General features: G+C 34.8%; 1 protein-coding gene across 2 annotated transcripts; it reads right to left on the bottom strand.

Moving 5' to 3' along the window:
• Window positions 1-37,545: 37,545 nt before the first annotated feature.
• On the bottom strand, window positions 37,546-101,257 carry LOC149567220 (DNA-3-methyladenine glycosylase (MAG)). Of its 2 annotated transcripts, none has more exons than XM_089820397.1 (6): window positions 100,825-101,257; window positions 40,652-40,723; window positions 40,093-40,216; window positions 39,467-39,537; window positions 38,230-38,287; window positions 37,546-38,095 (listed from the first exon to the last, which is right to left on the bottom strand). In XM_089820397.1, exons 1-6 carry the CDS (start codon window positions 101,203-101,205, stop codon window positions 37,911-37,913), a joined length of 891 nt encoding a protein of 296 aa, XP_089676523.1. In that variant the 5' UTR covers window positions 101,206-101,257; the 3' UTR covers window positions 37,546-37,910. The 2 variants fall into 2 exon arrangements, with proteins under 2 accessions (XP_089676523.1, XP_089676522.1); XM_089820396.1 differs by having other exon boundaries at window positions 39,467-39,549; window positions 100,825-101,248.
• Between the last annotated feature and the right edge of the window lie 42,922 nt (window positions 101,258-144,179).

Raw genomic sequence — 144,179 nt, 5'->3', positions numbered from 1 at the left:
TAATTATTTGTGATAGTGAACCTCGTTATTAGCAAAAAAATAATAATACTCAAGCCTTTGAACTTTTGTAGACCTAAAAGTAAGATAGTATAAGCATTCACAAGCAATCCATGCTAGAACCAAAAATGTAAGTCACCAACTTCTTATACTTTCTCTCATAAGGACTTTGTATATTATTCTTGCATATACAAACTTCTATAAATTTTCACCTTCTATAAATGAAACATACTAACTTCTCATCACCACTAGTACCCAGAGAAATAGCTTCAAATACTCTTTTCTGCATGTTTTAGCTTTCCATAACCATGCCCAATAGTTTGAGAACACTTAATACACATGATTTTTTTTTCATTAGGTAAAATACTAAGCTCATATATTTCTTCATTGCAATAACAAAACCGATCATATACTAACAATCTCCCCACTTGACATATGGAACTAACATAATTCTTCATTAGGTTGACATTAGTGCACATATCAAGTTGAAATTAATAAGAACATTGAATACATAATTCTAAAAATCTCCCATCTATATTTATCTTACCCTTTGACATTAAGAACATATGACACAAGCCCTAAATGATCCTCTTATATATATCTTCCCCTTACACAAATACCTCTACCTTTTATTTCTCTCCTCATATTGTCATTCTTCATATCTATAACACAAAGCATCTCTTCTCATGGTCAAGCACTACACATCACTACAACAATTTTCCCCAACCAATAAGCATAACCATTAATTACTCCCCAGAGAGTAGATACTACATCATTTAACTATAAAAACTATTCATTCAATTTCAATTCTTTTGACAATTAGGTAGTAAATATGATTAAGGCATTATTCCATAGAGTTGGATCCAAAAGATCTTTAAAAATGTCCATTTTTTACATGCAAACTCCACAAGAACATGTACAACAAAACTTATTTCTTTTGCTACCATGAACACCTAATACCATTCTCTAGTTGTAGTCCCCTAAAGCCAACTTTATCAACTCTACAAAAATTGTTCAATTGGCAACACAAAACATCAACCCCTTTTGCATCTAGTTGTATTATCTTAGACTAGAAATTTGCATTCTTTTTAGCTTTAATGATTTTTCAAAGTCCAAAATACCTTGCTAGTGATTATTGTGAGCATACCACTCAACCTTCTTTAGAAATACATCATCTTGAGAATTCTTCTAATGTCTCATTCTAATGTAGCCTAAAAATATAAGTATTTTATAAGATCATTCATTTAGTTATTTAATATTATTTCTCTAAATTCAATCTTAAGGGTAAATATAATTTAATTAATTTTTAATATATTAAAGTGACTTTAATGGTGAGTTTTAAGTAAAAATTAAATAAAGGAACCTTATAACTACTTCACTAAGTTAAAATTAAACTAAATAAGGGAGAAATAAAAAAGATAGAAAAAAGAAAATCACGAGGCAAAGCATAAGGAAAACCAATAGTCTTTGTAGGGGCCTATAAAAGGAAAATGAGAGGTTCATTCAAGATATGCTTGTTATTTTTAATTATTTCTTCAGAGGTCTTGACAAGATTGTCTTTTAGTAATGAAGCTTGAGGATAAAAACCCTTAGGATTCTTTGTGAATTGGACAAAAACCCTATTTGACTTTGGAGGTGAATTTTTTGGAATTCAAAGACGTATTTCAATGTTCAATAGGATTAATGCAATTTTAGGAACATCCTTTTTTTCTAGATTAAGATTAATATGTATAAAATAATAAGAATCTAATGATGATAAGAAAATCCAAATTTAGGCATTTAATATAAAGGCTAAGGTTTGCATTTCAAAGGTTTCATATTGTTATCAAAAAATGACATAATTGAAAATAAATACTTGGCATAATAATTGTAGCACATTAAAATTGCACTCTTACACAATTTCACCCTTGTACCTAGGCCCTATTTTATCTTTTGTGACTTACCACATTTTATCTTGTTTTCCCGTCTCATTTCTTCATATGGTTCCCAATTCCCTCTCTGAATAGGACCTTAAGTTTTGATTAGGTTGTGCATTAAGTGAACTAAGGTGCCCAGAGGATCTAGTTGTAGTTCCCTAAAACCAACTTTACCAACTCTACAAAAATTGTGTTGATTGGCGACACAAAATATTGATCCTTTTTGCATCTAATTGTATTGTCTTAGACAAGAAATTTACATTCTTTTTAGCTTTAATTATTTTTCAAGGTAAAAAATAACTTGCTGGTGATTATTGTGAGCGTACCACTCAACCTTCTTTTAGAAATACATGATCTTGATGAAGCCTAAAAATATAAGTATTTAATAAGATCATTAATTTAGTCATTTAATATTGTTTCTCTAAATTCAATCATAAGGGTAAATATTATTCAATTAATTTTTAATATATTAAAGTGCCTTTAATGGTGAGTAAAGTGAAAAATAAATAAAGGAACCTTATAATTATTTTACTCAGTTAAAATTAAACTAAATAAGGGAGAAATAAGAAAGATAGAGAAAAGAAAATCAAGAGGCAAAGCATAAGGAAAACTAAAGACTCTTTGTAGTGGGCTATAAAAGAAAAATAAGAGGTTCATTCAAGATATGCTTGCTATTTTTAATTATTTCTTTGGAGGTCTTGACAGGATTTTTCTTTTAGTTATAAAGGTTGAGGATAAAAACCCTTACGATTCTTTGTGAATTGGACAGAAACTCTATTTAAATTCGGAGGTGAAATTGTTTGGAATTCAAAGACACATTTCAATGTTCAATAGGATTAATGTAATTTTAAGAACATCCTTTTTTTCTAGATTGAGATTAATATGTACAAAACAATAAGAATTTTACATAGGTATTTAATATGAAGGATAAGATTTGTATTTCAAAGGTTTTCTATTATTATCAAATAATGAAGTAATTGAAAATCATTACTTGGCATTATAATTGCAGCAAGTTAAAATTGTACCCTTACACAATTTCATCCTTGTACCTAGGCCCTATTCTATCTTTTGTGGCCTCCCACATATTCTCTTGTTTTCCCATCTCATTTCTGCATATGGTTCATGATTCCCTTTCTAAATAGTACCTTAAATTTTGATTAGGTTGTGCATTGAGTGGACTAAAGCACCCAAAGGATCCAATTGTAATCCCCTAAAACCAACTTTATCAACCCTACAAAAATTGTGTCATTTGGCAACACAAAACATCAATCCCTTTTTGTCTAATTGTATTGTCTTAGACTAGAAATTTGCATTCTTTTTATCTTTACTAATTTTTTTAAGTCCAAAATACCTTGTTGGTGATTATTGTGAGCATATCACTCAACCTTCTTTAAAATTACATCATCTTGAGAATTCTTGTAATGTATCATTCTAATGTAGCATAAAAATATAAGTATATAATAATATCATTAATTTAGTTTTTTAATATTGTTTCTCTAAATTCAATCATAAGGGTAAATATTATTTAATTAATTTTTAATATATTAAAGTGACTTTAATGGTGAGTTAAGTAAAAATTAAATAAAGGAACCTTATAATTATTTTACTAAATTAAAATTAAACTAAATAAGGGAGAAATGAAAAAGATAGAGAAAAGAAAATCAAGAAGGAAAGCATAAGGAAAACCAAGAGTCTTTGTAGTGGGCTATAAAAGAAAAATGAGAGGTTCATTCAAGATATGCTTGTTATTTTTAATTATTTCTTTGGAGGTCTTGACAGGATATATCTTTAGTTATGAAGCTTAAGGATAAAAACCCTTAGGATTCTTCGTGAATTGGACAAAAACCCTATTTGACTTTGGAGATGGGATTAATGTAATTTTTAGGAACATCTTTTTTTTCTAGATTGAGATTAATATGTACAACACAATAAGAATGTTATGTTAATAAGAAAATCCAAATTTAGGTATTTTATATGGAGGCTAAGATTTGTATTTCAAAGGTTTTCTATTGTTATTAAAAAATGAAGTAATTAAAAATTAATAGCTTGCATATAATTGTAGCACATTAAAATTGCACCCTTACACAATTTCATCCTTGTACCTAGGACCTATTTTATCTTTAATGGCCTCACACATCTTCTCTTGTTTTTCCACCTCATTTCTATATATGGTTCTTGATTCCATCTCTGAATAGGACCTTAAGTTTTGATTAAGTTGTGCATTGAGTAGACTAAGATGCCCAAAGGATCTCATTCTAGAGAACATGCCAATAAGATCACCTCATTCCTCGATGATCATGTTGCAAATTTAAATCTTGTAATGATTGCATTATTTCTGTAGGGATTATAATCATGCATCATCTTATCAAGTTAAGAGGTATATAAGCAAGATACCCTAGCTCCATTATATCTCAAATGAAATTGGATCTTATAAATTTGCATCTAAATATTCAAGGAGAAATTTTTCCATATCCAAAACATTCTACTTTTCTATTGTGGCACACTTTAACTAGCCTCATTCAAGTGTATCTTTTATGTTTTCCTTTTAGGTGTTTGTCAATTCATATTTTTTCACCAACACTTTTTATTACACTCATGAGAATTATATCGTCAAGGCATACGACATCCACATTTTCATACTTGAACTATATTTCATTTCAATTTCAAGTTTAATTCTTACTATGGTTCAACTTAGGAAATCCACTTTCTAAATAATATTTTAATAGGTATAGGTAATTGACACATGAGAAAAAGTTGCAAATAGATAAAGTGTAGAGTCGTAGTCTTCAAGTCATTTTTTCAAAAAATATTGGGAACCATTCAAGATAGATGTCTTTTTCCTAGGAATAGGTACACAAGGGAACCCTAGTCCTACAATTTCAACCTTGAATTTATATCATAGATCATGTGTTTTGATTGGTATATTTTGAGTTTTCAAAGTTGGTAGATATTGTCGGAATGGATATCCCATTTTTAAGGTTTGGCTTGTTTGGTGATCATTGAGATTTTAAATGTTATATGTTAAGAAAGAACTATTAAATAGGGATTCTGATTATCGTCCTTCACACACCATGGTTTAAGAAGATCATTCATTGAGTACTTTATTTTAAATATTGAGGATAGAGATGTTGACACTCGTATCAATATCAAACTTCTTCCACTAACATTTTGTGACTCATGGGTTTATGGTTTAGAACAAATTAGCATAGTCTCAAAAACTTTGCTCATACTAAGTATCTCATGAACATTGGGAGTGAGTGAACCTCATGTTCAAAGAAACCACATACATATTTTCATACTATGGAGTATAGATGGTGAGTGTAAAAAAATATTCAAAGAATCTAGGTAATCCACTAGATCCTTCCTGGACGCAGATTATCAGACCTTCAAAGGTATTCCAGTAGCTTCTATCTAAAAGTTCTCAATAAGTTATCCATTCACAATTATCTCTTGTGGTTTCACAAGAAGGATGAAGGGATTTTCAAACCCCCACAAACACTCAAGTATAAGGTGGTCTTGTAAACAAGATTAAGACTATTAGACCCCACATAAATACTAGTGTATTCTACTATATTTCAATGAAGTATCCTACAAATACAAGGATGATGGTGGTCATACCTAACAAGATTACAACCCAAAATCCTCACACATTCACTAGAGTAAAATAGAATAAAATAATTATTCCACACGAAGTTTTAGTCTTGAATGGTGATTCTTGATTATAGTGGATCAGAATGGCCAGGTTCACTTATTTTCACTTGGGTCATTCCATTGAGATTTTTTCCTCAACGTGAGGCCCACTAATAGAGGCTCACAAGACTAGAAAAGCTTTTAGGGTTCTTGAATTTTTATTAGACCAAGAAGGCCAAGAGAATACTCTCATATCCTATTCTCTTCTCAAACATGCAAAAAGATCTATAGGACAAGTAAATTTCCCCTTATCTCTCACAAATTCACTACTTGTGGGTTTCTGATTGGACCAAGAATGCCAAGATCATAATCCCCTCATAGTTATCCAAGTATGATCAACAAGTTTTAAAGTTCCTGGAAATGAAAATTGAGAGAGAAGATCAAACATCATCTTGTAATATCCAGACAACCTACAAACAATACATCAGTAGTCTTAGTTTTGTAGTCTTTGATAAGCATCCTAGAAATATGTATTAAGATGCTCAAAATCAAAACATTATAGAGAAATTGAACATGATTAGTACCAGTAATAATCAAAATGTCAAATAAAAAACCCTATAATATTCCCTTTATTTGTGAAATTATAGAAAAAAAAACTTATGTCAAAACTTGTACAAAAAAATAGAATTACCAAATGATAGAATATATACTTGTGCCACACATAATCAGATCATGTGTGACAAATAGTATGTTCTATTTTTCTAAAATTATAGAAGAAGATTGGAGTTAGAACATATACAACAAACACAATTACTAGATGATAGAATATATACTTGTACGACACAGAATCAACTCCTGTATGACAAATCAAAAAGTTCAATTGCTCATGTGATATAGGATCAATAACAAAATTATAATTCTCAACCAATTGATACTCTTTTGATTTGAGATCCTAAACCAGATGACAAATTGAATAGAAGTACAAAAATGCAATAAAAAACCTAAAAATGATGAATTTGAGGCTAAAAATTAGATTTTTTAAGCCCCACAGCGAGCGCTAGAAATATGTGTATGAATATTGGTTCTTGTAGTTGTGTTAGCAAACATATTTTTTCTTCTAAAGTGAATATACAAATTAACTCCAAATGCCCCAAAATAAAGGACAATGAGTACCAACAGTTGGATAGATCATCAATGAATTGATAATCGTCCTCTAAATTTAGAGGTACACCTCCCTCTTAGATGATATTCAATGAATCCAATAACTTGATATGTTTTTAACCTGAAGACACTAAGGCATACTAACATCCACCCATAAATATGAGATAAATATGGTTATTAGATTTACAAATTGAAAAAGGAGATAAAGACCAACGAACGGCCCCTAAGACCACTATTAATACTTTCTCATTACAAAGGAAATGAAAGGAATTGCATACCTTATTATGTAAAGTATGAGTATGTAAACCAGTCATTTTACAGATAAGTATGGACTTGACATGACAATACAAAATTGCATTCAAAACATTAAAGAAGTGACCACATGATCAATTTCAATCCAAGAAATCCATATTCATCCCTCAAGATTTGATATACAAAAATTCCTTCTTATTTTAAACACATAACATGATGACCATGAGATCATCTTGACCCTATAACTATAATCAAGGTGCATTAAGAAATAAAAATAAATCCCCTTCTCTTCCTCTATTACAATCAATGCAAATATATTCTACTCCCCCCCTTAGGCACATGACTCTTGCTAAAGAAGAAATACCCCTCCTTATGTAAACCTTAGACAATAAATAATATTTCCAACCCCTTTTATGTTGATGTAACTAATTCTTGAAAAGATTATTAATTAACCTTTTTTATTCGTCATCTCCCTTCCAATAACTTCTTTTTATAGTTTCTCTTTATCCTTTATTTCTTTCTAAGAAATATTTGTAGAAAATCTAAATTGAACGCATAGAATTATGTGTTGAAAGGTTGAAATTTTTATATCTTTGGCATATATTATCATTTGGGTCTCAATTTCTAAAGAGTCTACATTATTAATTTCTCATAACAATATTTCTCTCAAAAAAATTGATAGAACTATAATCATACATGTTAGAGTAATAAAGTATTTCTTATTAATTAAATCATATTGATTTAACACTTATTATATCTAGTTTATTAAGCTAAACTTTGGGCATATAATAATTAATTCTTTTATTAATTATTATCATGCAACCTAGGTTAGTTACCTGTTAGGGTTTTGATCTCCTCTTATAAGGATTGATCTCTTTGTAATTTATTGATTCACTTTTGATAATACCAATTTCTCTTTTTGCTCATCATGAATGTCTCATCTGTGGATTTGGGAATTCTAGCCTCCATAGCTTATGCTTCTCTCTTTCTAGGACAAGTGATTCTTGGGAGTTGTGGGGTTGATCTTTCATAAACTTCAACATGGTATCAGAGCTCTAGATCTTCATGCCCCTATTCTATTTATGAGAGGTTTGGCTTGGATTTTAGATCTATGTTTTTTATTTTAGAGGATTTCATTTTTTAGAATTTTTTTGTATTGGATCTGGGGTCACCTTTTTTGGTACACTTTAGGCCCAAACAAACCTCACCATGAGCTTAGAGCACCCAGAAACCCCTATTTTCATATAAAATTTGTCTAATTTGGACACAACTGGAATCTAAGGAAAAATAAATTGCTTCCAAATTAGGCATGTTTCCCTAGGAAGTGATTTAACGATTTTTTATCATGAAAATTGAGATTTTTTGACATGAAATTTGAGATTTTTGGCATTGAAATTAATATTTTTGGCATAAAATTTGAGATTTTTTGGCACAAAAAATGGGATTTTTTAGCACGCAAATTGAGATATTGGCATGCAAATTGAGATTTTTTGGCATGAATCTCAAGACAGTTTTGTATAGAACTAACACACTTCTTGAGGTAATTTTGGTATGGAACCAACACACTAGCCGAGGTGATTTTTGGTATGGAACCTATATACTTCGCACGATAGTTTCTGGTATGAATTGTCACACTTCCCAAGCTAATTTTTGGTACTATCAAGCATGCTTCCCAAGGCATTTTGGTATGGATCTTGAGGTGGTGTTTTTTTCTATTTGTCCTTTTGGCTCTTTTTTGACCTATCTGTGGTTTTTTAGCTGTAACTTTCTCATCCAGAATCTGCTTTACATGAACAAGATATTGTCAGAAAGTTGATTTTGAGCCTATCGTGATGGTGCAGTTTATTTAGACTTTTGATTGTATTTTGTTTCCAATTTATGCATTCAAGGTTGGAATTTATATTTTGCACTGTGGGAGACATATCCTGAGACATTCTATTTTCTAGATTCTGCTCCAAGCACATCCCATTCAATTTTTTTTTTATTTTTGAATTATGGTGGGTCTCTTGGTTGTTTTAAGTCTAGGAATTGATTTTGTTACTTCAGATAATTTTTCATGGGTTGTACTATCTCTTGTAGCAGTCTTATGTTTCTTTTGATCTTTGTTTACATCCTTTTGTAGTATTTTTGCAAACACTCTGAGATAAAGTGCCACTCTATTGTATTTTGGGATCTTGCACATCTTTGTCTTTTTTTATACTAACACTATATTGTAAAGTGCCTCAGGGGGCTTCATGTTGGCCATATTTTTCATCTTCCTTTGTCAAGTGAGTGTTCCTTCCATGACATTATCCTCATGATGTGTCAATGACATGTGCCATTGTAGGTGATTGTACTTATTTTGCACTCTCGATGTTCCTAGTTCTTCTTTTTGCAGGAGATATTGCAATCAATTTTAGTGTTCATGTCTTACCTCTCAACATTATAGGGAGGTTATGTTGGTTCTATTTCTTTCTTGGTTAGATGGAGTGAGCTATGTATTCAATATTTGATCCTATGTACTGGGTGACTACAGTAGTTCAATACCTATGCATTTCGGTGAGATGGATCATTTACCATATAGACGTTCTTTCATTCCTATTTTTGGAGGCCATTAAGATACCTTCCATCTTCGATTGATCAACAATTCAAACTTAGTCTTCTCTACCTAGTCATGTTCTATACAATGGAGTTTCTTCATATCAATAGTTTGGCAATGTTTCTAGCTTTATGCTTCAATGGTGTTCTTCATGATCATTCTTTTGTTCCTATCTTCTGAAACATCTTTCCATCTCCTTTTGGAGTATGGTTTTTCTCATGTGGTTTTCTCTATTTCTCCTCTTTTAGATATTTGGTTGTCTTGGGTACCTCATGAGGCCTTGTTGTCGGGACCCAAATTTCCTTTTAGTAATTGTTTCTAGGTTTTTAGCTACTCCCTAAGAGTGTTAGAGTAATAAAGTATTTTCTTATTAATTAAATCATATTGATTTAATTATTGAGTCACTTATTATCTCTAGTTTACTTAAGCTAAACTTTGGACATATAATAATTAATTCTTTTATAAATTATTATCATGTAACCTAGGTTAGTTACTTGTTAGGGTTTTGATATCCTTTTATAAGGATTGATCTCTTTGTAATTTATTGATTCATTTTTTATAATAACAATTTCTCTTTTTGCTTATCAAGGATGTCTCATATGTGGATCTGGGAATTTCAACCTCCATAACTTTTGCTTCTCTCTTTTAGTGATAGGTGATTGCATGCAGGTGATTCTTGGGAGCTATGGAGTTGATCTTTCATCAACTTCAATAATACATTAATAATTTTTACATACAATATAATTTCACCAATTGTTCTAGTGAGAATTTAGAAAACTAGCCTCCCAAAATCATATCCAAAATTCAAAAAAAAAAGGGTTAACTTTGGAGACATAGACCCCGCATTAAGACTATTGTTCTAAGAAAATTGTGCATTCATCTTTCTTAACTCATTTTGAATGAGAGAAATTAAAATAGTCAACCAAATGAGCTTGGATGACTAATTAATTAAATTTAGAAATATTTAAGACCAAAATACCAAATGAGTTAATCTTTGATTTAAATAATACACTTTCAAACTATTGGATTTACACATTTTTCCTATCATTTTGAAATTTAAATTTTGAACTATAACTTTGAACTCAAACCTTGAGCATTTAAATCTTGAACCTAAACCCTTGGGTTTGAATTTCAAGTTCAGTTCCTCGCTCTAATGCTTCTTCTCCATAAAGCTACACAAAAGCATCATTAACCTAAAATCAATATAATATTTTGAAATAAATTGAAGAAATTTCTCTATTAGGCTCAATTTTTAAACTTTTTCAACATGCATGTCAAAGGTAAGCCAACAACTGACTCTGACTAGGGACATGAGCTATAAGGGGCATAGAGAATCCAGAAAGCTTCTGGAAAAAGAACAATGCCTAGCCATTGGGGAATTGATTCACGATAGAATGAAGAGCTAGGAGTTGCTCACAGAGAAGATGGAGGAGAGTTGGGAAAATAGCAAACCAAAATAATTAGACTAAGAGCACCACCAAAACATGTAGCCAAAGTTGAAATCAAGCAAACTAATCTATGCACAAAAAAACTTGCAAGGATGGAAGCCATTTAAATATATATACATTCGCATCAAACTCCTACCACAAAAACTAAAGAGTAAAAGTACTTATACAAAGCTATTTACAAGCTAAGAGAAATATGATCCATTTCTAAAAAATGAGTTGTATCTAAATGCTATAACTTGATATAACCTCAATTTGATAGACTCTTCACTATTGCAAATTAAACTAACTATATGCAAGAACCTTGTGAACATAGCATCGTGTCCAAAGAGTCACAGTTCATCGCACCCCTATGATTTCTCTTGAGCCCTTTGTATGAAATCACCTAGACAATCTTCGGCCTCTAGATGAAGATAATGTTGCATGTCTCCAAAGAAGATACTATAGCATTCACAAGGTAGTTCCCAAAATTTGTGTTGACCTTCGATATACAAAAATTTCAAGGTTTAAAAAAACTACTTTTAGGTCATCTTCAAGTTTTGCAATTTGGACTAAGTTACAACTGATTTGATTATCCCTGAATTATTTTGCAAGATCATTAGTCTCATCAAAACCAAGGTGATCAAGCCACCATAAATACTCTTCTTCATTGGGAAACATACGTCATAAAACTCAACTTCTTGGACCCAACCTACAAGATTTTTTATGTTTCTATCAAACAAATCATCATTTGAAAAGTGATTTTCAGAGTTCTTGTTGGAAAAGAGGGATGATCTCATCAAGAATAGGATCTATCTTTTCTAAAACAACATCATCATTCTTGATAGAAAATCAAATCTGAAAATTCTTTATCCACATGCATAACTTGAAGAGAATTAACACCTGAATGTCTTTTACTGAAATCTTCTTAGTTTGTAGACAATGAAAATTGTTTTATAACCTACTCCTTACATAAAGAAGTATCATGTAAATTGTTTGACACTTATTGGGGTAGTAACATTTTATTAGTTTGATTCTCATCTTGCACCATATTTAATTTGAAATTCTCTTTTCCAATCAAATTTTTAGAAAGTGAAAAATCTTTAATGGAGCATGATTTAATCTCATTTTTAACACAATCTCCTTTTAATACACATCTTCTAAATTGCATTACTTCGCCCTCAAATTAAAGTGATTCTTTTATGGGTTGATTACAATTTTTTAAACATAAAGAATCATCTTTGTCCATTCTTTCAACAAAACTAAAAGTTTCATACTCTAGTATAATGTTGATCTGAAATTTTTCATTTTTGAGATGATCTTTGGTATCTTCAAAATTGAAACTTTTTAAATCTAACTAACACAAAAATTACTACATTATTCTCATAAACACTTTTGAGATCACCACTTTTAAAAGAACTTTTAGCATTAAAAACACCCACATAATAAAGATAAACTTCATCATTTTTTGTTGAAAATAAATCTAAAAATTCTTAATTCAAAATGGAGATATGAGATGGATTGCTCCTCAAATTGTCATGTGCAAGGGAGTTACATTGTTTAATAGTTGATAAGAACTCTTGTATAATAACTTTCTCACAAATAAAACCATTATCCAAACTAATTAATAACTATTGGGGTTGCACTGCTTTTCTAGCTAATAGTTCATCACACTTCACTTTTAATTTTACTTTCTTAATCAAAATTTCATATTTGAAATAATCATCATTAGAACATGTTTCCACTTGATTACTAACATGAGATGCATCTACTAAATGAAAAGGTTCTACAAGGGGATAAACATCAACTTTTAAGCATAAAGAATAACCCTTGTTTACTTTCTTAACAAGACCAAAAGCCTCATATTTTGAATGTATATAAGGCTGGGAGTATTCATTATTAAATTTTCTAGAGAAATATTAACTTTCAGCACTTTTTAAAATGAGAAAAAAGAATGAGACTAGAAAAAAAATTCTCCACTTACATCATTCTTTCTTGTCAATGCTTGATCTTCATAAGGATGAACCATTTCTTTTTGAGTGGATAATAAGGGTCTCTCTATGGTCTCTTCTTCATAAGAAGAAATGCTCTTCGAGTTGTCTGACATTTCTTGGTGGTGTAGTATTTCAATTGAATCATCAACATGCTCTCTATTTGCTCTAGAATCTTCTTTTCCAATTAGATTTTCAGAGTTAAAGGACTCTTTCTCATGGCATAATTCCACTTTACACTCATCACAAATTTTATTAGTGGAACATAAAATATTATCATCTTAAAAGTGGAAGGATCCTAGGATATAATTGCTACATTCCTTAGGATAATAAGAACTTTTAGCTTCGAGAATGCAATTAAGAACCTCATAATTTGGAAATATAAGAAACTAAAATTTTGTATCCTCTATATTTGTTGCAGTGAGATGATTTTCTACTCTGTCAAAATTGGAACCTTGAGATTATGGAAGGAAAACAATACCAGATAAATATTTTTCATTCAAAGGCTTCTTGTACCTTGATCGTTAGGATTCACCCATGCTTTCTCTTCGTGAGGTTGAGAGGTTTCTTTTTTAACTTCTCACTCATTCATAATGAGGTAATTGTGTGAGAGAGATGAAATTGGAATGAACGAGGTTTCATCATGATCAATGCCTACTTTTTCTTCCAATTGTTTCACTTTTTTTTAATATTCTTGTAGATTTCTTAGCTTGTAAAATTTGTAACACAAACTTCTCCATAGCAAGGTAGTTACATGATCATCTTCAAGGCTTGGGTTCCTTCTTACAATATGAGAGATGGTTTCTTTATAATGCTCCCAAAAATCATGCAACACTTTTTCTTTCATCTAGAGGATTTTAAGGATGGTAGGACTAGGTCCCATCCTCTTAGCGATATTATGGTCATTTCACAAAGTCATCAATCTCATACATACAAAGATAATGTCAAAATTGAGAAACCAAATGTTAGGCATTGATCTTCCTTCCAAGATCCCCAGTAGAGTCACCAAAAATATGTTAGTAGACAAATGTATCCTTCAAAAGTAAGTATACAATTTGACTCCAAATGCCCCAAAATGAAGGACAAAGAGTACCAAGAGTTGGATAGATCCTCATTCCATTGATAATCCTCCTCTAAATTGAGAGGTACAACTCCCTCCTAGATGATATTCAGTGAACCAAATAACTTGATACGTCTTTAACTTGAAGACACTAATGTACACTAACATACATCCATCAATATGAGATAAATGTGGTTATTAGATTTAAAAACTAAACAAGGAGAGAAAGACCAACAAATAGCCCCAAGACCACTTATTAAGCTTTTCACATTACAAAGGCAATGAACAGAATTAAATAACTTATTCTCCAAATTATGATTATGTAAACCAACTGATTTATAGACAAATATGCACTTGACATGATATTACAGAAATGTATTCAAAACATGAAAGAAGTGCCCACATGATAAGTTTCAATCTATGAAATCCATATTCAGACCTCAAGGTCTGATATATGAAAATTATTTCTTATATAAAACACATAATAGAATGACGAAAAGATCGTCTTGTCCCTATAATTACAATAAAGGTGTCAAAAATAAAAATAAATCCCCTTCTCTCCCTCTATTACAATCAACACAAATATATTCTACTCCCCCCCCCCTTAGGCACAAGACTCTTGGAAAAGAAGAAGCACCCCTCCTTATGAAAGCATTGGACAATAAATAACATTTTCATCCCCTTTTCATCAATGTAACTAATTCTTGAAAAGATTATAAATTAACATTTTCTTTTTATATGTCATCTCCCTTCCGATAACTTCTTCTTTTTACAGTTTCTCTTTATCCTTTATTTCTTTCTAAGAAATCTTTGTAGCATATCTTAATTAAACACATACATTATGTATTGACAGGTTGATATTTTCATATCTCCAACATATATTACCATCTAGATCTCAATTTCTAATAACAATATTTTTCTCAAAAATTTAAACAGACTCCCTACTACTTAGACATTAGACATTAGTAACATTTTATATGATATAATTTCTCCATTTTCTCCAGTCAGGAATTGGAAAATTTGCCTCCCAAAAAACTTACAAAAATTCAAAAAAAATCCAACTGTTGACTTGAAGTTATGGGCCCCGCACTGAGATCATTTTTTCAATGAAATTTTGCATTCCTCTTTCTTAACTAATTTTGAATGAGAGAAATTATAATAATATACCACATGAGCTTGAATGACTAATAAATTATATCTATATATATTTAAGACCAAAATAATAGATGGGTCAACCTCATATTTAAATGATCTCCAACCTTTTTCGAACATACTTTCAGACTATTGGATTTGCAGATTATGACTATCATTTTGAAATTTGAATTTTGAACAATAACTTTCAACTCAAATCTTGTGCATTCAAACTTTGAGCTTTGAAATAGAATCATGAGGTTCAAAGTTCAAGGTCAAATACCCTCTCTAATGTTTCTTCTCTACAAAGTTTCACAAAATCATCCTTAACCCAAAATCAATATAATATTTTGAAAGAAACTGAGGAAATTTCTCCATTGGACTTGATTTTCAAATTTATGCAACTTGGGTGCCAAAGGTAAGCCAGCAAGATGCAGCATGACACCTCAATAAGTTATTAGATTCATGGTTAGCAAAATCATATAATCAAATAAAATGTGTAAAACCATGAGAAACTGACCTTATCACCTTCTATTCAATATGAGTATGATGCTCTCAAATTTTTAAAGTTTTTCAGTGATTATAAATGCTATTGAAACAAAAGATTAAGTATGAATGCAATTTAATCTTTATTTTGTATTTTGACACAATATAAGAATGATAAATCTAGATGAATAATAACAATGCAAGATTAATCTAAATGGACTCAATAAAGAAAAAATCTCAAAAATCATGCACAATCTCTCTAGAGCAAATTCAGTGTGATAACTTTACTCTTCAATTGCACATAAAGAATGAGGATTTGGAGCCTTAGATTTATAAATCTTAAGGATGAGTTAGAGTTGAGTTCGATCCATACACCTCCAATTGATCAGATGCCTTGGGAGGTGGAGGCACAATTCACTTTCCTCATTTAGAGTGATAAGGGAGTTAACTAATCCATCTGATTTAGATAGCTCAGTCAATAGTTTCTCTCTTTTGACAAGCTAGAGTTGAGTTTGAACCATGCACCTCCACTTGATCAGAAACCTTGGGAGGTAGAAGCACAATTCACTTTCCTAATTTAGAGTGATAAGGGAGTTAACTAATCCATCCGATATAGATAGCTTAGTCAATAGCTTCTCTTTTTTTCAGAAATATTGCATGATTCATTTAACTTGCCTTATTTATTTATGCATAGTTAACTATCTCATTTATCTTTTTTATTTTTTTATTTAGATTTAAACTCAAATTTTCACTCAAATTATGTTTTAATCTTATTTTTGTCAAAAAGATAATTGAATATTTATCTCATTCAATTAGGTTTTCTCAAATTGTTAATATTTAATTCAAAAATTGATTTTTTAGATATTTAATTTATCTTAATGAATTTAATTCATTTTTCATGTGTAATTTGAAAACAAGTTCAATTTAATTAATTTGTGAGGATATTTAATTAAATTAATTGATTTAGGATGATTTAATTGCCAAGGAATGTCGGTATTTGGGAATTCATTGATTTTCGATGATTATTACAATTTAATGATTTTATGCAATTTGATACTCAGCTCAGATGAATGATAGAAATTGATTTCCTTTTGGTTTGGACTTTGATGACTTTTCATTAATAATTAGGATTAGGGGTACTTGGTTTACAAGACCATTTTTAGGTGAATACAATAATGATGTGGCACCATAATTTTGATGGATACTTGTCAGTATTTTTGTCAATCAAAATGTAGCTTGATAGTTGTATTTTGATGGTTGTGTGGGTCAAAATGTCGATGACTTTCTAGGATTTTGGAACTCTAATGGGTATTCTTCTCAGTGGACATTTCAATGAGAAGCTAACAACGATCTTTTTGGTCAATTTTTTGATGATAGGTGGTGAGAATTGCAACAAAATATTGTTAGAATTTTGCCAATAGTGCCTCTATTAGTCCTTCAATTTGTCGATAAAATGTAGAAATAAACTTACACAAGTATTCATTCTCTTCCAAAGTGTCTTCTAGAAATGGCCAACAAACATACTATCTTTGTCTGAAACAATACCCTTTGCTAATCCATGTAATCTCACAATTTCCTTGAAGAATATGTTATCTATATGAACTACACTTGATGTCTTCCTACAAGGCATAAACTGAGCCATCTTGTAAAATCTATCTACAATAAAAAAATCAAAATCATTACCCTTTTAAGTCTTAGGTAATCCAAGAACAAAATCCATGCTAATGTCTTCCCAAGGTCTACAAGGAATAGGTAATGGTTTGTATAATCTTGCATTCTAGTTAACTCCTTTAGAAACTTGACATACTTTGTATAGTGTGGCCATAATAGTGGTTCCCACTTTTTGTCACGAAGAAAAGTGATGAAAAGTGGAAAGCATTATTTATAGGGGCTTCAAACAAAGATGAGGCTTCACATAAAGCCCTTGCAACTCCTAACAAAGTTTTGAACATCCTTATGAATTTGAGGGGGAAAGTACTTCTTAGTAATCAAACTCACAATCTTAGTGTCCAACAAGTCCCCCACTATGATTCTCCTTGATTATATTATCCCACATTGAACTTCTAGACATGCACAAGTTAATACCTTTAAATAACATATCCTCCTAAATTAAATAATCAGCCTACTTACCTTGATAACTCATCATTGGTGCTTTAATTTTCAAGATTTCCAAGGTTTTTCAAAATCATGATCAGTTCCATAGCAGGTTTTCAAATCATCAAAGTCAAGCACTTCAACTCTTGTCTCGGTCAATAGATTATTTCTCCTACTTAATGCATCAGTAACTTGATTAGACTCTCCACTCTTATGCTTCAACAAAAAAGTGAAACTCTACAGATAATCAACACACTTCATGTGTCTCTGATTTAACCTATTCTCACTACCCAAATACTGCAAAGCTTTATGATAAATACATAACACAAATTCCTACATCAAGCAATGTCTCAATTTTAAAACTTAAATAATAGCATAAAAGTCTTGAATGTAGAATGAATATATTTTCTTAGCATCATTCAACTTCTCACTATTGAAAGCAATAGGTCTACCTTCTTGACTCAATACTGGTCCAATTGTATTCCCAATTATATCACAATCAACTTGAAATACCTTAGTAAAATCAAAATAAAACCAATACAGGTAATTCAACTACCTTTTTCTTCGATGTCTCAAAACACTTGGAAGCTCCATGTGTTCGCTTCAACTACTTATTATCTGCTCTTCTTGTTTATATCATCACATTACAAGCTGAACTGAAATTTCTGATAAATTTTTGGTAGAAACTAGCCAATCCATGGAAAGATCTAACTTCACGAACACTTTCAAGTGTAGGCCACTCCAAGATTAACTTAATTGTCTTAGGATCCATCTTCAAACTATAACACCCCGCTAGGGAACCTAGGAGAAATTAACCTATAATGTCATTAAGTTTGTTAAACATTTTTTTTTAGATTTAAAACAATCAAGAGATAACAAAGTGGAAGCAATAACTCACATGCATACATAAGCAATACAATAGTAGTTACATCTCTCAAGGGTTCCATAACATTCAATCACACACATAAGTTTAACTAAGATAAAATATGATAAATAAACAAAGTCTGTGTCATAGAATAACCACATGTACAAAATCACATGAAAGAATATACAAGCACATAAGATGCCACATGGCATAACCAGAATGCATTCTCATCCTATGCACAAATCCTAGGGTATGAAATGCTAAAAGAATATACATCATCATAAAATACATCCCATACAATATGAAATAACCAAAGTACAAAATACCATAATATGATCATAGAGCATAATCACAAGATAAGAAGAATAGAACAATTGCAAAAGGTACATCTAGCATCAGCACCCAGTTATCGGACCACCTAACCTCATGGAACCTAAATGGACCACTCCCACCATGCTGAGGAGATAATCTCAAGTCGCATATGAATAACAATCCAAAAGTCACAACAAGAATCTAGGTCAAGGAATCATGATAGAAATCTATTTCAAAGGTACCACATACACAAGTAACATCTAATCCTAGAGGCAAAAAAGACACGTAGGAAACCTAACATGCATGTGGGCAAGTGTCATTACATGAGTCAAATCTAAAGTTACCCTGATAGTTACCTTGGATTCTGCCCTTCTAGTGACTCTTTGTGGCATCAATATCCTTTCTTGCCAAGGCATACTAACAAGGCAAGGTCACAACCAAGCATCCTCTCTACTCCCATCCTAGCCTGCACTAGCACTCGAGGCATGGTTAAGGTAACACACTGACTCTTGTTAATTTATTTTTTAACTTTATTAATGAAATGTTATCACTTATTAATAGAATTTTACAATTGGTTACCCAAGCACCCTCTTTAGGGTTCCATCCTCCATTGCAAGCCACTTCTCATCATACAAATAGATAACCTACCCTAAGCTCATTTTAATATATCTCATAAAATCACAATAATCACATTAATCCTATACAACCAACTAGAAAGCACCAATAGATAATTGATCAACCTCTAAGGTTATATCACCAAAATCACAACACATGAGCTTACATAATTGAATGGGTTCGCACCATAGAACAGGTGAATACATCGTAATGGTTGGGAGTGGAACGATCATTGACAGTACAACATCACATAACAACATCATAAAACAATTACTTCCTGAGCATTTGGTAAACATTTATGTTTGGCCGAACTACTAGGTTTCCCAAAACCCATCACAAGATAAAATACAAGATCTCAACAGACATTTAAAACAAGTGTAGTTAATCAGCCATTTTAGTTTTTTATATAATTTCATAAGAATCATTTTTAGAATAAAGTTCAAGTTTATGTTTGTAAAAAATTCTAGTAGACAAGGTTTTAAGTTTAGTTCGATCACAAAGTCCTTCCCAATTTCTGTATTTTAAAAGAACCCAATCATAATAAAACTATATTTTTTCATTTGTAATAATAATCATTATTATTCTTTAACATAATAATAATAATTTATATATATATATATATATATATATATATATATATATATATATATATATATATATATATATATATATAAATTATTATTATTATTATATATATATATATATATATATATATAATTTAACAACTTAAAAAACATATATAAAAAACTCTACGTCATAATTGCATTAACTACAAAATTACATTAATAAAACAAATTTAATTTAATTAACTAAACTAAATTTATCATTGTTAAATACAAATTTAAATTTAAATTTGATTACATTTAATAACCATTATTTAATATTATAATATATATATTATAATTTTAATAATAATAATAATAATAATAAAATTAAAACTATTAGAGTTGTCAGATTTCCAAAATCCATTAGCATTATTATTCAATTTTTTGGATTTGATTGTGTAAACGATTTTTTACCATCATGATCCATCATCAGGAAGTTCATGCAAATGAAGAAAGGAGAAGAGAATTTTTCTCCTCTCTTCATTAGCATGAACATCATGATGATAGATCACGTAGTGTGATCCGAAACATTAATGATAAAAAATTATTTACACAGTCAAATATAGAAAATTGAGTAATAATAAAAACTATATTTAAAAACACCATAAATCAAGGGAGGTCACTGCCACTCGTACATTTGGGGGTCATTTTCGACCTAAATTTTTGATGGCAAGCCACTTTGGCTTGTCAAATTCATATATTTTTTAATATGATGTGGATAATGTCGAAAGTTTGACAATAGTTAAGTTTATCATCGAAAGTTCAATGATAGTTAAGTTTATCATTGAAAGTTCAATGACAGTTAAGTTTATCGTTAAAATTTTGACATTTTTGAGGGTATAAACAAAAGAAAGAAAAGTGAAACTTCATTTATTCACGCGATAAAGTGCGGGTGAGAGGCTTCAGAGGCATGACGAAGATCTTTTCAGCATCATTCAAGGTAAGGGTTCATGGATTAACTTTCATTCTCGTCCTCTTCTATTTGGAACTTGCTTTCAAGGTAATAGTTCATGGATTAACTTTCATTTCCACCAAATACATTACCATAATCGTTGTTTTGGCACTTGCTTTCAGTTCGACAAGAGGAAAGCCCGGTGGAAAATTCCTCTGCTCTATTGTCTTTTTTACAACAATTGCACCAATCTACATTACAAACATTAGGCTTCTTTGGTTTTGACCCAAAGTTCTATGTCAATTTGCCTCTCTGCTATAATTTGTTCATCGCTACATAGGCTTTCTTAGCCTTGCCTCAACCCATACCAAGAAAAACCCTCTCTAATTTTCTCAGCAAGTATTTTAGACAGGCAAGAGATGATGTGGGTGTTCATTCTTCACAAGATTTTGTCACAGAGCTAGATAGATTTTTAACAACCATTAAAAACCTTTGGAATGTACTGAGTAGGAAAGTTAATAAAAGTGTGGGCGAAGAGCCTGATGTCCATACCCTTCTGCCATTACCGGAGGCTCTCATTATCCCCGACTCATGCTTTAGAGAAATTTATTACTAGGACAGTTACTGGATAATAAGGTATTTTTGAGATTTCTATGCTTCTATCTTCTATAATGTATACGATTTAATATTAAATCCATAAATTGATAATCATTCATAACCACAATTTGAAACGGTTGCTTCACAACCCCCACGATTCACTATTTTCTTTCATTTAGTTAGTTGGTAGACTGTCACACCCATGAATATCTTTTATTTAGTAACTTGATAAAATTGCAAGTCAATTAATCCTGACTTTCACAACTAACTATTAAGTTGATAAACATTTTCAACAATAATTGTTTAATGGTTAGTCATAACAAGCACGCACTATTAAATTAATATTAAGTAACCCTTTCCATCCTCAAAATTTTAAACAATAAAATTGAATATATTGCTAAAGTCCAAACCATTGGAAGTGCAGTAACAAGCTTAGAACATTGTTAAGGCCGTGAAGCTCTTTAGCTATTTAGCTAGGGCTTGCTAACATGCCAAACTTCATCTTACTAACCGAATATGGTCTACTAGACCAGTAGGTGGCTAGAAAATTGACAATTAGGAATGGCACATGATTTTATGGAATTAAGAAATTTTGGAGTTATCTTAGAAGACAAAAGTTGCTCTAAACAAGTTCAATGTATGTTGTGTCAGAATACCCACCAACTAAAATATGAATGGAAGATCTTCTAGCTAAGTTGTCAGTCCTTATATGGGTTTGGTTACATTTGTATGGATATGGTATTGTGGTTCGCTAACGGTTTTGTCCCATGTTCCATAGGACTTGGTCATGGTTGTACAAATATTTATAAAGATTCTAGTCATGTAAACAAAATTAATCATAGTATGCACTGAATAAAAAAATTCAACCAAAAAATAGTACCAAAGGATGACAGTACCAAAGGAATTTGTAATCAACCCAACTAATCAACAACTAGACTAATATAACTAGGTTATTGTTTGTTTGTTTCTAAAAATATATGCTATGATATGTTTTTCTAAAATTTCTTGCAAACTTTGCCCATTTTTATTGGTCTTCATTATTTTTGTGCAGGATCTTGAGCTAAGTCACTTAACATAGGTTGAGTGATTTTTACTATTTTATTATTTAGATTATGGAATATGTATGCAACTAGATCAATTTTTCTATTGTGCTAATATGTAATAAGCACCTTAAAAAAAATTTCTTTTTATATATAAAGACTACAAGTTGTGCAATTTGTCATGTATTGCATTTGCATTTGCTTTTCCATTTCTTATAAGAGTGTTTCAAGGTTCAAAACCACTTCAACATCCTTTGCATGGTTTAGAGGTAATGTCATCATGGCAATGAGAATAATTTCAATGAAGAGTTAAGTATAAGGAGTTACTACCTTGAACCTATGCTACAAATTCCTAGGAGCCAAGGGACCCTAAACCTATGCTACATTTTTTGAAGATGGGAGAAATTACTACTGGCGTTAGTACTTGAGCCAAAAAATTAAAATGGTTTATAAAGTTATATCTTCTAGTAAATATAGGATAATAGACAGTAGTCAAACTACATAGGACAAATAGAAACTCAAAATAAGTCATTGTCTTTCTCTTCAAAAAGTGCATCAACATCATTGATCACATTTTGAAAGAAGCTAGAAGCCTAACAATGAAATTTGAAAAAGTTATCTATAGACATGCTTAGCAAGAAGTGAATTGGATATCTTGGACAATAAGGGTGTAGATTTGGATGCTTTAACTTCCTTGACCAAATCAATGATGGATGATTGTTCAAAATCAAGTGGTTGTAAGATGTGGATCCTACCCCTTAACAAGGTACATTTTCATCCTAAAAGTATTTGTGGCCAATTTGGGAACCCTATGAAATCTATGACTAGCTAAGTGTAAAAGGAAGCACAGATCTCTTAATGTTACCTTGATACGGGGAGATAGTGTTCATGATGCAATAAATTAAAGGCTAGCTCTTGAGTAGAAGCTTAATTAGATCCGAAAAAAAAAGAATAGCTTCAACACTATAATTAGAAGCAAACAAATCTGAGGATTTTTGGGTAATCTTGTTAGACAATTGGGCACCTTCACTTCATTCATCAACTTAAAACTGTATGATTAGCGAGGATGGCAAGTTATTAGGTATTGATTATCTCCTATGAATATCCTCTTCCATTCTAGAAATATCTAGGTTGATTTTTGCTCCCGTGAAATCTTAGCTAACATGAAATCCTAAAGAAGAAAATTATCATGGAATATTAAACTCTCTAATCTAGCCATACTCTACCCAGGTTCAAGATGAGCATTAATCCTTTTTTTTTCAAAATATTATCAGGTTTCTTGATGTTTCATTACCATAAGACAAATGGATCATATATTTTAAAATTATATCTGGAGAATCTTTACTGCTGCAGAAAGGTGACAAAATGGTTCATCAATATTGTTGAGAAACAAAAACTTCCAAAGTCTTACTTGTGTTTGCTAGATATAGATTCTTTGCATTAGGTAAGGACAATGCACCAAATTTAGTGAGATGCAACAGCTTTAATGGTTCATCCTATTTTCATTTTTCTGGAGACAACCTCATGCAAAGAATATAAATTTCTTCCACTCTGGAACCTTTTTTTTTCCCAATCTTTTTGATTTATAGTTTCATGCTTTTGTTTTCATGAATCCATACAGTGACCAAGAATATAGCATCCCTAGTAGAAAAATTACTGCATAAATTTAGTACTGTCTGTTTCAAGAAGATTTAGAATAGAAGAGTTGAAAAACTCACAATCACCCAAATATATTACCTGAACAATCTGAAAAATAAGTTAACTCTTGAATCTTAGCCTTAGGCATTCCCAATTCTGCTTCTCTAAGGTCTATTTGATTGAATTTAAAATAAAAGTAGTAATCATTTGTGCTTTCTATAAGCATTTTGAATTCCATGCTAAATCAAGTATCCCAATATCATTTGAGGCACATTTTTATGTGTCAATAACATAATGTGAAACCAGTAACATGAAGAACATAATGTGAAACCAATAAGTAGATGTTGCAGACCCAGAGACAAGACAATAGAGAGGTATGAGAAATGCAGCTTGGAACAGCAAGTTCTCAATCTAGAGAAACTAAAACAACTAAATTAATCATACCATTAACTTCTGAATAACAAAATCTCAAAAAGAAAACTAGTGCCACTCAAAAGGTTATTTATGGAAGCTTTCAAGTTCCAACAAAAAATTTCATGAAAGTTCTCACTCAATAATGTTGAAGTTGGGTTGCTTGAATCACATGCACTATTTTTTGTCCTTTTCCTTAATGTCAAGATTGCCTAAAGTTTGATGCTTTGAAATAATGGTGTCTAGATTTTTTTATCCTTCATACTATGGCTCCTACCTTTAAGTGTTTCACATTTTACTTTGACTATTGTATATGGTGGAATATATATGCTATGGATTAGTTTCAAAACTTATTGATGTACTATTTCTTATATACTAAAGTTTACATTTTTCTTAATAAGGAAGGTAGACAAAAGGAGAAATTCTCTTTAAGCCTCAACATTGAACCCAAAAATGTAAGCCTAGTTGTTTTTTACTAAGGAAAATGGGATTTGAAGGGCCCTAAAACCCTGTACATAACAAAAATATTCAATGAAGCCCAAACCAAACAAAACAACAACCCCAAGGTGGAACAAGTCAATAACCAAGAACATGTGACCAATGTGGCATCGCAGATAACACATTAAACTTCAACCATAGAAATAGGTTTATAATGAGCACCTGAAACCCCATGGTAAGAAACACCATGATAGACAACAAAGAACAACAGGCCATAAGAGCCAGGCAAAACGAAAACGGGACAGCCACAAAAGGGACTCACACTTTCCCTTTCAGTCCCATTTTATGAGAACATAATGCCATATCAAAAGGAGTGGATGGCTTGACCCTTTTACCGTTTATTGTGGTTCATCCATCCTCCACCAAACAAGTAGCCTTCTTCTACGCAAAGACATCATCACCAAAGCTAGCATTTCCACAACTAGCATCACAACCAATAGGTGAGGAACGAATCACTGTAGAAGCAAGGACAGCAACATCCTTAGACAGGGTAGCAGCATCCGAAGATGGAGCTATAGGATGGGCAGCAGTGCCAGGGATAGAATCTAAAAGAGGGTGAACATAGGAGGTCGCCAACATAGGAGTAGCAAAAGTATCATCTAAGACAGCAGTCGTGGGAGTAGAAGTGCCATCGGAGACAATAGTCATGCCCGCCACCAAAGTGTCCTGAGAAGAGTCACCATCCCCAATAGAGGGGGCTTTATAAACAATTTAATGATCATCTATAGCACCCTTTCACCAAGAAGGAGACTTCTTCGGTCGAGATTTTTCAGAGGAGCAATGCGCGGCAAGGTGGCCAGTCTTGTGGCATATCCGGCAATGGAAGGGGATACCCTCATAGTCAAGAAGTTGAATCCATGATCCAAGTGGTGAGTCCAACCTAATATTTTTAGCAAGTCCCTTGGAGATGTCGACCACAACCAGGATGTGAGCATATGTCATGCGATACACATTGGAAGATGCAGTATCAACCAGCAAGAAATCCCCAAGGGCATCCCCCACCACCTCCAGGACTGAATCCAAACATAGGTGAAGGGGGAGATTAGACAACCTGACCCACAAAGGGATCTTATTAAAGGATTCCATCGATGGGTCAAAATCCTTATACCAAGGTTTAGCCATCAAGGGAAACTTCTCCCCCCAAGAAAAACCACAGCGCAAAATGACATTTCTATCTTCAATAGTTTCAAACTTCACAATGAAAAAACCCCTTGCCACTAGGTATATCTGAGCAGTAGCTGAAATGAGGGGCTCCCAAACATGGCCAATCGAAGTGTGCAAGTCCAATAGGGAGGGCCAGAAACCCTTAAAGCGAAAGATTGCAGCTGTGGAGGAGAAATCATCCAAATGAGTGGAGATCTCATCAACAATATCTAGCTCTAAAACCATCAATAACAAATTCCAAATAGCAACTGGCTTAGTAGAGAAAAGCCCCTCCCCCATATTCAGACCAATGCCAGCCTCAAATGCAGCAACATCCGCATAAGATATGACGGATCTACCAATAGACTTAGCAACATTTGTCCCAGCATGAGCAACCGAAGAGAGACCAGCATCAAAAAAATGGGCGTGAGAGGGTAGATTCTGAAGTAGGGCATTGTCACACAACCTAGAAGCCAAGGCAGATAGAAAACCATCCCCAGACGTGATGGCAGCCTTGGATGACAAGGCAATAGTGGAGGAAGGCCCGAGAACAGGCACAGACGGGAGCAGAGCAGGCCCCGGAGCCGCATGTCCAATCGCAGGAGATCGCGTGAGCGGGAGCGGCATTTTGAAAAAAAAAAAGGACTTTTTGATTGTGTTATTGTCAACATAAGCCTAATTATTGCTTTACATGACTTTCTTTCTTTAACTTATCCTTTCTAAACAAAATTGTTGGATTAGTATTTATGTTATGAGTTTGTCTTTTTTGCCCCTACAATTAACTTATTGACTTTATCTAAAACAACATCTACTTACATGCATATAGATGAATTTGATATGATACTTTTGAGGGTTGTATTATTCATTAGCTTCCACTTTAAAATTATTAATTGGTTTGAAGAAACTCTTTCCCTTGTTGCAGTATTCCCCTTTTGCCAAAATATTGATGCTTCTAACTCCTATATTACAACCTACAAATTTAAAGATTTATGCCAAGAATTACATGTATGCATATCCCAAATATATAAGTCTACTCTGATTATATGAACAAAAATGAAGAAAATGATAGGAAACATAGACTAATTGTATTATTTTTACAATGTAAAGCAGAGAAAAGTATAACAATCAAATCGAGCAAAACAAGGCAACGAATACAGAATTGAATAAATCATAACTGCACACTGAAAATTTATAACTTTTTAAATACAGCACTATAATTTTTTTATTTACACTTGTGAGGGGATGCTGGTGTATTAATAAGATTTATGTAACCTCTAAAAGTTCTACAATCAGCTAAGATAGAGAAATTTTGGAGTTTTCTACAAACTATTCAAGAGATTTCTAGAATACATATTAAATGTCCATCTTCCACTATTGTGAATTAACATTATTCTAACACCAACTTTCCCACTATACATTGTTAAAGGCCTAGCTAGTTTAATGCAATTTTTTTGGTCCTCCAATGATTTAGTTTGTTCAAGGACATCGTAGTTTTAGTTTTGCATGGGCATTTGGTATAGATTTGATTTATGTTTGTTAGTTTAAGCTTGTGAAAAAGAAATTGTTTTATGCATTAAGAAACAAATGAAGAAAAGTCCTCCTTTCGTTCAGAAATCATTACATATGCAGAGAGGAAAAATATGTAAGCATCACTCTAATCTAGATAACCAACACATCAATATGACTAATTTTATATAAGGGCAATTAAAAAAATGATAAAGAGGGCTCTATTAAAGTCAGGAATTTAGTCAAATAGTTTATACGCGAAGTTTGCAATGGTTATTTTCTATAGCACCTTGATAAACACTAGCACAACTTATTTCTATTGCATACGTGATGAACAAAAAATGTCCAACATGGAGTTCTACATATGAAACCTCTTTTTTTGATGTTTTATCAAACAAGTCATGTGCAAAGGAGCGATTAAATGGTTGGTGTGTGGTATGAACCTGCCACAAACATTACAAAGGATTTAAAAAATAAAAATGAAGATTATAAAAATTCTTGATTGGTTTGAAAGTGCTACAACACTTATTCACACCCCCTCACCCCCACCACCCAGTGTTTATTGATCCTAACCTGATCTTGCCAAAACCATCCATACCTTTACTCACATTTTTTGTAGCAACATATTTCAAGTGGCAACATACATAAATGAATTATTTTTGTTCAAAATCAATGCCAATATATAATATTGTTCAAAATCAATGCCAATATTTATATTGTATAATTCATTTGATTTGTTTAGATGCCATTTTTACTGAAGAGATAGTAATATTTTATTATTTTATTATTATCAATTATATATAAGATACTACTAATGCTTGTATGTTTATATTTGATATAATTTTATAGCTCGAATATTTTCTTGCGAAGAAAGTCCACGCTTAACAATATGAACCCAGAACAAAATAAGGCAACAATTGCTAGATTGTGGTCTCAATTCAAAAGAAACGGTGATGGAAAATGTTATTGTCCTTGCAAAAAATGCAAGGGCTTAAAAAATCGAAGAATTCTAATCACAACAGCTTAGATATATTATAGGCAACATGATCACAATGAAGGGGGAAAGGATTTTTGTCCTTTGGTGAATGTGAATTTCGAACTGGTGGAACATGGAGGTGTGAATATCGAAGCAAAAGGTAATTCTCCCATGGAAGAAGATGATCCTGAGGCAAAGAACACAATTAAAGATGTTGGTATTGGTTCAACTAATAATGTGCCAGAGAACAAGATTGAAGATGTTACTGGCACAACTGATGAAGATGATGAAGACGATGATAGTTGTGCATCTAATGATGATGAAGAAGAGAACATTGATATTTCTTGGTTATTAATGCAACAACAAACTAATGTCATATATGAAGCCATAAAAAAAACTAAATTGCTCACAGGATTTGTTGCAAACATAAGCAGTCTCGTATCAAAGAAAAGTGATTTTGGGTCAAGGTTGAGAACACATGATTGGCATACCTTTGTCAAGGTAAGTCATGTTCTTCTCTATTTACAATATATTTGTAAAACATCATGTACTTTTGATTGTTTTATTTTATAATATATTGAAAAGATCATTTTATTATTACTGCAATACGTTCTATCTCTATCTCTCCCATACAACTTCTACAACATGAGTGTCAAAACACATTATATATGATCTTGGGAAATACATGAGGTTAGAAGTGTTATTTGTTAGCTTTGTTGTATAGAAGTGTTATTAGTCTCATTATATTTTTACGTGATGAATATATTCTAGGTGGCTATCATCTAAAGGAATTAATAAAAAAGACAAAGAAATCGAAGAAAAAAATTCTTCATCTTTTGTGTGAGATGCAAAAGTGTTACTTTTTTCAATGCACAAAAACACTACCTCATACATCTAGTTGAGGAGATCTAATTGTGTGGACCTATACCAATTAGGTCAATGTCGATGGTTGAGGGGCACTTGAAATTTTTGAAGGGCTTGGTTCGACAAAAAGCACGTCCTAAGAGTTCCATAGTCGAGGGATATATGGTCTACTAGACCATGGTGTACATTAGTGAATATCTTCCCAAGTTTGCATCAAAGATCCATGTAGATCGCATTTGGGATCCTAACTCCATTAATAGATTCGAAAGGGAGTACTTGATGGAAAAAGGTAAATTAAAGAAAGTGAGAGGTAATTATAAGATCTTATTATAGTTAATTAATTCTTATCCATCGTCAATATAAGTTGTTTCTAACTGGTCTATTTATTTTATATAGTTGTTCGTGAGTGGGATGCACTTCATTTGTATATTGCAAACAATCTTGATTGGATGATGGTATGGATTGAACGATCTCAACAAAATGGTTGCTCATTAACATGGGAAAGTGTTACTCCATTGTTTAAAGAAGTTCATCATAATGGAGATCCCAATGTTACGCCAATGGTAATTGATCTAGCAAATGGTTTAAGATGTGGAAAGGTACGTATAAGTTAATCTATCATGGCCCATTTGTTTAATATCAACTCACAGAGGGATACATTTTGACATGTTTGAAAAATAATTGGTCGAGCACCACAGAGCTTTGTACTACAATGGCGGTAAATTTCATTGAAAAAATGTGGACGTACTAAGAGAACTTGTGATTCTGGGATAACTGCAGTCTTTGAGGTCACTAGTATTTTGTCTAGAAACGACATGCATCCTCAACAATCTGAAAACAGATACTATGAAATTTTGGACAATATAACTGAGTGTGACTTTAATTCCTTTAAACAAGTTCTATTCGATGTCAAATGGTACAGGCTACAAATGAATCAAAATGATCCTGATAGAACTATTATTGAACATGATAATGGATTTAGAATGATTAATACAAGGTCACTTGAGCCAGTTGGAAATAAGCCCTATGTTCTTCCAAGCCAATGTGAGCAAGTGTTTTACTTTAGCTTTATATATAAACTGGGTTGGTCATTTGTCGTTAGACATGATCCAAGAGGAAAACCGGTAAACTATAATGTGATTGAATAAGAAGATACCAAAGAAGTGGAAGACAAAGTAGATGATGACGATGGCAAACATGAAGGAGATGATGATGTTGATGATGGCGAAGATGAAGGAGATAATGATGATGACAATTGCGAAGATGTTCGGAATGATGGTGATGGCATTGATGATAATGGTGGTGGTAGTGGTGGTGGTGGTGGTGATGGTGATGGTGATGACAACGGCGATGATGATGATGACGATGGCCATAGTGACAATCATGATGTTGACGATGGTCATTCTGACAATTTGGATGATGATGGCGATAATGATGATGTTCATGATGATGACATGGATGAAGAAGATGATCACTGACATGATCAATGGAAATGTATTAGGTGTTAATTAAGTTGAAATATTTGTTACGATGTCAATTCTTGGTGTTGATTACTTATAATATGTTTTTTTTGTAGAGGTAACCAATTAAAAAATATACAATGTTATGTTTTTTGCGATGTATGCATATTGTTCATGTTATGTTCTATTTAATTTATAGCATAAGTATCATGTAATTTGTAACTAGCTTAAGACAAATGATTTACATATGCAAGAAACTATACTCCTTTAACGAGAATCGTACAAAGTGACATGGAGCAGAAGGTATAAGTTTATTACATGCTTGCTTTCTCTTTACATTCAACATTAACTTTAGGAAAACTTCATCAATATTAGCCTCATTTTATAGCAAAATATTTCGCTCCTTCAACTATATCTCTCATTTGATGGGCTACAGATACCACCAAATAAGTATTTGTCATATTTGTCTTCCTGGAGTGAGGGAAATGTGGGAATAGAAGAGGATAGTGAGACATGTAGTAAGTCTACGAAAGAGAGTAAAACTAGAGGTCAAAAGATTAGAAGAAAATTCAATAAACGCATGCAATTTTTCCTTGCTCAAGGGGGGTCATGTTCTTATGATGATGAGACAAAGGGCGACATCAAGGTTCCCTTGAGGTACATAAATCTTGAGAAAGAATGGGTACCCAAGGAACTACCTCCAATTAACACTATTTCTTGTGTTTACGAGAGGATATATCGCATAGTTTCATCATCATTACATGGTTTGGGCCTATTTTCCATCGATGGCATATAGGTCAATTATAACAAAGTTGTTGAATTGATGGAGTATGTAGGACCTTGTTACAATTACAATAATTGGATGCGGATAGTTCAATATATAAAAAGTATGCGTAGGTATGCACTGTCAACAAATTATCTGGAATGGAAAGAAACGATCAAAGTAAAAGACTTGTGTACAATGATGGAAGGCCAAAAGCAACAAGGAACATTGCAATTTTTCTAAATAGTGTGTCTCCTGGGTCAACTAATAAGTGACCCAATTGCATTTTCGAGGCACATGAGGGAAATCATGTTTTTGTATGTGCGATAAAATCAATAAGTCCAAAGGAAGAGTTGCTAATAGATTACAATTTGAATTGCATAGATGCAAAGAAAGTTAGTATCATGGGACTTGGAAGTACTATATATGTAATATTTAAACTAATTACTTCCAACTACAACTCTAATATACAATATACCATTTTAATAATAAATATTTTTGCTAAGTCGACTATTCCTTTCATTATGCTAATGTTTTTATATGTATTCTTTGTCACAGGGTGACATGGCCAATCCATCGGATGACAAAGGTAGGGATGTTGCTCCCACCCCTTCTCCAGCGTAGGTAAACCTTCTGTATAAAAATTTATGCAATTGTAATTCTACAAAATGTCATATTATTATGTTGCTTTCGTTAAGGTTTTGGACTTATTTTGATTGTCTTACTGATGTTTGTCTCACAATTTGATACTTCGGGTAAGGGAAAAGAACATCTTACATGAGCAATTACTTGTTGATATGGCGGTCACAATATTATGCGATGATGACATCGCATATAGCAGTGATCCTGTAACCCTGTGTAAAAAGACCCTCAAGAACATCAATCTACAAATTCTTAGGCTTGTGATGGATCTAAATCCAACAGAAGAGAAATAGGCCACAAAAAATGAATTGTGTTGTAGAGCACGTTGTTTGGAAGTAAGCAGCAATGAGTCTTTTGCTAGGACAATAGTTCAATAAAGCTTTATGTTTTATACTAATTTATGGATCATGAACCACAATATGTATTTTTTGTTACAGGATTTTTTGAGACCACACTGAGTTGTTCCACTTGACGAGGGTACCAATGTAGGTCCTACAGGTATGTGATTTCAATTTTCAATCATCAAAAGGGACATTATTTTCTTCATGATTATTATTGACAGTTTTATATTATTGTTGTCATATTTTAGCAATCTATATTTTAAAAAGACAATACATTGTGCGTGCGTGTGTGTGTGTGTGTGTGTGTGTGTGATTATTTTTCATGTGCTGATGATTTCCATACACCTACTTCCACAAGGCCAGCCAGCACTCCAAGATTGTCGACTGTAGGATCAGCAACAAGGAGTTTGCAAACATCCACTCCTATTGCAACTACAGCTGGTAAATCCTTGTTTTGCTACATTTTTTATGTGTTAAATATATATATATATATATATATATATATATATATATATATATATATATATATATATATATATATATATATATATATATATATATGATTATTTTTCAGGTGTTGATGATTTCCATACACCTACTTCCACGAGGCCTGCTAGCACTCCAAGATTGTCAACTGCAAGATCATCAACAAGGAGCTTGCAAACATCCACACCTACTGCAACTAGAGCTCGTAAATCCTTGTTTTGCTACATTTTATTATGTGTTAAATATGATTTGATTTGTACTTTCTTGTTCATTTGAGTATAGTATGACATTGATTAACTTTGTGCAGGGATAGGTACACCTTCTCATGGTGATAGAACTAATACTAGTACTGATGATGATTTACCAGCCTTTCCTGGAGCAACCTGTGTTACTTGTATTGGATCATTGAAGGCATCATTGTTGATGGCTTGGAAAGATATGATACCCTTAAAATTGTCTAAGCTTTCAGGTTCTTTAAAATTGTAATTATTTAGAGTGTAGTTGTAGTTTACTTATTCATAATCATTTTTGACTAATGATCTCGTGATGATTTTGCAAGAAACAATCTTTTTTATGATTTAACAATGAAGATATTTGGGCCCACATTACATAAAAAGTACATAGCTTGATATAATTGGTTGCTACATTTTTCCATTCATCCATTTGTTGTAATATATTCAACGTACATAGCTTGAACGAATTTTTTTATCTAACAATTTTGTTTTTTGTTAAAAGGTGGAATGAGCAAAGCCTTGAATTAAAATATCAGCTCATTAAAATTGTGGAGTTCTTTGGTCAAAATTTTTTGAGCAAAACCCAAATTCTTTAAAAAACTTGCAAACATCTAAAGACTGTGAGAGACCAATACAAAAGGGCTCTAAAGCTCAATCAAAAGTATGAGCGTCCTCCTATGGTGCCACCGCTGGAGTGGAATGAAATCATTGAAGATGCAAAAGAGATGAGACTAAGAGATAAAAGAATTAACCCACCACCCGACAAAAATAGGTATGTGGTAGTATTAATATCATTATGCACAAATTAGTGATCTCTAGTAATTCATTAAAATGCTTGACTTGATTACAATAACTATAATCATATATCTAACATATATAATATTCTATGTTAGATATTCGCCTTTAAAAAAGATTACAATTATATATCTAACATGTATATGATTCTATAATATAACATGTATAATATAGGAATTTTTCAACGGTGGAAAGAAAAATAACCAATTAATTTGTAGTCATACCCTTGAGTTCAGAATCTACTTGTAAGCAATTCCTATAAAGCAAGTGAGAATCATGAAATCTAAAAATGACATTTTATACACTACCTTTTTGTAACCATGTAAAGCCAAAATATATCTCAATTGCACCTCCAGAGAAAGAAATAGCATTAGATGACTTGGTAGAGGCAGAGTGTCAAGTATATTTGATGCAAAACCTGATGAATCTCTAATAAAGCAATCTAATTCATCCATGATCAGCTTTGTACTGCTACCAACATTACACCCACTCATTAATTAGCCATTCCATCAAATAATCTAGGATAACAAAAATAAACATTGGAGAAAAATCCTATTCTATGCATGAATATTAGATCATTACTCGATCTTTTACCAAGAGAAATTGAATCTGCACATCCATATTTCAATCGCACACATACACATTTGCAGCACGTTTGTAGACATTGTGGTTGACATTTGACTGAAATTAAATGATACAATTTCACAAAACAATGATATTGCATATCATCAACCTCTCAAATGGTTGTGTTGTAGATTGTTTTTGCTAAATATTTGGATTGTGGATTTTGGTAGATATTTGTAGAAGTGTGATTGTGGATTTATATAATCTAACATATTTCAAAGTTTGCATATACAGGTTGCAGGACACATCAAAGCGACACAAGCTAGGCAAGAGAAGGTTGGTCAACACTACTTGGCTCTGGTGGATATATGAAAATTCAATCACGCCTTGTAAGTAGCAGTAAATGAAATTTCATATTAATTTTTTTATATAAAATTACAAATAAGCAATACATTCAATATTGACGATATTATGCAAAAAATACGGGGCATTGATTTTAATCTAGCCCCCACATAAGAGGACAAATAAATTGGCTTCAAGCAAGGCTATAAAGCAATATTTGCCCGCCACTGCACAGATTCCAGTGGCCAAACAAATGTAGAAGATTCTGGTGCACCAATTCACACACAGGTAAATAGGCCTAATGAATAATAACTATAATTGAGAATTTCATGAGAAATAATCTATTTGATGTTAATTTCGAACAATGATAACAATGCGTGCATGACATTTCATTACAACTTACTACTCTTGGCATAGATCTTACTCATGATGACAAAGGCACGAATCCTACACATGACAAAGACCTTTATATGCATCACAATGATACAGGTACATATTCAATTTCTATTGAAAATTAATCATGTAATTATTAATAAAATTTAACATCTTAAATTGCAATTGGTGTAACCTTTATGTGATAATTTTTTAGTATGCAAAGTGTGATGTTAGTGTTGAGCATGATAAGGTTGGGGCTGAACAAAATGTGAGTAGATGATGTGGCACTATCAAGTAAAGAAAAATCTTTGTTGTGTTCTTTAGATTAATGAAATACTTATAACATTAAAAAAAATGTTTACAATTAAACCCATTTATTTCTTATTGCAGGGGCACATCAGCCTTGTCCTGGAAAAAAGTAGAGGAAGCTTCATGTCATAAGATCAGAACCACAAGAGCCACAGGAGAATGTCTAAAATAGTCATGATGTGCCTATTAACCTTTATTTTCAACAAAAGAAGAAATGAATGTTAAAAACCTTGTTTGATGATGAATGTGCTGATGATTTTTTATGAATGTTGCTTATTAATGAATTTAATGTCATGTTATTGAATATTGTTATGTGACTATAATGATTGACGTGTTCACGAATTATTGATGAACGCTTATAGGTATTAATGAATTATATGTCGTGTTAATGAATGTTTATGTGAATATAATGATTGATGTGTTTACAAATTATTGATGAATGTTTATACATATTAATTAATTGTATGGCGTGTTAATGAATGTTATGTGATTATAGTGATTCAATGATATACTTCTAAAATGAATGAATGAAATATTTACTTAGTTGTTAATGGGGAATTTAGAGTGATTATGGAGGAGGAGGCCAAATGAGCTTTCACCTTCACATGGTTGGCCTTGTTAAGTAGAGAATATGAAAGGATTCTTGAAACCAAGTGAAGCTCAAACTAAACCTATCGAGTTGGGAGCAAACAAGACTTTCTGCTTGGAGGCAAGTGGCATCCTATAGTGGACTGGGCTGAAAGTGAACTAGACGCTTTTTGATTTGCATTATGTGTTGCAAGATCTCATATTAGGTTATATGCTTTTCATACATGATTGAGACAGATAATTCTGTATCAAATATCATGTGTTTCTGATTTGATATGATTTGCTTTTTGAAATGCTTTAATTCTGAAAGATCACATTGAATAACAATGAGTAATCTTACTTATTAAGTAACATCGATATTGAAAATATAGTAGTCTAATATGAATAAATGTATCTTTCATCTGTTAATTCACATCTTAATCAAGGCTCATTGCAAAAATGAACCATATAGGCAACAGCCACAATTCCCTTCTAGATGCACACAGAATGATAACTGAAAGGAAATATAAAAGGGTTTAAAATACCATATAGATGGGTACCATAAATAGTGCCTTTTTGAGGTGCTGAGATCTTTAGTTGGCAGCCTTTTTAAGAGATGCTCCTCTGTGATAGTTGAAATCCAACCTGTCGGTGCCAAAATTTTCCCATCAACAGGTTCAATCCAATGATGTGAGAAAACTAAGATAGCCATTTAACAAAATTTTAAAATATATAAAAATGATAAACAATAAAATATAAGTTTCAAACTTAAGCATTGTCAAAACTTTTTCACCTTACTTATCCATTCGAAATAATATATTTGACGAAGTGAATGCTGTACTATAATGCCAAGCTAATAAGGTGAGCAGAATATAAAATTTTAACCTGGTTTGTACCGAAAAGTACGACATGTACTTGAAAAAGAAAAACTTGGGAATCTAAGAAGTTTTGCTTGTTTCCCCAAAGGTTGTGACTTTCAAGTCCTGTTAGGTCCAAAAGACTTTTATACAAGGATTTCATAAAATAGTATAATCTTGACATCAGTTGTTGCAAATATCAATAAAATAGAATTATTATGAGGATTTGATACAAGTGCCATATCAATATCATAGATGAAATTGATACATACAAAGTTGAAACCATCATACAAAATTCTACATTTCATAAACACTGCTACAACTATTAATTTTGAAGTTCTCAGAACACTTGTCCACATTCTCCTGTGATACGACTAAGAAGAAAGAAAAATTCTGGGACAGTCGTACAACATATATCCTTTTCCATATCAAAATGTTTACTAAAACACAAAGGATGGAGGAAAAATCACGAGGCAGCTAAAAGTGGCCACCCTTCATCCTGAAATTGGACTAGACGAAGCAGGTCTAAGGGTGTTACGTGGGGCACTTATCCAAGCACTTCCAGCAATTGCAAATCTCCATAATGCTTCCACATCCTCTTGAGCTGCATATTCAATCCCTACTCTTGGCCCAACTACTATATTCTCTACTGCAGGTCCATCCAATAATTCCAAACCACCTGAACCCATAGTGCAAAGTTGAAAACTACCATTACTTGCGGTCACTATCTTAATTACATTAATAAAAATAGTAGTCAGTAAAATTTGAGTGCATACGTGTGAAGGGGAAAACTGATAAGGCAGGTGAACTCACCAGGAGTGTAAAGTGGATGATTGGACCAATCTGTTGTAAGACCTAATGCTTGACCAACCTGCCAAAATAGAAGAATAAATTAATCAAAACAATATAAAAATCATTTTGAGTTGCTTAACAAGTCCACAAGACATTAGGTCGACCAGGCTGACTTAGTGCCAATGGCAAACTGATAATCCAGGCTGTTATAGGAAACAGTGAATAATATAATCTATTAAACAAACTATAGATATATTAACATGCTTCTCCAAGTTCCTTCGAACGGTCAATGAGACATGTATTAATTGCTGAAAATAAATGAATAGAGCACAGTAAATGTGAATAGCAACTTTATTTTTATTTAATCAAGCAATTTCTTCCCTTTTTTTGTTGTAATAGTGATACGCAATGGCTAAGAGTCTAAAACAATGCTGCACACACAATACAACAACAAATTTTCATAGAAGCAAGCTGTTATAATATTGTCAGATGTAAACTACATGGAGTTCAACTGATGTATGATCAATCTAATGTACAGTAATAAATTCTCTGACCGGTGGGAACTGAAATCGACACTTCGAAGAGATAAAAGAAATATATTACTTATCTAAATGCATTAAAAAAATCCTCATTTCATCATTTTCTGTTATGTTCTTTTTTCTCTAAAGTTTAGCATTTAAAATCTGAAAATGTAAATACCCTATGCAGACTACCAATGAATAGACTGAAAATTGAAGCAACTAGTTCTAATGATTTCTAAATGTGACATGTGAGGTGTTTAAGAGAATGAAGAAATTATCAAGTGATTGGGTGACGCAGAGACCTCCTAGTTTCACTGATAAGAAACTGAAAATTAAAAATTCAACCAATCCAGTCCCTCACTGGCAATGATAAGGGTAATGTCCTTCAGCATAAGAAGGAGAAAGAATCTATCTTATTTTTCTTCACACATTATTATAAATGGAATTAGAATGAAAGGATAAAGATTAATAGGAATATATCTGAACTAAAGCAAATATTAAACAATAAACAAGTCACTTCTATCAACTGTGACCAATGATCATAAGCACCATTCCTCGTAGGGTCATAACGATTACAAGTGCCACACTGATTTTTTTTGGAACTCAATCACTTATAAGTGAATAAGCCCAGGAGAACAACAGCCTTGTATCACCTTTTAGCATTTGATGTAAGCCCCGAGCCTCATATAAAATGTCTATCAACTTACAAATGTCAAGTTTTGAAATAGTGTACTAACCTTGCCTGGTCCAGTTAGTAGAACAGGCTTATTGGTTGCTTGAACTCTCCGAGATTGTATGGTCTCTAAACCTGAAAAAGCAGCTGGCACAAGTTGGGGTCATACATATCAAAGAATATTCCATATCATTAGTGATGCTAAACATCAGTGGCTCTGAATTATGTTTCAAGTCAGATGAGCATATACTTCACAGAAGAGCAACCAGTCACTAATCCTAAGATCGAGCACCATACAGAAATATCGAAGGGAAAAAAATATCCATTAGTCTTATAACCCTATTAGTCTTGCTACATGGGAAGCTCTTCATTGATGATACAAAATTCTTATCCAGAAAACTATATATCCATTTCCATCATTTTTCACATTTATTGCCTTTTTTCTCCTCTACTTATTTTTTCCTTATATTGGATAGCACGTCAAAGGAGCATATAAACTTGTGGAAACAAAATAAGAGATTGAATATTTGCATAAGACTCGTTATTTCTTTCTCATATAATGATTTTCGGAATCATATTTTCTAGCCCTTCAAATCTTACCTTATAATCACTTTTAGGGAATCATGAACTATACTTTCAATTGAATCTAATATTGAAAAAAATACCATGTGCGGATCCAAGAGTGCATACCAGAAATTGGAGCACAAGAACGAATTAGAACAGCAGCACCAACACCCTCTTTGTCAGCTACAACATTAAGCATAGAATGAATTCCATAGCACAAATATACATAAGAACGCCCTCCTGGTCCAAACTGGAAAATAGATATCTCCATTACAATGTGAGAAATAATAAATTCTATACCTGAAGAAATCAAGAATTATAACTACTGATATCCATGATAGTCATCAAAGCTAATAGGAATGCCCTCCTAGCCCAAATTTTACATGAAGACATCCAATAAAATGTGAGAAATTGTGGAACAGCTGTTGGATAATAGAGACTTTGAGCTATAAACATCTGTGACAATTTTCCAGACCACACATCTTTGTCCCTACCAAATAATAAATATATATGAGCTTGATCAACAATGTGCAAACAAAATTCTCATTAACTTCAATGGAGAATATGATACACATAACCATGAGAAAACATCTTTAAGAAAATAGCATCTCTTTTAATATTTTATTTCAGTATAATTGTTGATGAATATTGCATATATTTGAGATTTAAAAAGTCAGAGACAGACCACTGGAGCAGTTCGTGCTGTAATGCCAAATCGACCATGACATGCTGTATCATTCTGTCGATAAGCTTCTACCTGCACATAGTAGTAAACAAAAATTTAAGAAAATGCAAACCAGCACACAAATGAATTTATCTCAGAATAAATCTGTATACTACATGAATGCTGAAAGCCTAAGATCACATCGGACAGCAATCATATTAAATAGACACAATCAGTGAGAACCTGGAGTCAACTTCAAAAGTTTTCTGTTTGTTTATTTGTAATTTTTTAGTTGATTATGAACCCCAACCCTCGAGAAGTGAATCCATAGCACTTTGCTCTAAAATTTCAAATTGGAATAAGGCTTTACCTCAATAATCTCTCTAGTGCAGCTGATCACATTAACTGTGAGAAACATTAAATAACATGGCAAAGTCAGGTAACTAAAAAGTAAAAACAGATTAATCCATCAAATGATGCAATTCTGCTAAGGATTGTTAATCCTTCTCACTTACTGAGGCGCCCAGTCCTGCATTTTCAATTGACTTTGATGGCTTATAAATTGCTAAGCAGCAAGGTAAAGAACTTCCGATCTGAGAGATTTAAATCTCAATTACTTTAAGAAGACAACAAGTGTATCATTATATTTTCTAGAGCTATGTGAACAGATGAATCATTGGATTTTTGTCAACTTTAGGCTTGTGCTACATTTTACATAAAGGAATTGAAACAGAGTAAATTTAGAATGGTATCATCCTCATGATTTCCAGTTTTGTCAGAAAGCATAAAATAAGCATCGTGTCCAAGACGAGTTGGGTGTTGAATAGTGGGCCTGCTTAACAGAACTGTGGGGGATGGAATGATGGGAATGGATTTGGAATTCAGATTTGTTGTAGTGCAATCCTAGTAGTTGCGACAAGATCAATTAGAAGACTAGATTAGATAGAGGATGTAATGTTCCATTTCCTACGGCTTCACTGGAAAACAATATTTCTCTGAAAGATACTGAAAATGGCACTCAGGTGAAACTACTATAGGGGCAGTACGATATTACTGAAGCAGTACAGCTAGGTGGGGATGTTGTATGGACAAGGAAGAGGCTGTACAGTACAGGCCGTAAGTTGGGAAGATGTGCAGCAGATGGTCGTACAGTATCAGGCCATACGGTGATAGGATGAGCAGCAGATGATGGCCGTACAGTATGCAGGCATACAGGGAGTCCGTACGGTGTCAGGCAGTAGGCACAAAAGATGCTCATACGATCAGTGGAGGGGGCTGTACGGTGGCTGGAGCAGTCCGTACGGTAGGTGGGGCAGGAAGATTGTCATATGGTGGAGACAAAGTGATGGCCATATGGTAGGCCCAAATGGCCATACGGAGTGGTGATGGGCAAGTGTATGGTGATGGATGGTACGCGAACAGAAAGGGAATGTTGAGTCTTATAACCCGAACACTTAAAGATTTATAAACCCAAACAAGAATGAAGATCGAACATGTATAATCCTTCAATTAATATTTGAATGGGTTGAATCCCACCGAAACCAGAACAGCCAAGTAAGGAAGGTCTTTCACTTCCGAAATGGCGAACAACAAAGAAATCCCAACTGGAATTCACAGTACAAAGAAATAATCCAAAATGCATACCTACGACTACCTACAAGCCGTGCTTAAATACCGTTCGGGTAAACTTTCCGAGGGTGTACAAAGATAGCCGACAACTAAACTTACCTACGGAAACAAAACTAAAATGGGTCCGAGATATTTTAAATCAATCAGCCCATCAACAAAGATTTGCTTAATAAACTATTTTATGACAGAGATATTACAGTCCTACTGTCCCAAATTTTTCTTGTCCTCAAGCAAACACAATGTCGGATGTTGAAGAATGTGCTAGCCTTCCCAGGTTGCATCATCCAACAACAAGTATTTCCAACGTACCAATTATTCCTTCACCATTCAGTTCAGCAGGGTCATTCTCACATACTTCAATAATCTCAGTTGGTTCCAATATGACCTTTCCTTCTTCATTGAGCGGTCGTAGGTCTGTAGCTACCGTAACATTCTATCCCACAACTTTCTTCAAGTAGGAAACATGGAAAACGTTATGAATACGGCTCCCCTCTGGAAGTTCCAGCTCATAGGCAACTTCACCGATGCAGTGAACTACACGATAAGGGCCATAAAATCGTGGCTTTGGCTTTTCTTTTCCCTTTTCTTTCAATGAGGATTGTCGGTATCGTTGGAGCCTGAGGTAGACCAAGTCTCCTATTTTGAAACTCCTCTCTATTCAGTGTCTGTCGGCATACATCTTTTGTTGATTCTATGCCCGTTGTAAGTTTTCCTTCAAGTATCTTAGAATGTCCTATCCCTCCTAAAGCCAGTCCCTCGCCCTTGGTGTGTGACTATCTCCCAGAACTGTGTCAATGAAGGAGAGGGGTTCATACCTGTATAGAGCTTTGAATGGTGCCATCCTGATGGACAGGTGATACATGGTATTGTAACAATATTCCCCTAGGCGTATCCATTTGACCCACGCCCGTTATTGTGCTAAAACATAGTTCCAAAGGTAACCTTCGAGCCACTTGTTCACAATCTTTGTTTATCCATCTGTCTGAGGGCGGTAACTCGTACTTGGTGACAATTCTGTCCCTACCAACCGAAACAATTCAATCTAGAAGATGTTGAGGAGTCGCCCATCCCGATCACTGACAATGTTTCGGGGTAACTTGTGCAAACAAAAGACTTCTCTAAAAAAAAGATCGGCAACTTGTGCGGCCTGAAAATCTGAGGGGATGGCGAAGAAATGTGTGTACTTTGTCAATCTATCAACCACCACGAAGATACAATCCTTTCCGTTCACCTTGGGAAGTCCAATTATGAAATCCATCGAGATACTTTCCCACTTATGTTTTGGAATTGGCAGAGGTTGCAGTAATCTGACAGGTAAAGTATGTTAGAATTTGTTCTGCTAGCAGACTGCACACTCTCTTACATACTGCAATACGTCTCCTTTAAGTCCTTTCCATGAAAACCTCTCCCTAAGATGTATGTATGTTTTGACAAAACTCAGGTGTCCTACTAAGGGTGAGTTGTGTACCTCCTTCAAGATTTTCTGCTTCAATTTGGATTCTGGCACTAAAAATACCTGATTCTTATAGTAAATGATGTCATCCACCACTTTGTACTGATCATCCTGGGCGTTTCCATCCATTAGCTCACAGGCAAATGTGTTTTTGGAATATTCAACCAACAAATGTACTTTCCAATGGGTTAAAATCTAGGTTAGTAAGCAGATGGCGGGTTTCCTGGAGAAAGCATCTACAACCACATTGTTCTTTCCTTTCACATATTCAATGTCAAAATCAAAAGCCTGAACCTTGCTTACCCATTTTTGTTGTCTCTTGTTCAAGTCTCGTTGCTCTAGAAAATATCTCAAACTATTGTGATTCGTACGAACGACAGATTTGACACCCACCAAATACTGCCAGAACTTGGTTAGTGCATGTACAATGGCCAACATCTCTTTGTCGTAGATGAGATATAAGTGTTCTGTTTGCGTAAGCTTCCCGCTTTCATAGGCTATGGGGTGTCTCTCTTGCATTAGTACTGCATCAACGCCTTCTCTGGATGCGTCGCACTCCATAATGAACAGTCAAGTGAAATCAGGTAAAGCAAGCACGGGACAAGTGTTCATTGCTTCCTTCAACTTATCAAAAGTGAGTTGTGCCTTTTCATTCTATTGGAAGGATCTCTTTCTTGTCAAATCTATTAGTGGTGCGCTGAGCTGAAAGAACCCCTTTACAAACCTTCGGTAATAACTACACAGTCCAAAAAATCCTCGCAACTCCATGAGTGATTTTGGGGGAGGCCAATCAAGGATAGCCTAAATCTTCTCCTGATGAACTTGAACGCCATATTTACTGACATGTCCCAAGTACAACATTTCTGTCATATCGAATTCACACTTGGATTGCTTGGTGAACAAAAACTGATCCTTCATGATCCATAGGGACTTCATCCAAATGCTTTAGGTGCTCTTCCCATGTCCTTCTATAAATAAGAATATCATCAAAAAATACCAGTAATTACCTACACAATTGTTTGTTGAAGATGCAATTCATGCATAATTGAAATGTAGCAGGGGCATTTGTTAATCCGAATGGCATGACCAGGAACTCATAATGCCTATAGTGACAACGAAAGGCTATCTTTTCTATGTCTTCTTCTCTCATGCGGATCTGGTGGTATCCGGAACGGAAATCTATTTTCAAAAAATAGGCTGCGCCATGTAATTCATTCAACAACTCATCTATCCTTGGAATGGGGTATCTATTTTTTATTGTTTTTTTGTTCAACGCACGAGAGTCCACATACATGCACATCCTCCCGTTCTTCTTTTTGACCAATACTACTAATGACGCAAAAGGGCTAGAACTGAGACGAATTCATCTTTTCTCCAGCAGTTCCTGAATCGTCCTTTTTATCTCATCTTTGAATTTCTTGGGATGGCAGTAGGGTGTGGTTATGACTGGCTTGGCTCCTACTTCCAACTCGATAGTGTGTTCAAACCCTCAATGAGGCGATATGCCAGAAGGAATGTCTATAAAAACTCTGTCATGATCACTCAAAATATTCTGGAGATCGTCATCCTGGGGAGGTGTCCATTGCCCTTTTATAGGTTCTGCCGAGACAAAACAATGTGCAACCCAAGCAAAGTCATCACACTGAAAAATTGCCTCCATCCGATGTGTTGAAACTTCCTTCGGACCTTCATTTGCCATTCCGCGGAGAACAACCTTCTTTCCATTGACAACAAAAGTCAAGTCCACCTGTTTGAAGCTCTGAGTATATTCATCAAGTCTCTCCATCCACTGTATGCCCAAAATAACCTCCATGTCATCAAGGTCCACTATGAAGAAATCCTCGGTCACCGTGTGATTCGCCATTGTGATACTTAGCTGAGGAACAAGGTGTGTGCAGGGTAGAAGAGTCCCTCCGGCAACCTTGACTTGGAATCCTGCATGCATCTCCATAGGTAGACCTCTTCGCTTCACCAGAGATGAGTTTATGAAGTTTAGGGTGGCTTCGCTATTGAGCATCACCATAACCCTTTGTCCTTGAAGGGTTCCCCGTACACGGAAAACCATGCACCTTGGGCTACCAGCTAGGGCGATAGCTCCTCCATGCCATACCAATGCTGCAATTCTTTTTGTACGATTCAAACCAACCATTTTGGTGTCCTCGTGAGGATGATTGTCTGCGAAGGGTATATCTTCCTATTCATCCTCATCATCAAACATGACCTCAATGTAGTGGATTTTTCCTTTCCCGAGGCATTTGTGCCCAAGTTCCCATGGTCCTTTGGAGTTAAAACATAGTTTCTTCCTTCGGAGAGAGAGTTCGTAATTAAAGGCTTAGTTGTTATTCTTACAAGTCTATCATGTTGAGTGATTTCATGATTATTAACAGGTAAATTGTTCTCTTAGTGTCATATTAAGAGATTCAAGACAACATCATCATGAAAACTAGTTGTGTTTCTTGCAGGGTCTTCATGATTGAGTGATTCGATGAATTTTATAAGACCCATGCAATTAGATTTTATCATTGAGATTTTGGTTGCAACCTTCTGTGATGTTCAGCTAAAGATCTCTCTCTCGTTGAGAGGGAGTGTTGGAGATATGGACATTATTATCGTTATGTTCACCTTCAGCTGAAGAGGACACTTATGATTAAATTATAATATTAAATATAAAGACATGTGTCATACAACATGCGTTAAGGCATGGAAATACGAAGAGTTGTATTTGAAAAAAAAGTGTCATGTTTTGGAAATTCATGCGACCTTTGGTTGGCATAAGAAGAGTCTCTCTTTTATTATACATATCGCATCAAGCGAAGGACATTGTACACTTAAATTTTATTATCAATAAAATGATCTTTTGTTGTGTGGCTAGGTTTTTCCCTTCATTCTAGAAGGGTTTTCCCAGGATATTTCTGTGCATTTCTTGTATCTTTTTGGGTCTTCCTTATTGTTGTTTATCTCTTTTTCTAAGTTAAATCCAACAAGTGGGATTCTTTATGGCCTTAATTCCAGCTTCAGCAATATAGATAGCATAGAGCAAGGTGAGTACCTTTGGTTTCTTAATCCATGATAATAATAATAACAGTCTGTTGCAAATCAGACTGATGAACTTCCTTGTGGGGTCACCATGTTCCTAGAGTTCATTTCTCTTTTGTAAATTTGGGAAGGCTTGTAGTTGAATGCAAGCACTTGCAATTGCAGTTTGCCATGCCATCTTTTATGGATTTTTCACCAAGCCTTAAGCTTATTTTTGAGCTCATATGTTTGATTTAGAGCACCAAAGGCTTGTGTCGAATCTGTACTTTTTCTCGAGCTTATAACAGCTAATCGCAGTATAATCCCTTGAACTCTTTCAATTCAAGTTCTCATCAAGCTCAGAGCTCAAACTTGGATTGTGGTGATGGGTTGATGACATCAAAATGGTTGCGACCAACATTCAATGACAACTGCTAATATTGAATCCTCATGATTGGTTGGCAGAAATGACAATGAAGAAAAAGGTGAATCTATGACATTGTGATTTGCATAAGTACTTCCAAGATTGGGCTGGCCATAAATTATCACTATGGACTTCATCCTCCTAATGCAGAGTGGTATGGTCTTTTGTAATCCAGTCTTCAAACCCCAAGTCTATTCATAAGCCCTTTAACACTAGATCCTTCCAAAGTGTCAAAACTTGACCTCAGCCTTCCCAACTTGGTTCTCCACTTTCTAGGGCCTCCTTATACCCTACCCAACTTGACTCAACTGGTTTCCAACACCCACTTATCAGTTCGCTACACAAACCCTTAACTAGGCACTTCCTAGGCCTATTTCCTGGATTAGGTCTCCAAACCCTGTTTTTGGACATAACTCCCAAACCTTACAAAACACTGGCAAAAAAATCAGTGTTCAAATACTCTTTTCAGAGTTACATAGCGTATCTCAGAGACACCCACCACTCCTTTGGACCAACTGTGCAGAATAGGGTATCCCACCACACTTTGTGGGAAACCTTCTTTAAATCCAATCAAATCTTCACTGCAAATAGGGACTAACTCACAGTCATCCTTTGACCCTATCTCCAAATATGAAAGCAAACCACTTGCACACCTTGTCCCTTATACCAAAAGCTTGCACACAAATTCCAAACCAACTTCTATAGAGTGGGAAAACTTGTTTTCATCCTAAGACAACATTCCATGACCAACTCAATAGGTTCCAACAGCCCATTAACTTACTAAGGCCACACATTTAGACCTACTAGACAATTAGACCTATGAAACCAGTTTTGTTGGAATAACTTTCAAAATAACTTTTACAAAGCAAGTACCTTTGAAACTCACAATCCGAACTTCAAAATCTCAACAGTATCTTATCTCATCAGCAAACCAAGGATTCTCACACTTGTTTGGTCAGCCACGCACATTCAAGGGGTTAACATACAAACCCTCACCAAATGGACTCCAAAACTAGGGCCTACTCAAAACCCATATTACAAACAATTCCAAATCTTACTGTCAACGCTGCTACAAGACAGTCAGTGAATAGGATCACTAAATGGAATGAAAAGAACCTCAAAACAGTATCTTTGAACAGAGAAACAACATTAATTCGTGTAGATGGATTCTAATCAAGCAATTATAGAAAACAAATAGATATCAACCCAAAAGAAATCAGGAAAGCTTCATTAATGGACGTTCCTTGTTACAGTCTGTACAAAACACTTGGGATTTCTTCACCCACATCCCTTTGTCATCTCAGACAGTATATCTTGTATTTATAATCAATTCCAACCTCCTAAAACGACTGCACCTACCTAAATGTTAACAAAACATTGAAATCATTTGTTTGCCGTTGAATTTTGAAATCAAATTTAGGATTTTCCTTCCTTTTGCAAATCAGCCCTTTCTAATCAAACCCAAAGGCTTCCATTTGCCTTGAGTATTTTGAGAACACCTATTCCTAATCTCCTAAGCCCTCAGATGCTTACATTTCAAGTTTTATAACCCATATTGCATATCTTGGTCCTATGGGACCATTAGTACTTACATTAATTTTGTATTGTCTATTACAATCAAATGCCATGATTGGCCTTAATACATCATAATTAGGCCTGTTAGACCATTCATCAAACTTTGATAGCTTCTTGAACTTCCGTGCCCCATCAAGTGCTCCTGCACCACCTCCATTACCTAATATGAAGTCTTATTTACCCATTTCAAAAAAGCACATTGCTTGTTGATGAAACTATCTAATTTTACCTTTCTATAGGATTTAATGGTAAAAATATTAATAAAAGAGTAAAATAATAATATAATCCATTATTAATATTATTATATAATCCATTAATAATATATTATTAAATAATGGGCATGAGCCCGCAATGCAACGGAAGTTGTGATCCCTTGTTAAAAGGGGTGTCCCTTGTCTAAATCCACGATGGTGTTTCATGGGCAGTGGAAGCAGAAACAACAATGCATGGTCATTGGGAATGGACAAAGTAAACATGGGTCGTTTGACAATGGAACTTGAAGCACGCAGAAGTGAGCTGAGGTGGAAGAAGGGGAGGGGTTGGAGGACCGAGTATAGATACCTGCAGTAAAGGTGGTGGCAAGCTGGCCTTTGCAGGTGGAGCATTGGGAGTTCGATCTATTGGGAGGAAGGATAGGCGGACGATAAGCTAGATGAAGTGACAAAGATGTGGAGGGAATGAGGAGTGCGGTGGACATCAAGGGGCACAGAGGACAATGGTGTGTGGAGGGATGATGTGGAGAAGATGAAGAAGGTGGCAGAGGTATAGAAGAAAAATGGAGGCAAGGGGTGGAGGTGATGATGTAGAGCATCATAGAAACCAACCAATAAATGGGATACATGCTGATCCCTTCAACATCCATTAAATAATTCCATTAAATTAGAAGCATCTCATGAGGTAAAACAAAACATATTTCAACCCAAAAATATCAACCTTTCTCAATTTGCATATCCTGATTTCTATATCTGATTCTGTTATTCATAAATTTTGTTTCCAAATCTTTCTTTCCAAGCCCTTTGGAGGAATTTTTCCAAATTAGGCTTTACAAGATATATCCAAATATTATCCCAATACATTAAATACCTTTCAAGTTATCATCTCTTCATCAAGACCCAAGTTTACTGTCATAAACCAGAAGTAAAACCAGTAACCCTGCCTAGGGCATCTAATAACTTTCCCAAAACAATTCCAAATGACCCAAAACCAATTTCAACATAACAATATATGAGTCTAGTTTCTGAATCCATAAGCCATCAATTTTTCCAATGCATAGATAATTATCAAAACACCAATCTTTGCTTGTAACTTCAATGGAGATCATTAAAAATCAGGCTTCACTCCAATGCACATAACTTACACAAATCTGAATAAAAATGACTCAAACCAATTGGAAATGAAAACTAGTTCACATATATTTCCAATGAATACAAATAGAGTTTCTGATTCATCCACATGTGTCCATACCAAACGTTTCAATCTGACTATAGTCGGGCATCCTCAAATCTACAAATAACAAATAACAACTTTTACCAAAACTGCCATAACTTATTCATTGTTCAATGAAATAAACCCAAACCAAAGCCAAAGAAAGGTTATTTATCCTAATATCAAAATGTACAGATTATACATAATTTCCAGATTGTACATGGCCGTACAAGACCTGGAACCTATTAAGTTTGTAGTTACAGTCAGATTGACATGATCATGAGTTTCATTATTGATAATAATATAAATATTCCTTTATATATTATACATATGGTTAGTTATATTATTTTATACTAACTAATGATGTTTAAACCTTGGAGACATGTCTCTTAAAAAGACATATCTCCTTCTCTCATACTTAGATGAGATCCAAATCTGCATTTGAAACATATCTATAACAATGGCAATATTACCACATTTGCAAACACGATCCATGTTACTTAACATGGTATCAGAGTCATGCTGCAAATGTCACAAATAAGTTATTTAAGTAGATAGATACGAAAGGTAGATCCCACATCATTGGAGATAAATAAGTATATTCTTCAGCGAACCAGGAGGAAGAAATAATTGCACTCCTATTTTGCACAACAATTACTGAAGAGAACCAATTCATAAACTGGAGATCATTACCTCTCATTGGATGCGACAGACTTGGATGTGACACATGGTGATTGCTGGTTATTTCTCTGAAGATGATGCCACTTTGTAGAACATGTTTTTGAAAATACCAAGCTTGAACTTCTATCAACATTTTCTTTGTATGTAATAAGAACCTGGATTGTATGTTTTTAAACACCAAAATGAAGAACAACCCTTGAGAGAAAATGAAGACTGCGAATACCTCACGTGACTCATAAACTAGAATGTCAAACGCTGAAATGATAGGCTCAACTCTGCTGAGTATAACCGTTGGCTCTTGGAAATGAATGTGGGTCCAATCATTAACCCGTGGCCCTGCAATTCGATGTGGACTCACCAAAATAAAATAATAATAATTAAAAATAAATAAAAATTATTGCAGCACTCCCTAATCTATTCTGGTATGGTTGATTATGGACTATAGTTTCAGTTTGCTACAGTTACCGTCACAAGAGATGTGTCATTTCAAGTAACCATAAACCATTTCAAAATATAACCAAAACATCTACTCTATCATTATCATTGGGTGATTAATTCATTAAAGCATTGAGCGCGACACAAATAACAGATTATAAGGAACCGTTTATATGACAATCTTCATTCTATCTTTTCTGAAGTATGAATTCTCTATAAAATAGAGTTTTTGTCTTTTATCGTATCCTTGAATTTTTTGTCCTTATATATTCTCGCTTCCTATCGGGCTACCAAGCAGACAGCTCTCTTCAGAATACCGATTAGGGAGATCTGCTGAAGGAGTTTAAGAATATCATTTTTTGTCTTTTCTAGCCAAATTTTGATTACAAGACAGATTTATTTACCAACATATCCGCCAGTATAGATGAGATTTGTGCTCTTCTGAAATGTGTCTTCTTCTGATATTCATATTCTTCTTAATTCCGTCTATAGTCAATACTTCCACTGTTCAGATTATCCCCACATCTTTTGGATTATTGTATAGCCACAGATTTATCAGTGGCTTATCGATTGCATTCAAACACTGTCAAAGGTTCATGGACATTAACAAATATAGACACTGTCAAAAATTCATGTTGTGCTGCTGCTGTTCATCAGTATGATTAATTTTCTTAGGTATTTACTATAGAAGGAACCGGTGCAATAAATATCACTCTACAAACAAAGTATTCTAACTGCCTGTTTATCATCATCTTCAATCTCGTTGTCATTATGTTTGTAGCCTATACGAGGTTCCGTGCTTTCTAGCATCGATCTAATCGAGACTGTCTTCAATCATTATTGGAATTCATTATCTCCAGCAAGTAGTACTACCTATCAAACAAATGAGAGAGATAATAATTAGCATCCGAATCAGCACAAAGTATAAGGGAAGACAAGAATCTACACTCAAGTCTGGAAACCTTTAGAATACATCAACTTAGAAACTCTATTTCTTATCTATCTATTCTTGCATCTGCTCATTTGAGAAGTCATACCTTGTATAGTATCAATTCCAACAAATTAAGATTTTTATCAATATATTCCGGCATTCAGAAATATCGGTATCAAGATGTTGCTAAAGAAGTAATTTTTAAGGATACTCATAATCGCTATTTCCCAAAGCTAAGAGTAGAGGGAGTAAAGTCTTACCAAGTCGCATCCCCTCATATTCATATCATTTTTCCATACAAGGAAATGATGTGCAAGCTAGGAGTCGCAAGGTCTTCTCATATTGAATCCATTGTTTGAACATTGAAGAAACAAAATGGATGATGCTTTCCCTGCATGATATTAAGTGTTGCATTGAAAATATATATATATACCTGCAGTGAACATGTAAAGAGGATCTTTTGTATCAATTGGACAAAAATAAAATCAAAGCAGACGGGAACTATGTGATCTGGTTCAATAATGTTTGCCAACAGGGATGACAATGATCATGCATACATACAATGGGATCACTGACAGATTATAGGCTCACTCCAAAAGCAAATTGGAAGAAATATTCCAACTCTTAAAACAAAATATGAGTATGTGAGATAAAAATACTAAATAGACACATTCTGGTGACAAGATGGTTAGAGAATTATCATCATGATGGAACTGATTGAAAGAACGACTCTATCCTGACTTTAAGACAAATCAAGTTCTCAACCTGAGATACATTTATAAAGTTATTGATACATGAATTTAGAGAAATTTCTTATAGGCGAAATGGCATCTCAAGAACCTTTAATAAGCATAACATATCTCAGAGACTATAATATAAGAATTCAGATTAACTATCACTTATGGTATTACTTGGATCAGAAATGGGATCTCAAATGAATAAACATATGAAGAATAGAAACATCAACCCTTATATAGTACATCTCTATACTAAATATAATCCTTTTTTTATTCATATTATAGAGTCAAGTAAGAGGAAAAGAGGGAGATTGAGAGGGAGATTGAGAGGGAGACTGACACACACACAAGGATCATCCTGAGAAGACTGAATATGAATACAATTCATCTACAAGTGGAAGTGTTCTAGACTATTTTATGGTTCAAATTAATAATAATGAAGTATGCGGAAATTCTATATTGTGGGGCGGTGAATGATTACCTTAACCAATGTTTCATTCCCCATTGGAGGTATTTTCTTGTTTAATGTATATGGACCTTCATTGGAGCAACTTGTATCAAGAACGTTAATGTGCAGATAAGTATTCATTATCTTTGATTATTATATTTACTTTCTATTACTTGTAATTCTACACATACTATAAGAGTTATCTGCCTTGATCTTTTCCTGTGTATGTGAAGTTGATCTTATAGGGAAAGAAGAATGACACATTAGGTAGCTTATGACAGTAACTTAAAAGAAGTTATGATCAGGCTGGATAAAGTGAGGCTCTTGAAGAAAATATCTTTGATGATTGAGATTATGAGAGTCCTCTACATTAAGAGGGAGTATGACACTTCTTCGAAAGCAACGCGGGAGCTTAGAAGATTGATACTCAGAGGGAGTCTAGAAATACATGTGGGTGACTGCATGATGTTGATGGGCCTACTCCTATGTATATTATGAGGAAGTATTGACTTATCACTAGAAAATCTAATGATTGATGTCAGATTCAGAGTGAATTCAACGGGCATCCTTGGGTGAAGAGAGTTTTTGAGGAAGTAACTAGAGGACCTGATTTCCTAGGATCGATGTTTGGAGGGAGAAATTTTGAGATGAAATCTTTCATAGATGATATTTTTTCTATGAGCTGAAGTTCTAAGAGAAATTCTTTGTATGCGCTCTTCTCTATGAGAGAGAAGTATGAGGTAGAAACCCTTTGTTCCACCCTCTAGTAGCAGCTATGGTGGATCCACCCTCTGTCTTGGTTCATGGTGGATATCATGTGAGTTACTACATGATACTGTTGTAATTATGTCATGAAAGATGACGATCTTTCATTGATGTCTATATTTAGAGGGGAGTTATTGAAAGGTGACAATCTTATCAATAACTGGGCCTGTTATCATAACAAACTACATTAAGTTGTTGTCCCAGTGTGCCGAAAGTTATGATAACGAACAGAAGGTAACTATTGTAAGGTGACGATCTTATCAATAGATGACCAACCTTTTAATACCAAAAGGTATTGAAGGTTATTGGTGTCATTGTTATAGGCCGGATTCTGTCGGACACATTGATATACATCATGATTATAGGCTGGATCTTGCCAGACATCATGAAAATTATAGGTGACATTGTTATAGGTCGATAACTATCGGACACATTGATATCCATCATGATTATAGGCTAGATCTTGCCAGACATCATAAAAATTATTGGTGTTATTGTTATAGGCCGGATTCTACCGGACACATTGATATCCATCATGATTATAGGCCGGATCTTGCTGGACATCATGAAAATTATTGACATCATGCTTATTAGGCTGGATTTTGCCGGACACCATGAAAATTGTCATGGTTCTTCCAGCCGGATATTGCCGGACACCATAGCTTAAATCTATCATAGACCACACTTAAAGTGGTAGTCAAACTTATATTGAAGTTATAGTAATTGCTTAAATTCCCTCCTTGCTAAAAGGAAAAGTGTTGAGAAATTTAGTCTCATTATGAATTGTAGCAAATTCCATATATAATATATGTGTGTTGATGGATTTATGTTGATATTCTTAACTATGCCATTCTAGGAATATTATACTAAGATGATATCTCTTCGTATACTCAATAACATCATATGTTTTGCACAATCCTTCCTAACTAAGAGGGAGTGTTAAGTTTGTAGTTACAGTTAGATTGATATGATCATGAGTTTCATTATTAATGATAATATAAATATTCTTTTATATATATATATATATGTGTGTGTGTGTGTGTGTGTGTGTGTATATGTATATATTATACATATGGTTAGTTATAATATTTTTTACTAACTAATGATGTTTAAACCTTGGAGACATGTCTCTTCAAAAGACATGTCTCCTTCTCTCATATGAGATCCAAATCTGCATTTGAAACATATCTATAACAATGGCAATATTATTACATTTGCAGACACGATCCATGTTACTTAACAGAACCAACACAAAAACTGAAAAACCAATCAAAATAGCAAACTTAGAATCACTCCAAAATTGTTTCAAATGTAACTATTTCCTTCCATTATGCTTTGGTTCGACCATACATCAGTTTTTTAGATTCTTTGGTAGTTTACAACTTCGCAACTACCTTTTGAACCAACTCCATACATTCTTATATTCATGATACATTTTCATGACAACATTTTATGCATTTTGCATTACAACTTTTACAAGTTGAACTCTAACATTGACAAATCTTTGCATGGACACTTGAATCACCCTAAAATGGACTTAAATATACATTTTACATAAATTTTAGCCTTTATAGGGCATTCTTTCATATTTTTACCTTTTTGACCACTTTAGGACCTCCTTGCACAATTTTGACAACTTGGTACAAATGGCTTCTCTAGCCTTTACATCTTGACTTAATGAACTCAAATACATAATAAATGACTCACAGGAATTTAAATCTCTCACATTAGGACTCTTAATCTCCTTTTTTTCTTTTAATTTAGGTGCTCCTGCACCAGGTGACGTAGATATGGAGGGATAAGGGGTTGTGCATACGATAGAGCCAAGGGCTGAGGTGGTAAGGAGGAACAAAAAATGTTTTGTGGACAAGGGAGATTGTAGTAATGTTTTGTAAGGAGGCATAAAAGGGGGTAGAATAGATAGGAGCAATAAGGAGCATGGAGAATAGAGTATAGAGGATTCAAGGGGCTTTAAGGTACGGATGTGGTGTCTGGAGGCCAAGGGTAGAGTATGGAGGACGACTAGCTGGTGGCAGATAAGAACATGGTGATCTCTTCAATGGTCTTGGTTCAATGGATGACCAAATATCACATTGAATACCAACCTTATATTGGTGATCTAATATATGTAGGATGCCACCACGAGGATGGGGTTCCCCACACTGTGACCCCACTGGTTAAAAGCTCCAATCAAAAGTGATTATCGATTAACAGGTGAGGAGAGGAAAAAATATGGTTTTATTGGTCCAACCAAGTATGTTTTGTGTGGGAATTATAGTGAGGATATAGATCATTTGTTAGCATGTCATGTCCCCTCTTTAGTCTAACTAGCAGAGTTATGTGAGTTAGCCTTTCATTGGGGTCTCGGAGGCTAGCAGTTGTGGATAGAGACTCATACAGGATATTCAGTGACTGGGCTTGACTTTATAAGCAATTGGGAGCTAGTTGGGTGCAGTTCCTTGATTTTAGGAGGTATCCCTACATTTTAGGAGGATGTGGCAATCTCCAAATGTGAGGTTCCGCGGGACCATTCCACAGTTTCAGTTTCAAGATGACAAGGTGTGTTCCCTACTTTCTAGGAGCATACCTAGATTTTAGGGAAGGGGCTACTTGCTGAGCCATCTCGTCCGATATCAATCACAGACAGGTGATGTGGTCAGTTTCACGTTTATTTGTTTGGTTTGGGCTTTCAGAGGCAAAATGGGCAATATTTTCATATATTTAAATATTTCCTAAGTTAGCATTTAAATAATTCATAATAAGGTTGTTTATATAGCCATTTTGGAGTAATTTGGGGAATATGGCTTCATTTGGTCAGATGTGCCCTTGTGTTATAGCTTGTTGGCAAAGTCTTGAATTATTATAAACTATTTTCACTATCTGGAGACTTTTTGGCACTTTGAGTTCTAACATTTTAATAAAGTAATGTTTTTCCTATAGCCCGGACGCATTTATTTGGGAATATGTTATTTTATTATAAAATGCAAAGTGTAATTCTCATTCAAGGTTTGATTTGCACTTAGGAGTTATAAGGAGATGACGACATAATTGTTGATTATCTTTAGACATTTTGAAACTAATGAGATTGGAAATTGCTCTAGTGGAGCGATTCAGAGGCTTGGGACGAAAACCCTAAGTCTGGAGTGTTGGGACGCAAACCTCAACAAGGATTTGGTGATTCAGTATTGGAGTTGGAAAGTACTATTCTCTGTGGCAAGGATCGGCATTCTTCATTGCACCATTTAACAGAAGGAGACATCAGATTTAGCTAGGAGGCCAGCCTATTCCAACTTGGGCATTTCTTCCAGAGCCAGCTTGGGCTTGTATTGTGGGCGTCATTCCTTATTAGCAGCCACGTTTTGCAGTTTGGAGATCATACATGGGTTTGTGACAGCAAGCTCTCCATCTTTTGTGATTGTAAAACCCTTCTACAGATGGCATTAGGGTCATTGTAGACAGCAGCAAATCCATTTGATATATTTATTCCTTTGACTGCAAAAATCTGAATATTATGCCTGGTACAATTTGAACCATTTCCAGATTGCCAAGTGTTTTCAATATATGAATGCTGCTCATCATTCTTAGTTCGAAGTTATTTGTTATTTGTCATTTACTTGCATATATCTTCAAAAACACCTAAAAACTTGAAAACAAGAAAAAACCAAAAAAAAATCAAAATTCTATAGAGTCTATTCAGAGGTACAAAATTCTGGTCAAAGTGTCGAATTTTGAAACAAACATAAATATCCAAGGCCACCGGGATTGGGGATCTTTCATAGCACAATGTGAATTTGCACAACAATGTTGGGATGATCTTAAGTCAAGGTTGGGTTTGGTGGGCCCTTTACCAAATAGGATTGTTGATATCTTCAAATGTTGGCCAGTTAAGGTAAGAAAATAAACATTATCAAAATTGTGGGTAATCAGCCCTTCAGTTGTTATCTAGGAAATCTAGAAGAAGAGAAACAAAAGGATTTTTTTTGGATAAGAAGGAACCTATCGAGAGAGTGTTATAAAGAATTGATTCTGCTATTGAAGAGGTGATGAATGTTACAATACATTATTTGAAGCTGAACACTATTTTTTCCTCTTGGGATAGTGCAGCCCATAGGCAATGGTCAGGAATTAAGTTAAGATATATGAATGTTGGGGGTGGAGCTATATGTGCTCCAATGGATAGGGGTAAAATTATTTGGATCCCACCATAGCCAGTATGAATGAAAATAAATTTCGATGGAGCATCTAAAGGTAACTCAGGGATATCAGGTGTTGTGGCATTAGCTTAGGATATGAATGGTGATGTGTTTTCCATAGCAGCAAAAATGATTCAAGTGGGCACAAATGATCAGGCTGAGCCTTATGCAGCATTAATTGCAGCTAAACTGGGCAGATTTTTAAATGAAGATAAGATTCATTTAGAGGGGGGTTCAAAGATTGTGGTGGAAGCATTAAAGTTAGGAGAGTTGCAGACTTGGCACATTCAAAGCACCCTATTAGGCATTCAAGATGAACTACAGGGTTTTAATGCTTATAAACTGAGCCACACATTAAGGAAGAGCAATAAAGAAGCAGATATTCTAGCAAATTGGAAAACTTTCAAAGAAATAGGAGATATGGCGGTAGAGGATTTAAAGGTGGGATCTTTTAATTTAAATTCTATAGGTGGCTCTACCTGTTAGTTGAAAGTTCATATAAAATTGGCAGTTATGGTGTGGTTATCATTATTTGTAATGGAAGATTGGAAGAAGGAAGGTGAAGTTAATGTTGATGTGACATGATGGAATTCAAAAGGCTTGCAAAAGGAATGATTGTTTAAAGTAGCAGTGAACGAACAGAAGATGAGCTTATTCTCTGCCAAAATAGAGAGTGTGAAATCTGTTGAAATGAAATCTTGCATGGGATTGTGTAAGGCGCGACTCCTGATAAACAACCAGGGCTGATTTATGTTTTCAAAGCGAGTTGACACCAATAAACAACAAAAGGGCTTTAAAGGTCTGGTGAGTAAATAGCGAATGAGAAGATTGTTAAAATCCAAGAGTGAGGAGATGATTGATGCGGCACTGAGTATTCTAGGTCCCCAATTCCAGCAACGGAAAATCAAGCATAGAGTGAATCTGGATGTTATCTCCATGTTCATTGCCTAGGGTCTAGAACTAGGGGAAAGCACTAATGAAGTGGAACACATCACTGAAGCCCTGTTTGAGCAAGAGATGTTGGGTGGCCTTGAATCCATTCTGGAATGGGCTAGTCCTAGAATTGGGTCAGATGTGACTGTGAGTGCATGCTTCAAAGCTGAAGTGGATGCAAGGTATTATGGCCTAGTGCCCTTCTTGAGATGGTGGGGAAAGGTGGACAAACCTCAATACATATAAAATGAAATGGCAGCGTGGCAGCAAGTGAAAGATGAATTATTAGTGCAAGAAAGGATTATGAGAGGGGAGGTTTTATGCTTTGGCTTTACCTATTCCGCATCGAAGGAGAATCTGCAGAGGAAACAGAGCAAACAATGGTGGTGAGCCATGAGTGAGCGGGTGTTGATGGTTTCAAAGGTAAGTTTTTGGGCCTTTTTGAATATGGGAAGAAATGGGTGAGGCTAGTGCCTGTGATTAATTTTTTGCTGAACAATAGCAAAAGAAAGGTGTGGTGGGGCTGTCTGGTTAAAGCTATAACGACTGAAAAGCATGGCAGCAGAGACTTGGAGATAGAAGAGAGGTGAAAAGAGTGAAATGTGGAAGTAGGGGCTGTCTCCTTGGGAGTTTTTGACGATGAGGTTTGGAGATGTGGGCATTTGTGCTCTTGGGAACGACAGGAGTTTACTGTGAAGAGATGCTGGAAGCAACAGTGACTGTTTTGAAGAATGACATTGGCAGCGTGGACGCTAAAAATTGCAGTTGCAGACTATAGGATTGAAGTCATGTTTGTTTTCTAATATCCATAGGTAGATTTAGTCTGAATTTCATCAGCTTCAGGAGTGGAGTAGATTATATGTATGTATTGGATGTTAATGTCTTAGTTGAAGTATGGAGGGACTTGAAAGCATTGAAGATTAATGTAATGAAGATGTATGTAATCTCTTTTCCGAATTAATAAAATACTACTATTACTGATCAAAAAATATATAATTTTTATTAAGAACATATAATAATAATATATTCTTAACAATATATAATAACACTATTAATTAATATAAAATAATATAGTATTAAAAATTAATAATAAGACTAAAATTCTAACTAAATCGTATATAATTTATAAACAATGATAATTATACATTCATATATTTGCTAAAAATATATTGATTTCGTACACTATAGATAACGTTTATTATATAAGTGATTAAGCGCAAATTGCAGCCCTTGGGAGAGTCGCTTCTCTCCTCATTTCCTCACAGGTAGATATGGGGGAAAGAAACGACAAGGATCAAGGAGGAAGCAAACAAAAAGAGGGGTAACTTTAAGAACCAATCAAATGGGGATTCATTACATCAACTTGTGATGTGGAGAATTTCTTCGCCCAGCAAAGCAGCTATTCCACTCATGACTTTAAAGGCTCGACATGATTATTCCAATATTAGTTGCCCAAACTTTGGCTCCTTTCTTGCTTCAATATTATTTCTTAACACCACCTGGCTTCAAATTTTCACCCAGCCTATAAAATAATTCAAGTGCCCCAAGCATGAAATCAATTCAACATTGGAAATATTTCACCACAAACAAATGCGCTGCAAGTATTTTGAGCAGCCAGCATAAAGAATTAATGCCCAATGAATAAATATATCCAATTATCCAATTCTATGGAAATTATGAAACCTCCAAAATGAAATGCTTGTCTACATGCTCAACTGATGTTTGACTTGATGAAATAATAAAATGCAAAATAATTAGGGCAGCTTCAATATGAAATATAACCCTTGGCAACCAAATTAGACCCTGGAAAGTTGCCTGCATAAATTTCATCAACCTATAATATCTAATTGACTATCTTTATTAAATCGGTTGTCCATCTGCACGCTAACATTAATGTTTCCACCTTTCAAGTGCCTTAATTCAATAAAATATGAAATCCTGAATTTATTTGATCTTCAGAAATGCAATTGCTCATTCAATTAAAAAAAGGCCATCATTTAAATATTAATTTGCTACGCTTCCATATTTATCTTGAGTTTAAGTTTAATAGAAAGAAGTCCTTTGTCAGTCCTAAATCCTAAAGGATCATGGTGGGGACATGACACAGTAAAATAATTTGAATATTTTTTAATTTTCCTATGCAGATGAACTGTCAGCTTGCAATAGTGGTTTATCGAAAGGAATGATTTGAATGAATCAGAGTGGAAAGAAATTTCAATCAGGGACTGTACATGTCTTCACTAAAAAGCTTCCATTTGCGCTTTGTCATGTAACATCCACATCATCACCATGCTAGAAGGTTGACTGCAAATTATTGAGAATCAGGATGATGTGTTGCCTGCTTCTACCACCTCATCTTTCCCGTAATGATACATGTGTTTCCAAGCATTTAATTTGTGGTTTGAAGTTTGAACCCCTACAAGGCTACAAGCATATACACAAATGCAATGTGTAACACCCCCAACAGTCTGAAATCAGTTATAATTTTTTAATTAAGTTGACAAGAAGTTGACTATACTTTGTCCTCTGTACAAAATCTGCATTTTTGTAACAAAGCAATAAGGTTGTGATGATTGAACAGCTAGACAATCAACACAAATCCATCCGCCACATAGACAACATGACTACGATGCCATATATGAGTGACCTACAAGATCACTTATAGTTATAAATCTCACCATACCATATTGACTATATGAGGAACTAATGTCTTGACGATTGGTTGAAGCCACCCATCATCTTGTAATCACCTTCATAATATGCATTCATTCAGATACTGATCAAGCTGTATTCACATACTTGAAATTCATATATCCATCACCCTACATACATACATCCATGATAGATCATACCTGCACTCTACCATGCACATATGCACAACAGCCATAACTGTCATGTCCACATATGCCTACATGTTACATCCCAATTTTTGCTTAATTTTTAAACTACGCATATAGCCATTGTGCTTTTCATGTGAAGTCAATTGACAGTTACAATTGATTATGAATCATGTGAAATAGTAAGATGGTTAATCGTTAGGATTTCATGTGAAGATGACATGTTAGCTATCAGTTAAGATATTGTTATATTGGGAAGTTGGTTATTCTTTCATGAGAAGTGAAATGGCAGTTAGCAGTTATGATTTATGATTAAAAGCTTGTTAAAATTATTTTGAATATTCTGAAAAATATGATATTATTGTGGAGGATTTTCTTCTTGCTGGAACAGGACAAAGGGAGGAAGTATAGCCAAGAAAGGAGTTGGGCGAGGGACACCACTTCATCTACGAATTGACAGGTATGAAACCTAACCGCCAAGGCTAAGGGGTAAAACGGCTAGGCAAGCAAGAGTATGTTAAGGACAACCATGAGCTACCCAGTCAATAATTGTGCACTAATAACAAAACACTAAGCATTTAATTAAAAATCCAATAACTTTTGATATGTGATGATCTCAGAACATGTGATGTTGACATGCCTTGGTACATTAGCATCATATCATTTACCTATACTTACATATATATATACATGGATGTATGTATGCACAAATTAGACATCTGTATGCATCCACATTATATATATATATGTCTGTATGTATGTATGTATGCAGGAATTAGACATCTGTATGCATCCACATTATATATGATGTATATGTTAAATATGTTGTTAATATACCACATATACATACATATGTGTACATACGTACACAAGTACAAATAGGTGGCGGATGACACTAGTGAACTAAGTGTTACATATGAATTAAAAATTATTGGAAATAGTTTACTTTTCTCTTGAGCAGCCACATTTCTATATTTGTCTCATTGGCCTTTTATTTATTTTGGATGGCCACACTATCAATATTAATATTATTTCACAAGCCAATGGCCAAAGAATCTTGTAACTCATGCCACCGCTGTATCTTGCGTATCACTGAGCCGAGAAGGCTACATTTCATGTGATGTCTCTTGATTGTAGATTTCTTTCTTCATTGCAAAATCGAGACATTACTACTACCTCATTTCTGATCTCTATTCTGCTCTCAATTCTTTTTCTGCAATCGATTCACCATTTACAACATTGCATTTAGAGTTCTATATCAGTGCACAATTCAATCATTGTAATTTGAAGCCCCTAGGAGAAGGCATCTTAGCATCAGCTAGAGCTATTCCTATTGTGCAAGTTTGAACAATTACCAGGCCGTGTTGTTATCTTTGCATATGAATCAATATATTTTGCAAATAGATCGTAATGCATGACTGAAGCATTAAAGATTTCCTATGCTATGCTACTGATTTTAAATGATATGATTATCTTCTTATGCGCAACATGATTGTGCCGAAATGCGATATTTATATTTTGAAAAGCATTACTGAAATATAAGACAGTATGGGGCAGACTTACATAGGAGCATTGTGCAATACGCTTCCTGCGATGAGAACTTTGCATCCTAGAGGTTTAGATGTGTAAAGAACTTACTTTTGCCAATGTGTTTTAGCAAGCCAGAATGGCTGAATACTGAATTGATTTAAAGGACCTATCATTGTGTTACCAATACCAAAATGGAGGATATAGTGGCTATTATATATGATTAAACATTTCCAGATTTTGTTTATTTGTGCCAATGCCAGAAAGGCAAAAGAATTGGCCATACATAATAAAATATGATTTCACAGTTCTCTTTAATAAGCCAAGGCCAGATAGGCAGATTATTGGTTGTGATTACCATTACTCATATATCCACCCAATGATTCATCCAAGAAGACCAAAATGGTCGAGATGAAGGGTGTGAACAACGGGTACTCCTACATGATAAAAGAAGGAAACATCAGTAACTCAAACAAGAAAGTAAAATCAATAAAAGAAATTGTGTTAGCTCATGATAGTCCTTAATGTAGCCTTGTTGTCAAGTTGGGCTATGGGTGATCAGGTACACAGTGCCCTCACAAATCCTTGGCCGAGGTAGGTTAGCGGCATGCCTGCTGCTGTGATCACTAGAGGTTAGAGTGCTAGTATTTAGAAGATAGGTTGATGAAAGATGTCCACAACCTTGTTGCCTAACTAGCCAACACTCTAACACCATGATGCTCAATGGTTGGACAATGGTGCTCTTAAGCCTGACTCCCAGGGTAGGGAGGGCCTTTCTCAGTAGAGATTGTATGGGGATACTAGAGGGTTTGTGGTTGAGAGGTTAAGCCCAATGGCAATGCTTCTCCTCTCCTCTAGCCAAGGTTTGTACAACTCAAAAGTTAACGTCTTTTTGCAATCATCTATGAAACAGGTACTTTATTTCATTTTAAATATCTTGTAATTTCTAGTTAAGAAATTATAGTTAGATGAAATGGTTATTTCCATGTGCATAGGCTAAAGCAGTTAGATTAGTTAATCATTTACTTGTTATGTCAATAAATGAAAATAGATAAATGTGTAAGTAGTTATAACTGCCTTTCATGTTACATTGAAATGGATTTTATTTGAGATATTTTCACTTGGTTATTTATTATGAAATTTTAGCATGTTACATATGGTATCAAAGCATTGGGTTCAGCACTGAACCTTGGGCTCATCAATAATCCTAGCTACAAAATTGAAAATGGCAATGTTAAATGAAAACGGGATGTATATCTAGTATACACCTCAAAACAAACCTCGCCACCCAATATTCTTTTACCTGATCAAAAATATGCCCAAGTATGACTACTCTCTTTGTTTTGTACCCAAGGATGACGAGACATTAGCCCAAACTCTACTCCGGATTAGGAGAAAGAGTCAAACGGACTACAGCCAAGAAAACAATCTGTAGAACCAAACTCACTGAGGCATGGAATGCCAAGCAAATCGATCCACTCATGATCTATTTTAAGCCTTGTAAAAGGCAGGATATGCCCAAGAATGAAAACAAACAGAATGCCCAAGAATAGTGTGTCCAAATTTTCTTGATCTATGTGAGTTTTTTTTGTTGGGTGGATATTTTGCAACCAACAGTTTTTGGTAAAAATCTAGTCGCAACATAGGATGACCAGTCACAACGTCTGAGTTAGTCTCTCCTACCTTAAAGGGAAGGCTCCTCCTTCTCACCGTTCCTTGGATCAACTCAAGGTAAGCAAGAAGTCGAGAGATTTTATAAAATTTGTGTTACCAATATCTTTTCTTCTTATCTTTCAAGAAAGAATCCACTTACTCATGGAGCGAGTAATGGGCAGGGTGAATCTCTAACTACACTTCTATCAAGAGCTAGACACAGTGATACCGATAAACCTTCACTAACTCAGAGGTTAGCTGAAAATGTATTGGTTTGGCTCTAAATTCGATCGTACTTCTATATGGAAAAGCTTTACAATTAGGGCACAAAGACTCCTAAGTAAGAATAACTTAACTATTTTGCGAATTGAGAAAGAAGTATAAGCTACAAACAAAGCTTCTAGCAATATATTTCCACAATGCTCCTTGTCAAAGCTCTGGCTCCAATTGCTTCTTAACTCTTTTATATTCAATTCACAAGATACAATTACCAAGAACACAAGATAACATGAATCAAAGATAACTTAGATGAATTATAGACAAAGCATATAACTCATACAAGTAACAATCTCACTTAATCAAAGTTAACTCTCAAATGCTCCTTTGTATTCAATTTCTCTCAAGTGCTACACAAACAAAGTTCTGCTAGCACAATTTTTCCAGAGCTCTCTTGTATAAAGATAAAGATGATTTTTAAAATGAGGGGGCACTTGTTTATATAGGCACAGGAGTTGAGAAAAAGGTGGAGGAAAAAATGGGAGCAACTCAACCAACTTTGACCTAGTCTAACTAGAAGAGAAATTATAGGGTTACATACAACTGCACATGCAACTCGCATTACATGTAATTACACATATAAGTCGTATTACATGTAATTAAACATTTTCATGTAATACATTCTCTTCAATTACAAACATGAAAGAAGAAGAAAGAAGATGGAAGAGAAGGAAATAATCCTAGGGATTGTTTTGAAGGGTCTTGTACTTGGCAATGCAATCCCGGATGATCACAGGATCAAGAGTTCATGTACTTTGTGTCACTACATTCATCTTGATAACCAAGATGTTGTGTCTTTTGATAACTTGACTCTCTTTGCTAAATTGTCCGTTGTCATTTGCAAACTTGATCAAGCTTTTCTCGCTCAAGTTGTCGTGAATTCTCCTGTGTAGATCAACACAAATTGGAGTCTTTGACACTTTGAAAACCTTCTCGATGGTGTCTGGATGTAAACTCAGAACAACTTTCCATCAGCACCTTTAACTTCTTCTTTTTTGAAGTAATGTGCTTGGTGCATGGGAATGCGTGCAAATGAAAACTCTTAACTTTTAAAAAGTGACTTGGGCTTTCAAGATTTCATTACACGGAAAATGGATTACATGTAAATGCAACATGTAATGAGGAATGGAAAGTGAGATGACATGCAAATACGGATGGAGAAAGAGCTTACATGTAAGTGCGGATAACAAATAAGATGCGAAGCATGTAATGATACGGGACGTGGAAACACATGTATTTGTTCATGGAGGTGTAAGTGCATATGAAAAGATGGAAATGTAATGTAACTTGAAATGAAATGAACTTTATAGTCATCTTTGTCGAAAAGGTGAAGTCAAAGTACATGGAAAATGCAAATGACATTTTTTGACTTTTCAAATTAAGTCAAAATGGGTTTGCGAGATGTACTTGCACAAAGTTTTTTCATGTAATCGTGTCGTGCGAGTGGATACGGAAAGTGGGATAAGTGAAAATGGAAGCGAAAAATGGGATTACATGCATGTGCAGATGGTGAATGAGATGGAAAACATATAATCACATTTGTCGGATGAGATGTGAAGTGTTGTGACATGGAAGATGGAAGTGGAACGTGATGATGCTTTCGCATGAAGTGAAACAACAAGTTCTTTCCCAAGAACTTGTAACTTCTCCAAAGTGGAGAAAACCGGAAAGCAAGCACAAAACACAAAAAATCAAGAAAAACATACCTTTGGAAAGTGACTCAAACATGTCATATGCAAAGCACTTCAACACACAAATTCGAATTTGGAGTTTGGGAAAAAACCAAAAACATGAAAATGAACAATTTCTTCATTTTTAAAGGAAAAATGTACTTTCCATGGTATTGATTTCAACAAGTGGCAATCAGCAAGCAATAATGTGCATAAAATCAGCAAGATAAGCACAAATTAAATAGCAAGAAAGAATAAGTCCACTAACATGAAGATTAAGTACCAAAAATGGTGGAAAAAGATGCTCCAATGTTGAAAACTTCTTCAAAAACACTTGTACTCTTTCCAACTTTGCAAATTTGAATGGAAGAAGGCAGCAAACAAAGCGTTTTAGGTGGAAGATGCCAAAATGTGCCCTATTCTTTCTCCAAAATCCAACGTTTTTGGGTTGCATATGCTATGGGATGTTTTTGGTAAAAAAACATTTTTCTCCAAAGCACATAATCAAAACATTTTGATCATTAAACACCAAAACGAGTACCAAAATGCAATGCAATCTCCAAAATATGCCAAATCGATTCCTTCTTGAGCAAAAACAAGGGCCAAAAATGGATCTATTTGGAGTTTTCACCAAAAACGTGCCCTAGGATAGAGCTTACAAAAACCTATTTTAGCAAGATGAATCCATTGCCAAGCAAGAACGACCCTATTGGTGAAAATCTCATGCAAAACCATTGAGTAAATCTCTCACAATCTCCACAATCGGGTTCTTGGAGGCCCATTACATGTGTTCTTCAGAAATCGGACTTTTTAGGAGTCATAACATGTTTTAAGATATGCACAAGATGCAAATCGGACCTTTTAAGATGGAATGCATACTTTTAAAACTCCTCGTAAGGCAAATCGCACCTTTTGGGAGGCATGACACATTTAAAATATGCACTTGGTTAAAATCGGACCTTTTAGGGAGGATTGCATATTTTAAGTTAAAGCTCATGTTTTTTATGCAATGACACATTTCAAGTGAAAGCTCACATTTTTAGTGTAAAGACACCAAAAAAGGTCCACTTTTAATAGTCTTATGCTTCTAAATTGAACTTTATATGCAATGACATGTAAAATGTCCACTTTTGATGGATTTTACATGTAATAGCATATAAAATGTCCACTTTTGATGGATTTGACATGTGTAATAGCATATAAAATGTCCACTTTTGATAACTTAAAGTCATTTAATAAACATATATCAATTTAATTTCATTAAAATGTTACTTTAATGGGACATAAACCATATTTATATATCATATTAAAAATATAACACATAAATATCAATTAAAAAGTATCATTTAAATGAGCATTTGATTTAAATGTCAAAAATTAAACTGAAACTATAATAGTTTATATAGTCACTTTAAGTGAAAAATCAAAAAGTAATTCAACTTAAAATTATAACATAAAGTGCACTATAGTTACTTTAAGTGAGAATTTAAATGATAAAGTAACTTAAAAATATAATATAAAGTGAATTTAAGTTATATTTTTCAAAAAGTGAATGTCCAATTAAAAATATAACATAATATTTTTAATTCAATTTGTTGCATCAAAAAGGTCCACTTTTGGGGCACTAAAACAACCATAACTCTTGACTAACAACCCCGATTACTCTCTAGGTTAGACCAAATTGAAAGGGAAACAGAAAGCCATGACATGAGCAAAACCAAAGGACTAAAAACCAACAAACACAAACTCAAAAGAAAGGAAAAAGACAATGAAGGCTTCAAAAATAAGCAAAGGCTTGACAAAAAGCAAAATGAAAAAGACTCGATGAAAGCCTTTAGTAAAACAATCCGATATACAAATTGGAGTTGATTGATTGGTCAACATTAAGCAATTGAATATCAAATTCAACTTAGAGAAATGCAAAACTAGCTTGAAAAAGTTTCGTGTTGTTACCAACATTTTGTGGTGACAAAATGCAGGACAACAATTTTGATGTGTCCTAAGAAGAGGAAAATTTAGTAAATAAGATTTAGTTGCAATTGCAACAAGGAAAAAAATGTTCTATAATAAAATAATGGCATTTTGCATTGTTTAAGAAAATAAAAGAATTTTCTTTTCCATTCTTGTGCACATGTATGAAAACATATTGATGATAAAAAGGAACCAATTGTATTTTTAGGCAAACAAAATTCATGGAAAACAATGGAAATTACATAGAGAATGAGAGGTCCAATGGGACCAATCCCCAAAACTCTATGTTGCAGACTTCTGTTCCCCAAAATTATACTCCACCAAACCCTACGAACATGTTGGTCCAAGTTTTACAGGAAACTCAAACTAGGATGGAAAACATGGAGAAAAGAATGAATGCCTTGGCAGCCCAAGTGGGGCAAGGTCATGAGGACACCCACTCCTCTCCTCCTCCTAGGACTCAACAGGAGGTATCTACTATAGTGAACATGAAAACAAAACCCCTAGCTATATGTCTGAAAAATAAAAGAATCAAGAGATACTCAGCGATTTATCCATTGACATTAAAAAGAAAAAACCCACTAGATTTTCCAGATCTATATCTGGTGAAGCCGCATAGGCTTGGTTAACCAAGATAGAATAGTACTTCGAGATCAAGAGCTTCTCTGAGACCTATAAAGTAGTTTGGGGAATTAACCACTTTTTGAGCGAGGCAGGCACATAGTAGGGAAACACCAAAATAAAACCGAACCTTAAGACTATTGATGACACTTGGGACAAGTTTGTCTACAATGTTAAGAACAGATGGCTACCCCAAACCTTCTACAACTAGAAGTTGTTGGACTTCCAGAAATCTTAAGCAGGGAGATATGACGGTACATGGGTACTGGGAGAAGTTTACCCACCTCTTAAAATATGTGCCCCCATATCAGCAGGATAGAAACCTAAAGGTTAGGAAGTTTTTCATGGGGTTAAACAATGGGATCTAGGGAGCATTTGATGTCCTCAAGCCATGAACTATGGAAGAAGCTCTTGAAAGAACCATCTGTCAAGAGCACAAGGTCAAAAGGTATGATTCCATCTGTGACAACAAAAGAAAGGGAAATTGGCGTACTAACAATTTAGACTTCGGGTCACATAAAAAGAACTTCAAGAATTTTAAGCCCAATAACCCTGAATATAAGGGAAACAGTAACAAAGAATTCAAGGGCTGCTCCAGCAGTGGTAATGGTAATAAGGGAGGTAAGAGGAAAGGAACACCTAAAGGATGTTTCACTTGTGGGTGGAGACCATTACGCCTACCAGTGTCCTAATAAGGGCATCTCTAACCAGCAACCACAACCTCCTTTATGTCATCAACAAGTTGTTTTCCAGCAAGAGATCCATGCAGCCCTGGATAACTGACAGGCAAAGTAGTAGATGGGTCCCATAGAGACCCCTGGTAAGATTTACAAAAACCCCATCTTAATTTTAATTGATACTAGAGCTACTAAATGTCTCATCTCTTCAAAATTGTTAAGTAGGTTTCCCAAGAGGATAGGATTGAGGGCCCCACATTGGACTATTGACTATGAAAACCAATCAAAAGCCCGGGTAGATCAATGTCTATTTGAGGCATAGGTAAACTTTCCAAATTTCTCTATAGAGGTTAATTTGTATGTAGCACCTCTAGGGTCCTACGATATTATCATGGGAATAAATTGGCTCAACAAGCACAGAGCAAAGGTAGATTGCCTTGCAAAAACAACAGTGTCTAGACGACCAAGGAAACCTTGTAAGTATCCAAGGGATTAAGCATGAAGTAAAACCTCAATAGATCTCAACTATGCAACTCAAGAGATGTAGAAGGAAGGGATGTTAAATTTTTGTAGTAAGGATAGAAGACCTAAGAGAACCCTTAGAAACAACCTATCAGGATGACTATATCTATGAAGATGGAGAAATTAAGGAGAGAATGAAGAAATATTTTAAAGGGAATTTTCCATATCTAAGAGATTTCCATAATGTCTTTCCAAAGGAACTTCCTAGCCTACCCCCCTCTAGGGTATTTGATTTCACCATAGATTTGGTACCCGAGGGAGAGTCCATGTCAAGAGCACCATATCATATGACCACCACAAAACTGATGGAGTTATAGGTTCACTTACAGCAATTATTATATAGGAAACTTATCTGACCAGGTGTATCACCTTGGGGGGCCCAATATTACTTGTCAAGAAGGATGGAACCATGAGATTATGCATCGACTATAGAAATGCTTAACAAGTTCACTATTAAGAACATATATCCGCTCCCCAGGATATATGACTTATTTGATTAGATGAGAGGGGCAGCAGTATTTTCTAAAATTGACCTAAGATCTAGTTATCGTAAAGATATCCATAAGAATGCCTTCAAAACTCGCTATGGGCGCTATGAGTTCACAGTTCTACCCTTCGGATTAACTAACACCCCTGCTGCTTTTATGAATATCATGAATAATATATTCCAAGACTATTTAGACAAGTTTGTGTTAGTCTCCATTGATGATATCCTCATCTATTACCAGAATGAAGAAGAGCATTGGAAGCACCTTGAAGTGGTACTACAAAGACTGCATGAAAACAAGTTGTACGAAAAATTATCCAAGTGAGAAATTCAGTGTCTAGGACACATTATATCAGCCAAGGGGTAGCAGTGGACCTTGCCAAAATCAAGGCAATCAAGGAATGGTCAGTGTCTATGAATGTGTCAAAAGTTAGAAGTTTTATGGGTTTGGCAAGTTTTTGCAAGAAATTTGTTAAGGATTTCTCTAGTATAGCACATCCCATCACCACCCTACAAAGAAAGGGGAAGAAATTCATATGGTCTGACAAGTGTCAAGCAGTCTTTAAATATTTAAAAGATAAGTTGGCCTCTGAATTGGTACTTTTAGGGTACCAGATCTTGAGGGTCATTTTGTGGTTGTAATAGACACATTAGGAGAAGGATTAGGGGGTGTCCTAATGCAAGAGGACCAAGTCATCACTTATGAATCCAAGAAACTGGAAAACTATGAACAAAATTATGCACATGACCTCGAACTAACAGCTATTGTCCATGCTCTGCAAATGTGGAGACATTATCTAATTGGAAAACCATTTGAGCTCAAGTCGGTTCATCATGGATTAAAATTTCTATTCACCCAACCCAACCTCAATGCTCCTCAAGAGAAGATGGGTGGAATTCTTAGCAGATAACAATTTTGAGATTAGTTATATCAAGGGTAAGGAAAATAAAGTCGTTGATGCCTTGAGTAGGCAAAGATATATTTCAGCAATGGTAGCAATAAACACGAGGCTCAAGGAGCGGGTGTTGCAATGTCTGCCTAGAGATGACTTTTTCAATGAGGTTCATCAAGCACTCATTAGGGATACTCAAGATTCCCGGTGTAAAGGATACCAACTAGAAGGAGATGGACTCTTGAGATATAAGAATATGATGTATATAACTAAGGACCCAAAAATCCAAAGGATGATTCTAGGAGAAATACTTGCCACCCCTTATTCAAGAGACCCGAGAGTAATCAAGATGCTAGATGATATAAAGCAATTACACTTTTGGAAAGGTATGAAGAAAGACACAGCAGAATTTGTGGCAGGATGCCTCGAATGCCAGAGGGTTAAGGCAAAGTAACAATACCCGGCAGGAATATTGCAACCAAACGAAGTTCCTAAATGGAAATGACAAATAATCAACGATGGATTTTATCCAAGGGCTACCTATGACACAAAACAAGTATAATACCATTCTGGTAGTGGTGGACCGGCTAACCAAGGTAGCAAATTTCATCCCTAGAAATTTAACAGATGGAGCACCAGAAATAGCTCACAAGTTTGTGAGGGAAATAATTGACTTCACGAAGTCTAGGATAAGATCATATCTGACAGAGATGCAAGGATGACATCCAGATTTTGGCAAACATTATTTCCCGCTTTGGGCAGCCTACCATCCAGAGACAGATGGTCAGACAAAGAGGGTAAACTAGGTGTTAGAGGACCTTTTAAGAGTATATTGTATGGATCAAGAGTATCAATGGGAGATGTATCTTCCCCTAGTCAAATTTGCTTACAACAACTCATATCAGTTTGCACTTAAGATGACACCATTTTAGGGCAAATATGGGCGTAAATGTAGAACCCCTGTGAGTTGGAATTGAATTGAGGATCGGATCGTCATCGGGCCCGAAATGCTTCTAGAGATGGAGGAACAGGTAGTTCAAAAGCGTCAAAGGATGAAAGAGGCAAACAACCAACTAGAAAAAAGCTATGCAAATGTGAAGAGGATACCTAGGGAATTCTCAGTAGGAGCAAAGGTCCTCTTGAAAGTCAAACCCTAGAAAAGTACTATCAAATTTCGTAGGAATGCCAAATTAGCCCCAGGATATGTGGGACCCTTTAAGGGGTTGGAAGTCGTACACCATGTGGCTTACAGAATTGCTCTACCTCTAGCCCTTGCTAGAATGCATAATGTATTTCATATTTCATATCTTAAGAATATGTAACTAGCTATGAACATATTATTGACTAAAATCTCTTGCAAGTGTGAAAGCCAGGGGTGGTGGAAATAGAGCCACTTAGAATACTCGAGATGTGTAAGCTTTGGTTGCAAAGTCGAGACATTACCCAATGCAAGGTCTAGTGGGACCAATACACCAAAGTAAATGCCACTTGGGAAGATTATGATGAAATCTTCCAAAATTTCCAAAAGCTTAAATTATGAATAGATTTTTGTTTCAAATTGATACAATGATAATTATGATGTCAATGGGGTAATTTTGTTTATTCTCTGTGCAATTCATCGAGGACAATGAATCAAAAGAGGGAGGGTATGTTACATCCCAAATTTTGCTTAATTTTTTAAACTACTCATGTAGCAGTTGTGCTTTTCAATAAAACTCAGTTAACAGTTAAAATTGGTTATGAATTGTGTGAAATAGTATGATGGTTAATCATTAGGATTTCATGTGAAGGTGATATGTTATTTATTAGTTAAGATATGTTATATTGTTATTTTGAAATATTGGGAAGTTGGTTATTCTTTCATGAGAAGTGAAATGGTAATTAGGCGTTATGATTTATGATTAAAAGCTTGTTAAAATTATTTTGAACCTTTTGAAGAATATGATACTATTGCGGAGGATCTTCTTCTTGCAGGAGCACATCGAAGGGGGGAAGCATTTGCAAGAAAGAAATTGGGCGAGGGACACCACTTTATCAAGGAATCGACAGGTATGAAACCTAGTCACCAAGGCTAAGGGGTAAAACGGCTAGGCAAGCAAGAGTATGTTAAGGACAACCATGAGCTATTTGATCAATAATTGTACACTAATAAGAAAACACTAAGAATTTAATTTAAAATGTAATACCTTTTCATATGTGATGATCTCAGAACTACATGTGATGTTGTCATGCCTTGGTATATTAGCGTCATATCATTTAAACTATAAATAAATGATATATGTATGTATGTATGCGTAAATTAGATGTATGTATGCGTCCACATTATATATGACATATATGTTAAATACGTTGTTAATATGCCACGTATACATACATGTGTACAAACGTACACAAGTACATATAGGTGGTGGATGACACTAGTGTATTAAGTACTACATATGAATTAAAAATTCTTGGCAATAGCTTACTTTTATCTTGAGCGGCCCTATTTCTATATTGCTCTCATTGGCCTTTTATTTATTTTGGATGGCCACACTATCAATATTAATATTATTACATGACCCAATGGCCAAAGAATCTTGTAACTCATGCCACTGCTGTATCTTGCTTGTAACTGAGCCAAGAAGGCTACGTTTCATGTGATGGCTCTTGATTGTATATTTCTTTCTTCTTTGCAAAATCAAGACATTATTACTACCTCATTTCTTATCTTTGTTCTACTCTTGATACTTATTCTGCAATTGATTCACCATGGACAGCACTACATTTAGAGTTTTATATCAGTGCACAATTCAATCATTGCAATTTGAAGCCCCTCAGAGAAGGCATCCTAGCATCAACTACAATTATTTCTATTGTGAAAGTCCAACCAATTACTACGTCATGTTGTTATCTCTGCACATGAATCAATATATTTTGCAAATAGATTGTAATGCTTGACTAAGGCATTTTAGATTTCCTATGCTATTCTATTGATTTTAATGATAAGATTATCTTCTTAGGCATGACATGATTGTGTCGAAATGCAATATTTATGTTTTAAAAAGCATTACTGCAATATAAGCTAGTATGGGGCAGATTTATACAGGAGATTTTGTAATATGCTTCATGCGATGAGAACTTTGTATCCTAGAGGTTTAGATGTGTAAAGTACATACTTCTACCAATGTTTAGCAAGCCAGAATGATTGAATACTGAATTCATTTTAAGGGACTGTCATTGTCTTACCAACACCAGAATGGCAAATATACTGGCTGTTATATTTGATCAAAAATTTCTAGATTCTTTTTTTGTGCCAATGCCAGAAAGGCAGAAGAATTGGCCATACATAATAAAATATGATTTTCACAATTCTCTTTAATAAGCCAAGCTTGATAGGCAAATTATTGGTTGTGATTACCATTACTCATATATCCACCCAATGAATCATCTAGGAAGACCAAAATGGTCGAGATGAAGGGCGTGAACAAAGGATACTCCTGCATGATACAAGAAGGAAACATCAGTAACTCAAACAAGAAAGTAAAATTAATAAAAGAAATTGTGTCATCTCATGATAGTCCTTAATGTAGTCTTGTTGTCAAGTCGAGCGGTGGGTGATCGGGTACACAGTGCCCTCACAAATCCTTGACCAAGGTAGGTTAGTGGCATGTTTGTTGTTGTGATCACTAGAGGGCAAAGTGCTTGTAGTTATCAGATAGGTTGATGGAAGATGTCCACAGCCTCGTCAGTTGACTAGCCAACACTCTAACACCAAGATGCTCAGTGTCTGAACAATAGTGTCCCAAGCCTAACTCCCAAGGTATGGGGGGCCTTTCTCAATAGAGATTGTGTGAGGATACTTAAGGATCTACGGTTGGAAGGTTAAGTCCAATGCCAATGCTTCTCCTCTCCTCCGATAGCCAAGACTTGTACAACTCAAAGGTCAACGTCTTTTTGCAATCATTTATGAATCAGGTACTTTATTTCATTTTAAATATCTTGCAATTTCTAGTTAAGAAATTATAGTTAGATGAAATGGTTATTGCCATTTGCATAGGCTAAAGCAGTTATTTACTTGTTATGTCAATAATTGAAAATAGATAAATGCGTAAGTAGTTATAATTGTCTTTCATGTTACATTGAAATGGATGTTATTTGAGATATTTCGAGTTGATTATTTATTATGAAATTTTAGCATGTTATTGTTTTCAATAAAGATTGCGCCTATAGTGAGATGAAAAATCTAGCTATCCTGTTGAAACATAGAAATTCTCTTGGGTGGTGGGTTGTCCTAAAAGGAGAGATGAATCTTCGAATCCAGCCGGTTCCTAAATAGTGATCACCTAAAACTTAACTTGAATGCGAGTAAAGGGATAAGAAGATGAATGGTAAAATAAATACTAAATCCTAAATGAGGTGATACACCAATATTTTTTATGCAACTTTAACTAAATCAACACGAATTACCTAGAATACGAATGATTCACAATACCTAGACAAGCATGCAATTACAAAAGTGTTTCTGTGCAAGGACTCAAAATCTTCTGCTTTGAAAGGAAAACCTAAGCTTTACCAATTTTTTGCAAAAAGAATAAGGACACAAACAAAGACCTGCAATTACAAGTATCAAGATTCGAATATGCAATAAGGAATTAGCTTAAATGAAGGATAAACACAACATAAAAGAAAAGAAAACCCACAATATTGCACAAGAATCAAGGAGAAGGAACTGTTGAATCTGTATAATCAATGCAAAAAAATCTCTGCTACAAAGTGCTCCCATAATTCACTCAAAAATTTGCAATATGCAAAAATTCTAAGCAAGAAAGAAAAGACCTCATAATGAGGTGAATGTACCATTAATAGATCTCCAAAATCCTAACTCGGATATTAGAAAAATACATGAAAAATAGTTCTCAAAACTACTCCAGTCTATGAGGAAATCCATCAAATCTTCTCTCAAGTACCTGTCCAACTGATAGCCAACTGGAAATTGCCTTCAACTGCTCAAAAAGCGTGCGAAAAACCCTAACTCGGATCTCAGAATCAAGCCAAAAATCTAGCATGTCAAACTCCTTATCTTCATGTAAAACATGCCTAAAAAGGCCTCCAAAGTGATCTGGAAGTATAAACAAACACTAACTGCCTCATATCTCACCAAAAATAGCACTTAAGTGCTCCAAAAGTGCATGAGAAAATCTAACTGCCCCCTGACTAAAAATAACTCTATGTGAGTAATCAAGACTAAGACAATCCCCCACTTCTTAAAATATGACTCTAGGTTGAACTCTTCTGATTAAGTTTTTGCATTTAAGGAATTAATAAATAAAAGACTTCATAGTTTTAGCCTTTTGATAAATTAATTTTACAATTATTCATGCAAAGAAAAAACCTCCTCTTTTATATTTATATTTTTAAAATAATAATTAATAACTAATTGTTTATAAGTTAACAATTAGCTATTATTATTTATTTTTAAAAATATTATGTAAACATATTTTCAATAATATTATCATTTTTAAAAAATATTCAAATATTTCATAAAAATAAAAATATTATTTAAAAATATAAAATATGTAAATCTTTTAAATAATAATATTATCTTTTATTTTATAATTAATAAACAATATACACAATGTGAAATAGGTGACTACATATCATATATATAATTTATTGATTATAAAAAATAAAAATCCTCACCACATAACCACTATGTGAGTGGACTCCAAATGCTTCCTATGTTGGAATTATTAACTTTTTAGGGTGTTGGATAAACAAGGAAAGACCTATTTTCTTTTCATTTCCTCATTGAGCTTCTAGAGACTTCTTCTAGAGAGGAGGTTGCTCATAGGGTTTTAAGAAAATGGCTTCCAAATTACTGTTGCAGATTCGACCTCTATTAGGTGTGTAAAGAAAATACTCGTCTCCTTTCTTAGCATTTGAGCTTACAAACCCTTGTTCAGGAGATATATGTGCAGCTTTCTTCTATATATTTGTTGAAAATGAAGGCATTTATACCATGAATGTGGCTTGGTATGTTTTCTGTCCATGAATATGAAAAAGAGGGTTGAGATTTTCCTGTAACAATTTCTCATGCTTTCCTTTCTGAATTTTCAAAAATGTTCATGTAGGCGCCATTCTGGAGTCTTCTTCCTATGGTCTCTTATGGGCTTAGATCTGAAGCTTCTTCAATGTGGGTTGCATTATTTGATTCTTTTGTTGCATTCACAAAGTCATTCTTTCATTTGGCTGTAGCTATCTTGACTCCCACAGATAAGAGGTTCTTTTGACATATTCAGATTTGTTGTTGAAGATCTGAATCTTAGAAACCCTTTCTCTTCAATATGTTAAAACCCCCTTCTGTGATAGAAAGACTTCATGATTTATCCTATTTGATGTCTCTTAACATTTCTTCTTTCTTACACTATAGCTTTCTTTACTAGCTGCTCTATTTATTTTCTGCATTTCTATATGTGCATGAATAGAAATACTATACATTATGAACTCTTAATGTTAAAAATTTGCAACCAGCTATAAAAATCAGGAAAGGCTGGTCTTAGAAAACCACTGATATCTCCTCTTCCTTCAACATTCTAAGAAATCTGCCCGTGTAGCTACCTAAATCACCCTGATCTGGTCATAACCCAGAAAGCATTTTTCTTGATTCCTTCTCAATTGCCCAGAAAATGCCCCGCAATATGACTGTATTTTCTTGCTGATTGCAACTTCAGCACTCTGTTTCTTTATGTCGCAATTCATTGGTAACTCATTGCACTCCTTTTACTCATTGTTAACATTACATATGCTAACCACTTATCTTCATGCCTTGTTGGTTGTATGCCATGTTCTTTTTCTTCACTGTAATAGACCTCAGCTTTATAATGTCTCTTATTTTACTGATCTCATTTTGTCACTGAACAATGATACAGTTCTTTTCATTTGCTCTAGCTGTGATCACTTTCAATATGATTGCTCATTTATTTCGTTCTAATATTTCTGTTGTAAATGCCTTCTTATTTGAGAATTTGACTTATTAAACACATTTAGATTTTGGTTGATATATTTACCAGGCCTGTAGCTTTAAATCTCAATTTATAAATCAGTTGTATGTTCAAACCCTTGCAACTGGCAGATTTTATCTATTTGGGTACTTGGAGACCTGCTGGTAAATATTAAAGAGCTTCTAATATGTGTTCTTCTGCTAGCCATGAGCTTGACTAAAGACAACAGATTTCTTATAGAAATTTTTATATGGTTTGACAACTATCTTAATCTCAGCTTCTCCCTTCAGTAGCTCTTTACATTGTGAATGCTTTCTGCTGAACATTCCAACAGTAATAATAATCCTACACAGCATACTGCCTCTTACTGGAATAACAATAATCCATCTATTTGAAAGATGCTGCAATTTTTGACATTTGTAGTTCCTCTGTTGATGATTTCCTAAGTTACTGGTACGGGTACGGGCATGGATACGGATACGTGGCTACGGCAATTTTTTGGGAAGTGGGTTTGGGTACGTCTGGATACGTCTATACAAATAACATATAAAAATCATAAATATATATATACATATGCATTTGTACAACTTGAAAAGTAGAAACAAAACTAAAAGCATATAAAAATCATAAATATATATTATATATCTGTGCATGTATACAGGCTTACAGCTTGAAAAGTAGAAACAAAACTGCCATAAATATTGCAGTAGCACATTTATAATGATTTCCTATAAGTCTAGTTTCATATCAATTTGTCAATTGATATGTCAAAAATTGAATGTTATGATAGATATATCATATATGATTATATCCATATTGAATTCATTGTGCATTGGTTAAACAACAAACTGTCAAAATATTACAATTAGACTGATTAGTAATCAGCATCATATGGGTCATCAAGAAAATCAAGATCAGTGGAACCACATGCAGCCCCAGTTTCACTTCCACAGCTAGAAGCACGTTGGCTATTTGCCTCCACAGAGGGTAAAGATGGTGTGTTAACTGAAAAATCCAAATCTGTTCTCTCAGGATCTACATCCCACAACATTGTGCCCCCTTCCTTGTACTGACTTTTTTTATAAGTAAGAAGGCGCAAGTTGGAATGCACATAAACCAATTCTTCTGCCTTGCTGCCAATCAATTGCGTTTCACCGAGTGAATAAAGAAGTATGTACTCCAATTTCTCTCAGCTGAAGAACTAGCAACCTATTGAAAATTTGTCACAATGTTAGAGAGTTGCAACTATAAAAATAACTTTATTTCTGATATTAACAGACTAACAGTGTTAGAGAGTTGGAACAAAAATTAAGAAACATGCCTGTGATAGAAGTTTGATTGCAAGAGTTTGAAGGTGTGGTGATGTATGGCCATTAAGGTACCACCAAGCATGAGCATCCTTCGTGTACTTGTCACGAATAGCAGCAACACTTTGATTGCTAGAGGATACAAAATCAACAAACTCAGTTGTAACTAAATCCTCCATTGCATGATCATGAAAGAGTTTACTGAGTGATGTCCTACATCCATCACTTACTTCTCCATCTCTGTATGGTGGTACCCTTGTTGGCTGAGAAAGAATTTCATCACTATAAAATTTTGGAGTCAATGCAAATGCAAGAAGATGTAATGGGGTGGTCATTTTGTTCCACTGTTCAACACAAATTGACTTAACTTCTTTGAAGAAAGTTCCTTCAGGATCTTTCTCTTTTTTATTGATGACGTCTCTCATTAACTCAATCATTGAGTCAATGCCATCGTATACCATTCCCAAACATGGGTGATCCATGTCAGCAAAATGGATCATGCTCATGATGGGTTCGGTGAAACTAAGAAGATATTCCACTCTTTCCCACCATGTGTCTTCTAGGATCATTTTCTTTACATTTGTTGCCCTTTCTGTATTGGATTGCCTCCATTGAATCCAACCTTGACCAATAACCATGCCAGCAAGTGCCTCTCGCACCAACACAAGTTGCCTCAAGACAATTGTGTTTGATGCAAATCGAGTCTCAGCACCTGGCCCTATCCACCCTTGCGGAGCATCATTTGCTTTTCTCAACATATCCTGCCAATATGGTGAGCGTACAACATTGAATGCCAAACCGTTTGCATAGATACATCTTCCAACAGCTTCATCTGCAATCTCCCTAGCATTACTATGGAATGCTCTCTCCAATGGCCCCTTACTTCTCTTCTCAGTAACAAGTTCTTCTTCAATTCTGCCCAAGAACGGGTGGTTCTCTACTATGATATCAGGAAAGTCACTATGAGATGGAGAAGGTGGAGGCCTTGAACTACTTCCTTTTCGTTTCAACAAAGGATCGTTTGTGGCACGTCCGACTCTTGCATTTGCTTCCTCTTGCTCTTGAATGAATCCTGCTATTTGTTGAGGTGGCAATCCTTTTGCATCCGGTCCTTCGCATGCTTTGATACCCATTTGGGGAATGGCACATAAATGGGCTTTCACATGGCTGTAGGAGCTAGTTTTCTCCACATGACATAAATTGCATTCCCAAACAAATGTTCCACCTCCTTTTACTTGGCTTTTTATCGTGACATATTTCCATAATGGTGAATTCGGATCAGTCTTGAATTTGGATCGAGCACTAGAAGTTGTAGAAGTTGCCATTATGTTGTCTACAAAAGTCAACAACCAACAAGTTAAAAAAAGAATAATAATGATTAAATATAAAAATAACTAAATTCAAATTATATTTTGAATATTAAATAATAAATATATAATATATAATACATAGTAACATTATTTTATTACAACATTAAAATTACAATACAAAAATTAAATTACTAAACAATACAAAATACATTATTAACATTTTAATACTCTAGACATTATATAATAATATTATTTTTAAAAATAATACCTAACATAAAAACAACATTAAAATTACAATACAAATATTATTATATAAATATTAAATTACTAAACAATAAAACATTTTAAAATACATTCAAAACATAAATATTATATACGATTTTATAAAAGCTTAAAAAACTTAAATAATATTACAAAACTAAGAAACTTAAATACTAATAAATAACATTAAAAAAACTTTAAAAACTTAATAAATATTATATATACAAACTATATAAAAACTTAGATAAGTACTTTACATTTGTTAAATTTTTTACACAACCTGTAACTAATCGTCCGCTCACGAGCTTGTATGCAGAGAACCCTTCCGGCCGCTCACGAGCTTGAAAATTGCAAATTCTATTGTGCGCAAATGGTTGCAAGGCGTTTGGAGTTTGAAAAGTTTACAGCAACTGTCAAGTTTGCAGAGATTCCTGTCCGCCTAGTTGGCGTTAGCAGCTATTCCCGTCCTCTCAGCTGCAGTTGTTGCTGTTGAAGTTGTTCCAGGCTTTCATTTTGTTGATGTTAAGCAGTGGAGGATGTAATAGTTAAAACAGTAAATGTAGCGGCGGATGTAAAGACTTTAACCCGTCTACGTTAGGGTTTCCGAGTGGGTAACGACGCCATAAAACCAAACACTGACAGTAAAAATCGCAGTCAAACTGCCACCTATCAATCTGAATCGCAGTCAAATCGCCATGTCAACAGAAAATAGTTTGGAATTGTAGCCAAATCGCCACGTCACCAAAAAATGGTTTAGATACGCAATGAAAATTGCAGAGAAGCAAAAATCGAACCTTGTCCAATTCCACACCATTTTTTGGTCGTATCAGATTCTGTTGCGTATCGTACCCGAATCTAAAGGAAAAGGGGGAGGTACCGGTAACTTAGATGATTTCCCTTTACTCTTTAGCCCTCGCCTGTTCAAGAATATCATTGTTCACTGTTTCTATAACATTTTAGCTACAACCTTTCAATGTAATGTTTGAAATATTCACTGTAGGTTTCAATGGCATTTGCAGTTTTATATGCATTTATGCATTCTTGCAATACTTATGACTGCATTATTGTAGTAACTCTCCATGTTGTTAAACCTTCAACCTTGGCTCCTCCTGTAGTATTATGCTAAGACAATCTCTTTGTGTAGCAACTTGTAATGCATATATGAATATGATAAGTTCCTGTAGAACTTTCCTGTGGCAATATAAACTTCATGTAGCAATTTCAATTGGGTTGAAAGGTTCAATGACAAATTGTCATATCCCTTCAACAGCCTTACGCTTAATGTGTTTTAAATAGCTCCATGATTCAATTGAAAGGTTTCATACCTGAAACTTGTGTATGCCCCTTTGACAATCTCCTCAAACCTTCAGTCTTTGCCCCTTCTTGATTTGACCAGAAGATTCCATGTTTGTAATTATGCATGTCCCTTCTATGATCTCCTCGGTATCTTCAATGAGCTACTTTGGTTCAACCGGAAGGTCCCATACCTGTAATGAATGTATGCCCCCTCAAGAGTCTTCCCAAAATCTTCAGTCTTCGCCTCTACATGATTTGACCAGAAGGTTCCATGCATGTAACTTTTGCATGATCCTTCAACAACCTTAAGTCTTCATACCTATATCTACACATGAAACAAACTTATTAGTATAAAACATGTTTTTCTCTCTGTTTTCTTCTTTCTCCTTTGCATCTTTTGAAGCTTATGGTTGATGTACGTAGTTTTCTGTTCAACTGGAATAGATGACATTGATTGATATGTCTTTGTTTCCTGAGCTCAATCATTTCATGTGACTAACTTCATTCTTCTTTTCCCTATAGGTTGCAGCAAGGATTCTGAAGCCCAGGGTCTCCATCAAGTTCAACATGGTTGCCTTCATACCAGGCAATGACAGAACCATTGATCTCTTTCAATATTCTCTGTTCTTTCCTGAATGATCAGTGTTCATTGCTTATTTGCAGATTATTTTTTATTACTTTCTTGAGAATGTATTCAAAATAATCTAAAGGATTAACAAGACTTATTTATTTTCAAATAGTTACCACGGCTTGTGTGGAACAAACAATATGTACCTTCTTTTAATGAAATACAAATCTCTTTTGTACATGTATTCTATTCTGATTTTTTTCTGCGAACTTTGAACCTTCTGAAATGCTTTGAAAACATGTTCAAATCCATTCAATATTTAAATCAGCATGTAACAATGTCGTTCCATAATCTGTTATGCTTAACCAGCAACGATGTATGAATTCAATCCGAACTTATTTTCACATAGGCAATAAAATTAAGAAAACTCTAAAAAAAATTACATATGTAGTGTAAATAGTTGGCAGCTACACTACAAGTCGACGTCATATATGCCTTTTTACCCTGTCATACATACCACATTATCATATCATGTTCTAGTCACATCCGCATACCGCATATTATTACTTAGCCTTGTCTTCACATAATTGCATCACAAACGCATTTACCGTATTATTACATTGATCATGCCACAACTGCCTTTATCATGTTATTATGTGAATTGCATCATACTTACGATTATCATCATTCAGCATATTATTATGGCATGATTACTATGATAATTGATTAAACGAAACAATTACCATAATGATCAGCTCATGATTATTAAAGTGACGATTCAGTAAAAAAAATGTCACTTCACATGTGCCTTTTCTTTTCACATAGCACATATATTATGATGATAATACCATTTGATGAAGGCGTGTTGTGGAGAAATTTTATTTTGTATCCTGGAAGGATTGCGTTGTAATAGAGCAGATTGTGTTCGGCATCCATTCAGTGCAAGCATATAAAGTTTCAGTCAGAGATGGCATCAGATGCATCCTATAAACATTATTCAAAGCAAACATCAAGAATGTATTGGAGATGGCTTGTATAATTTGCATATTCTTAATCGCATATCAGAGACAGCAAAGAATGCAAGGTACTAAGAATTCCCTCACTAACTGCACAAGTCAAATAAAGAAGGCCTTTTACTTCTGAAATGACGAACTATAGTAGAATTCCCATTGGAATTCGCAATTATAAAATAAACCAAGACGCGTACCAAAAACATCCTACACATGGGTCATAAATATCCCATGGAGGAAAACTCTGGAGGTGCACAACAAGTGTCGACACAACAACAAACACATACGACCAAAATAAAAGATGAGACCAAGTTATACATAAATCAGTCAGAACCCCAAATACAATTTTTTTATTTAATTAATTTGGGCCACCATATTTATTAACTAAAGTAATTGATTAAAGGTCCTTTTATTATTTATTTTTTGGAACCAATTTATTAATGAATTTAATCAAGTTATTACATTAAAAATTTGGGGACATCACAGTCTCAATGTTGGTCACAAATATATTAGAGTGATGCTTGGTTTTACTCTTCATTGGTGGCCTTTAAAAAGGGAGGTAAATGCATTAAACCCCCATTCATTTACAAGAAGCTATCAAAAAGCCTATGTGTATGGACTTAAGCTATACCAAAAATAAACCTTATAATAAAAATATATTTTCCTATTAGGAATACAATGCACCACCTAACAAAGAACCCCCTCAAGACCCAAGCTTGATTTCAAAACAAGACAAAAGCTTAGGAGACGAAAGTTGTGCTTTACTTGCAAAGAATCGTGGGTTCCCAAACATCGTTGTAAAGGGAAGTATCAGATCAACTATATTGATGTAAGGCCAAATAGCGAAGATGATGAAGAATTGGATAGTGGAAAGAGTGACTCTAACTTTGAAGGAAATTCGCCAAAAAAATATAAGGAAACAGGATTTTTTAGCCACCCTAAAAGGATCTCCCTAACATACATTCCAAGTTAGAGGTCATTTAGATGGGAAAGACATAAAGGTCCTAATAGATATTGGATCCACTCATAAGTTCATTAGCCAATAATTAGATGATGCCCACTATGTACTTGCTGAGGCCTAAAATTTGCACCCTACCAAATTCAGTGAAATGAACTGGAAATTTCAGGTAACATGGAATCACTCATAGGTAGTAGGATTTTCCTATTGAACTGAGTGAATCTCCGAGTTATAGGTCGGTTCCTTGTGATAATCACCTAAACTCTTATTACTGAAACAAACTGAACTTGAGGGGAAAAGGGGAAGAAATTCAGAAATGAACACCTAAAACTGAATCTAAACTTAATAGGCAATACACCAAAACCCATGGATATTGAAGATATGACTGTTAACAAACAGTAAGACACTCCTTGTTGACAAACACTTCAATCCTATATTGATTTGCATCAATATTTCATAATAAGCTCTTGACAATGAGAGTTAAGGAAGATAAAGGCATTCACATAACTATCCCAAAAACAGAAGACGCAAATTATAACCTGCAAACAAATTACAAACTGCAACTAGGTGATGGATGAGACAAAATAACAAGGAATCCTAAAGACTCACTTCCCACTTTATCAATCAAATATTTTAACACACAGAAACAGAAAGGAAAGAAAGCTAGATTTCAAGAAGAAACTGTCACAAAATGATTCAGTCCATATATTGAGTATCCCAAAACTGAGTTACAAAAAATGCAAAAAATACACCAAAGACGCAAGAAAAGGTCACAAAATCCTCCTCTGCATAATCAGAACCCCTCAAACAATAAGAGTCCAAGAGAATAATTACAAACCCCCTTGGAGTCGAATCCATGAAAAGAGCCTCTGTAATAGGAGTCATAATCATCAAAAATGATGACTAACTACTACACAATTGCCACTAAGTCATAAAGGAACCTATGACTCACTCCTAACTGCCCATCAAATGCTCCAACTGGCCATAAAGACCCCCCAAATTACCTAATTTAAGTCAAATCTGACCCAAACTAACTAATATAATGGAGGGAGCACAATCAAACATGGATTTGTGTCACGTGGAATGGGAAATATGGGCTAGGGAAGGTGATTTTATTACATGAGTCGAGACAATTTGCAGCATTTTAAACGTAGAGGACCAGAGCGGTGTATTAAAAATCCTACAAGGCTTGTGATTATTGTGATTCTGAGCTCAAGGATGGCTATTAGCATCGATATTTAATCAGATAAGTCTTGTTGTGTTGTGTGTATTAACCTTTTTTGTGCATACTAAGATTTAGACTTCAAAGAAATAAATGAGCATATATCTTGAATTTTTTTATACAACTAGGAATACTGTATAGCATTTGATTCTATAAGATATTACTAATCTTTCTTGGTTGAAAGACACGTGAAGCAGCAATAACATGATGAGAGATTAATAGAATGCTGGTTGAAATCATGGGATTGATGATTAAAAGAAAAAGATACATTTTCAGAGGGAGTTGTTCAGCTTTAAAGGGAGGTTAAGTTCTCTTATTTTCAGAGACATGTATTGTAGAATTTGAGAATCTTGTTGGAAACGAGTCCTAGCTGAAACTTTCCTTCTTGTTGATTATGAGTTCTTATTCATGTGAAATTAATAAAGTTGTAAGGACAGCTATGATAATTCTTTCACTTATGAAGAAAATCATTGTGAACATCATGTAGTAGGAGTCCATGATGTCATCACATTGAGAGATTTTGTGATGGGAGTTGGATGTCATGTTGAGAGATTTCATGACAGTATCATCTTGAGAGAGTATGTGATGTAAGTTGGTTGTCATCCTTGCAAGCCTATCGTGTTGAATGATTCCATGATTTGTTAATAAGTTACTTTTTCTTTTATTGTCATGTTGGGAGAGTCCATGACTGATAAATTTAGTAAATTTCATATTTGCTAAAAGAGAAAGCCCTTAGACCACCCTTTGCGAGTAGGCATGGTGGAAGTCATGACTTTAATTTTTTTATAAGGTAACTATGATGAATTCTGTTATGCTGAGATAACGTGTTCTATGAGAATCTATATGATGGAAAAATTATCATCAACATCTTTGGTTGCAGTTATCTGTGTCTGCCTTATTAAAGATCTCTCTCTTGCTAAGAGGGAAGTGTTGAAGATTGTAGACACGATAGAGATCTTTATCTGTGATTTTATGAAATAGAAATATGATTGTTATGACCATTATGGTCATCTTCAGCTAAAAGAGACATTTATAATAATATCTGAGATAATATTATATAAAGAGATATACATTGTGCATCATGCAACGAGACATGTGTATAGAAATATGAAGAGTTTTATATGTGGAAATTGAAGAGAACTTGTGTAATGAAGAGTCTCTCTATTCTTTATATATATTGTATCAAGTGAAAAGCATTGTACAAGAACATTTCTTTATCAATCCATGTGATATTTTTGTTGTGTGGTTGGGTTTCCATTTTTCCCTTCAAGTGGAAGGGTTTTCCCAAGATAATCGTGTGTGTCTTTTGTTTCTATCTTGTCCTTCCTTATTGGTTGTTTATCTTTAGTTTGGTCAAAACATTAATAGCCATTGACTCCATGCTAGAGAGAATGAAATCAATAAGTTTATTACAATCCTCTATCCTTGTTTATTGAGAGATTTTTTATTTATTTTTTTAATTAACATTACATCAAGATAACTGACATGAACATCATTTGACATTCCAAGTAATTCATAGGAGAGAGCATGATCCTGAGGACACCTTGTACAAAAAGATGGAATCAATTGTTCTTCATTGCTAGAACAAGATGACTACACGTTTACACCTCTTGGCATATACACTATCTCCCAAGTATTATAGCGTCAAGATACTTGCTATTCCTAGTAGAGTGCTACCATACAAATATCCCGAGGTTGCTAGTGGGTATAAAAAGGCATTCAGTAGGCTCTTTAGCAATCCTGAGGTGGCATTAAATGTTATGAGAGTTTGCAGAGTTTGTCTCAATTTAAAATGCAAACCCTAATGCAATTAATGACCAAAGTAGAATAGATGGTATTAGATGGTGGTACCTACAGGGGCAACACTATATGTACCTCCAACCTCTTAACATTAAGATCCAATATAATGACCCCTTTTCTGGAGAAGAATTTAATAATAAATAATAAAAATAATAAAATATTAAGATAACTATATATCAAAATAATTATTGAAATAATCATAACAATATATAAATATAATAATAATCAAATATAATAGACTAATAAAATTGTTAAGTTGAGAGGGAAGATACAAAGTATTACTCAGATGTTAACGCAGACGTAGACTTGATAGAAGATATTTTAAAAAGATAAAAGGATTAGCATGAACAAACAAGAATCCCAATAGCAACATAATGACTATGTAGATGCTAAGACACTAATATATAAGTTAGTTTTAAATTGATAATCTGTCTATGTTCAATCACTGATTATAAATGAAACTCAAAATAACTATATTGGCAACGGTAAGAACACTAATTATATCATTTGAGGCATTATCTAATATGTTATTCTAAGTACCTCATAATAAAGAGAATTAAATTACGTGGCTGCAAGCTAGTAAGTTGTGATGACTATTGAAAGGGTGTGATTAGAGATTATAATGAAGGAAAAAAGAGATTAAAAATAGACAATGAGACATGTCCTCTTCATACCTCAAGGGGGTGCTATAAGAAGGATTGTCTAGATTCATCGAAGGGGAGATATCTTAGATTTTCTTAACGTTTTACATAGGGAATTAAGAAGAAAAGAAGAAAGACTGGGAGATGAGATATGCAAACACGCAAAGAATTGGTCATGTCAACTAGTTAGGAAAGGAATGGAGATGAGAACAAATGTGTCAGTTATTCACCATGTTTCTTGGATGCCAATTCACGGGATTGAATTAGGAAACTGGACATTATAAATGACATTGAAAGAAGAAATAGAGTAATAAGTAACGTTTAATATTCACGTTAAGGCATTATTAAGATAACTATATATCAAAATAATTATTGAAATAATCATAACAATATATAAATATAATAATAATCAAATATAATAGACTAATAAAATTGTTAAGTTGAGAGGGAAGATACAAAGTATTACTCAGATGTTAATGCAGATGTAGACTTGATAGAAGATATTTTAAAAAGATAAAAGGATTAGCATGAACAATCAGGAATCCCAATAGCAACATAAGGACTATGTAGATGCTAAGACACTAATAAATAAGTTAGTTTTAAATTGATAATCTGTCTATGTTCAATCACTGATTATAAATGAAACTCAAAATAACTATATTGGCAACAGTGAGAACACTAATTATATCATTTGAGGCATTATCTAATATGTTATTCTAAGTACCTCATAATAAAGAGAATTAAATTACGTGGCTGTAAGATAGTAAGTTGTGATGACTATTAAAAGGGTGTGATTAGAGATTATAATGAAGGAAAAAAGAGATTAAAAATAGACAATGAGACACGTCCTCTTCATACCTCAAGGGGGTGCTATAAGAAGGATTGTCTAGATTCATCGAAGGGGAGATATCTTAGATTTTCTTAATGTTTTACACAGGGAATTAAGAAGAAAAGAAGAAAGATTGGAAGATGAGATATGCAAACACGCAAAGAATTGGTCATGTCAACTAGTTAGGAAAGGAACGGAGATGAGAACAAATGCGTCAATTATTCACCATGGTTCTTGGATGCCAATTCACGGGATTGAATTAGGAAACTGGACATTATCAATGACATTGAAAGAAGAAATAGAGTAATAAGTACCGTTTAATATTCACGTTAAGGCATTCCACAGTTGGAAATATAAATACTTTATGCTAATTCAAATACCCATGATTGGGATGAGTTTTCCGTTTGCCCCAGTTCAAAATAGCGTGGATAGTATCCAGCGCCAGCATTAGAGGAAATGAGTCGTTGCTAATGTCTACGCCCACAATAAGGAACAATAATATGTTCGATGATGCAAATGATATTTAATTGAACTATAATATTATATTCTTCAAACCATTATGTTCAGAATCATAACATGCAGAATAATTAGAACCTAATAATATTTAGTACAGCCACCAAGATGGGTGAACAAACAAACAGAGATCAATATAAAAAAAGTCATAATATCTTCTATAGAATTAACTGCTCACTCTCAAGTAATACAAGACAATAATAAAACAAGATAATGACAAGGTTGAGGAAATATATTGGTCTCATGTGAGCTATACACAAGTGGTCCACCATTCAGGATCATCTACATCAAACTTGACTTAATAAGTGTCTCTTATATTGAGAGATGACAAATCCATAAGAGAAATAATTATAGAGATAAGTAATATGGAAGGAATGTTGATGACTTCATACAATCCACATTCATATAACAAGGAGTATTTTATGAAGATAATTTATGATAAAGGTATTGATTCGGATATCATTCAACAAAATAAACTCAAAGCTAACTTACTTAAGAAAGACATGAATATAGGAAATGGATTATAACGATGACAACAAAGATAAAACATAGACGATACAAATTCTCCTTTTTTTGTATTCTAATCAAAAATGTAAATGAAAATTTGAGAGAAAATTAGAGGTCCTCGTGGGGACATTACATCCTATCACAAGTAAGTTTTAAGTTTTTTTTCCCTTTTTTTATGGCCACTTACCATGTAGAATTAACACTTAAATTTATATTGTATTTATTAAAAAAAATTAAATTTTGTTGGTTGCCTCTCTAGGTTGCGAGCTCTTCTGTTGTTGGGCAAAATTGGATTACATGCTCCTTTATCCACTCAATGAGGTGTAACCGATTGGGTTCCAAGAAAGCAAAGGACTTGGTATAATTTCATAATGATTAGTGCCTCCTATCATGTAAGGATCCAAAATACAAGAAGGGGCCAAAGAAGCTGTCGGATGTACCATCTAAGTCTGCTGATTTGGATATGACTATCCAAGATCTAGCTAGAGCTACCTTGTTGGATGTTGATGATGATGTTAATGATATAGCACCATTTGACAGTAGTGGTACCAGTTTGGATTCCAATGACGAGGATCTTGATTTAGTTGCAGTCGAGGACAAAGCCATTGATCCCTCATTTTTTGATGACCCATTTGACCCTTGAAAGGTCATTGATACAATTATAAACTATTGACGTTATGATTTTCATTTATCATTGTGTTTCAAACTATATTATTTGATGAACTAGTCTATGTTTTGAACTTTCATTTTGCAATTCAGTAATTCAATGTATGATTTTCTTTATGATCATGAACATAGAGTAATGAGCAAGTATTTAATGTTTATCTTTGACATCTGGCACTGATCAATGATCAAGCAACATATATTCATACTATGAAATGATTTAGTTTTGCAATTATGCATGTATCCCTTTATATATATCCACAAACCTAAACCGAACCCAAATCCATCCTCGAACCCGAACTGAAAACTTAGGCTGAAACAGGTATCTTCCTACTTGAAGCTTTGGCAATGATCCATCTTTTGAGTTACCTAAAGAGGACTTGACACATGGAGAATCACTGATGGCTTAAGTTAGTCACAGAGGAAATCCTAGAAGGGAGAAAAAACATGTGGATGAAGATAGATGACAAGTGGATGAAAGAAATGGGATACTAACATTCAAGAGTATCCAATTAGCAAAAAATGTTACACAATTGAATTCAAAAACAATATTGCAAATTCAAGAGTGTCCAATTAGCAATGAAGAAATAAAAAGTTTGTACGAGAGACGTTTAGGAGTATCATATGGTCAAAGAAAAACAGACAGAAAATTTTCCATCTCGAAGAATTTAATCACATGGCTGATTATCAAGAAAAAGCATAAATAGGAGCAAATGTTAAATGGAAAGCAAAAATGTGTATACCCAACTTAGAACTAGCTCTTACCATTTGAGGTGTGATACAGGTAGATGTGTTGCACGAGCATTGTCGATGTAAGAGCAATCTTGCATCACCCAAAAATATTTCCTTTATGTTTCTTGAATAAGGGTTGTCTTAGTGCTGAGTTGTTGTTTTTGGAGGCTTACCACTTAGTAAGTTGGTCATACGAGCTCAAAATATCCTAATTTCAAGGTGGAAGTTTATCTTGGATATATCATTCTACCAGTTGAGGCTCAATGCCATATCATGAGTATTTGTGAAGTTAATGCGGATTTTTGGTGTGTAATTTTGGTAAAAATCTATAGGCTCAGTTTTGAAGGCCTTGGAGGCCCCAAATGAGCTCCAAAATGGGGTTGATTGGAGCTTGCACAAGGAAAACCCTTTAGATTGAAGCTGAGAATTCCATAATGGAGTTATAATAGCCAATCGGAGCAACACTCCGCAAGTTATGGTCTTCTGAAGTTGGGCCAACCGAAATTTCTAAAACAAATGTCATAATTGTATTGGGCCAACTCTTTATGTACTTTTAGAGTTGCTCGGCCTCAAGAATTAGAGTTTGATGTCTAGAAACTTCTCGGGCAGCATAAAATTGTCTATATAAGGAAGGCCCATAGATTGACTAGGACAACTCTAGGTGATAGTTCGTATTACAAGGTAATTGGTAAATACTTGCTTATTAATAACAAAGACCGAAAGGTCAATTTATACAAAAGGAAGAGACGATGTTTCCTTAGGAAACGATCGTAAAGAATAGAAACATTCTATTCCAGAGAAAGCAAAAAACGAAAGCAAACTAAAGCTAAAGATATTTACAAGATAACCATTAACTAATAATAGACGTCTTATCTATTATTGTAATACCCTCCCTTAATGGTTAATCTATCTAACACACCAAGCTGTCCTCTGAATTTGACAAACTTATCAGGACCAAGAGGCTTGGTGAGAATGTCTGCAATCTGATCTGAGGTAGGAACATACTGCAGATCTATAGTCCCGTCTTCAACCAGCTGTCGTATGTAATGACAATGAACATCCACATGCTTGGTTCGTTCATGGAAGACTGGATTTCGTGCTAACTTGATAACGCCTTCGTTATCAACAAACAGAGTAGTCAGTCCTGCTGGTGACATCTGCATATCCCCAAGCATCCGACGAAGCCAGACAGCTTCACATCCTGCCTTAACAGTCCCTCTTTATTCAGCCTCTGTAGAAGAGAGAGAAACTGCCTGCTGCTTCTTGCTGGTCCATGTGACTGCACCGGATCCCAAACTGAACACATATCCAAATGTTGACTTTTTATCATCAACAGAGCCTGCCCAATCTAAATCTGTGAACCCACTGAGTTTAGGATTAGAACTCCAAGAATACAGAAGTCCATAATCAGAAGTGCCCTTCACATAACGAAGCACACGCTTTGCTGCCATCCAATGATCAGCCTTAGGAGCTGTCATAAAGCGTGAAATATAGCTGACTGCGAAGCTGATATCAGGCCTAGTAGCAGATAGGTAGATGAGGCTGCCTACTAGTTGCCTATACGTAGTATCATCAACGGAAGGAGAATCAGACTTGGCTGATAACTTGAGACCTTTCTCCATAGGTGTAGATGCAGGTTTGCAATCCTGCATTCGGAATTTGTCTAACAAGGCTCTGGCATATTTGGACTGAGAGATGAATATACCAGAAGACTGTTGCCAAACTTCAACACCTAAGCAATAATACATGAGCCCAAGGTCAGTCATATCAAAAGACTGGCATAAGTGTTGTTTGATTCCCTGAATCAAAGATGTCGAACTACCAATGATGATCAGATCATCCACATAGATAACCAGAAGGATGATGTCACTGTCAATAGTCTTGATGTACAGATTTGAGTCTGAAGAACTCCTCTTGAAGCCTTGATCACTAAGGTACGTATCAATCTTGATGTACCATGCCCGAGGGGCCTGCTTCAAACCATAAAGAGCTTTTACCAATCTGAGAACCTGATGGTCTTTACCAGCAACCTTGAAACCAAGAGGCTGCATCATGTAGACCTCTTCACGGAGATCACCATTCAGGAAAGCACTCTTTACGTCCATCTGATGGACCTTCCAACCAAACTGTGCTGCCATGGCTAAGACTAATCTGATGGTGCTCATCTTTGCAGTAGGAGCAAAGGTCTCCTCATAATCAATGCCCTGACGCTGAGAAAAGCCCTTTGCCACTAAACGAGCTTTGTACTTATCCAAAGTACCATCTGATTTGTATTTGATTTTGTAGACCCATTTGCAGCTAATGGGTTTCTTCCCTGGGGGAAGATCAGAAAGGACCCAAGTGTTGTTCTTCAGCAGGCTCTGGTGTTCAGATTGCATGGCCTGTTCCCACTCTGGAATTCCTTTAGCCTCGGAATATGTTTGAGGTTCAAACACACTGTGAATGTTGGCCATAAGAGCAAAGTTAACAGAATCTATAGTTTTGCTCTTTTTCCGAGTAGTTCTCCCATCAATGAGCTCATCATCATGAAGATCAGCAAGTGTCTTAGCCCACCACTTAGGCCGGAGAGGAGAATGACCAACAGTAGTACTAGGAGATGCTTGATCAGCAAGATCCTGATCAGAAGAATCTGGATTAAACTCAGGTGAAGCATCTTCAAAACGAGGTGATCCTGCAGGAGAAGTCGGAGGTGGCTGTACAGGTATCACTGGCAGGACTGGAGCTGTAGGAGCTACTGGAGCCCTCCCATCAGGTGGACCTAATGGAAGCCGAACTCCCAAATCATGAACCTGCATAGGCTTGTCTGCTGGATCAGGAACAGGAGAAACAGGCATGAATGGTCCTCGCTGCTCATCAAAGACTACATCGCGGCTGTATATGAGACGAGATGTCTCAACATCAATAAGGCGGTAGGCTTTGTGAAGACTGCTATATCCAGCAAGCATCAGTTTCTGACTCTTGGCATCCAACTTGGTGCGTGAAGCATCAGGGATCCAAACAAAAGCAAGAGAGCCAAAAACCTTCAGGTGACTGATTCTGGGCTTGCGACCTGACCAGGCCTCTTCCGGAGTTTTACCTTTGACCGCCACTGTGGGTGACCGGTTCAACAGATAAACTGCAGTTTTAACTGCTTCTGCCCAAAAACGCTTCGAAACATGTCTGTGTTCGAGCATGGAACGAGCCATCTCGGTGATTGTCCTGTTCCAACGTTCAACTACACTGTTCTGTTGTGGTGTGTGGGGTGTGGTGAACTGGCGTTGGATGCCATGTGTATCCAAGAAGCTGGAGAAAACATTAGAACAAAATTCCCCCCCATTGTCTGATCTAAGAGTAATAATAGATTTCCCAGACTCTTTTTCAACTAAGGGTTTAAACTTCTGAAATACAATAAATGCATCGGATTTCTTTTTAAGGAAATACACCCACATTTTTCTACTGAAATCATCTACAAACAACAGAAAATACTTGTACCCAAGAACAGAAGGAGTGGCCATAGGGTCGCAGATATCAGCATGAACAAGCTGAAGTACTTGAAAAGCTCGCCAAGAATCGCCACTGGGGAAAGGTGTGCGATGTTGCTTCCCAGCCTGACATGCGTCACAAACTCCAAGGTGTTGGGTTTGAATCTCTGGCAAACCAAGAACAAGCTCATCCCGAGCAAGTTGTGAGAGATAATGCACATTTAAGTGCCCATATCGCTGATGCCAAAGTGTGCTGATGGAAGATCGCCGAGCAGCCATAGCTAAGTCCTGAGAATCACTAGAATCAATAAGTCTGAAAAGACCATGATCCTCAAGACCAACTACAATAGTAGACTTAGTCGCCCGATCAGTGATGGTGCACTGATGTGAACTGAAGGTGACTGCCAAGTGTGGAGAATGTCGCAGCAACTGACTGACCGAGAGAAGAATTTAGTTCCATCCCTGGAACGTAGTACACATCAAGGAATATGAGCTTCCTCCCAATAGACTGAATTTGAATGTTGCCTTTACCAACAACCGTGTACTCTTCTCCACCACCAAAGATAACAGAATCTGAATAAGGCTGGTAGTCAGTAAACCAGTCTCTGCGGTGAGTGAAATGTCGAGAGGCACCTGAATCAATGTACCAAGCAGATGACTGTACATGATCTGCAGGTCTTTTAGCCATGAAGGCATAAAAGGCAGATTCCACCTACTCAGTGTGCTCTGCACTGTTCGCTTTGGATTGCGAACCTGATTGCTTAGACTGGGCAGCTAAGCGTTTCCGACATGCAACCTTCATGTGACCATACTTGTGGCAATAGTTGCATTGAATGTTCTTCTTTTTGGTATCATCGGATGCTGGAGCAGAAGACTTCTGCTGAGATGGTTGCTGAAACTTGCCCTTATCCTTCTGAAAGGATTTCGCAGCAAAGGCTTGCTCAGTGGAGGTGGAACTGGAGCTGCTACCGAACTGTTGTTTCCACCGATCTTGCTGAAGTAGCAGGGTGCAGAGATCAGTGAACTTTAGATCAACAACACTAGATGTGATGTTGAGAGTCTCGATAAAATGCTCATAGGAATTTGGTAAACTCCGAAGAGTGATTACCACAATATCCTCTTCCTCCATCTTGCGACCGATGGCAAGTAACTGATCACGGATTTCCTGAATCCGATTCAGGTGTGCCTGGAGCGAGGTGCGCTCATCCATGACAATAGAAAACAGAGTGTTTTTCAGAAAGAAGGCTCTGCTCTTGTCGGAAGTCTCATGAAGACCTTTTAGATGTGTCCAAATTTTGGCCGCTGTCTTGCCGGATGGAATCTGAGAAAGCTGGTCATCAGCTACGGAGAGTTTGAGAAGCATTACTGGCTCTCGATTGTTCAGATCCCATGTATCTTGATCAGGACCCGGAGAAGTCGGACGCTGTTTAACACCCAGAACAAGTTGATCGGTGTTTCGATATTCGAAGATTGCGATGATGCGCTGCTTCCAGGTTCCATAATTGCGACCATTGAATTTGGAATTATGCTCGAGCAGAATATTTGTCAGAGATGCCATGGCACGTTTTTCAATGAAAATCTGTGAAAATCTGTGAAGGCACGTTCTTCGAGGCAAAAATACGAAAGACCCAGAAGAATCAGAGAATGACCCAAAAGAGAGCTCGAAAAACCCAGAAGGAATCTGCTGTCGTTTTCTAAATCCGCTGGCTCGAAAATCGAGGCACAAAAATCGAGGCACCCAGAAAAAATGGACGACAACCCAGTTGAGCTCTCGAAAAACCCACCAAGAATCTGCAAACAAAAAAAAAATTCGACCCCAAAAATTAGGGTTTCGAAAAAAAACGGCCCTAGCTGAAAAAAGCTTGAAAAAACTTCAGATTTCTTGATGAAAAATGGTCGAATTTGCTTCCCAGAGCACGATGACAGACTGAGACGGCTAAGAGCATGAAGATTTGATACAGAAACATGCAGATTTTCACCCCAAAAACGCGAGTCTTCAAAAAATGGTCACGATTTCCATGCGATTTGCAGACCTGTAATTCAGGAATTTATCCAAGCAGAAAAACCCTAGGTGGGTTTTGGAGAAATTAGCTGAAATAATTTTGGAAAAATTTAAACAAATAATTTCAAGAAGAAATTATAAATTTTTCCGAAAAAATTTAAGTATTTAGCTCTGATACATATTACAAGGTAATTGGTAAATACTTGCTTATTAATAACAAAGACCAAAAAGTCAATTTATACAAAAGGAAGAGACGATGTTTCCTTAGGAAACGATCGTAAAGAATAGAAACATTCTATTCCAGAGAAAGCAAAAAACGAAAGCAAACTAAAGCTAAAGATATTTACAAGATAACCATTAACTAATAATAGACGTCTTATCTATTATTGTAATAGTTCGCACTCTGTGTTGCAAATTATTGTAAAGCGCTCATGTGGGTTTGCATATTGTATTTCAAATTTCTGTAATTTTGCATTTGCAGCAATAATAAGAAGTCCATATTTTGCTCTCGCAAATTGTTGTTATTTCTTTGTTTCTATTATGTGTTTGTGGTATTAAGGGGAGCACCCTTCATCAATATGGATGATACCAAAAGAGTAGTGGAAAAACATGACATGCATATTCTGCAGTCTAGAGGTGGTTGAGACTGAACATCATTTTATCATGGAAGCTCGGCTTACGATCACATCAGGTCTGATCATGCAGATTTTTAGGGACAGGTGGCTTAAACTACTTATTTGAAGAAAATTAGTCAAGTAGAATCACAAACTTGATGATCGAAATCCACCGCTGAAGAGTAGATTTAAATAAGAGGTTACAACTAGCTTAGGTTTCTTGACATACTATCCAGGGGGTGTGCTAGTTTGCGGGACCCATAAGCTGCTTTGTTCTCCTGGACACTATTAAGATCTTCCATTCTCTCATTCAAAGCTTCATAATTACAACCCTTCGGCATCATGGACAATATTAAAATCTCTCAATCATTCATTCATTCATTCATTCAACCCTTCATAATTACAACCTATTTGAAGAGTCACACCCCTTCACAATTCCAATTCATTGAAAGAGTTACAACTCCTCATCATTGCTGCCCTTTGAAAGAGTCATTTCCTTATTTTCTTCACATTTCTTCCTTCTTCCATTAATTGTTCTTTAATTCATATGCTCTCATCTTTCTTCGTTCCCCTAATATCCCCTTTCAAATGAGCTCTCCTCCCGTTTATGTTTTATGTTGAGGCAGTCACAACTCTTCATTATGTATCTATTGACCTTTCATCAACTTAATTTAATTGTGATTATATTCTATTATTATTGATCCATTTATTTATATTTTAATTTTATTACTTTTATTTATTATTGAATCCTGTTTCACAAAGCGGAAATCACAGAAAACCAATAAAGTTTTACTTTCAGAATAATTAATACAATTAAAAAGTTGAATATTATCATTTTAGATGGTAAGTTGTATTATGATAAGTATAATGCAATTATCATTCTGAGTTGGAATTAATTTTTTGGGCAAAAATTAGACATGTTATATAACATTGCAGTGTTTAACCTGTTCATTCCAGAGCCGGGATAATAAAAATTAGAAACAGGAAGTCCACACGTGCACGATTTCTCCTTTGTTTGCTACAATATTATTGTAGAAACCTGCATTGCTGAGCTCCAAATACTGCAGATTGACCTCTTGAAATCTGTTCTAAAAAATTTGACGTTAAGCACGACAAACCCCTATTCCAAAACAACTTCTTTGGCCAAAAAACGCACTGGCTCGCCAGCAAACTAAGTAATGATGAGTAATCTGGAGCTCTTCTGTTCAAGTTGAGTTTATGCTAGATGAGGATGTGTTAGGGTTTAGATTACGTGATATGACATTTTTGGGGCAATTTTGTTGTGTTTTCCTTTATTTCAGCTGACATACGCTGTCCAATGCATGTCTGAATACAATCCACAAGCATTTATAACATAGTGGGATATTGAGCATGTAATTGAGCTCAAACTTTGTGTTCAAATTCCAGACACATACTCTTATCCAAAGTTTTGGGATGTAATGGCAAAGGGGAATGGGGTTTGTGATGTAATGGTAATGGCGCCGATCTTCTAACTTCAACAGACGTACAATGTTGCAGGTTAACAAATGCGGACAACATCCAAAAGAATTTATACACCCAGAAAGAAACCGTAAAGATAATATCCTCTGGGAGTGAAATCAGGGGATAAGGGCGACTGTGCATGTAAATTATATCTAATATGAAAGAGATCATCGTCTTCCACAAAATTGAATTTTGAAATTAAATTTCGAATGTATAGAAAAACCTAAACGGAAATAATCCGTATGCTTAAACCGTACCTCTGTAATTTGCAGAATGACATCGTCTTTCCGAAGGAGCTTGCCAAGAAGTTTTGGAGCCAATTGTAGCGCATCACATTGGAAAAATTCAATTCCTAGCAATTTATACTCTTCTTCTGGTTTACATGGTAATGATGATGGTATGCTGGTGGACAGCAACACCGGTGCCTTGTTTTTCTCCTCCTTTGACCGCCTTCTTTTCCTCCGACCGAGCGCTGTGACTTCACATGAATGCAATGGAATGTGGAATGTTGTGCTGCTGTCAAGCATCCTCCTCCCTGCTCTCTTCTTCTCCACTTCCACAGCTGATGAGAGAGATCCTCGGTGGAGCATCGAACGCGGGAAACTTTCTCCATTTATTCTCATGAGAGATGGATTCATGTTGAATCACTACTCATGAAACATGGGTCATCGAGTTTGACTCAAAATCACACAGTTAAATCCTGATATTCATATCACAATTTGACTAGCTGTGGAAATTATCTCCGACTTATCAAGATCTTTTATGTCCTAAATTTATTAATTATTAGTTCTTGCCTACGGCAATTGGTTAAGATCAATTTTTTTTAATTGAAAAATAACCACAGGCAGGTAAACTAAATTGAAAAGTCAATGAGTTCATCAGAATAAATAATTGAATTTTATGGAATAAAAATTTATATAATAATAATTAATTTTTATTTTAGGGATATAAAATGATTGATTTGTATTTCATCTTCTTCTTTTTTTCTGATTAATATTAGTTAAACCAAGAAATTAGTATTTTTGGAAAAAATTACAAAATTATAACATTAGAACAATTAAAAAATTAAAATATTCTAATATAACATTTCACCACATTTCCCTTTGTTGCTTCTAGACCTGTTGGACCTTTGCTTGCTTTCAATATTCTTAGTCCAACTTTTGCAAACCTAGATCCAAGTGAGAGAAGGAATTTTTTTTCTATTGCTTTCGCGTCCATATCACTTTCAACATTGCTTATATTCATGAGGCTTTCTTTATTACCTTCAGGTTAACAAATAATAAAGTTAGTCAACTTTGAAACCTTAATATTTTTGTTAAGTTTTTTGGACAGTGGTTTTGGATTAGGTTCAATGGTTCAAGTGCCCTAAGGCCCAAACCCAAATAATTTTGCCCTATGGTTTTGGATTTTTTCTATTCTAGTGCTTAGTGCCCATATTCTTCGTAGCTTTCTTGGATCTTTAACTTGTGATTTTGTAAGCAGTTCTATTTAGTTTTGCAAGTTGTTTCTCAACTAAGCTATCATTTTTTTTGCCTTAAATTGATTTGGATGATGCTCAGAGGAGGAGTTGAATCATCTCCTCTCTACCTCGAAGTTTTTTTATTGTGCACTTTCAAAATCTTGATTTGTTTGTATTGTAGCACCAAAAAAATTGACTCTTTGGATTGTTAATGAACTTTTACTACCTGTTATGATTTGTTTTATATGTCAAAAGTTATATTGAATCTAATAACATCATGACTTATACAAAATTAAGGGTTACATCAATTTGTTGTAACGCAAAGATGAGTGAATTCAATAGCTCTATCATCTTGTTTGGTGCCACAAATAGGTGGAGATTCGCTCAAATGAATGTTAAAGTGGTGTCATTGTGATATCCCCAATTTTTTTTAATAAGATGGCTAAATTAAATTAACCAATTATCTGGTCTCAAAATTTAAATAATATTATAAGGACCTCTAATTAATTAACTTAAGTAATAAAAGGGGCCCAAATTAATAAAATAATTGTTGGCCAATTATAATCTCTAGATGTTACTTGGAGGCCTTTGTAAGGAGATGGTTAGGCTTTATAAATGAGTAAGGTGGAAGTTTATGTTTTCTTTGTACTCTCAAAAAATGAATGTTAAAGGTGGTTTGTATGCAGTTTCACAGGTGAAAGATCCTCCCTATTATGTCATCGCAGTTTTGGTGGTTCATAGTCACCCTAGTCTTTAGTTGGAAATATCATTCTGATATTTCACATTGTGTGTCAAGTTGTGGAAGTCTTCATGTGAAGAAAAATCTATATTCTCTCTTTTTATTTGAGATTGTTGTATTAAAGATATGTTCGAAGAAATATGAAGTTTGTAATATAAAGTGTTATCGTTAATTTGTATTTTGCATCTCTCATGCATGTTAATAGAGCCAAATATCTTGAATTTGTTTGCAATACAACAAATCTAGCACACATCAATAACTTTTTGATATATAGTCAAAGATAGAATATGTAAGATAATTCCATTACATAGAAGTATGTGTAGGTAAGAAGAAGCATGGTGGTCATACAAAGAAGTGTTTTCATGTAGACACCAAGCCATAAACTATCATACGATAGAAGACTAACCAAATGCAGAGGATGGAAATGTGTATGCCTGCCAAGTACAGAGATGGGAAAAGACTTCACCCAAAAATATCTTTGGGTCAAGATTGCCTTTAAACCAAGATTGATATCACCTTTGGGCTCAAATCAAGATCACTTTTGGGCCAAGATCAAGATCTCCTTCAAGACAAGATCACCTTTAGGTTGAGTTTCCCTTCAATCTAAGATCGCCTTCAAGACATCATAGTGGTATCAAAGCCAAATTCCTACTAGTATGTGGAATGCTTGTAGAAATGGATTGAGTTTTAAGTCAATAAAGAAAATCAATAAGGGTTGTATTGATGGTAGATGGAAGATAGGCATCTATGTCATGGACTACATAGACCAAAGGTTGACGTGCTCATCCTTTGAAGGTGATAGGACCTACAACATCAATCTCAGTTGAGTGGTCAACAATTAGGTTCTTAGCATTGTGAGTCATGCAAAGAATTAAGTCACATCTACACTGTAGCCACATAAGGATTTCAACAAGAAAGAGTCGGGAATCATTCTTTTAAATGTAATACATCCAAATTTCCAAAAAGGTGAAGATACTCGCATGTAACTTTCATCGAACTAATGCTTGACAATCAACTTGATGGAAATGTGAGGTCCTTTCAACGACTCTCTAAATGAGAAGGCTATATCAATGGTTTGTCAACTTGATGGAGATGTTATAAATGATTTCTTCCAAGAGCAACTATAGCTAGTTGACTATGGATTTTTTCTTTTGGTTGTTAATGAGGAGTTTATGAATTCAATCTCTCCATGTGAGGAGATTCCTCACAAAAATAGCAAGATCTACCTGAGATATGAGATTCCAGAAGAGTTTAATGAGCATGATGACATGAAGGCTATAAATCATACCATGAATCTATTTTATGATTGGCTTCTATGGGATCCTTGTGACTCCAGACATGTCAATGTTTATATTAGAGTAATGTAGTGAAAGCTGGATGGTGGTTTACTCATATTGACTGAATCCAATGGTTTTGTAACCAACATATACACTTGATTTGGATTCATGGAGCTTCATGGTGATCATATTGTTTGATGACAAATTGCTTGTGTACAAACAATTTTTGGGTAGAGAAAATTTGTGATTTCTCCAATTTCATTAAATAAAAAATGACTTTCTTAAATTAGCTATTTAAGTGATCCCAAATTTTAAATAATATTATAAATTATCTTTAATTAATTAATTTAATTAATAAATAGAGGCCCACGTTAATGAAATGATAAATTAATAAAATAGTGTCAACCAATTATAAATCTCTAGATGTTGCTTCAAGGCCTTTATAAGAACATGGCCGGGCATTGTAAATGAGCAGGGTGAAAGTTTATGTTTTCTTTGAACTTTGGAAAGATGAATGTTGATAGTAGTTTGAATGCAAATTTAGAGTTGGAGTATCCTCCCTATTCTATGATTGTGGATTTGGTGGATTACAATCACCTTAAATTGTAGTTTGAAATATCATTCCAATATTTCTCATTATGCGTCAAGTTTGTGGAAATCTTCATTCGAAGAAAAATCTACTTTTTTTATGTTTTATCTGAGATTTTTGTATTGAAGAGTAATCTAAAGTTTTGTAATTATATTATCTTTGTGTCTCTCACATAGTAATAGAGCCAAATATCTTTCATTTATCTAATATGACAAATCAGGCACACGTCGATAACTTCCCAATATTTGGTCAAGATGGCATTCATAAGACAATTTTGTTACACAAAAGTGTGTATAGGTAGGAGTGAGCATAGTGTTTATATATAAGATTACTATCACACAAATACCAAGCCATAAACTATTATGCAATAGAAGATTGACCAAATGCAGAGGAAGAAAGTGTGTTTGTATGACAAGTACGAATATGAGAGTAGACTTTACATGAAGATGGATTCAGGTCAAGATTTCCTCCAAGATGAAATTTCCCTTGGGTTGAGATCCCCTTAGATTCAAGATTGCCCTCAAGCTAAGATCAAGATTGTCTTTTGGTTGAGATCATCTTCATGCCAAAATCCACTTCACAACATCATAGTCATTAGGTACAAGAGAAAAAAAAGATTCGGCAAGCAATTTCATCTTATTTAAATTTCGTTTATAGGATGTTCTTTCCTAAAAATGTTATCTTTAGAGTTCCAATGTTAAATATCTCCTTATATTAACTATTGTACCACAAAGCTAGACAAACTGGAGATTACATAGATGTCTGATATTTTCTTTCAAGTATGATTTTATTTTAATTTTTTCAGTTTTTAGTTTTTCCCTTAATGTGAGTATGATCTTGACATCAACATGAGTTAGGAAAAGTTAAAAGAAGACCTATAGTTTAAAGAAAAAAATCTCCTTGTAATTAACAACCATAATTTAGGAATGTATATTTGATCTTTATGAATGACACAATTATAGACGTCTCCAAGGAAAAATAACTCGTTGTTGCTTCAGAGTATGTATTTTTTATGAATAGTTTGATCTATTCTAAAAAGGATGTGGTCATATTGAACGCCACAATAAAAATGTTCACAGTATTATGTATCTTGTTTATTAAATGATTTATGAGGTAAGGCCATAGTTTAGGTATTGATAGTGCTATCAGGATGTGATTGTTTAGCTTTTGAGTTACTTCACTTTTGTGAGGATAAATTAAATGCAATGAATGTTACTTATGAGCACATTGTTGGTGTTTTTTAACCACCAAGAAAAAAAATACTTAATAGCAAGATGATGAGGAAAAATTTAGTCTAAGGGTTAGCTATTTCCTATGCTCGACTAAGGAGTTCTCAAATCTAGGCCCAACTTCAACAAAATCACAAGGATTTTCTACTCTTTAGGTTCTACAAAACCAAGGCAGGTGCACCCGAGGGATAAAATGATTTGAAACTAGATACTATCTTCACACTTCACTCATTTACTAATATTCATTCACACTACTTATCCCTTACAACATATATTTGGTCATAACTCTTCTCAAATTTACATATAATTATGGGTAACAGTAGCCAACCAAAACACAAAAATTAAATGCAACCAAGTACTGACCAGTTATGAGATTCCTCGTACATTAAAGTAAAATTGATTTGATTTTTTGAGATTTTGCTTATGCTTATTCATGATCTCGTCATGTGTAAACTAAAATAATTGATCAGTGTCCTATTTATTTGAATTCAGAGTCTGCCCAACTATTTTGACCTAATTGATTGCATTACAATCAATATTATTAGCAATTTATCCTAAATCTCGTTCTTATGCATATCCTTCTTACTGCCTGGAAATCGTATCATATCACTAAAGCATTTACTTAATTCATTGAACTAAAAGCAATAGAAAATTGATATACAACCTATCCTAGTTGCATTAAAATGAACAAGATTTTCACATACAACCTCAAGATAACCAGTCAATAATAGTGGAGACAAGATTCAGGGAAAACACATATGGTGATAGTTCATCTTTGTATTAATTCTTTTTGAAAATCATATAACATTGGAATAAAACTCATAACAACTTAGGACAAGATAGTATGATCCTTAAATGTTAATGTATCCTCAAATTTGTAGAGAAAATACATCACAAAATTTGATATCAAGAAAACTGGACTGAATGTAAACCTAGCAAAAACTAAAAATTACATAACAGTTCAAACCCTTTCTCTAACCTTGGGATCTCATTTATATAGCATGAGACGCAACAAGCTTTAGGCCTAGAGAACAATGATAGTTGTCCTTAAGACAAAAAGATATTTACAAAAAGTTACTATCACAAAAGACAAAATTTGGTGCGATAGAATGATTTACATCATGAATATTCCTTTTGTGGTACCACTTTTATTGTGGCTTCTTTGTTGCTAAGGAATTTGGAATTGACTTTGATATAATTGTTGATCTCAAATTGGTTTTGACAATTGAGTGTCAACACACTTAAGCTTTTTACTAAGTTCATGTTGAGCTAGTAACATATGCTAAGTATAATATGTATAAATGCCGAGTAAATCAAGTGTCGAGTAAATAGTAAGTGCCAAGCAATTCAAGTGTCAAGTGAACAGTAAATGTCGAGCAAGTTCAAGTGCCAAGCCAGACAGAATTATAGTATGTGTTGGGAACTAGTATTAACAAGTGTCAAGTAACACATAATTGACCTAGTTGTTTGTGATGGCACAGACAACTATGTAAACCATTTTTGAGCTGACATATGGATAGATCTTGAAGCTTTGAAGATAAGATCAAATCTATTTGGATTCCCTATGCGATCAACATGCAACCAATCAAAAAAATGGAAGGAATTGAGCGGGAAAAATGAATGAATCTTAATCGTAGATTCATACCTAACCCTAAGCCACCAAAGTCTTTTTAAAGGGAGACGAAGCCCCATAATAAAAGTATGAGAGAGAGTATTAGTGAATGCATGCGAGGAGGTGATACTAGCAAAGATTTGAAGCAAGTGAAAGGGGTGAATTGATCAGTATACATTCAAGGTGACTTAGAAGAAGGACAAAATTGCAAAATCAGTTAGCAAAATAGAGGATCAAGGATATAGTAATTTCATACCATATTAGGAGGGATCAAGATGGACTGAATTAAGCTCTGAAATCAACAATACCAGATTGTAAGTGTATCAGATCAAACATTCTACTGTACTTTCTTGCAATTGTATCAACAAGATGAAATCCTTTATATTAAGGTTGACTTAATAGTCATAGTGAAATCCTTTAACAAGGTGACATTCCAAGTGAGTGTTCTATAGTCCTTTAGCTAGGCACACTTTTAACAGGGTGTTAAAATCCTTTAACAGGGTAGGATCTAACAATCCTTTGTAAGCCTTTAATAGGGCATATCATGAGAATGGTCAAATTATGTAACCTTAATAGGTGAACTTTATTGCTGCAGTAGTGAATAATTGTGGGTGTCATCCCCACCCTAGTTTTACCTTCTCATTGGAGGGTTTCTAGGTAATAATATTTGGTGTCAAGTGTTTATGTGGATGCATTTACTTTACATTGGATTTCAATATGTTTATGCATGCATTGTTTTAAAATTAAAAGTTTTACTGGTTAGAGATTAATACTTCTAATTCACACCCCCCCCCCCCCCCCCCCCCACTCTCAAAAGTATACATTTCCCATTTGATTTGTATTTCCAACAATTGGTATCAGAGTTGATTTCTCACCAGGAGAAGGCTTACAATTTGGAGAAAAGATCTTGAGATGGAAGTTTACAAGTTGGGAAAGACCATTGAAAATTAGAAGATTGAGATACATCTCTTACTATAACAATTGAATGAAGCCAGAGATGCCTTGAGAAGTTTTCTAAAGAGAAGGAAAGAGACTGCTATAGCAGAAAATGACACTCGGTACAAAGAGATTGACACCACAAAGTTATTTGTAGATGGTAACTCATGCGAATTTGATGCAGCAATTGTAGATCTCATGGACAAGAATAGAGCACAAGCTGAGGAAATTAGAAATCTCAAGTTGGAGCAAGAATCACAAGCTATATTGCTATGTGAGGTGATTGAACAAAAGAAGAAAGCTATAGAAGACAAGACCATGATTAAAGAAGACAAAAGAATTTTTTCAAACAGATTGGAAGGAAAGTCAGCAGAGTTGTCTAGGATCTCAAACACGCAATTGGACACCCTAAGTCAATTGATGAATGCCCATCATGGGTTGAATGTTAAGGACATTGAGATAACTACATTGAAGTTGCAGAATGGCCTGAAAAGAGAAAAGGGGTTTGCAAAAAGTTTCAACAAGCCAAATGAAGTCATCAAGTACTTTGAGCAACTACTGAAATCCCCTAGATCCAGTAAAGACATCAGGATTAGGCTACACAAGCACTAAATAAGGAGAAACATCCAAAGCTGTTGAGGAAAGAAACAATAAAGGTAAGAATTCTAAACCTACTTGTCATCATTGTAGAAAGAAAGGACATACAACTAATGTTTACAGGAGCAAGAATGCTAGTCAAAATGCTAAGACAAAGAACATGATTCATTGCCACAAGTGCAACAAACAAGGTCATCAAGCACATGAATGCATACCATAATCATGCATGCACCAAAATTTGAAGGATGCTGCTACAATTGTTAGAAGTTTAGGCACAAAGCCTTTGAATGCAGATCCAAGTCTACATGGTCATCAAACAAGTCAACTGAGGGAAGAAGCTACGAATTTTTTTATAATTGGGATTATAACACAAGATATAGTTGTCATTATTGTCAAGAGTATGGACACATCCCTAAGAATTGCACAAGAACACACTTCAGTGGTAGCTACAATAGGTGGTTGAGTCAAACTGCATGCTTTAGTTATTTGAAGACTGGTCATATCAACAAGCATTACCCAACAAGGACAAGGGCACCCAACTCAGAGTTCAATAAAGGAAAAGGCAAGGTGGATGTTGAGCACATCAGAGGAGAGATGAACAAAAAATGGAGGAAGAAAGATGGATGCAACACTTCAAATGAAGGGATCACTTCACTTAAAAGCTCAAGTGATCACATTTCAAAAAACTAAGCAAAAAGAGGTATGTGGGGCTAATATTTAAATGTTTCACCATACATCAGTTCCAAGATAGGTTAGTGTTGAAAAGGACAATTTAGCATGAATAAGGATGTAAGTCAATGAGGAAAAACCAAGGTCAAATCTTTAAGTTTCCATCTTACTGTCAAGTATGAAAAATACTCTTCAATTGTTGAGTAAAATTCTAGTGTGTGTCGAGTTGTTGGCCAAAGTCAATTGAAGTCAAGTATGGAGTAGCAGCTGAGTGAAGGAAATTTCTATAGAAGCTGAGTAAGGGTAATTCTAATAGTTGTCGAGTGATGGGAAAAGTAATGGATGCCGAGGGAAATAGAAATTGCATAGAAGCTGAGTTACAACTATACATACACCATGCATCAAATATTATATTTTGAAAGGGTATAAGGTAGATTTTTGCTCATTTTTCTTCATTAAGAACATAGAGCAAGAGAGAACAAGAGTAAAGAAGTAATTGATGAGCAGAGATTGAAGCATTTGCATGGATTCCAACAAAGATCAAGCATCATTCCATCGATATAAAGGTATTCTTCATGTGTCGAGTTACGCAGTTACACAGTTTTATATTTGTTGAAACCCTAGTTTGCAAAATGGCCTCTAGTTCTAAGAATCCTAAGGATAAGGAACCATATGAAGTTCAACTAGTTAGTAATGAGGTAAAACAACCAAATTTTAGGGCTATTCTAGAGGTTGCATACAAGAATGATCCAGTAGGAGCATTATTTGTTATTCCACCCAAGGTCGTAATGGTTCAAGATGTGAGGAAATGTTATAATTGCAAGGTTGGAGGAATTGGAGACATGGAAATGTGTTAGGCTTATGATAAATTATGTGAAAATGGAGTGTTGAAAGAAGAATTCAAAATTGTAGAAAGAAAGGGACTAACTTGTGCCCTAGATTTCCCCACTACCTTCAAAACGAAATGGATAAGAATTGTCTTAAGCAAAATCCATGATGGATGCCTATGGTTAGAAGGATGACCTATCAAATTGTCAAAGAGGATTGTGGATAGGGTTACAAGATACCTAACCCTAGATCGGCCCAAGACCCTAAGGAGTGACTCTAAAGAAGTGATTGAGTGAAATACAGGGGCAAAGTGGAACAAGAGAGGAATGACCATTGATACTATCAAGGATCCACTTCTTGAATTTGTAGTGAGGGTCATATCACACAAATTCTATTCGTCAAGCTGACTAAATAGTGTTTCATGTATTGTGATTGATGTAGGATATAAGATTGTGAAGAAAGATCATACTTATGATCTTGCAAAACTATAGTTGTAGCAAATAATGGAAAACCTACGAGCAATAAGGAAATCTAAAAGTGCTCAATGCAAATTTGGTTCAATTTTGGTATGCATGTTCTTTTATGTTAAAAATGAATTTCCATCTAATGGCAGAGTAGGATGGAATACCAATAGGTTTGTGGCTGTGCAAATAAATGTGTACATTGAAAAAATGGGAGATAATTTTGAGTTAGTAATGACTAGTTACTTTGAAGATTTTAAACAATCAATGAAATAGAGGCTAAGAATTCATGTTTCCCCAGTGGAGAAGTACTACAATAACATTTGTTTCTTGGTAGACATTAACTGCACCTTTATCCAGGATGCAGTACCCAGAGTGAGATGGCTAAGGCCTTTGGGTTATGAAATCAACATAGATGAGGCATCAGTTGCCATCACTATACTATTTGCAGAGGAAGTTGGTAAGTGGGCAAAAATCGTTGGTAATTATGATGTTATCAAATCCAAAGTTGAAATGGAGTTGAAATAGCCTCAACTCTAAAAAAGAAAGACAAAATGGTGAAGAAGCTAAAAACTAAATTTGGTGAAGAAGCTGAAGGTAACGATGAGGATGATGATGATGATGAAGAAGAGGAAGAACAAGAGTAGGGCCAAGAACCTCTTGCCCTAACCCAAGGCATGGGTGAAGATGAAGAAGAAGAAGGTGTCGAGGAGGAACAAGCCAAGGAAGCAATAGTAAAATAAGAACCAAAGAAGAGAAAGGCTAAGACACAGCCTGCAACTCAACCAAAGGGTAAGAAAATTGCAAAACCAAGCCCTGCAAAGCCTACTGCTCCAGCCACAAGAGCAACCACAAGGACCACCACTCAAAAGGATAAGGAGAAAAAAGAAGAAGATGATGATGAAGGCTACTAAACAAAAAGGTCTTGTGCAAAATAAATTAAGGAGAAAATATGTTACACAACCTGAGTTTGATGATGAAAGGACCGAGTCAAAAGACACAAGCCAGTTCAGAGTAGTAAGTCATGCTCCCAAGTCTAATATTGAAAACATTTTTGATAATGTTACAGACAATGCAGACTTAATTGGTTTGAAAAATATTGATTTTAATAAATTAAGTAGAGAAGATCAAAACAAGGTTGAAGAATTAGTGTACACCATGATGGCAAAATTTGAGAATACCCCTCTTGAATTTGATAATACAATGCCCAAATATTTGTATTCAATTGTTGAGAATAAATGGCATTATTGCATAAATATGGAAAAGGAAATAAGAGAGTCTACACTAGCACAAGTGATGCCAGAATTGTCAAAAGGGAAAACAACCAAGGCAAATAAGAAACATGGTAGCAAATTTGCACCCAAGTATAGAGCCTTCAACATACTTTAAAACAAGATTGAAGATGTTGTAAAGAAATCCACTCAAATGTGGAAGTTGATATATGGATTGACTACTATGAAGGAAGGAGAAGAGGACCCCTTTAAGGGAAGGAACAATGGAGAAGATGAGGAAAATGACAAGGAAAAAAGAATTATGAGTCTAGAAAGAAACCTGAAAATATCTGGTATGCAATTACCACAAAACCCAACTCAGAGTGAGAAGCATCTCCACATAGTGCTTCACACACAAAAGGAACTAGTTGTACTAATAGTAGAAGAGGCTAACACAAGAGCCAAGCTAGTCTAGATTCAAGCCTCCCTGACCCCTCACATCGAAATACTACAGAAAGAACTAGCCTATGCTGAAATAGTACTAAAGAAAGATCCTAATCTTTCAACATTGGATGGCTTAGTTCACCTTGCAGCAGAGAAAACCATCCAAATCAAATCATTAGATATTGCAATAGACAACTGAGATATTGCTCTCAAGATTGTAATAGAAGTGAATAAGAACTTTTAGATAAATACACACTCAGTGTATAGACCCTTTGACATAAGTGTTAAAAAGGGGGAGAAATATTTAAAGATGGAGACAAATATGCAAGGGGGAGACATGTGAAAGGGGGAGATATAAAGTAAACAGAGAGAAGAACAAATAAAGGGGGAGCTAATAGCAGAAAAATAGAATTCAGGCATATCAGATAAAGAGTATCAAAATGATTGAAGACAAAGAGTAACAACAGAGGCAAATCTACTTAGAGAGATTTTGGATACAGAAAAGACACATTAACTTAGGGGGAGTCACAAAATTTTGAGGTATATGGTCCATTACAAAATTTTGAACAATTTTGAAGTTCTGTATATATGCCAAACTGGATGTATATTAGACTCGAGGAGATTAGGTTCATCATGTATAGTTAAGTGTTTTTGCCACTCATGTCAAAGGGGGAGATTTTTGATCTCAAATTGGTTTTATCAATTGAGTGTCAACACACTTACGCTTTTTACTAAGTTCATGTCGAGCTAGTAACATATGCCGAGTATAATATGTATAAATGTCGAGTAAATCAAGTGCCGAGTGAACAGTAGATGCCGAGCAAGTTCAAGTGCTGAGCCAGACAGAATTATAGTATGTTCTAAGCATCAGTATTAACAAGTGCTGAGTAACACATAATCTATTTGGATTCCCTCTGTGATCAACATGCAACCAATCAGAAAAATGGAAGGAATTGAGCGAGAAAAATGAATGAATCTCAATCATAGATTCATACCTAACCCTAAGCCACCAAAGTCTTTTTAAAGGGAGACGAAGCCCCATAATAAAAGTATGAGAGAAAGCATTAGTGAATGCATGTGAGTAGGTGATACTAGCAAAGATTTGAAGGAAGTGAAAGGGGTGAATTGATCAGTATACATTCAAGGTGACTTAGAAGAAGGACAAAATTGTAGAATCGGTTAGTAGAACAGAGGATCAAGGATACAACAATTTCATACCAGATTAGAAAGGATCAAGATGGACTAAATTAAGATTTGAAATTAGCAATACCAGCTTATAAGTGTATCAGGCCAAACATTCTACTGTACTTTCTAACAACTATATTAGCAGGATGAAATCCTTTATATTAAGGTTGACTTAACAGTCAGTGAAATCCTTTAACAAGGTGACATTCCAAGTAAGTGTTCTAAAGTCCTTTAGCTAGGCACACTTTTAACAGGGTGTTAAAATCCTTTAACAGGGTAGGATCTAACAATCCTTTGTAAGCCTTTAACAGGGCAGGCCTTTTACAAGGTAGATCATGAGAATGGTCAAATTATCTAACTTTAACAGGTGAACTTTATTGATGCAGTAGTGAAGAATTGTAGGTGTCATCCCCACCCCAGTTTTACCTTCTCATTAGAGGGTTTCTGGGTAATCATATCTAGTGTCAAGTGTTTATGTGGATGCATTTACTTTACATTGTATTTCAATATGTTTATGCATGCATTGTTTTAAAGTTAAAAGTTTTATTGGTTAGATATTAATACTTCTGATTCACCCCACCCCCCTCTCAGAAGTATACATTTCCCATTTGTATTTCCAACAATAATTGACATTCTTTGGATTGTGTGACCACAGGACTTACTTGTGATGGACCTGGCTCTAATAATCAAAAGCTAAGTTTAACTCATGGTTCTCCATCTAGGTCATCTTGTACTAACAAACTAATAGTTACACTTGATTCTCCTACTGCCAAGTCATCAGTTTGAACTTATGTACCTGCTACTATAGTTTATTGTTTATATTTCTCTTCTTTTGCTTTAACTAATGCATTAGTTATTTGTAACTCATCTTAGTTCATCTCATCTTCATCAGTTTCACCAAGTACTAACTATTTTGAATGTACAAAATCTGCCATCCACTTGTCAAAAAGCGTGTCATCTGGCCAATTAAAACTCAATACTTCATGTTGCTTCTTCAAAACAAATTCTCCTAATTTGTTTATTTCAACAAATTCTCCTCTAGGAGAATCGGAGAATAATTGAACTTTAACAACTTCCTCAAATGTTTTTTCCCACAATGCATGCCCCTTCTCATTTATGACCCCACTAATTCTAAGGCATAACAAATCATCTAATTCTTTGGCCCATTCTTCCTTGTCTTTTACTTTATCTATTTTCCTAAGTGCATGGGGAAAAGTTCAATTTTTTTAGCAAGATACTTTGAGAAATAGATTATGATTCTCTTTTGCACTACAACCCTCTTATCATCAAAATTAGAGAGATCGTTAGTCATGTCAAAGGTTTTTTCTATCTATTTATAAGACAGACTAATGACTGAAACATATAAAAGAGTGATATCTTTATCCCTACCACCCCATTTATTCATAATTGGCTTCAAAGCATCCTCACTACTTTTTATCTCATTCCACATGTCCATTATTTTTACTAATTTCTCATAAAATGTAGGCCAATCAATCTTATCTACCAGATACAAGATTTTTTTTAAAAATTTTGTCCTCATATTGGTCATTCAATTCCACATTTAATGCCCAAAGTTTTATCTTCTCCTCTTCAAACTCCTCAACTGTATAAAAATTGTGGTCTCTGTGGAGTATTTAGTAGCTCTACAAGGGGAGTTGACTTGAAAGGTTCAATTGGGGGGTGAGGAGGATAAGCAATCTTGGGCTAGCTGGATTCTCCTACTATTCTCTTTCCAAGTTGCTTATCCATTTGGGCCATCTGAGCCTCCAATTGATGTATCCTATTTCCTCTTTCCTCATATGATTTTAGCATCTCCTCAAATCTAGAATTGAGCTCCAAGACCTTATTCTTGTCTTTTGCAACAACAAAAATTCCAAAATCCATCATTTCTTTGGTCATTCTAGATGCCTTTTCACTATCTACCTCTTCTGCCTTGTAGACCATGAGGCTACTTGTATGCTCAACATCTAAAGCTTCTTGCATCCTAGTCTTATCCCTCTTCTCAATAGACCATATCACCAATGATTGATGATCATCATTATATTTCAATCCCTTATGGGCCTGCAAGACCTCTTCTTCAGTTTTAAACTGATTATCTTTTGCTTTTCTCACAACATCAAAAATCATGGCATTTTCAATGTCTCATTCAAGTAAAATCAAAATTCTTTAAACTTTCAACAACTATCTCCCACCTTTAGGGACTATCTGTGTGAACTCTTCCATGAAACTAGCTTTGACTTCTTCTTTAATTTCAAATTCCTTTTTGTTAAGTTGCTCTGCTTTGATCATTTTACACTTGGCCTCAAAATTGTCAATATTTCTTCTACATAAAAATCGAGCAAATGCTCTAGACTTGATAAAAATCTCATCATCAATAATTTTTTTAGAAGCATGTGCTATTACAGGATTTATTTCTTTACCTCTATAATCTCCCATAGTGAGAGCTAGTGTTGGCATAAGAGGTTCCTCGAGTACTCCTTCTATATCTACAGTTGTAACCACAATGCCCCTCTCCCCTCCTATTTGTCTCAACTATTCTCTCAAGGATATTTCATCATCTATCCTAAGTGAGGTCTGGGTAGGTGAATATTCTTCAACCTCAAAAGATGATCCCTACTCCAATTTTTGTTTCTTAGGTGCATGTATAGCAAGTTGGCTTTCAGAATGTGGTCTTTTGTATTGAGATATAGGTTGTACACTCTTGGCCACTATGTACCTATCTTTTTTCTACAATAAGTACTGCCCTGGGTTCAGAATCATCTTGCTTACCAATCTTTTCTCAACCTCAATGGCCTTGTCAGGTTATGCTTGTGTATTTTCTTCTTCTCATTCAATGTTTGCACAATCCCAACAAAGTTATCCATCAACATATCTACTTTCATACCCTAGTATTTTCTGTCAGCTAGGGGATTTTAGTCTAGCTCAAAAGAATTTATAAAATCCAAAACTTTTCTATATACTTTCCACTTCTCCTTCCTAAGTTCTTGCTCTTGTAATGAGAACTTATTTCTAACTATATCCTCTGGAAAGTATACCAAATGTTTATGAGCTTTGGCTTTAGTTCTTTCTCTAAATAGGTCATAAAATCCCTTCGAGTCTATAAAATGGGCATGGGATTGAGCCATTTGATATTTATCTAAAAAAATCTCCAAGTGCCTCCATCCCTTTTGACAAAAACAAAGTTATGCACAATAGTAATTTGGGGAAAGAAAGTACCTTTATATTTTTCCAACAATTCTCTTTCTTCCACTGATCCTATCTTCCATAGAAGCTCAACAATCTCTACTTTCAAAGGCACTTGATAGGGTAGCACATGTGGTTTTCTAAGAAAACCATAAACTCTAAAAATAATAGATACTGTATATGGGATGATGTCTCCCCAATTATGACTCTTTAGCATCATCTTTTGGTCTAATTAATTCTATTAGAGGTTGTGGTATTCTAGGGCTATCCCCTATTAACAACATTCTAAGCTTGGAAGAAAAATACCTATCAAAGCTGACAAAACTTGCACCAGTCACCTCTCGTGTCATATCTGCACTCCACAATTGGATAGGGAGCTTTTCTCCATCTCTTTCCAATTCCAACTTCATTTCTTTAGAGAAAAAGGTAACTCCCTTGTACAAACATATGTACATCAACATGGAGTACCAGTAGAAGGTCCTATTAACTTTAGCCTTTGCAATACCTATTAACCCAGTATGAATTTCTTTTGCCAATAGAGTAGCAAAGTCAGAAATAGAACTCATACCATACTAAAAGGTTTGGGCAACAATGAAGACAATGGAACCTAGGATGTGGTCTTGTTCATCCATGCCAAAGATTTTGCAGAGAGAGAAATAAACTGCCTATGCTCTAGGGTTCAAATATTTTATCAACAAAGGCTCTGGAGTGTTTGTTGTAACCAGGGGCAATGATTCTATTCTTGACAAAATTCTCTTGTAATGGTCCTCCCCTTAGATATGCTCTTTGTGCATCATACCTAGTCTGGAGGTTTTCCATGTCTATCTTCTCGTGAATTGCATGGTTTGGGTTTAATTTAAAAACCTCTCCAATCAATTCTGGTGAAACCCTAAAAATATTATCACCGACATGATTCTTCACAATCCTAGTAATTGGATCATATTTCTTTGACATTATTGTAAGCAATCATCATCAATAAAAACTCTCGAGATAATTAATTTGCTTATGTCAAATTTCATACATTATTCAGGGGAGTATCTAATCTTCTTTCTACAAACCATTTATGGAAAAGCTCTAATCCTCCAACAAATACTTTGGCATCCCTCAACCAATTTATTTTGTCATAAAAACCCTCACTAACCAATAACCTAGGGTTCTTCAGAATAATTTCTTTTTCCCTAGCAAGCTCATTCATGGATTGTGGCATTTGTTCTAAGAAATCATCATGTACAACCCTTTTTAAGTAATCTACCTTCCCTGAAAAATCCCTTTGTGGAGGCATGTTTGATAATTATCCTACTATGAATATAATTTCTCAATTTTCTAGAAATCCAAAAGACTCACCCGATTTTCTTGTTTTTCTCCTCTAAAAATCGCTTAGCAATAAATCAAAACCCTTGGAATTTTTTTCCCTTAGCTCTGAAAATCTTTGCTCTATGAGAATTCTTCAACCTTACTATTCAATAATGGAAAATTAGAATTCTTACTACAACATTAACCTCACACGAAATAACATTGATTAGAATTAATGCTCCAATAGTCATATTTCTTGTCACGCCATGGAGTTTAAAAACCAACTGTCCATCTTCAAGAATTAGATGACTTAGCTTGAAACCCAAATGATTGCGTTAACCTTTTGTAAAACTAGCCACGCATCAACAAGGTGCTTCCCTGCAATTGCTAAAGTTTGAGGAAATTCAAATTGCGGGAAAGTGTCGACCGTCAATCTTCATGAGATCGATGATCATGAAAACATTAGAATGTCTATGTTTGTTTTTAATATTTCAAGCCCACTTACATAGTCACCCTCCAACTAAGTAAACCTGTAGACTACTCAACAAATCAACATAAGACATCTTAGCATGAGTCCCAACTCAACATTACTAGGCCATCCTTTGAATGATTGGCCCCACCTATCCACATGTCAATCAAAAGCTTCCCCACTTTTATCAAACATCAGGCATTTCCATAAAGTAGGAAAGCGCTCTCAATCAATCTTCCAACGATCGACGGTTCCATAAGATTCACCTTGTTTACAATCTAGTCAACAACAACAACCAATAAAAATGAGTTATCTTTTCCAGTGTGTACTAACAACCATCTGACAACCCTAAACTTATTCTAACACATCCAAATTTTGTGACTTATTAAATAACTGATATCACCAAGTACACGTGTCATGTAGGAGCTTCCCCACATTTGCTAAAGGTCAAGCACTTTCAAATTGTGGGAAAACACTCATTGTTGATCTTTCTTTGATCAATGGTTTGTAAAAATAAACCCTACCATAGTTTAAAAACCTTCAAGGAATATTAGTGGGTCAATACAAGGTAAAAACCATGGTTTAAAACAAGGGTTAACGACAGAAAGATTTTCAGGAAAGTAATTTAAAAATAAACATGAAAAGGTACAAAGAATTTCTTAAAGAAAAAAGCCTCCCACATAATTTTCAAAATAAATTAATACTTTCCTATTTTTTGGAAACTAGGGAATAACGATAAGGGTTTCATGAAACTTAAAATTTTCATCTAGGGTTTTTAACACACCTTATCTCTTAAAAAAACATAAATCCACTAGGTTTTCAGTATAAAATTCAACAAACTTGTGAAAGATGAAAAACCAAGCCAACACATATATCACACAAAACTACACAAGTGAATTATAATAACATTATCTCAATTTCTTCTATTGAATAGATTAAAAAACCAATAGTGTTAGAAGCAAAAAAAATAGTTATTTTTTATAACTTTGTGTTTGAAACAATTTAATGTTTATAGTGTCACGGTAATGTGGAACCTATAAGAGCATGACCAAATTTTGAACTCTCTTAGTACAATCCACAAATTTCCTCGACATATTGGATGATTGCAGAGTGGTATAACGGTCACACTTATACAGAGTCATGAAAGTCAAAGCCCATATGACTCTACTAAAAATCATATAAAAGTGATAAAACATAAAAAATAAATATTGATGCACAATTATTTTGATGTGACTATGAGTATTAAATTTATTAACATTTATACAACTATTAAAAGAGCACATATTCTCTCCAAATAACTAAACCTTTTTTATTAAGTGCAAGCAATATATTTCTTGAGAAATGGAGCTATCATAATCCAATTACATTTTACTAATGCTAGAATCTCATTTCTATGACATTTTTAATTTGATTACACAATAAGTAAAAAGGACCTAAAAACTAGACTAGATGATAAATAGAGAAGATTTACCATGAATTGGTATCATACAAATTTTAGATATGCAAAGTTTAAGCAATGTCATGGTTTTGGTTGAGCTTATGTTGGGCATTCTCTTCTCGAAAATGAAGGAGAGCAACTACATTAAAAAGTTTTTCTAGAGTTTTTTTTTTTTTTTTTTGTTTTTATTGGTAAATGGCCTAAGTCTTTGTATTATATTAATTTAAAAAATAAGGTACAATATCATATCTTCATTCAAATTGGCACTAGTAGGAAAGAACGGAGAAAAAAACCTCTAGTCTTGCTTGGGACCGTAGTCCTTTATTATTATATGTTTAAAACGGGTATAACCCAGTTTTAAGAAATTTATAAATATCTTTTTTTTTTTTTTACAAGTGAATAGAGAGAGTTCACATCTCAATGTTGCCAAAGTTTGATCTTTTCTGAAGAACACCTTTGTAATACAGAAACTCCGGTGTGAAATCTCCTTGTTGACTTGATAAATTATAGTTTAGAACAATGGGGTAACACCTTCCTTGCCTGCAGATAAATCATGCAACTCAAGTATAACGTTAGCTCTACAATAATAATAATATCTAATTTAGAGAAACCTGTTTGCCTGATTGGAATTCCTAACAACTGATACAGGCAACTTTATGTTACCAATATTTGGATATATTGCAAGGTTGTGAGAATTAATATAATCAATTTTCTTTTAAAGCCTATATGATTCACCTAAGTTTAATATTAGCTATTGTGACTATTAGATTTAATGATTAATACTTAGTCTAATAAAGGTCAACCATGAAAACACCCTAGCCTTAATACCAAGGTATGTTAAAAATGGAAGAGCGATAAACTACAATAGAACAATATCGGGCTCGAAAGGAAAAACAAAAAGGTACCTTTGCCTCTACTCTTGAAGAGTCTAAAAAATTAGTTGAAACCAATTTTTCTTGCATAGGTGTTAAATGCTTAGCCTTAGTTTGAGAGATTCAATACTAATTGAGATAAGCTCATGTGATATTAATGAAATAAGTGCCCAGAATACCCAACAAAAAGAGACCGAGTTGAATAGGTTAAAAACAAGAAATGAAAAAGGGCTAGAAGGGCCTCAGTCTAAAAGATCTTAACCAAAACAACCCAAGAATAAATAGAAAGCAGAAAAGAACTAAATAGCATAAGCTAATTTATGTTAATATAGAACATAATTACATCAATATAATGTTATGAGATCGAGCCCTGGCTATCAAAATCAGACCCAACTAAAAACCTTGCTTTTGGGAATGTTGTCAGAGCTTAACAACAAGAAAGTTCCATAGTACCCGAAAGATATAAAAAGGATAGAATTATAACTATTATATACCGAAGATACTTGGAGGGCCAAAAGATCCAAAAAAAGAGGCTTCCCTAGTTAAATACCAAACTAAAGTTTAACAAGAAGTTCATAACCATCGAGTGACACTAGTAGAAAGCTAGGAACTGATCCAATCTAATGTAGACACGTAGAGACAGAGACTAAACCATGTATTCCCAAAACTACTGTCACTGCTAGAACACTCCAAAACTAGGTTTCTCCTTCCTCCTTCTAAAATACCATAATGATTTCTATAGCTTCCTTCAGATCTTTGGCCTTGGAGCTAGGTGGGAACTCAAAAGTGTTCCTTTCCCTACTTGATTTGTCTAAATTTGGAAGGCAAAACTCCAAGGCTTCAATGTCTGCAAATTCAACCCCTTGTTTAATGTATGCATCAAAGATTTGGAGGTAATGCAGGAGCCATTCCTTGGAGGGATCCTCCGTGATGCCTCTCCATCAAAGAAGGAAATGAATGTTGGCCTCCATTTTGGATCATTCTTGGAAAAACATAATGTACTCCCAAATGACCAGGGTTGGACATCTAGGCACAATTGCTAATTCAAAACTCCCAGTGGATCAAACATATACAATTTTGTAAGAGGAATATTGAGCTTATCATCTATACTAAAAACCACCTACTCTAATCCTTTCAACCATACTAGATCAAACATGTTGTAGCAAAGCTAGATGATCTCCCATTTCCTAGTTTTAGCCCTAAACACCCAACAAATGCTTCTAAAATGTCGTTGTTTGTTTTTCGGGAGAAGTCATAATTAAAGACTCATTTACCTAACAACCTGCTAATGGCTACCCTGGACATATCATCCATAGGATTGAGTAGATGATTCCATCTCTCAGGCTTCACATTACCTCTAAAAGCCATAGTAAAAACCTCTAGAGCATGACACAACATGATATTAGTATCCATACTCACTCTAACCTAGCCAATTTCTAAACTTCCCAAAGCAAACATAGTGAAGAAATGACACAAGGCCGAGTTATAGATACTATCTCAAAGCTCTAAAAAGATCTAGAGAGAAGTGAGTGATGATGACATCTAAAGATCATTATGGGTTGTGAGCAAATCAATGCATATGTTTCATGATTACTATGTTTTGCCTATTTGTAATGCGTACTCAAATTGATGAGTACCAAATGCTATTAAAGTTTCATGAGATGATTAAATCATACTTCCAAGTGCGAAAGGGGGAGGAGTTAAAAGGTGTAATAAGATTAATGAGAAGCCACATTATCTAAGGTGTTAGCTAATACAAGAATATTCTCACCATTCATTCCTTTGTTAGTCAATTGGTTAGCTTTTGAGTTACCTTCTCTATAAATGTGGTTAAATCTTACTTCTTCAAACCGATCCATTAGATTGAGGATATTCTCATGTTTAGAATTCAACACCCAATTAAAAATTTTCCTTTTCCTAAGTATGTTTAATATAATTTGAGACTCTCCTTCTATAATAATCCTATTGATTTTAATCTAATACTAATTTTTAAAACTTCATGTAAGACTTTTGATTTTGCAATGTTGTTAGTCGCTATGCCCAAGGGTTTAGCTCTCTTCATAATCTACTTTCCAGAATCTTCCCTAATTATACATCTGATTCCTACCATCCTTGAGTTTCCTCTTGATGCTCCATCAAAATTAAGTTTCTTCCATCCTTTAGGTGGAGGTTTCCACCTACATTTGCTTCTAGTTGTGCTGTACTTTTTTTTAATAAGTGAGAAGAGGATTGATCAAATGTTGCCAGTTCTTTTTTAATTTTTGCATTCCACTCTGAGAATGAACCTTCTTATTTTTTAGTCTTTCTAAGGTTATAGATCATAACTTTTGTGATGCTTGCTTCAATTTTGTTGAGGAGAGATGAAGCATTAAGTTATTCATTATAAAAAATTCGTCTATTTCTTTCTTTCTAGATCTCCCATGCTAGAATAGCAAGGGTGATGTTCCATAGTTTTCCATACACTTTATGATTACATTCTTTAGGCCACCGTTTCAGGTGGTCTTCCCAATCACCAGGGAGTGGGGCTCTCCAATTTAGTTTCGCTTTGAGCCACTCCCAACACTCCTTGGCATATTTACATTGGTAAAGAGATGTTCTTCATTTTCAAAAATTTATTTACATAGTGTGCATCTAGATGGGCCTTCAAATCCCATTTTCTAAATCTATCAACATTTATGATTCAATTTTGTGAAGTTTCCCATAGGAAAATACCTACTTTAGGTAATCCTATTATATCCCAGTAGAGTCTTGATGGCATGCTTATTTCTTCCCATCTTTGTGAATTGATTATTAGATTTTATCCTTCCTTTACCTTATATGTTTTGTCTTTGGAGGCTGCCCAAATTAACTTATCTTCCTTGTCATGGAAGGATAGTTTCTAATTTTTTCTACTCTTTTGATAATAGACCCACTTTCTCTAGGGATTTCCATCTCCATGGAGCTTCTTTATTAGAAGGATCATTTTGGATATAATCTGCTACCTTAGTTCCCCATTCTGAAGTTAGTAGATTTATAGAATTAATAGAGACATCTAATTGATCTAGGGGGGTGACCATTCTAGGAGTCTCCCCAAAATAGGGCTTTATCACCTGTACCTATATCCCAAGCTACAAAATCTAAAATCAATGGGCAACACTTTAGCATGAAATTCCAAGCTACTAATCCTTTGGGGGGGTTCCTAGTTCTCAAAAGAGATGTGCAGTCTATTGCATTTAGATATTTGCTATACATTATTCTGGCCTATTTGTTGTCTCTTTCTTGATACATCCACCAGACTTGTTTGGCTCCTAATGCTTCATTCTATCACTCTAGGTTTTTGGCTCCTAATCCCCCAACTTCTTTAGGCCTATAGATCTTGTCCCATCAAATTAGAGCTACCTTCTTTTTATCCTTTGTACCTTTCCAAAAGAAGTTTCTCAGTTTTGTTTCTATTTTTTTATTGATATTCTTAGGTAATTGAAGACATGATAATTGGTAAGTGGGTAATGCTAAAAGAACTGCTTTGATTTTAGTAGTTCTCCTAGCTTTGGTTAACCATTTTCCTTTCTGTGCTTCCGTATGATTATCTATTCTTTCCAAGATTTTATCCCAATCTTGATTCTTTTTAGCTCCTTTTTCTAGATATATTCATAAGTACTTGCACAGAAAGGTTCCTTTCTTATACCCTAATTCATTGCAGATATAATCTTCCCTTTCTAGTGGTGTATTGAGGAAGAAAATTTCTAATTTATTTGCATTAATTTTTTGTCCCAAGGCTTTTGTGTAATTTTTAATGATTTAAAAAAAGTTTTCTACTTCTTTTTATAGAGCTTATTCCAGTTAGGATAGTGTCATTTGCAAACTGTTGATGAGTGGTATTATCGATATTCTCTGTGACCTTAATTCCTTTAATATTTTCCTTTGTTTGAGCTATTTTGATAGTTCTCTTGAATGTTTCTACCATAATAATGATGAGGAAAGGTGAAATAGGGTCACCTTGTTGAATCCCCCCTAAAATACTGAAGAAACCTTGTGGTGTATCATTGATTAAGAGTGATATTTTTGGAGTTGAGATACACTGATATATGATGTTAATCCATTATTGCAAAATCCAAATGCTTCAAGGGTTTTGCATAGGAATCTCCAATCCACCTTATCATTTTCTTTTTGTATGACTAGTTTCATCAACATGCATGCCTCCTTATTCTTTGATGCTAAATGAATAGTTTCTTGGATAATTGAAATGCCATCTAGAATGGATCTCCTAGGGACAAACCTTATTTTCTCTTCTGATATACATTTGGGAAGAAAACCTTTTAAGCGGTTTGCTAAAGCTTTAAATAATATTTTATAGATCATATTACAGAGAGCTATTGGTTTGAAATCTCATGGTTCCTCAGTATTGCTATTTTTTGGATTTAAGGTTAGGAATGTGTGATTAATTTATGTTAATAACAATCCTTCATTTCTAGTTGCTTTGATTGCTTTCCATAAGTCTTCCACTATAATATCCAAACATTTTTGAAAAAAAATGCCTAGAATTCGTTCAGTCCTAGTGATTTGTTAGGATTAATATTAAAAAGAGTTGTTTTGATTTCACTGAGTGAGAAAGGTTTGTTGAGAGATTTATTATCTTATTATGTTGTAATTTTGGGGATTTCTTTCAGCGTCTCCTCTTGAGCTATGCGATTTGAGGATTCATAGTTATTTAATATATTTTAAAAATAATCTACAAAAATTTCTACAATTTTGGTTGGTTATCTTCCATATTTCCCTTTTTATTTTTAATATTCAAAATTTAATTTATTGCTATATGTTGAATGGTGTTGAAATGGAAATATTTTGTATTTCGGTCCTTCTGCGAACCATTTCTCCCTAGATTTTTGTTTCCAAAACACTTCCTCTTTTGCTAAAATATCTTCTTGTTTAGATAGTAGTTCTTTTTCTCGTATATATTTCTCATTGTTCATTTTTTATTTTATGACTTCTTGATTCGGTTTATCCAGTTTTTCTTCTGTATCATGTTTTTCTTTAAATATATTGTTAAATTGTGATTTATTCCATTTAAAAAATAACCTTTGACCATTTTTAATTTAGACACAAAGTAGAACATTTTTTATCCTTGGACTTGTCCTTCTTGCCACCAATTTAAAACATTTTTCATGAAAGTTTTATCTAGGAACCACATTTTTTTCCGTTTAAATGAGTTTCTCATAGGTTTGGATGGTTCAATGATATCTAGTTTTACATGAAAGTGATCTGAACCTGTTGTGATAGAATCTCTGCCTTGATTTCCATGTCTATGCTACTTAGATCTCCTTTAAAGAAGAATCTTTCCAACCTCTCTACTATGTAGCTAAAGTCATTCCTTCTATTATTCCAAGTGAAGATTCCATTCTTGGTTGGAATATCTATTAGTGCATTTTTTCTGCCCATTCTCTAAACTTTATTGTCGCTCATGAGGTTGTTTGAAGACCCCCATATTTTTCTCCTCTTTTTATTGTTGCATTGAAATCTCCTCCAATGATAAAATTTTCATTATGTTGATTTTCTATAAAGGTGTTGATCTCATTCCATACTACCATGTTATCTATTGTTTGCGTTGGCCCATATGCATTTATCAATATAATCTAAAGGTTATTTCCCAAGCTTGAAGCTCTACATCCCATCCAATTAGTATTTATAGATATTATCTTTAAATCTATCTTTTGATGATTCTAGATTATTCTCAATCCTCCTAAGGCTCCATTTGACTCTTTAAGTTCTGAATTCCATGGACCTAACTTCAATCCTAACTTGTTTCCTTCTTCTTTTTTAAGTTTTGTTTCTTGAATTAATATGACTTTTGATTCAAATAATGTGAGATTATGCTTTAACAAGCATTTTTTGCTAGGGGCATTTAAACCCCTAGCATTCCAAGTTGTTATTCTCATTGGTCCTTGGGAAGGATCTTCCCCTTCCCTTCTCGTAGGATTTTTCTTATCTTTGTTTGCTCCTTTACTTGTCTTGCTACCTCACTTAGTTCTTTTAGTGATTTCCTTCCTCTTTTAGGTTTTTTTTTTCCATAGTTTGTGTTTTTAGACCTTCTTGATTGATAGATATTCCTAGATTTTCCAACTTTGTCTTCTCTCTGGTTTTAACTGGGACATCTAATTCCTTTGTTCTTTTTTCTTCCTCTATTACTAACTCTCTAATCATCTGCTTTTCTAATGCAAGTTTCTTCTTCCTCTATGTTCTTACCTTCGTCACCATTGCCTAAGTTTTCTTCTTCTTCATGCATATGGATTCTCTACTCCAGAATTCCAAATTCTTCCCAAATTTTATTTCTCCTTTGTTGATTATCTTGATCTTCTTTATGAATACATAATTGCCTGTCTATTAATTATGCTTCTTTAATGACAGTTTCTATCTCCAATGGTATCTGGGGTTCCTTAGTTCTTTTTCCATACTGGTATCCTTTTCCTCATTCAAATCAAATATATCCTTTTCATTAGCTAGTGTTTGCCAAAATTTGTAGCTCTTTTTATTTGCTTTTTTCTTAATGGTCACATCTCTCCATTGACTTGAATCTATTGTCAAAATGTTTAAGATTTGGTTTTGGTTATCTAAATTTTCCTCTTCCATGTCTATTTGACTCTTTCCCTTTGTCATGTGTCTATCTGATTTTCCATTGCTGCTCTTGTCTACTTCTAGATCCAAGTTTCTCTTTGATATACTCTACTCCTTATTTATCTCTCCTTTTGTCTCTTTAATTTCTACTTCTCTTACTTCTTCTATGATCTTTTATGTATCTAGGTCCTTATTAGTCTTTCCTTTGTGCTCTGTGTGATTACATTCAGCTAGTATAATTTGATCTTCTAAATCATATTGAAGGAGGAGGACCTCATAAGTTGGCATATTCATTTTTTTCATATTGAGTTCCATTTCTTCTATACTTTCATTTTATTTTCTTTGTTCTTCACATTTTTTAAATTTTGATAATGCAAGTTGGTTGTCCATAATTTTCTTCAATTCACTTTTTGGATCCTTTGTTTTCCTTGTATTTATCCTCTGTTCTTCTTGCTCTATTTCTTTGACCCCCTTTGCTTAAATATTTGGACATTCTTTGTTAATTCAATTTCCTTTCTTCTTCTTGTCCTCTACCTTTCTCTCCCATTTACTGATGTTCCTTAGGTATTCTTTCAAATTGCTCTTGGTGTTATCCATTTTGAAGTTTTCTCCAATTAATCCATTTATTTCTCCTTTGTAATGTGTCAAGGTTAAATTGTAAATTGATCTATTAGTAATGATTTTTTTGATTTTAGTTTAGTTTGATCTGACTCTGTATTAGCTAAGAATCTAATCTTACTAGAGTTTTTGAAGTTTTCTTCAAAACCTATAAGATTTCCTAGAGAATGCCATATCCTTTTAATGATGTTAATGTTGTTTAATTCTGGAGGAAAGTTTATGCATTTAAACCATTTTGCTACTATTGGTTTCTAATTGCTGCTATCATTAGAATTTGGCACCCATGTTATGAATTTGATTGGGTATCCTTTATAGAAACAATTAGATATTCCTATCAATTCCTTCCTAGATCTATGATTTTGACATTAAATATATAAAAGGAATGATTATCAAAAGAGGTGATGATACTTACCTGGGCACCACATATCTTTGTTAGATTCCTTACCAGTTTTGCTTTGTATTTTTATGGACCATTCCAAATCATGTATGCTCCTAGATAAGAGTATTCCTACCATTTTGTCTCACTAATTTCATTTCTAATGATGATAGTGTCATTAGGGTTTATTTCTTTTGGATGATAGTTTCTAGATTCAACTTGCTTGCTTAAGATTAATTATTTTTTCTTATGCAGGGGGATGTAAACTAAGGGTTTGGCAGAGCTAGCTAGTAATTTATTCAACCTTTTAGTTAGATCTTCAAGTTGAGTGGGATTAGGCTTCAGACTACCTAATGGAACACTATTTGCCTCCAAAACCTTTGCAAGTTGTGGAGCTGTGTAAGGGGTCAAAAAAGATTTATGGGTGCCTCCTGTTAAGGAATTTTTTGCCTTGATTTCTTTCGTTTAGTGTACTTGGTCTGGCTAAAAAAGCTTCTTGATTCTTTAGACACACTTCTACTACTTGTTTGTTAATGCTTAGGTTCAAAGTGAGTAGGGCAGAGCCTTATCTCTTGATCCTACGATTTGTTACCCTTTGCCATTTGCCTCTGCTTCAATCTTTAATGTTTGGTTGGTTAATGGCAACGACTGAGTTATGAATTTCATGAAGCCAAACTAGGGTTTTGAATGTATTCATTTTTTATGCTCGTTTGGTGCATCATCTTTCTTCTGGTTCTATTGCTAGTGCTTCAAAGCTATTTTTTGTTTTGAATCTGTTGGATATCTCTATTTTTTCCACTTGAGGTTTCGATGTCAACTTAGGGTAGTTACAACTTGACTAAAATTGTTCACTCATGAGTGGTGATAAGGGTTTTTATTAAATTTTTGTTTTCTTAAGAGAACCTTTTTTTTGCAAAATTCATCATTTTCACATAGCAGAGCTAATATATAATATTTAATAATATTTATTTTAATTGATATGCATTTAGTTTTTCTAGAGCAAGGTTATGTATGTGTATCAAGTATACAAAAAAATCATCTAATACTTGAGCCCATCATTATATTATTTTAAATCATACAAAAAATTTAACCAACTATTTACAAATTTGTAATAGAAATTTATAGAAAACTATACTTGAAGTGTATAAGTTCGAGATTGGTTTTCATGGAGGGTTTTGAGAAGTTATAAGCAAGGGATTTCAATTATGACATTGTGCTCGTGCATTTTTTATAACAATTTAGGATGGAACTTTTATTTTCAATTTAAAACTATTTCTCTAAAATTGAGCTTATACATCTTTGGGCAGGTATAGACAATTGTGATGATTGTCTTAAATTGCAAATAAAACATCATTAGCATGATTGCCCTTAAAATATGCATTGATGTAACCTCTAAAATTATATATAAGATTTTATAATATGGTCTCATTTATGAATGGAAGATTTTTTTTTATTTTTACAGATTTCTAATGGATTAGACATGGTGCCTTTTGTGTGTCACATTTGTTGGTTGCAGTTATTTTACTCTTAGATCTTGACTTTCTTTAATGAAATCTCTCAAGTTTCTGTGAAAATTCTATTACAATTTCTAATTTTTAATCTTCTACCTTAAAAAGATTAATTCACTACCAAAAATTAATTCACAACTAATATTGAAAAAACACACAACTACAATTTCACCAATAAAAAATATGGAAAGAAATTTGTAACACAATGACAAAATATTTTTGGACAATTTTTGTCCCTAGAAAAACCCCTAAGGGAAAACTAGTTTTATAGATGAGGAATATATTAAACTTTGCTAAATTAAGAGTTACAGAATTCCTTGCCTCTTATTGGTAGAGCTCTAACAATCTCCCAATTTCTCCCATTGATATTCCCCCATTGTTATCCCCAATGCTATCATTGCATCATTTCCAATACTACAAGACTTTCATTTGCGAGTACTACAAATGCTTCTACAAGTTGTGTTCTCCACATTACCCTTGACCCCTTTTTATACTACCCTTGTTGGAAAACCAATAGCCAAGACTAATTTTTAATCAATGCTTGAGATAAAAACCAACTTAACAAACCCTAACCAATTTAATCAACAAATAATTGTCTCTACTCTAATATTTTTGTTTAGATTTTTTTTTTTAAAATCATTTGCATATGGAAAAACAATTGTCCAAGCTACCAAAACTAACACTCCCTCTTAGTGAGGAATTTGTTTTGCATGATACCCAACTTATCTCTAAAGAAGATGAATTTTCCCTTCTCCAATGCCTTAGTCAGAATGTCTACTACTAGCTCCTCTGTAGTTATGTACTATAGTTGAACAATCTCCCACTGTACACACTCTCTAATGAAGTGATATCTAATATTTATATGTATAGACCTATTATGAAACATTGGATTCTTAGATAACTTGATGTAAGTTTGATTGTCGTAGTGTATCACAGTAGTCTCAACCCTCTGACCAAACAATGCCACTAGAAACTTTCAAAGCCATATAGCTTCACATGTCACCATACTAGCTATTATGTATTCTACTTCTATAGAACTTGGAGCCACAAACTTTTCCTTCCTCCTGCACCAAGAGACAACTCTTGATCACAAATTGAAACGACGCCCTAAAGTTCTCCTCTTATTTGTTGAACTTCCTGCTTAATTTGGATTTGTATATCCTATCAACTTGATTCCTTCACCTCAAAAATATCTAATCCCATACTCAATTGTACCATACAAATAACATGACACATGCTTAGCTATTGTCTAATGCACTTTGTTTAACTCAACCATGAATTGACTAAGATAGTTGTTGACATGAAATTCGATACCCTTTCCTAAAGTTTTACCTAAAGGCAATCTCGTGTAACATGAAAACAATCTCAAAAGTGTGGGACTTTGCAATTAGAGATTGAGTCTCTGGAGAAGGCCGACTTCCTTACTATCAGGGTGCACCTAACTATTTCTTGATAGGAAAAGGGATAAGAAATGCATGAAATAAAACCACCTATTCTAATTTGAGAAGGGTGATACACCAAATAGTATTGTTCAATCCTATCTATGCCTAAGGAAGCACAGTTCATCAATATAATCCTCAGATACAGAGATTCTATCTTAACTTTGACTCAAAGATCATACACAGATAATAAATCAATGAAATGGTATAAGAAACTTCACTATATATCATTCATAGATAAAATGGACACAACATATAACCAAAGAATGAAAGAAATACATCAATATAAGGCAAGAAGATGTTTGCATGATATACTAATGAAGAAGGAGATACAATTGAGAATTAAATTCATTCACAGGAAAAAGGGGAATTATAGTAACAGAGCATAGAATACTACTACTATAGAATTAGAGAAAAAATTGACCCTTGGAAGGGTTACAAAACTTGCTTTTATAGTTCAAGCATAACCGAGATAACTTCAACTAGAAGCCAAAGCCAACTATTGCTATTAAAATCACGGAGAATAATCATTGCAAATTTGGGGAAGATTTGATTAAGTGTGTGTCCATATACAGAAAATCTGATCCTTGCAAGCCTTGAGAAGACATAAACGATGACCATAACTGCATGATTGAGTGAATGGATAACTTAGGGTGGTGAATGAATGACCTTTGCATCAAACAGTAATGGAGATCATCAAAAAAAGTTACAAATGACCAAGGAGTTGGTTTGCTATTAAATAGTTGCTTGCATGTCATGTTTGTAATTGCACCAAATTAGCTATGTCACTAGGTCAGCTAAATTCAACCTTTCCCTGTACCATTCCTACAATTTCATTGGTCAAAGACCCTCTGTCACTTTCCATCGTGGACAAGCAAAACACTTTTTTTAATGTCAATTTAGGGTCTTATGATTGTCTTTGAAGTCAAAACCCTTCATATCATCGTAAGTCAGGAACCTTGGCTCTTACAATCTTATGAGACACGATTTATACATATTAGAATAACATCTTGTCTTTATTTCCTTTGCCTCATGATCCTATGATTGCAGATAGTGGACCATCTCGTAACTTCAGTAGTTACCCGTCCAACCCTTATGATGTTACAAGCACAACTTGACATAACATCATGTTTTCAATTTTTTGTTCCTTATGACCTCTCAACCATAGTGAGTAAATTGACTTCATAGCATCAAAGGTTACCTTTAGTAGCTATCATTGACCCATGACCACATGATGGTGGTTATCCTTTCTTTATCATGGCCTCAGAAGCATCAATTTTCACCTTTACGATCTCATGATACATCATTGCTTCATGGCTTTGCAAAACCTTGAACCTGCCCTTGAGATCTTACGATCTACTCCTTGTCACATAATCAAGGGGTCCCCTTAAGCTTTCTTTGATCTTATGAAAACAACCTTTGGCATATCATCAACAACAGACATCCTAACCCTTACAATCTTATGATCACAGTTAACTAACCCTGTCATGACTACAACGGCTTCCTTTTTACTGCTACCTTTGACTCCTGATCATACACTGGTAGTTTCCTTCATTGTCATAGCCTCAAAAGCCTTAACCACTTATATTTATGATCATATGAAAGTGTAAGATCATAACACCACTTTCATCTTTTGCCATGAGACTCCTACAATAATAGGGACGTCGTGAGATCACAAACCTTGAAACTTCCACCCGTGATGCTACAATGAACTGGGTTTGACAAAGTTGTTAACCTTTACATGGTCACAACTTAAACCTTTGAAGTCTATTGATGGAGTACATCAATTTAATTGATTAGCCCTCATTTGATGAGATTTCTTGATCCTTGTGACAATGTGAAAAGGAATTCTTCATGAACATAGCCCACCATGACATGCAATGAACATTCTCAACCAATCAGGTGTCACCAATCTATCATATATTCTAACACATTTTTATCTATGGCCCACATACTAGATTTGGCCTCACCTCTCCCATGTGGCAAACACTCACTTCCCCATTTTAATTAAAGCTTAAGCAACTTTGGAAAGCATGAATACACCATCCATTGATCTGATTCTAATCTAACGATCACAATAAAACTAAAGCCCCTCTGAGCCTTGTCCGTCCCTCCAACCACTAAGAACATGCCAATCTGTCAACCTTTCTAACACATTTTTATCAACCTACAATCTTACAATCACTTGTCGCTCATACCTTAGAAAGTCCTAGAAATCACCCTTATGATTATACAATCCTCCTTTTATTGTAAGGTCATAACCCTTTTATAAACTCAACACATTGTTGTCCTTACAACCTCATGATGCTATGACAACACTTTCCTTTTCATATGGTCATGGGACTTCCTTTGAGCCTTTATGATCTTGTGATAGATAGTCTGTTGTAACATCGTAACTCCATCCTAACCACAACAATCTATTCAACATTCAAAACTTATGATCATACAACCATCGACCATCATAAGATCACAATCTTTAAAATACATAACTATAATGCTAAGACAAGAGAAGATTGTAAGATCATAACCCTAGATGAAAATATGAAAAATAAGACATGACCAAAATATGGCACAAAAAGCTAGGGTTTAGCAAATCTTGACCATCTGAGAAATCTTGATGCAATGAAAGGTATCTCTAATTAAATTTTGATGATGGTGTGAAGAAAATAACGAGGGTTGGGGGGGTGGGGCAAAATTGGCTAACAATAGTTTACTACAAATATTATATCTGGCATGGTATTGACCAAATACATAAGTACACCAATCAACTACATGTATAAGGTTGGATATACATCCTTCTCCCTAGATTTATCTACCTTCCTCTACGTTGTGATCACATATGTAGATATGGCTTTGAAATCCTCCATCTTGAACCTCTTCAATATTTTGACACAATTTTTCACTTGACCAAGGAAAATCTCTCCATCTATCTTCCTCATCTTCATGTCTAGAAAGTAGTGCATAAGTCCCAAATTTTGCATCTTAAACTCTTCTTCAAGGTCCCTCTTTCAGTCTTCTATGAGACCTAATGAACCTATAAGAAACACATCGTCGACATAGAATAATAATAAGAACCTCACTGCCAATCACCAAGTAGTAAAAGTTACCATATGTCATACTCTTCACAAAGCCCATTTCCTGCAAGTATGTATCAATGTTCTCATACCATGCCCTAGAATCCCACTTGAGTTTGTGCAAATATCTTTTCAATCTACACACATGGATCTCTTTGTCATGTACTAAAAATCCTTGTGGTTGTTCTATGTATACCTCCTCCTTTAATTCACCATTAAGAAATATTATCTTGGCATATATTTGATGGATTTGTCATCCCATATATGTGACAAATGAGATCGCAACTCGTATAAAAGTATACCTAGTCACTAGAGAAATTATCTCCTCATACTCTATTTCCTCCTTCTGAGAGAATCCCTTTTCTATGAACCTTTCCTTGTATTTCTTGATGTTATCACCCACACCGTGCTTTAACTTATAGATCCAGTGTGATTGAACTAGTGCCATATCTATTGGTCTATGAACTACCTACCATATATCATTTTACATTATTGAGGTATACTCCTCAACCATAAAATCTTTCCATACCTAATGTTGTGCAACTCCTTGACACCTAGAAGGCTCATTATTTGCCAGTTGACTAACTAATGTCACATAATCATTGAACTTGGAAACTCTTGAGTATCTATATGCATCTCTTCAACCTCACAGTTCCTATTTCCAACTATAGAGGATAAAATATCAACCTTGATGTCTTCTTGATGCATTTCCTATTGTGGTAATTGCTCCATATTTTTCAAATCTTTGGCACTTGAGACAATGCTTGTACTTGTAATTAAACTTTAGCTTTGTTCCCCTTGGCTTGGTTAAATTTTCCTTGGATCTTTTGTTGGTTACACACTCTGATCATTTGTTGGAAAATATCTAGACCTTCTAAATCCCTTGTCTTCTATGAACTTGATATCATGTCTAATTACAATCCTTCTAGTCTCTAGAATAAAAATTCTATACGACTTTGAGGTTCACTGTACCCAAGAAAGTATCCCCTCTCTATAGTTTGGTCTAAATTAGTATATATATATATATATACTTGGAATATGACAATATAACATACTTCCAAATATCTTGAAGTGACCAACATCTAGCTTCTTTCATGCAAAAGCTTCATTTGGTGACATCTTCTCTAGTACGTTGTGTGGAACCCTGTGTTGAGAAATGTGTCTCAACCTTGCAAGTTTTTTCTAGAAAATTCCAAAATTTGTTTGTGGTATTTTTCCACATGTTTATGTATTGGAAATAGGTGTATGAGTTGTTACAAATGCATCTTGTCCACAGTAGTGTTAGTTTGTGGTGACTGATCAGGAAAGTATTCTACATACTTCATAAATTCTTTGGGGATTAAATTTTTTTTTTGGCTATGGTTGACGTTGTGGCTGACATATGGCCAACATATGGCTGACATCTTGTAACCCTAAAGTGGCATAAAATTACTTGTATAAAAGGGCTTAGGGTTAGGTATTTTCATTAAGTTGTGATGTGAAATTAGTTCTTGCAGCAGTATTGAGCTGTAAGGGATTACAGATTGTAATCGAGTTGTAATCACTGGATTGTAATAATATCATACTTGCTATTTGGTGGACGTAGCCCAAGGATTGGGTGAACCATGTTAAATCTTGGTGTCTTGTGTTCTTTTCTATGTGATCCATTATTTTCTATTATTGGTTATATTTGCATGTAATTATTATTTATGTCCGTAGTTTAATCCTAACAAGTGGTATCAGAGCGAGGTTGTTTTTCAGTTATCCTCTATAGGAAAGTCTCACGGTTGAGTGGGAGTCTCATGGTTGAGTGGGAGTGATGGAAGATGAGGGTAAGCTAAGGGTTGATAGGTTTGATGGGTAGAACTTCCAGTTATGGAAGATGCAAATGGAAGACTATCTTTATCAGAAGGATTTATGGAAGGCATTAGAAGGCAAAGCCAAGAATTAGGGATCTATGTTAAATGATGAATAGAATCTTTTGGACAAAAAGGAACTTGGAAGCATTCGGTTATGCCTAGCACCATCAGTGGCATTTATTATTACAAAAGTGAAGACAACAGAAGAGTTGATGAAAACCCTAGCGACATTGTATGAAAAGTCCTCCGCTTCAAACAAGGTATTTCTCATGAAGCATTTATTTAATATGAAAATGGCAGAAGGTGGGTTTGTTGTAGATCATTTAAATGAGTTTAATACTATTACTAGTCAATTATTTTCTGTGGGTATCAAATTTGATGAAGAAATTAGGGCTCTCTTGATTTTGTGTTCTTTGCCTGAAAGCTAGAATGGCTTGCTAATGGCTGTGAGTAATTTTGTTCCTAGATCTAGTACCCTAAAATGTGAAGATGTGATCAGTGTTGTTTTGAGTGAGGAAATTCATAGGAAATCCTAAGGTGGATCTACATCAGAAAGTGCTTTGAATGCACAAAGTAAAGGCAGAATAACTGAGAGAGGAAATAACTCTGGAAATCATGGGAAATCAAGAAGAAAGTCAAAGGGGAGGAGGTATCAATCGAAAGGACTGAATGACTGCTAGTACTGTGAGAAACCAAGACACAAAAAGAAAGATTGTTGGAATCAAAAGAAAAATGAAGGAGATAAATTAGATGGAGACAAGGAGGTAAATGTGGTAAGTAATAAATCTGAAGAGGATGCTTTGCAAGGAGAGCTCAACAAGGAGCTCGATCTTGAGCAACAAGATCATAAAATTATTACACCATCTCAAAGGACAGTTGCCTCCTATCCCTAATATTCCAAGCCAAATCATGACTAGATACGCATTTGGCTAAACAATCAGCAGTTCTATTCCATTCACGAGGAATATACATGAACCTAATGAACTGAAAAGAGGAAGAGAAGAAAAGAATCTGCTTAACAATAGTGGCCAGTTGCCAACTAACATCCTCAAGCTCTTGCGAAGAAAGCATGTTCACCACCACCTGGGAATCAGACTCACAGATAATCTTACTCCATCCCCGCAAGCAACACTGTTCCACAACATATAAAATAGCCTGAGCTTCCATGAGATTGTTAGTATAATCACCCTTATGAACTGAGAAGAAAAATTTAACATCCCCAAAACTACAACGAGCCACTCCACCAATACTAGCCGGACCAGGATTCCCACGGGAAGAACCATCAGTGTTAATTTTTAGAACTTCATAGGGAGGAGGAGTCCAGTGCCCATCCTGGTTAACCCAACCCTTCCTCTGATGGTGAAGCTTCCTGGACATAGAAGGAAACCTATGAGTTGCAGCCCCATCTTGTAGATGAAAATTGAGGCGATTACAGATAGCAAGATCAACCGGATCCATACCCCCATCAAGCTCACACTTCACAAGAATAGTTTCCTGAAGAGAATGTGATATTTTCCACCAAAGATGCAAAAAACCAAGCCGAACATCTTGGAATATGTGACGATTCCTCTCCAACCAGATATGCCAAAGCATGAAAGATGGGCCAGCAATCCAAGCAGCATGGAGAAAAGAAGACTTGGAGGGAGTAGTACCCAAGCGGGCTCAGAACTCAGGCAAAGAGGAAGCATGCCGACAAGAGCAACCCCAAGCGCTCCACCAAAGGTGCCATATCTGAGTAGAATAGGAGCAATGGAAGAATAGATGGGAGACAAACTCCTCTCCATTACCACACAAAACACAATAAGAGGGGCCCTAAAATCCACATTTACAAAGATTATCCCAGGTAAGACAACGGTTGTGAGCCACTAGCCACATGAAAAAATTGCACTTGGACCAAGAAACTTTATTCCAAACTTGCTTCCACCAAGGGACCTCAGCATCCCCAAATAATTGTCTAGTTATCTCCTGATACCCAGCAGAGACATGATATTTACCAGACAAGGTACCGCCCCAAGCCAAAACATCTAGACCAAGCAAAGAAGAATACTCTCTAGAGGCCAGAATTTGAGAAAGCTCCTGACGATCCATGTCTGTACCTCCAGGAGGCCAATCAGAAGAATGCTTCCATCTGTAACCAACAACAGCTCCCAATTGATAAGGAGTCTTGTAATGAGCCACTTTATCCCATCCAGTGGCAAGAAAAGAGTCACAAAGAGGCTGAAGATGAGGGTATATGGATAAAATGGAAGGGAATCCATCCCAAGCATCAGACCAAAACAAACCTTGAGAACCTCCTTTACATATCCAAAACAGACCCCTCTTTACCAACATCACACCTGTTTTCAAAGTATGCCAAACCATTGAGCCACGTCCTTCAAGAGGAAGTGCAGAAATAGAGCAAGGATCAGCACCATGAAAATATTTATGAGTGATAATACAAGCCCAAAGTTGATGTTGTCCAGAGCACCATCGCCAATAAAGTTTAGCAGCCAAAGCTTGACTACTCAATAGAGAAGATCGAAGACCAAGACCACCCTCCTTTTTAGGCCTACAAATAGTTGCCCAATTAACCAAGCTCCATTTAGTACTACGCAAATTACCACTCCAAAGGAATTGTCGAGAAAGAGCATCAAACTCCTTGGGAAAGTAAATAGGTGCAGCGTGAACCATGCTTCGATAAGTAGGAAGAGCTTGGATAACAGCTTGAAGAAGAGTAACCCGGGCAGCAGTAGAAAGCCATCTATGAGTCCAATGATTTACCTTATCCTAAAGCTTGGTAATCAAATTTTTCTAGAAGAGACGTGGCTGCCTGGAAACAGCAATAGGGATGCCAAGATAAGTCAAAGGAAGTGATCCTATCTGAAACCGTAGGATACCAATAATCATGTGCTGAATAGAATTAGGAGTGTTAAAAAAGTAAATGGAAGATTTGTCCTCATTAACTTTCTGTCCTGAAGCTGCCAAATAAACGTCCAAAGCATGTCGAAAGGCTTCAACTTCCTTGATCCTAGCAAGACCAACAAGAGCAGAATCATCAACAAATTGAAGATGGGAAAGAGAAGGTAAGCCATTACCCCACCGCTAGCCTTGAATAGAATTATGGGACACCTGATGCTTAATTAATCTGCCCAAGCCTTCAGCCATGATGATGAATAGATATGGGGAGAGAGGGTCACCTTGGCAGAGGCCTCTAGAAGCACCAAATAGTTGAGAAGGTTGACCATTAATAAGAATAGAAAAAGAGGCAGAAGTAACACAACTCATAATCCAACTCACCCAGTCAGAGCTAAATCCAAAAGAAAGAAGAATACTCCTTAGGAAGCTCCATTTAACTCTATCGTAGGCCTTAGCCATATCTAGCTTAACAAACATGGCTCTCTCCCTTGAAGTAGCCATAGAGTGAATAACCTCAGTAGCAATAACCACCCCATCCAAAATTTGTCTGCCAGCAACAAAACCACCTTGTTCTTCTGAGATAATAATGGGAAGCCACCTTTTCAATCTCTCAGCAATCAACTTAGTAATAACTTTGTAAACCACATTACATAAGGCAATTGGTCTAAAAAACTCCAATTGATTAGCACCCTCTCTCTTAGGAATAAGAGTCAAGAATGTAGAGTTCAAAGCTCGAAGCATCTGCTTGCTAGCATAGGATTCTTTAACCACCTCCAACAAATAATGATTAATGATGTCCCAAAATTCCTGAAAGAATTCAACTGGAAAGCCATCAAGACCATGAGCCTTCCCCTTAGGCATGCCGAAGACCACCTCCTCCAGCTCTTCCAAAGAAATAGGACGCATGAGATAATCATTCATTTCCTAAGTGATAAGGGAAGGAATACAAGACAAAATAAGATTTTCTTCATTATCAACAGAAGGAGAGTCCTCAAAGAAGAGGGTAGAGAAGTACCAAATAGCCTCTTGGAATAAAGCTGGCAAGGAATTTAGTTGGATACCTTGAGAATTAACCAAAGAAGAGATAGTGCTCTGATTCCGGTGAGATTGCACTGTTTTATGGAAAAAGGCAGTGTTACGATCACCTTCATGGAGCCAATCAACTCTAGCCTTTTGCTTCCAAAAAATTTCCTCTCGAAGTTCCCATTCTTCTAGAGCTCTAGAAGCAAGGGATTTAGCCTTGCCAAGATCCTCTGAGAAACCTCGATCTCTAATCTCCCTTGTGATGACATCAAGATCTTCTTGAGCAAGCCTCTTCATAAAGTGAAGGTTCCCAAAGCATTCTCTATTCCATATCTTGAGCTGCCTTTTAACATATTGAAGCCTTTTAGAAAATGAGAACATTGCAGTACCATATGCAGGAGCACCATCTTTCCACCAACAGAAAACACAATCATGAAGAGAGGAGTCCTGAAACCACATCAACTGGAACTTAAAAGGAGGATGCTTCGGAACATAAGCCCCTATAGCAGAAAGGGTGCCACTAACCCAGAAGCAAGAAACAAGAAATCTATCCAGACATTTTGAGATAGCAGCAACACCAGTCCTGCGATTATTCCAGGTATAGAGACCATTAGAAGGCTTAACATCAGAGAGATGCAAAAGAGATATATTTTGCCGAAGAAGAGCAGAAGAAGGCCCCAATCTAGCCAAATCACCATGCTTCTCCTCCAGACTTAAAACTGAATTGAAGTCCCCTGCTAACACCCAAGGATGATAAGGATGACAATTTCTAACATATTGAATATGTTCCCAAAGTTCCTCCTTTTCCACAAGATCAACAGGTGCATACACATTAGTAACCATGATTACCTCTCCTGAGTCTAGAGCAGAAGCCACCATAGAGAGAGCTAAGCGAGAAGACATCCAACCAAGAGGAGAAATTTTTTGAGGATCCCAAAATATAGCTAAACCACCCGCACTGCCTGTTGCCCCAACACACTGGCATTGGCCACGAGACCAAATACTAGAGGCATGTTGGACCATAGACTCCATAGAGATCTTAGTCTCTTGGATACAAAAAACATCAGGGCTATGATCAACCACCAAGTTATGAATAGCCTTTTGTCTAGGGATGCTATTCAACCCCCTTACATTCCATGAGAGAATAATCATCATTGGGTAGAATTGGGAAAATGAGAATCCAAAGGTTTCACTGAACCAGACTCAATCAATATATCTCCTATGAGTTTAATCTTCTCTTGGTCTATTTTGCACCCACTCCTTAGAGGAGGAGTAGAAGAAGCCTGCTTAAAGGGTCAAGACATCAACCCCAAGGGGAGAGGAGTACCCTTGCCCTTAACTGATGGTAGCACATCCTTAACCAAGTCTGCTAAAACAACATCATTATCCTCCAACACTACAGGAGTCACCAGAGCCTCTGTCATAGGAGCTACAGGGACCTCACAGTTCTAATATACTACAACTTGGGATGCCCCACAAGCATCATTAGGAACAGATCTCTCATCTGGGAAAATTGGATCAGAAGAGATAGGAGGAGGAATATCCTCCTCTAGAACCATACTATCCAGCACCTCAAAGTGGTTAAAACCTAAATCAGATAATCTTTCTTTCAAAGGCTTCTTTTGACCACGACCCTTAGCACAAGGGTGAACAGGGGTAAATCCATCCTTATCCTGCATTTGAGCCTTACCCTTACCTGTAGCATCTTGTGGATTCATCCCCTTGGTAGTATTAGCCATTTGAGATTGTCCTTTCCCTTTAGTATCTGCCAAACCACCAGTATTGCCAGCTGTAGAACCATCCACTCCTTTGAAACTTGAGTTATGGGGGCACTGACGTAGTAAATGACCATACTCATGACAAATCCGGCAACAGAAAGGGAGAGATTCATAATCTAACTGCTGCACCCAAGAAAAATCCCCCATACAAATTTCCAAAGAATCTGGTAATGGGTTATTCAAATTAATTTCAACACAAATTCTAGCATAAGAAATAACCTTTTTATCGAGGGATTGATGTGCGATCGCAGCCGGCTTCCCCAACAAAGCAGCAATTTGTGGAAGGATGTCTTCACGCCAAAATTCTAAGGGAAGATGAGGCAAGCGAACCCAAACTGGCACTGTTGAAGGGAGATCCTTAGCAGAATTAAAACCTGAATGCCAAGGTTTGACAAATAACCCCACATGGTTGTAGAAATAAGGGCCTCCTTCAAAAACACGATCCCGATCAGACATGCAAGAGAATACAACAAAAAAATAACTATTCCCTGCCAACATAATCTCCATATCGCCTTCCACTTGCCATGAGCGGCGGATCCATGCCTCAAGAGAAGATAGGGAAATTTGGATTCCAAGAAATTTTCATATCAAAGCATGCTTGGTCCAATAATCAATGTCCTCCATTACAGTCGTTGGAGGAATAACCAGAATAGGGCAATCATGGCTACGCGGAAAACAACCATTAACTTTTTTCAGCTTGGAGCTCTCCCCTGAATAAAATGATTCAGATCGCATTGCATGCATAGTTGGAGAAGAACCAGCTGTTCTCACCAACGGAGAAGAAATCCCAGGCCCTGCCATGCAAACAATAAAACCCCAATCCAAAATTGACTACAGAAGATTTCCAAAAACATCGACGCAAATTATGTCCAGTAGCTAGCAATCCAAACAGAACCAAACTCGTCAGAACCTAGACTAGACTCTTCAACTACATTCGGTTGCATAGCATATGCATGCATAACATTGACTCTTAGCTTACAAGAGGAATCTATAAGGGAATCTCATTCATATTTGTCAAAGTTTGTACTCTAGTTTTGAGCTATTAAGCGAGCAATATTCTCTCTGATCCTTTCTCTATTAGGATCCTCATGATCATATTCATTAGGTTCATGTGATCTAGAGGTAGAATCCTTGGCATCATTGTATTTGACCATGAGTTCTTTTCCCCAAAGTAGAGAAGTAAGAGGCATGGTATCCTCTTCTTGTAGAAAAATAATAACAAAGGGTGGATCATCATCCTTTGAGTCACTAAACATGGGAGCTCCTCTATCAAACATGGGTAATTCATCTTTGAGCCCAAAGCCTAGGCTACAAGTGTCTCTATTTTTGTGAACCTTGATATGACTTTAGGGTTCTATGAGAGCTTATTTTCACTAGTTAAGGACCCTTGGCCCTAATAGCTCATGTTTTTTAGAAATTTTATAGCCCTTCCCATAACTCTTAGGAGAGATAGGAGTAGTGACCATGACTTCCTCCACATCTTTGTCTTCCCTAAAAATTCAATCTCTTATATCTTGATCTTCTTTTTCTAATTCTAAGGGAATAGACGATTGAAAAAAAGTGTCAAAAATGGTCATAGCAGAAACCAAGGGCTTCAATTTTGTAGAAGGTTTCTCATAAGATCAAGGAGAAATTAGTAGAGTAGCAATAGATTATAGAGTATACTTGCCCATGCCAAGGCTCATCATTTTCAATTTTTGTTCACACTCTTTGAAAGATGGTTTAATCTCATAAGAAAAGCGATTGTGAGGAACTAGCGTTTTAGCAGTAGACATGTGTTAATAGAAATAGAATTTTCTCTAGGAATAATTATTTCAATACCATTGAAAGGAAACTTAATGCTTTGATGGTATGTAGATGGTACTACTTGCATGTCATGAATCTAAGATCTTCCTAGCAACAAATTATATGCCAATGAGATGTCTAAAACTTGGAAGACCGCATCTTTTTCAACAAGACCAACATGGATTGGTAGCACAATAAA

This window comes from Cupressus sempervirens, chromosome 3 (genome assembly GCF_028749045.1).
Source record: "Cupressus sempervirens isolate cs-2001-9-10 chromosome 3, ASM2874904v1, whole genome shotgun sequence".
In the NCBI taxonomy this organism is placed as follows: Eukaryota; Viridiplantae; Streptophyta; class Pinopsida; order Cupressales; family Cupressaceae; genus Cupressus; species Cupressus sempervirens.
The sequence above is the reverse complement of the archived record's forward strand: the minus strand, read 5'-3'. Positions and strand labels throughout refer to the sequence as shown.

What these genes read in the sequence shown, in the direction of transcription:
- LOC149567220 (XM_089820396.1), bottom strand. Translation starts at nt 101,205, where the DNA reads ATGAATCCATCTCTCATGAGAATAAATGGAGAAAGTTTCCCGCGTTCG. An exon ending in TTCTTGTGCTCCAATTTCTG is followed by an intron (nt 39,550 to 40,092) that starts GTATGCACTCTT and finishes AACTTGTGCCAG; the next exon opens with CTGCTTTTTCAGGTTTAGAG. An exon ending in TACTAACTGGACCAGGCAAG is followed by an intron (nt 38,288 to 39,466) that starts GTTAGTACACTA and finishes CTATTTTGGCAG; the next exon opens with GTTGGTCAAGCATTAGGTCT.